General features: G+C 44.3%; 5 protein-coding genes across 10 annotated transcripts; 2 read left to right on the forward strand and 3 right to left on the reverse strand.

The window, feature by feature from the left end:
* Positions 1-5,697: 5,697 nt before the first annotated feature.
* On the reverse strand, positions 5,698-52,277 carry LOC120028814 (alpha-actinin-4). 2 transcript variants are annotated; one of them, XM_038974055.1, is made up of 21 exons: positions 51,958-52,277; positions 24,898-25,012; positions 24,454-24,573; positions 23,601-23,687; positions 22,381-22,468; positions 21,484-21,562; positions 21,313-21,394; positions 17,775-17,860; positions 16,717-16,809; positions 16,129-16,359; positions 15,650-15,797; positions 12,239-12,389; positions 11,910-12,018; positions 11,546-11,686; positions 10,943-11,125; positions 10,605-10,739; positions 10,167-10,346; positions 9,548-9,694; positions 8,798-8,878; positions 7,823-7,981; positions 5,698-7,681 (listed from the first exon to the last, which is right to left on the reverse strand). In XM_038974055.1, the coding sequence occupies exons 1-21, from the start codon at positions 52,090-52,092 to the stop codon at positions 7,523-7,525; spliced, it is 2,709 nt and encodes a 902-aa protein (XP_038829983.1). In that variant the 5' UTR covers positions 52,093-52,277; the 3' UTR covers positions 5,698-7,522. The 2 variants fall into 2 exon arrangements, with proteins under 2 accessions (XP_038829983.1, XP_038829984.1); XM_038974056.1 differs by lacking the exon at positions 17,775-17,860 and adding an exon at positions 20,681-20,766.
* A 1,525-nt stretch (positions 52,278-53,802) lies between these two features.
* zgc:85932 (uncharacterized protein LOC405875 homolog) lies at positions 53,803-71,552 on the reverse strand. Its single transcript, XM_038974475.1, has 20 exons — positions 71,469-71,552; positions 70,324-70,393; positions 61,688-61,806; positions 61,391-61,524; positions 60,805-60,976; positions 60,524-60,595; positions 60,245-60,336; positions 60,085-60,159; positions 59,854-59,995; positions 59,501-59,657; positions 59,121-59,295; positions 58,398-58,440; positions 58,195-58,284; positions 58,035-58,095; positions 57,641-57,705; positions 55,568-55,636; positions 55,191-55,269; positions 54,889-55,005; positions 54,620-54,678; positions 53,803-54,432 (listed from the first exon to the last, which is right to left on the reverse strand). The coding sequence occupies exons 1-20, from the start codon at positions 71,550-71,552 to the stop codon at positions 54,406-54,408; spliced, it is 1,902 nt and encodes a 633-aa protein (XP_038830403.1). The 3' UTR covers positions 53,803-54,405.
* Positions 71,553-77,718: 6,166 nt separating this feature from the next.
* On the reverse strand, positions 77,719-83,475 carry LOC120028981 (eukaryotic translation initiation factor 3 subunit K). The gene is made up of 8 exons (XM_038974266.1): positions 83,292-83,475; positions 82,811-82,909; positions 81,083-81,203; positions 78,927-79,004; positions 78,563-78,629; positions 78,391-78,468; positions 78,127-78,252; positions 77,719-77,866 (listed from the first exon to the last, which is right to left on the reverse strand). Exons 1-8 carry the CDS (start codon positions 83,351-83,353, stop codon positions 77,835-77,837), a joined length of 663 nt encoding a protein of 220 aa, XP_038830194.1. The 5' UTR covers positions 83,354-83,475; the 3' UTR covers positions 77,719-77,834.
* A 3,323-nt stretch (positions 83,476-86,798) lies between these two features.
* Positions 86,799-108,518, forward strand: LOC120028734 (mitogen-activated protein kinase kinase kinase kinase 5-like). 5 transcript variants are annotated; one of them, XM_038973959.1, is made up of 32 exons: positions 86,799-87,024; positions 87,139-87,251; positions 93,867-93,924; positions 94,828-94,918; positions 95,093-95,157; positions 95,929-95,984; positions 96,114-96,161; positions 96,459-96,501; positions 96,612-96,684; positions 96,793-96,924; positions 97,289-97,351; positions 97,489-97,570; positions 98,696-98,812; positions 99,010-99,091; positions 99,229-99,281; positions 99,736-99,797; positions 99,969-100,013; positions 100,131-100,151; positions 103,517-103,562; positions 104,274-104,433; positions 104,636-104,736; positions 104,885-104,926; positions 105,239-105,394; positions 105,639-105,699; positions 105,867-105,969; positions 106,234-106,292; positions 106,496-106,599; positions 106,867-107,044; positions 107,173-107,241; positions 107,405-107,497; positions 107,629-107,752; positions 107,845-108,518. In XM_038973959.1, the coding sequence occupies exons 1-32, from the start codon at positions 86,961-86,963 to the stop codon at positions 107,939-107,941; spliced, it is 2,661 nt and encodes an 886-aa protein (XP_038829887.1). In that variant the 5' UTR covers positions 86,799-86,960; the 3' UTR covers positions 107,942-108,518. The 5 variants fall into 5 exon arrangements, with proteins under 5 accessions (XP_038829887.1, XP_038829888.1, XP_038829889.1 ...); XM_038973960.1 differs by lacking the exon at positions 99,969-100,013; XM_038973961.1 differs by lacking the exon at positions 96,793-96,924.
* Positions 108,519-109,625: 1,107 nt separating this feature from the next.
* LOC120028980 (WD repeat-containing protein 20-like) lies at positions 109,626-120,451 on the forward strand. The gene is made up of 4 exons (XM_038974265.1): positions 109,626-110,019; positions 110,766-110,948; positions 115,615-116,988; positions 117,202-120,451. Exons 1-4 carry the CDS (start codon positions 109,639-109,641, stop codon positions 117,247-117,249), a joined length of 1,986 nt encoding a protein of 661 aa, XP_038830193.1. The 5' UTR covers positions 109,626-109,638; the 3' UTR covers positions 117,250-120,451.
* Positions 120,452-121,294: the final 843 nt, after the last annotated feature.

Consider the following 121,294-nt stretch of genomic DNA (forward strand, 5'->3'; position numbering starts at 1 on the left):
CGTGTTTACACAGTCGTCCGGGACAGCTGGTGCTCTCGTGCATGCTTCAGTATTGCTTGCCTCGAAGCGAGCATATAAGGTGGGAGGTCCAGCAATTACCTCAACTACTTCCGTTGGCATAATTTATCGTTCAAGCGGAAGTGTGTATAGATTGTGTGTACTGTATATATTAGGGATGGTCAACTGGCGGCCCTTTTGAAGGCCCTCGGATCTATTGCCACAACAACAAAAAATATAGAATATAATAGAATACACAAGGTGAAATTCCAAAATGTGGTTGTGCATCAACAGTTTTTCTCTTGTTATGTCAGTCAGTGATAGGAGTAGAGGCTGCTGAGGGGAGAACAGCTCATAATAACGGCTGGAATGGTGTAAATGGAATGGTATCAAACATGTTTTTGGCGGGGTTTTCATGTGTTTGACAGCATTCTATTCACTCCATTCCAGCCATTACACTCCATTTCAGCCATTGTTATGAGCAGACCTCCCCTCAGCAGCCTCCAATGACAGGTAGTCAGGTAGTCAATGTCAGCACTTTTTTTTCAGATTGCTAAATTAGTTTAGCGGCCAGCTCTCTAAACTTGTTATCATGGTCGAATTACCAGCCGGTAGGCACAATGTTTGTCAGTCTCACTCAGATATTATATTAAAAACTGCAAACATTTCTCTCCACCCTATAGCAAAATGTGTAGAATTGCAGGAAATTAGCTGTAAAACGGATTTGAAACAAATGAACAAATTTGCTTTTAAACTGCACGAAATTAACTCGCAATGTGGGAGGAGAGACGCAGACCCACGCGCAACTGCAGCACCTCATAATACGTTCAGATTTTTTGGGGGGCCCCCACCCCCATCAAAGTTGCCAATCCCTTGTATATATGATGAATAATAGATGGTATGTATAGATGTGTATAGTATGAATACGTGTGTATAGATGGAGGCATCTATGATTTACTTTCATAGAATGTACCCAGATTACGCTCACTACAGGGTACTTACCTGCACAGTGTGCTCGTGGTGCCATCTGTAGCTGAGTGGTGATGTACTGGGCTCTCTGGAAGGCATACAGGGACTTGTAAAGGCGTCCATTGCTGCCACATACAGTCCAGTGGCGCCCCCTGTGGCATTCCAGCGCACAGCCTCGGGGCAACGTTTTCTGTGATGAGAAACGGCTGGAGACAAGCAGCAACACAGGCAGTACAATGCAATTACAACCTGCTGACCTGTACTCTGATATGACACACTTTGACCCCCAGCGTACTGTATCAGAGAGATAGATGGAAAAAGAGCAGGGTAGGACTCGTACTGAAGTTGTGTGACCAATCAGAACACGGGTAAATACATGTTTGTAGTGTATGGGTGTGGATAGAAATGGTCAGAGAGAGGGATTAAAAAGGAGATATTTGTTGGTGCTTTGGCTAGTTAATGCTCAGTCGGCTGCTTGTCTGGCACAGGAACAGTGTTTCAGTGTCACGCCCGGAAAAAGATGAGGGAGCGCGTAAAAGATGAGAGGCACTGCAGCAGTCAACACATGGCCAAAGTATGTGAACATTTAAAACAGAAAACGGGGAAATTAGTGGGTATGTGTGTTTGTGTGTGTATATCTTGGTCTTCACCTGCTCCTGTACTTGTGAGAGCTGGTTTTGCTAGCTAACTGCTCTGTAAATAAACAGGCCAAACTGAGGGGACGGTTCCAGACCCTTCAGGCCCGCCTCACCGCCCTGCCGGTCAACTGTGGGCTCAGTCTGCAGCTCATTGTCATGGCTGGAGTAAAGTAAAGTACTGTAGGCCTGCATGCAGAGGGAAGATGCTGGAACATTTCTGTGCTGTCATCTGAATATTGCTCTAATACTCTAATACTGGACCATAAAACACACATGCATGACCTCTAAATTCTCTTATCTATCTTCACTACTTGAGTACATGACACACACCATCCTAGAGGACACTTATCGCCATCATGAGAGCAAGTCTCTTTTTTGGCAGAACAAGACTGCTGTCCGAGGGCTTTCCCTGTATCCTTGCTATAGTATCGGTGCACTGCAGCATTTTCCAGCCTAATTCATAGGCACAGTGGTGTCCCTAATCGTTACTGGAATGCCCTAGGCCTAGACTTCATTTGGTAAACTTCTATTGACACACCATGTGTCTTTTTTACATCAACATTCCGGTGAGGTGGTTGGAGGTGGTTGGAGGTTGGAGCATGTTGGAGGTCTCTGAGAGAGGTAGTGTCCTCATTGTGGCTTGAGGACAGGAGAGATAGCTTTCTAACTAGGAGTTCACTGTGTTCAGTACCACTGAATAGACTGGCAGGCAGGTAGGCAGAGAGGAGGGGTGTCCCAGTGCAACTCGTAGCCTTGAGTGGTCTTCTCTGTTCAGGTGCAGTGTTACAATGTGTTCCCGGCTACAATTCGTGTACGGGTTTTGTGTTGAGCAGTGCAGCGTGGACGAACAAGGGGGCACGGTTTTAGGCAACCGGGTGTTAGATTGACCCAATTTTATAACTGCATATGAAAATATAGATATATCTGAAGAGGGTCACCATAGGGTGATGAAATACAATGTTTTGGCTAAGACTGTGCAATGCTGCTGAAAGACTTGCACATTTTTTTTCTTCATCTCTGTCATATGTGGAGTAAAAGTAGAGAGCGCAGTGAATCAGTCACTTGTGAAGAGTTCTTCTCCATTCATCTCTATGGCATGGCAGGACGGCTGAACAGACAAACAGGCTGTGTGTGCAATCTGTCATGAGCCTGTAGAATACAAAACAACAAAACACTGCACACACACACGCTGACATGCTAAACAGGTGCACTTTCACAGCCAAGTCGTGTACAAGTACACCTTCTCTTACACTTCAAAATTAGCATGGTAACCAAACACAGTGAAACCTACAAACACATGTACTGTATTGACACACTCAAACACATACAGTGCCTTCGGAAAGTATTCATACCCCTTGACCATATTTTGTGTTACAGCCTGAATTCAAAATTGATTAAATAGATGTTTCCCCTCACCCATCTACAGACAATACCAGATAATGACAAAGGGAAAACATGTTTTTAGACATTATTGAAAACGAAATATAGAAATAACTAATTTACAGAAGAATTCACACCCCTGAGTCAATACATGTCAGAATCACCTTTTGCAGTGATTACAGCTGTGAGTCTTTCTGGATAAGTCTCTAAGGGCTTTGCACACCTGGATTGTACAATATTTGCACATTACTCTTTTTAAAATTATTCAAGCTTTGTCAAGTTAGTTGTTGATCATTGCTATACAGCCATTTACATGTTTTGCCATAGATTTTCTAGCCGATTTAAGTCAAAACTGTAACTAGGCCACTCAGGAACATTCAATGTAGTCTTGGTAAGCAACTCCAATGTATATTTGGCCTTGTGTTATTGTCCTGCTGAAAGGTGAATTTGTCTCCAACTGTCTGTTGGAAAGGAGACTGAAGTAAGTTTTCCTCTAGGATTTTCAATGTGCTTAACTCTATTCCGTTTCTTTTTATCCTAAAAACTCCCTAGTCCTTGCCCATGACAAGCGAACCCATAACATGCTGCCACCTGATGCTGCCAAATATGAAGTGTGGTATTCAGTGATGTGTTGGATGTGCTCCAAACATTACATGTTGTATTCAGGACATAAAGATCATTTCTTTGCCACATTTTTTGCAGTTTTACTTTAGTGCCTTATTGCAAACAGGGTGCATGTTTTGGAATATTTTTATTCTATACAGGCTTCCTTTACACTCTGTCAATTAGGTTAGTATTGTGGAGTAACTACAATGTTGTTGATCCATCCTCAGTTCTATCGCAGCCATTAATCCTCTCCAGCAACTGTGTTAGGAAGGTCGCCTGTATCTTCTCTAGTGTCGGAGTGTTTTGATATATAACCCAAAGTGTAATTAACAACTTCACCACGCTCAAAGGGATATTCAGTGTCTGCTTTTTTTTTTACCCATCTACCAATAGGTGCCCTTCTTTGCGAGGCATTAGAAAACCTCCCTGGTCTTTGCGCTTGAATCTGTGTTTGAAATGATCTGCTCCACTGAGGGACCTTACAGATAATTGTGTGTGTGGGGTACAGAAATGAGGTAGTCCTTCAAATATCCATTATTGCAGAGAGTGAGTCCATGCAACTTACGTGACTTGATAAGCAAATGTTTACTCCTGAACTTATTTGGGCTTGCCATAACAAAAGGGTTGAATACTTAGACAAGACATTTCAGCTTTTCATTTTTTATTAATTTGTAAACATTTCTAAAAACATAATTCCACTTCGACATTATGGGGTAGGCCAGTGACAAAAGGCAAGGATTGTGAAAATAACAGCTGAAATATTTGCCTTGAGGCAAATCTCTGGCCTGTGGTCAGGGCTAGTTGGCCAGTGTTTGTGTACTCCATCCACTGCCTCCTCTTTAGAGAACATTGGCTTTATAGCACTTTCTCAGATTCCACTCCATGGCTTGGAGGTAGATACGTTCCCTACTCACTGATCTTGGATCAGTTTGTCATACTCTAGTACTGACCATAACCATTTAGGAGATACAACTAAACTTACTTTAGATCATCACTCAGAGCTCTATGACTCAAGAAAACAGGTATATGCCCTTAATTCATGGATGTAGCCAATCTGAATGAAAAGGGTTTCAGCACTGCTTAAGATAGCAACCACTGCTTTCTACCTATTACAGTCTACTTCACTCAGCTAGAGCACAGATGTAATATAAAACGTGAGTGCAAAACTGTATATTTTAAACGCAACAAGATGAGCAGCACGCGACAGGTGAAAGTGAGGACGAGCATACGTCCCACTGCCACAGCCCAGGCGCGTGGCTCCGCTAGGTGTTGCACCGGCTTCGGTCTCTGTGGCAAAGCGCGGTGCGCAAGTCGCCAGCCAAGCCAGGCTTTGGTTGAGCCGTTAACGCGAAAAAAGGTTAAAAGGACAGCTATTTATATTATTTTTAACTTTCAGCAGTCCATTTTGTTGGTAAGCGGAAGATCTCTTCACATGTGGCACGACAAAACGGGTAGTTCCCAAATTATTGCGCTTTCCCGCGAAACCTGTGGCAAGTGATGAATAATCAGGAATAGTTCACGGGGAAATGTCTTCAAAACCTACACTATAATTGTAAATGTGGTTCTCGGTCCTCCTGGATTTGAGTGCAAACAATATGAGCATCTAGATCTCCCCTGTCAAATCACTACATTGGCTTTCTCCCCAAGTAGCCAGCCCCCTTCTGTTCGACAATAACATGTGCGTAACTGCTGCACAACGGGAACGAAACATTATTTCGGCCTACTTGTTCACAGTGGGCTAGTGTATGAAAAGTAGTTATAGCAAACATCGTCTTTTTATTGACATCTACCAGTGTTTTATAAACGTTAATAGACCCATTTGCTGAGGTAAGAACGGTCTACTCCTGGTGGTCTGTCTACTACTACTGGTGGTCCTACGTCTCCCTCACGCGGACATAACCATGCATAACTAAGCAGCCGAATTTCACTTATTCTACCAGGAGGAAATTACTATTTGCTTATTTTTTTAAAAAGGTAGTATGAGTAGACCCATTAACTGTCCAGAATCATATATTACTAACAATAACATGTATTACAGAGGATGGATAGGCTATGTAGATATATTTAGAAGCAGACCTAGAGAAGGGGAAAAAAGACAACCAAGTCGTAGTATTTTATAAGGAAACTTTATGTGTGCTAGTGAAATTCACTTTTAGACAGAAGGCCGTTTTGCAGTTTCCAGTACAGCAGATAAGGTTTGATATTAAAGAGCACAGAAATGAAGAAATCACAATTCCCGAAGTTCAATGCTTTCCAACCAGGCATGTAAAAGTACAAGCTTTTGGCCCAATTCTTATTTTTCTCCAGTCCCTCTGGCTCGCATCCCCCTAAGCTCCTCAACCCCTCTCCTTTACAAATATTAAAGAAATAAAACAAACGTCTTGCACTTAATTTAGTCAATTTCTTCAAATCAATTCCTGCCATCTCTCTGAACTCTGTGATATTGGATATAGATGATTGCATAGATTGGTAGTCAGTCATTTCCTTTTATTTAAGACATAATGGAATGTTTATTAAGACTCTGGCCCCCTCCCTTTGCCCTCCTTTACACTGGGTCCCTGCCTGTCCTGCTGCAGAGAGAAGACAGACAAGGAGATGGAGGGATGAAAGAGTGAGAGACAGGGCTGTAGCCACTAACAGGCACATTTTTAGTACTCCCATTGTTTCCAACTTCCTCGGGGAACTCTCTAAAGTGGTGTTCCTATAGAAACAATTCAACTGAGGATAGTGGTGGGCCTTCACTTTGTCCATGTAAGCTTTACATGACCTGATATTATTTCATATGTTCTTCAGTTGAAACTATAATAAATGATTAGATTGGGTGAACAAGAGCATCTTATATGCCTCCATGTCAAAGTGATATATCAGGAAAGCAAAGTTTCTTAAATGCCAACATGTTTATGTCAAGTGTCATGTGATGTTTACATAGAAGCTATAAAGGCCTCACATATACTTCCTCCAACTAAATTGTCACCATATCTTCAATCCGACAGGATTCCATATTTGACCGTTGAAAAAATAACAAAAATAAACCTTTACCCAAATGGAGAGTCACAGTAACTCAAACCTATCTACGGTACTCAATGTGTGAAACTGCCATTTATTTTTCCTTTGCTGTTTGTTGTTTTTCCTTTTAAAAATGCCACTTGTTTTGCCCTACAAGCCTGCGATGAGTATTCTGACTGTGTTGCGTACTGGAAAAATAAGTATGTACAGCACTGAACCCAATTACTCACATTTGCTGGAGAAAAGAAACAAACAAACAGGAAAAGGAAAGAATTGAGGTTAGCAATCCAAGTTCCAATTATCCAGCAAAATGTGGTATGGGTACATGTCATTATTCTCTGTTCAACCCCCCCCCTTCATATATCTCTGTGTTCTAATACGCAACCCCCCCCCAGCAAGATAAAATAAACAAAAAAAATTGTATAAGAATCAGAATATCTTGTACCCCGTCCCCAAGGCAGAGGGTGAAGATGGGACTTGCACTACAGAGCCGTGTCCTCATTCTGTTCTGACCCAGAAGCGCACCTGTGGTTGCTTGTTTTCACCCCATAACATGATGTGCATTTTATTCTAGTTCTGTGAACAAAGTTGCACTCATAAACCGCTTGTAACAGCCAACGAGTTTGAGATGAAAACCTGCACTCAGGGGCACTGCAGGACCAGAACTTAGAGGGCGCAGTAGAGCTGTCCACCAATCACTTCCCAGGACTCTCCACATGCAGCCCCTCCCTCTTCTACAGAGCCAATCAATCCACTGGCTGCAGACTCACTCCCCTCTTCTCTCCTCCTACTGCTCTCAGTAACTGCAGGCTATATCTAGAGGGGTGGAGAGTGTCTGCTCTGCATTGGGCCTGGCAAGCCTCTATGTACCCCCCTTCCACCCCAAACCTCATCCCGTCCCCATCCCTCCCCCCTGTGGTGTGCTCCTAGAGGTCACTCTCCCCGTAGAGGGCGGTAGAGAAGGACATGTAGTCGAGGGCTCCGGGCTTCGCGTCGGGGCCTGAGTAGGGCGCCATGCGGGCGATGCAGTACTCTGCCTGGTCTGGAGGCAGCTCACGCCTCAGCTCCTCAGCCGTGATGAAGTTCTGACAGAGAGAGAGGGAGATGGGAAGAGAGGGAGGGACGGTGAATAACAGAGTGATAGTTGTGTAATAATAGTTTGTCTAATTCAGCTGTCTCAAGTAGCTGCATCTCTCACACACACAAGCCCAATACCATTCCCCCACCTTGTCTGCAGCCAGGATCTTGAAGGAGGCGATGACCTGGTCGGCTGTGTCGGTGTCTGTGGTCTCCCGGGACATGAAGTCTATGAAGGCCTGGAAGGTGACTGCGCCGCTGTTGTTGGGGTCCACTATGCCCATGATGCGGGCAAACTCGGCATCGCCCTGGAAACCACCACCACAGGAAAAACATGGGTTAACCCAGACAAAAATAGGAAATCGAGGGCATCATTGACCAATGACCAACCTCTGAGCAATATTACCACTAATTAAACATTTAACTTATCCATTTGAGTTGAATTTGACAACAAGCCTCAACGATAAAAATTGTGTTAATATCTGCTTAGGGGCAAGGTTATTAAGAGGGATTGTGTTACAAGACAGTTACTACACATTAAACTTACCATGTCATAGTAGCTACAACAGTAAGGGTCTTACTCTAAACTCAAGACAGAGGGAGAAAAAGATTGAGAGGAGAGAGAGAGAGCAGAGAGAAGCGGCAGGCAGTACCAGGCTGTTTCCAGTCGCAACGAGCAGAGCGCGGTAATTGTCCATGTCCATCTGCCCTGTGCGCTTCTGTTCCCAGGGGCCGAGAGATGGAGAGGAGGAGGAACAGATATGGAAGGAAAAGAAGAGCAATAGAGGGAGTGTGAATTCGAAGAGGACAGAAAATGAAGTGAGGAGGAAGACATGAGCAGATAGAAGCATGGGAAGAGGAGGAAAAAAAGGAGGGGAGGTGCGGAGGTGAGTAATGTGAGAGGAGTGAAAAATAAAACAACGTTATAAGAGAGACGAGTCAAATCAAGGTAAAAAAAAACAGCAGTGTCGGAGCTGAGGCTGGAGGCCAGTGGGTGAAATGAGGGTGAATGACAGCACAGGCAAGGAAAGAGCCAGGAAGAGAGTGGCCCCAGCAGTTTAAACGGGTAACAGCAGCAGCCCCTCTCTCCTCTGCTCCCAACCTAGCTTGATTGTGCTCCTTACCGCTTTGTTATTCTCCACATCGTAGCCCAGGCTGATCAGGCACGCCTTGAACTCCTCAGCCATCAGGGCCCCACTGTGGTCCTGTGAGGTCACCACCAGCCAATTACAGCGCACACCGCGATGACGGACACCAGGATGGACCAAGCACAGCAGGATGCCAGGTGGGAGTGGTCAGGTGATGGGATCATGGCATGCAAGATGAGGGTGATGGACAGACAGACACAGACAAACGGATGTTAGATGTTAAACAATGACAACAGCTTATGGGGAAAACACATCTGTGATCCTAGACACGATGACAGGCACACCAGTGACCATGAGGGGCCAGTGTCTCCAAAGGAGAGGTATGGTGTTGTGGGATGGGTGAGGTGAACTCAGGGGTTACCCCCCCCCAGTGCACTCAGTTCCACTCTACACAGCACCAGCCCTCTCCAACCCATGGTGAAACAATACTAGTTCCACCTGTGAATGTCAACAAACAGGAAATAGACTAGACTTGTGAGGATGAACCTATGTCTTACTCCCACCGGAGTTTCCCTTCTGAAATAAGAGGGACTTAAGTACTACGCATAAGACTTAAGAATCTGCACATACAGGAGTTAAAAGTAAACCCCTCTTCGAGTAAGATACTCAACTGCAAAAGCTGGTGACAATAACAGCCTTTTCGCAGACATTTTTTAAAAATGTTATTTTATACATTAAGAAGCCCTCCTGTCCCTCTCGCATGATCCCTGCATGTTGACCCCTGACCTTGTCAAAGTGGTTGAAGGAAGTGCGGTACTCATGTAGCTGCTCCTGGCTGATGCCCTTGGCGTCGCGGGTCAGGATCTGGTTCTCGATCTCGTTGATGGTGCGGGCGATGGTGGTGAGGAGCTGCTCCCAGCCCACCCGCAGGTGCTGGGATGCAGGGAAAGATGGAGAGAAAGAGAATATATATGTTGAAGGTTAACCACATGCAGAAGAAACAGTACAGAGTAAGGAGGAGAGATGGTAACAAGTGTAATGTGATGTGTAGAACAGAGACGAACGGACAAACATAGATCTAATACAGGGAGAAAAAATAATAACTCCAGGCTGTCATTGTAAATAAGAATTTGTTCTCAACTGACCCAACTGGTAAAATAAACTTGTCACTAAATGTTTTAAATAGACGATGAAAATCAGAGAAAATAAAAGGTGAAAAACAGTGACCTATATCAGACAGAAAAATAACCAACAGATAGTCCCGAGCAGGGTAGGATCCCAAATGGCCCCTACTCCCTACATAGTGCACTACTTTTATTACCAGCCCTGGTCAAAAGTAGCACACAATAAAGGGAATAGGGGGCCATTTGGGCTGCAGCAAAAAGCCAGTGTTTTGTCGAGCTACCTCCATGGTGTAGGCGGTGTATTTGTTGTCAAAGATGAGGGCCTCCTGGATGAGCTGATGGTCTCCCTCCAGCTGGTCGATGTTGGGCTTGTACTCTATGATGCTCTGCTCATACTCTCTCAGGTTCACCAGCTGGTCCTCCAGAGTTCCATTCATCTCAATGGATATCCGCCCAATCTCCTGTACACACACACAAATATTCACGGATCAGATCACCAAAAGGCCAGGGCCGGCGTGTATTCACTAGGCACCAAACGGAAGAAAACGGGAAGGGTCAACCTGGATGATCAATTTAGTTTTCCGTTACAAAACATTTAAAAACATGTTCTGTTGACTGCCATTATGAACACGACCCAGGAGGCACAGAGTCAATAGAGCTAACGACTCTAAGAGGGCTGAGTCAATCTTATGTCGTATGGATCTGTGCCTTTGCTGTACCTCCATTTTGGTCTGTATCCAGGGCCCGACGATGTTGGCCTGGGTGGCAAACTTGCGGCGCAGGTGGTCGTTAGACTGCTGCTTGGCCAGCTCCTCCTGCAGGGCCCGGTCACGCTGGGGCACCAGCTGTTCCACCTACAAACACACACCAGATGGGGGCGCCAGTCAGCACAGCACACATTCCCATAGTAGCAGCAAAGCCACAAGGCTGAGGCTCACTCAGGGGCCTGTTTTAGGTAGGTTATTAACTACCACAAAAACTGTCAAAAGCACACGTCACAGAGCATATGAACATACAGCCACAGGTACACATTGAAAACACACACACACACACACACCTTGTGCCACTTGTCGTCGATACTCTTGGGTGTGATGGTGGTGTAGGGGTTGCCCCCGCTCAGCTTGATGCCGTTGTACTGGGCAATCTTCTGCACCTCGGCCTGAATGGCCTGGATGGCCTCCCGCTCCTTGTTGGCCTCTGGGAGGGTAGACTTAAACTGCTCATGGGCTGTGATTAGGCCCTGTAAGAGAGAGGAGAAGGGAGAGAGAAAGGAAGGAGAAGGATGGGAAATGAGGTGGACAGAGGGAATGGACAGATGAAAAGAGAGATCTGCATGGTATCACAGTACGTACCCTTATCTGTCAGATGAACCCGTGGATACCATACGTGCAAGTATGAAGGACGTTAACAGTATTTTCACAAGCCAAAGCTAAGTAGCGTTAGCGCAATGACTGGAAGTCCACAGGTACGGTAGCATTGCTACTGAACCGGTCGATTTCCAGTCATCCTAAACGTTCGTTACCCAGTGCGAGACTAAATGACAACTTCATTGACAACCTACTGTTAACAGCACAGGTCATGATGATACATTGTGATAGTGGAGACCCTCCGGGGATGTAAAGCAGTAAACGGTTGGTGATGGGTGTAACTAGTCTTTTACCTGGATCTCTTCGATGTTGTGAACGATGAACATGTCCTGCAGGTCCTCCATGGCCCCCTCCATCCAGTTGTTGAAGGGTGCCGCCCTCTTAGCGTACTCCAGGTACAGCTCGTCAATGGACTCCAGCTGCTTCTCTGTCCTCTGTGGGGGGAGAGACTGGGGTCAGGTACCTGCTGGGAACACTAGAATCTATGTGACAGGGATTGAACATGAGACACAGAAGTGGGGTAAGGGAACCCTGGTAGAAAGTCGGTGAATGGGTCTACACATTTTTGAAGTGTAAACGTGTCCTTGTCATGACCTTAGAAGCATGTCATGTATGAGTAGATGGGAGTGTGTGAAAGGTGGCTGGGCGGGGGCGTACCTCCAGAGACTCCCTGCGGCTCTGGGTGAGAGACCCCAGGGCATCCCACTGCTCACAGATCTTCTGACAGCGGGCATTCACACTAGGGGAGTCGTAGTAGTCCAGCTCACTGAGGCACAGGGAACACATACGTGTAATTATTATCTTTACACATGAGTCCTAATCAACCTGACCGCAATCGCCATCCTTGTATTCCCCTGGATTATTTCTCCATTCATCTCTTCCATCCACTCTGTCCCCTCCCACGATCTCCCATCCTCTCCCCAACCCCCCCCATCTGATTTACTCCATCCCTCCATAGACTCCTCAAATCCCTCCCGCTCTCTTACTTGAGTTCCTGTGCGATGGCAGCGATCTGCTCCACGCGGTCTTGGTGGGCGGCCAGGTCAGACTCAAACGCCTCGTGTTTCCTCAGCAGAGCCTTGACCTCCGACAGGCTGGCTGTCTCATAGTCCTTCTGGGTCAGCATGGCCTCCTTACCTGGGGAAGGAAGGGGGGGGTTAAAGACAGCAAGCCTCAAGATATCCAATCCAACTCACTCAAAACCCTTACTTCTTCAATATATTATCAATGTTAACTCGAAATGACACAACGACAAAGTTCCAGTTTAACAAAGTTTACTCTACTATATGAACACACTACAAGTAGCCATTACACTCGAGGCTAGGTCCAACAACGACAAGACCTCCTGCGCATGCGCACTCTTGACTGAGTGATAGCCCCGTAATAACAGGAGTATAGGGATACTTAAAACATGAACTTAACAATCTCCCCCTTTTCTTTAAAGACAAATAAAACATCAACAACATAATTAAAGGTCCAAGTATTATTCAAGATCCCCATTACAAATGGGTTGTGTGACAGTTTTTATTTGTATTACTCAAGCTGCCACTTTCCATTACTGAGAGCCTGTAGGAGCACAAGACTGGATGCTCCTTTTTTAGTCAGACAGTCAGCAAGCTGTTCCTTTGTGGTCGACCACAGAATCCGCTGGATTCTCTGTGCTTGAATAAGTTCCTTGATGCTGCTAATCTCAAGACGAAGTCTTTTCTCTGTGACAGACTTGGTTGACTTCACAGCATCAACTAATGAGTAGTTGTCAGTGACACAAACTACAGGTAGAATGTGCCGTTTTGTCTCACCAGTGGTAAGCTCTGAGAACAGAGTTGCAAGAAAGATCGCATTGTCAATTCCATCCGCAAGAGCAAGTGTTTCTCCAGCAAGTGTGCTTCGGACAACCCTTCTGATCCTTTTTGACTGCCAACAGATAGGTGAGAATCTTCGACCTCAATTGATCAGCTTCAATTCCACATAGAGGGGAATTCCTTTGTACGGCTCTTGAAGAATCCATGTGGATGGGTTGAAGATTCTTGATATAGCTCTCCTGTTGCATCAGTATTGTTCCATCAACTGTAATAAACTCAATGCCAACATAACAAAAATGATCATGCTCTTCACGGCCGACCTGGAAAACAGCTTTGAGGTTTGGAATCACAGTTGTAGCAAAGGTCTGTGAGCCACCCCAGATAAAGCCATCAACATGACAGGCAAGTACTCCAGTCACATTGCAGTCTTGATCAAGCCAATAGAAGACTGCAGGGCGCATGTCGGTGAGTCTTTTGGGAGTTCTTTAGCAGCCAGCTCCTCAAAACCTCTAGCCACTAGACGTGCTTTAGGCACTATTCCAGTTAAGGATTCTTTAAGGGTACACACCCACCTTGTTGAGACACATTTTTGACCAATGTCTTTGACTTCCTCAAACACTCCATTTTTTCTCCAATTACTGAGCTCATCTAGCTTAGCTGAGTCAAATGACACGTCCTTTGTTTCAAGTACATCATCATTTTGAATGTCATTCTGTTTTTCTCGATTTTCCATTGGTTCAATTCTGAGATTATCTACAAGTGACAGGTCAGCTGACCCTGTTGTACCAGAAAGTGTAGCTGGTTCAGAGTACTGCAAGTTGTACCAGTTCTGGTGTTTTCCTTTTGCTTTTCCTGCTCGTCCAATGACGGTTGCTGTGTGTGGAATACCACTTTCTCTGTCCATGTATTTAACAGTTTGTCCAGTTTTCAGATTGGAACAACCATGTTCTTTTAACACATGTGGCTGTTGTTGAATGTTTTCCTCATTTGAACCCTCAACAGTATTACCTGTGGCATGGTTGAAGGTCTCTGCTCCATTTCCTGTGTCAGTTTCAGTGTCCATATCATTGGATGCGACATCTGGTAGGTTTGTGTCTGTTACTGTGTCCTTTTTGTCATTTTCATTAGGAGACTGATTCTCAGCAACAGCCCCTCTATCTTGTTGATCATTTACTTTCCGCAATCTTGAGTGATGCACCCTGACAAAGATGCCTCCGTGTCTCACAAATATCACCACACCATCTTGGCCAATGACTACTCCCGGTCCTTTCCACTCTTGACAGTCAACTCGTTTGTAGTACACTCTGTTTCCAGTCTCGTACTTCTCATCGGTGGGTCGAAGCTGTTTCCGCAGAGCCCTGCGAATTCTTTCTGAGCACTCTGCTTCAGTGAATGCTTTTCTCGCTGCATTTGGCTTTGACTGCTTGTACTGTGCTGACTTTTGCATCTATGAAGTCGGCACTAAAAAGAATATTTGGTGAGAAGACGTCTGTCGCGCCAATAACAGATGGAATGCAAGTGAGTGACGCAGCATATTACACCGAGCAGCACAGAAAAGGCGCCAACAAGTCACGTTCTCAAGACAACCAGAAGAGGGCGCAATTTCCCGGCACAAATCCACTGGACAAATATGGAAGGAGATCGAAATGTGCAATTTGTCAAAGCACTTACCATTGGGTTAAAGACTGTCCTCATAAAAATGAACAAGTTAAACTAACAGAGGAAAATGTAAACACAGAGATAGAGCAGTGTAACATTACACTATTTTCAAATGAATCTGATACTGAGATTTTTATAGTTGAATCCTTAGGATCTGCTGTGATTGATACTGCATGCACACGGACAGTGTGTGGTGAAAAATGGCTTGGTAGCTATGTCAGTGAACTAAATATGAAGGAAGTACAAAATATGATTGACACACCAAGCAACAGAGCTTTCAAATTTGGAGATGGGAGAATTGTCCATTCTACCAAGAGAGTTAAGATACCAGCGATAATACCACCGCAAGTGCTTGCTTTTTCGCGTCCAGATTAGTAACGCGTATCCAGATTCCCAGTTCATTTTTCCAACTTTCGTACGACCTCTTCTCGTCGAAGCGAGGTGGCACGTTGTAGTTAGAAGTCATCCTCTGCTACCAATGTTAACTCGAAATGACACAACGACAAAGTTCCAGTTTAACAAAGTTTACTCTACTATATTAACACACTACAAGTAGCCATTACACTCGAGGCTAGGTCCAACAACGACAAGACTTCCTGCGCATGCGCACTCTTGACTGAGTGATAGCCCCGTAATAACAGGAGTATAGGGATACTTAAAACATGAACTTAACAATCAATATGGTTAAAGCAGGGGAATCAACAAGTTTCTAGGTAAAGTACGGTTGCAAAATTCCAGTAACTTTCCCCAAACTCTAAAGTTTTCCAGAAATCCCAGTTGGAAAATTCCCAGAATCAGCAGGGAACAAGCAGGAAATCCAGAATCCTCCAGAAACTAGTTCTGGAAAATCTGGGAAAGTCACTGGAATTTTGCAACCCTATGGTAGAGTGAGGGAAAGGGGCAGTGTAGTCTGTACAGTAACTAGTGTCTCAATACCATCGGTCCAGGACTCGTGGATAGTGGCTTTCTGACGGAACTTCTCAGCCAGGTGGTCCAGCCTCTCCAAGCGACGGATCTCGTTGAGCATCCACTCCTCGTAGCCCTTCTCCGCCCCCTCCAGGTTGTGCCATGACCCATTGATATCCTGCAGCCAGGGAGAGGACACTGATCCACCATACAGTAGAAAGAACACTACACTGTATAACTGCATTACTCTCTCTAGTGCAATTTGTTTATAGATGTATTTGGTGTTATAAGTCATGTTGTCATGCCTTTTTAAACTGTCGCAAGCCAATTTCCCATTGTGGGACAATAACGTTAACTATTATAATGATCTAAAGAATAATGATAGTGAAATACAGAAGAGTTTTAGGACGTGTGAATTGTCCAATAGATATGGATGGGCATCATTGGTGCAACTGCGCTACATGTTTAAACCGTCTGTTTCCATGCGTCCGTCCGCCAGTCCCACTCACCGACACCATGCGTCCCTCGGAGGGCATGAAGGCGGGCCTGTTGCTCAGCCTCAGCTTGGTCTGCAGGGTGTTGAAGTTGATCTCCAGCTGACACTTCTCCTGCACCTTGGGGGGCTTGTGGACGCGGCGGTAGCCCCGGAAGTCCTCCAGCTTCTGCTGCATCTCGGCCATGGTCTTCTCTGGAGCCCGGTTCTCCAGCCACGGGATGGTCCGGCGGATCCACTCCAACAGCTAGGGCAGAGTAGAGGGGGATAGAGTGATGCTAATAACACATATAAGTGTGAGAGAAAGGAGGGCAGATGTTTTTATGGGAGATATGAATAAAACTGCAAAAGGTGTGAGGGAAGTTTAGTGGAGAATTTGCCTATTTGGAGGTGATGAGGAAATAACACCTATGGAAGTTACTAGAGGAGCTAGGAAACATGGACAGCCCATCAGAGGGACAGAGCAACATTTCTCACTGACAGACAGTAAACTTGTGGTGAGGAGGGAGGCAGGTACAGACAGAGAGTAGACGTGTGGTGAACAGAGAGTAGACGTGTGGTGAGGAGGGAGGGAGGTACAGACAGACAGTGGTGTACTACTCACGTCACTGGCCAGCTTCTCATAGTCCTCCATCAGGTGCTCATTCTCCTGGTTGACAGCCAGCACCTTGCAGATCCTATTGGCTGCAGTCTCAGCCTATCACAGATGAGAATCGTCAGCAGTGCAAATACACAGGTTGCTTGTTATGGATTAGGTCGCCAACGTCAAGGAGCATGTGTACAAATGTGTGTGGCTTTTTACCAGAGTGGGGTCAAATGTACAATACAGATCAACTGTCTACCAGTCGAAGACAAATGCAGTGCAAGCTCAAACTGAAGGTACTATGTACCGTGTGCTGGCCTTACTCAACTGGAGTTTGACTTTTAACTAGACGGAGTGTAAGATCTCATTTTAGCTATGAACAACGCCGTAAACTGAGTGAACACACAAAAACCACACACTAGCCGTGACTTGCACTTTATTTAAACACCGTGCACATACGCAAAGCCGTTGGATGGCTGCACAGTAGTAAGGGTAGATGCTAACGCAGCATGCTACAGCTGACAATGGTTAGTTCCATGTACTGTGTGTGCCAACTTCACACTCTGTGACTCAAAAAGCTACATGCTTCTCCTATACAACGGGAGCATTCGGTCTGGTTCTGTACCGCTTTTGTCCACATCAGCTGGTGTGTTTAGGGACTTAAACCACTGAAATAAAGAAACAGTAAGAAGCTGTATTATACCTTGGAACGTCTAACACACTACTGAGTAATCTCCACAGAAAAACACATTATACACATGGAAACAGTTGCGGTGTTAACAGTTGAACCGTCGTTAACAGCGCTTCCCACAGATCAGTTGAAGCTCATTTCATCCCACGTCATAACTGCTTTGTTAGAGTAACGCCTTAACTGTAGCTATGGGAAACACTGCTAATGATCAGTCTACGGGGGAAGAGTTGAAACAGGGAAGTTACAGAGTAAGGAGGGGTGTTTGTTGTTTCGTAGAAGTGTAGTGTGAGCCCAAAGCGTCAGTGAGCATCCTTGGCCAGTGTGACATTGCCAGTGACCCTGGCTGGTGTCACAGAGGTCAGGGGGGGTTAAAGGTGGCGGTGCTCACCTTCTGGGCGCCAGAGAAGGCGTGATAGAAGCAGGAGACATAGGTCATGATGGCCTTCTCGTCGGGCCTCAGCGTGCCCACGATATCTACACAACCATGGCCAGGCAGTGAGCGGAGAGAGAGAGAGAGAGAGAGAGAGAGAGAGAAGTGGTGAAGCCAAGCTACCCAAAGCCAGAGGGCCCCGCCACACAGTGAGGTGGGGGGTGAGATGAGGGGTGGGGTGTAGTGAATGGAGTAGACGCCGGACTCCACTGCTGCTGCCCCCTACTCTGGGGCCTCCAATGAAGCACTGTGGAGGGGGGGGGGGGGGGGGGGGTCGCTGTGGGGTTACCATGAAATAGAGAAAAAGCATGACAGAGAGTCCACCTCGGGAGACAGGAGGGGTCTGCCGGGGCCACAATGCGGAGGTCGGGAAACACACCATTTGGATTATAATATTTAAACTGTCAAGCTGGTAATAGCAGAAAAGGTCCTCCTGGTCCTAAAACTAAAGAGAAGGGTACACTAGTCTAACCAATGTCCATACGGTTTCTGGATTAATGATTGTTCGCAAAAATGAACAAATGATTGCCCAAAGGACTGTATGTTAACCAGCACGGGCCCACTAGCAGCTTACTGTGGTGTTCTGTAGTCAAGGCAACAGTGGGACTGTGGCAAACAGTTCTGCATGAGCACACACCTCTCCTGAGACTGGAGTGCATAAACAACTTCTCAATGAATAAAAAACTAATTACAGCGACATTAAAAAACATGCCCGTCAGCAGGCTTCCTGTTCTCAGTCCACAGGGAGAGGAAGAGCGGGGAAAAGAGAGGAGTGAAAGGAGGAGGATAGAGAGAAAAGGAAGAGAATGGTAAGGAGGAGAGGAAAGCGAGAGGGGGGAAGAGAGGAGGAATAAGAGGATGAATCGAGCAGACAGATAGAGAGAGCCAGAGGCGTTGTGGAGGGTGAAATCAAAAACACACAAAACATCTAGGAAGAGTTCTCAAGAGTCCCTCTGATCTAGCCTACCCTCTGCTCAGACACAAACTGACCCAGGCCTGATCTAGCCTACCCTCTGCTCAGACACAAACTGACCCAGGCCTGATCTAGCCTACCCTCTGCTCAGACACAAACTGACCCAGGCCTGATCTAGCCTACCCTCTGCTCAGACACAAACTGACCCAGGCCTGATCTAGCCTACCCTCTGCTCAGACACAAACTGACCCAGGCCTGATCTAGCCTACCCTCTGCTCAGACACAAACTGACCCAGGCCTGATCTAGCCTACCCTCTGCTCAGACACAAACTGACCCAGGCCTGATCTAGCCTACCCTCTGCTCAGACACAAACTGGCCCAGGCCTGATCTAGCCTACCCTCTGCTCAGACACAAACTGACCCAGGCCTGATCTAGCCTACCCTCTGCTCAGACACAAACTGACCCAGGCCTGATCTAGCCTACCCTCTGCTCAGACACAAACTGACCCAGGCCTGATCTAGCCTACCCTCTGCTCAGACACAAACTGACCCAGGCCTGATCTAGCCTACCCTCTGCTCAGACACAAACTGACCCAGGCCTGATCTAGCCTACCCTCTGCTCAGACACAAACTGACCCAGGCCTGATCTAGCCTACCCTCTGCTCAGACACAAACTGACCCAGGCCTGATCTAGCCTACCCTCTGCTCAGACACAAACTGACCCAGGCCTGATCTAGCCTACCCTCTGCTCAGACACAAACTGACCCAGGCCTGATCTAGCCTACCCTCTGCTCAGACACAAACTGACCCAGGCCTGATCTAGCCTACCCTCTGCTCAGACACAAACTGACCCAGGCCTGATCTAGCCTACCCTCTGCTCAGACACAAACTGACCCAGGCCTGATCTAGCCTACCCTCTGCTCAGACACAAACTGGCCCAGGCCTGATCTAGCCTACCCTCTGCTCAGACACAAACTGACCCAGGCCTGATCTAGCCTACCCTCTGCTCAGACACAAACTGACCCAGGCCTGATCTAGCCTACCCTCTGCTCAGACACAAACTGACCCAGGCCTGATCTAGCCTACCCTCTGCTCAGACACAAACTGACCCAGGCCTGATCTAGCCTACCCTCTGCTCAGACACAAACTGACCCAGGCCTGATCTAGCCTACCCTCTGCTCAGACACAAACTGACCCAGGCCTGATCTAGCCTACCCTCTGCTCAGACACAAACTGACCCAGGCCTGATCTAGCCTACCCTCTGCTCAGACACAAACTGACCCAGGCCTGATCTAGCCTACCCTCTGCTCAGACACAAACTGACCCAGGCCTGATCTAGCCTACCCTCTGCTCAGACACAAACTGACCCAGGCCTGATCTAGCCTACCCTCTGCTCAGACACAAACTGACCCAGGCCTGATCTAGCCTACCCTCTGCTCAGACACAAACTGACCCAGGCCTGATCTAGCCTACCCTCTTGCTCAGACACAAACTGACCCAGGCCTGATCTAGCCTACCCTCTGCTCAGACACAAACTGACCCAGGCCTGATCTAGCCTACCCTCTTGCTCAGACACAAACTGACCCAGGCCTGATTGTATATGATCCATTTAACTACGAAGGGCCCCCGGGGCCTGATCCACTCCAACTGAATCACTATACATAGACAGGCCACTACACAAGAGCAAGAGGGCCCTGTTATTACCAGCAAGACATTAAGATTAAGAGACTAAGACTTAGTGTGTGTAGTGTGAGGAAGAGTGTCCAAAACCAGCTCCCGGTGAGGCCGACACCAATGCTGCAGGAGAAAGACATGCTGGAAAGGAGAGGAGAAGAGGGTGGGGTAGATGTGGAGGACAGGACCGGGGGGCGGGGGGATGGGGGGGGGGGGTTAGGATCAGGGCAGGACAGGGGGGGGGGGGGGGGGTAAGGTGGGATGGGGTAAGGGGTACCTTCTGGGCTCCAGAGAAGGCATGGTAGAAACTGGACACATAGGTCATTATGGCTTTCTCATCCGGACGGGCAGTGTTCACAATGTCTGTAGGGAAACCACAGTTACACACATACAGGCAGACAGAGACAGTTATACACACACAGAGGGAGACACACAGGCAGGGATAGTTATACACAGAGGGAGACACACAGGCAGGGATAGTTATACACAGAGGGAGACACACAGGCAGGGATAGTTATACACAGACAGAGACAGTTATACACAGAGGGAGACACACAGGCAGGGACAGTTTTACACGTAGAAGGAGACACAGACAGACACACTTCACAACAGCTATACAAACTGAAGGATATAATTGTGAACAGGGAAATAGGGGAGGGACAATCCAACAGAAAAAACGGTGAGAAGGATGAAGGGAGGGAGAGGGAAGAGGGGGGGCTGAGGCTAACGGTCTGTGTGTAAGGGTGACCACAGCAGCCGTGATGTCACAACACATCCACCTGCACACTGGAGTCATGGAGTCTTGGGATGCAAGAGTAGTCAGATGAATGAATACAGTATGAATATGCAGAAACACGCTACAATCACACACACACACACACAGCAGGAGTAACTGTGCCCTGTGCATACCTTCTGCGTCCATCATCTTGGGGATGTCTAGGTACTTCTCAGCCACCTCAAAGGCATTGTTCAGGTTGGTCAAAGGGTCATCCTGAGCAACCAATCAGAGGGTGAGAAAACAAGCCACGGACGTGTCATGCAATCAAAGCGAGGTGTGTGAGTGTGTGCTGATCCACTCACCTTCCTTAGCTTGTCATAGTCAATGAGCTCTGGCCTGTGTCTGTGGATCAGAGCGTTGAAGGCAAGGCCGTCCTTCCAGCTGTCAATATGAGAGCGAGAGAGATCAGAGAGAGAGAGGGGCAGAGAGAGAGAGGGGCAGAGAGAGGCAGAGAGAGAGCGAGAGCAGAGAGCGAGAGCGGGGCAGAGAGAGAGGGGCAGAGAGAGAGGGGCAGAGAGAGAGAGAGAGCGGTCAGAAAGGGACAGTTCTGTGGCCTCCCGAGTAGCCGACGGCACTGCATTACTACAGACTCAGGTTCGATCCCAGGCTGTGTTTTGACCAGGAGTCCCATAGGTTAGGGGGGGGGGGGGGGGGGGGGGGTGTTTGACCAGGTGGGGCTTTACTCGGTGGACGGTTTGACGGTGTTTCCTCCGACACATTGGTGCGACTGGCTTCCGGGTTAAGCGGAAGGGTGTTAAGGAGCGTGGTTTGGCGGGTCATGTGTCGGAGGATGCATGACTCAACCTTCACCTCCCCCGAGCCCGTTGGGGAGTTGCAGCGATGAGACAAGATGGTAATTGGAAATAACGAAGTGGGGGAGAAAAAGGGGGGCATATTTTTTTAATAATAATCAAATACAAAAAAAAGGGACAGTTCTATGCTGCACATCCATAGGTTACGCACATACTTCTGTCTATCCTACGTTTCACCAGCAGGGGGCAGTCTTTCTAGAAGAGCTGGTGGAGTTTGCTGGAGTGTGTGAGTGATGCAATGTTTGAACAGGCTTCACTACTGTGGAATTTTTCAGAGGTCAAAAAATGTCTGTGGAGAAATACTATAGCCTGTTCCGGTCTCAGGTTCTGTTGTCAGGCATGACATCTAGCTGCTGTCGAGGCTGTGCGTGTGAACACGTAGGCTACCTGATGTGGAAGTTCTGCACGTTGACGTTTTTGTAGGGCGCAGTCTTCCTCTGGCACCACAGGAGCAGGCCCTCCTTGGCAGAGGTCTCTGGAAAGGGAGAAGGAGTTAGATAACAGTCTATGGCAGGGATATTCAAGTCCTAACCGGGAGGTCCAGAGTACTGCTGGTTCTGTTCTCTCTGATAATTCATTGCACCCACCTGGTGTCCCAGGTCTAAATCAGGTCCTGATTAGAGGGGAAGAGTGGAACTGGCTTCGAAGTCCAAATGTGAATTTGAGGGGTCTATGGTATGTCCAAATGGCACCCTATTCCCTATATAGTGCACTACTTTTGACCAGAGCCCTCTTCCCTATATAGCGCACTACTTTTGACCAGAGCCCTCTTCCCTATATAGCGCACTACTTTTGACCAGAGCCCTCTTCCCTATATAGCGCACTACTTTTGACCAGAGCCCTCTTCCCTATATAGCGCACTACTTTTGACCAGAGCCCTCTTCCCTATATAGTGCACTACTTTTGACCAGAGCCCTCTTCCCTATATAGTGCACTACTTTTGACCAGGAGCCCTATAGGAATAGGGTGCCATTTCAGAGCCAGATGCAGCCTAAATCTAGTTTCCACTGTGTTGGAGTGTGCATTATAGATAGCTAAGGTGTTTAACTTCTTTCCCGGTCACAGATGAGTGCAGTAGAGCTGGGGAAGCTAGGGTTAACGATCTCTCCTGCCATTGTCTGTCTTAGTCAAGTACCAGTGAGAGCAGAGCAGGCATGTAGGCCAGACTTGTATTCACTTGGCTAGGCTCACTCAACCTCCTGTGGTCTCAGCAGAACAGAGCAGGGGAGTTGTTTTTAGTGTGTGTGAGTGTGTATTGTATCTGAGAGACCCAGTTGCTTTCACTTCATTTACCTGTGGAATCGCCTCAGCACAGCTGTTTTGAGTAAGAGAAGGAGTGTGTGTGTGTGTGAAAGAAGAGGAAAATGCCTGCTCGGTTAGTGGCATAAGAACATAGAGCAGCAATGGATCTATGAATATGTTTAAGGACAGTGACATCCCCCAGGTTAAAAACCAGTTCTACCGTTTTCAGATAACTTACTGAAAAAAAATAAAGGAAGAACATAAAGCAATGTTTTGTTTTCTAAACCAACCTTAGCTGCCTAGTGGGGAAGGGGGGGGGGGGGGGGTGAAGGAGAAGAGAGAGATTTGAAAGGAGAGAGACTGACCTTCCACAGAGATGTCCTGGATGGCGAAGCGGAGGATGATCGTCCAGATCATACCCAGGGTCATCTTGGCGTTGCCATCCACAATTTCTAAGAGAGAAAAAGAGGATATCACTCATAAATACGATAAAATATCAACTCAGTTATGCATTAGCCTGGTCCCAGATCTGTTTGTGCCGTCACGTCAACAACTTGTCATAATAGCACAAACGGATCTGGGACTAGTTCTGCACATGTTTGTGAACTTCAAATATGTAATTTACAGTGCAAATACAAATATGTAATTTACAGTGCAAATACAAATATGGCTGGGTAAGGCATGCATAATGCATTCAAGCAATGTCCCAAGTTGTTGCAGTGGTTTTGAACAGATAAGAGAATGGTTTTGTCTGTCCCCCTGTGACCCTCGAACGCTTCAACATTGAATCACTTAGTTTATATCCCCCTCTCTGCCTGCCTCGGTCTCGCCATTTGGTGGTGTAGGGTGGTAGGCTGCTGGTCCGGGTGGTGGGGGCTAGAGGGCTAAGCTGGAGCGATGACAACTGGGCTGTGTGTATCATGCAGTAGGAATGAGGAGTGGAGGCTGGCGGGGCCGTTTGTCATGATAGCTGGAGCAGAAAGGTCACTGTCACACCGTCAGAGTCAGACGCGCACAGCCGTTTCTCCTCCTGATTTACTGGCCTTGTGAAGGGCCTCTTGCCCCCTCCCCCTCAGCTCCCTCCCTCTCCAGCCAAATGCCTTTGCTCCCAAGTGGGAGATGTATTTGGCAGGATGCTGTGAGCTTTGGAGTTGTTTGTCAGTGCTCTCTGTGTGTGTGTGTATGCGCGCAGAGTGCTTGTGTGGTAGGTAAACTGACCCTCTGCGCCGATGGACACCAGCTTGACCCCCTTGCTGGCGATGTAGTCCAGCGCTTTGTTAACGTTGTTGATCTTGTGGACCCTCATCTTGCCTCTCTCGGGCTTAGGTAACCGTTCGCCTGTGGATGAACACACACGGACAAACAGGCAAACAAAATGCAGTGAGCCCAGTCCCATGACAAAAACAGCCCTTTCCACTGGCTCAGCAAAACAGACAGGCACAGTTCCTTTTAAAGTCACAGTATCACCCTTCACAGGGCTGCTAGTCAAAACAGACAACATCTACATGGCCAAAGCCATGGCCTATGACCAGACTACTTAGTTGAAAAGGTATCAAAAGAACAGGTGACACTAGTACTTTAGAGAGTCTGTTTCTGGCACCGCACTCTGTGGTAGTAGAGCTTGGTATGTGTTATGATGATCAAGACGATGGGCTGGCTCACCGGAGATGACCTCCAGCAGGAGCATGAGTTTGAGGCCATCCCTGAAGTCCTCCTCGATGTTCTCGATCTGCGTGCCTGCTTTCCTCAGGTGGGAGTTGCACCAGGCCGTGAACGTCTGGAGAGAGACAGGAAGTGAGATCAGAGAGGGCGGAAGCGAGGTCAAAGAGTGGTGTGACCTCACAGAGTGGTGTTGGAGGGCTAGGAGGAGGCCCTCTTTCTTCTGGTCTAACAAAAATTGGCTCATTCATCCACACTCCTCTCCCCTTTAACTATTACCCAGGTCAATGCATTCTCAGTCAACTTACCTAGTAATATAATTAAAAACAGACACAGGAGAAAACAGGAAGAGGGGGGGGGGGGGGGGGGGGGCTGAAGTTCCTCAGACAGTAGGCTACACGTGGCAGGAAGTGCACCATGATTGGTTGACATAATTCTGAGTAGAAGTGCTGATTTAGGATCAGGTCCTCCTGTCCATATAATCATATTCATTAGGATTTAAAAAAGGCAAAACGGATCCTATTTCAGCACTCCTACTCAGAGCCTCTTTGTGAATACAGGCCCTGATCTCTTCAACTAACACTAAGTATTTACCTGAGTGCTTTAGGGGATAGGTGAGTGAGCTGTAACGTTGATATACTGCAGTGTACGCTATCCTGGTCACATATCTGTTTGTACCATCATGTTAACTCATTGTCATGACAAACATGTTTCTGCGTTCAGAGACACATTCTTTAAAGGGCTCGCATGACACGGAGGTGACTTGATAGCACAAACAGATCCGGGACCAGGCTAACTGTACACATTCTAAAAACTAGACCAGCACCCACAATAAAATATATTCATGTTTTATCACCCCTACATTAAGTCACAAGGCACTTTCTAGTGACAAACAGTCATTGGAAAACACGTGTTTTGAATCTACTTATTTTGAAAACTTGTGGCACACACTATTCATTAGTGGAGGGTTAAAAATATTCTCCCCAAATTGCTGGTCTTTTTTTAAAAGGAAGAAAAATCTCACAGAGAAGGCAACTGAAATGTGAGCTAAATGGTGTTCCTTTCAGACTGGGCTATTCTTTATCAGAAATGGCATCATAAGAGGACCACTTGTGGTTCTTGGCTCTGTGTGTGTAGTAAACTGGAACATAGCTTCTGTAACACACACCAATACCAGTAAAACACACCGATTCCTGAGTGGGTCAAACAGTAGAGATAGGGGACACTAACCCTTACTCTTCTTGTCCAGAGTCAACGAGAACCAACATGGCGCCATTCAACCTCTCTGAGATACCGTTTGAAGACACCTTTTTGTCCCCCCCCCTTTTAACTTCTGTTCACAACCTCCACCTATCACCTTCTCCCCAAAAGCCTTGTTTCCCCAACTCAAAGTTGGGATCGGTCGACCCTCCCTCCCTAAAGGATAGGCATGGCCCGGCAGGGTGTTACGGTGTGTGTTGCGGTATGACAACATTATGACAGGGTGCTGGCCCTGCCTCTCCCCCCATTCCGAAGGGCTGCCACACAAAGGGCCCATTGAGCAGCATGTATATAATGAGTCCCGTCAGCCCGCTCCCTGCCTTCCAGCCCCTCACTCCCCTGCCTGCGCGAGACCCACAGGGACAGGGGAGGGGCAGGAGAGGAGGGCTGACACAAACATCCCCTGCCAACAATGCTCCCCCACGTTGCAGCTATCCATCAGCCTCCAACTGAGCAGGGATGTGGCACAGCACAGTACCATTAACATACAAAACAATGGCTAAAATCAACTCAGTTGATAATTACCAACACGACCATAGAGTAAACCAGGTCGCATTCAAATGACTCTACCTAGACACCAATAGCCTACATGATACAAAACCACCAGTTGAAAATAAATCTATTGTATTCTACTTCCTTGTGGTAACAGTGTTCAGCAACAACACTAGGCTACTAATAACCCTATGAGGCGCTAAGGCTCTGGCACCATATCCCAAACATGACGCCACACAGAGACACAGGTGTGTATCTCTAAGTCAGGAAGGGATTGGGCATGGCAGACCTGTCAGCTTTAACAATGGGATTTTACAACTCAGCGTCACTAGTCAAATAGTTTGCCCATCTATGGCCAGGTATGTGTTGGTTGAGAGTGTGCAGTACTAACAACTAGATGACACTATTCTTGTGGTGTTGAAGAACAGAGCAGGATCATTGCCACTCAAGACAGATCCTAGTAAAACACAGGTCAAGTGGATTACAGAATTCTCTGCGCTCTCAGTCTACAAACAATGACCTGGACAGACACACAGGGCAACAGCCAGGAGCAAACATTGTCTCAATATTGTTGGAGATAAAAGCCATGTGTTTTTTCTCTCCAAAGATACTTTCAGGGGTGGTATGGTATTCTCACCAGCTGGTATGTCCATGTTTGACTAACAAGGATCAAAATAACTCAGTTCTGCTCAGTTTGACCACAGCAACGGTCACCATCTTTGCGTCAGGGCTGAGCCTCACAGGTGTTAAGGGTAATGTAGATGGATAGCCCAGGTTTTAGACAACAAGGAGACAAACTACTCAGGTCTCTGCCTGCCGACCGACCGACCAGCAGCACCAGCACTCCCCGAGCAGGAATGCAAGGGAGACGCAAGAACCGACAACCCACATAGCCTACCTACACACCCATTTCTTCCTTCTGACACTTTCCCTGACGCCGCACGCAGCACCCTAGTCAAACATCTGCTTTTGTGACACACTCAACAGGTAAAAGGTGTGGCTGGCTGGCTGCAGCTAGAAAGAATGAGGTAGGCTCGCACACAATGTTATTGCACAACCGCCGTGCCTTCCCCATGACTACATTGCCATGGTGAAGACCCCCCCCCCCTCACCCCAACTGCTGTAATGAATGACAGCCTACCCAATCCCTCACTGATGAGTGCACTCTCTCATCACTCTCACAGTCAGTAACACTCCATCTCTCAGTCAGAAAACCAGACAGGCACCAACATGCAGCAGCAGGGCCAGCTTAGCTCTGGAAGCGTAGCTGGTAAATCAGTGGACCGTCTGCTAGCCGCTATGCCCCGACTGTGTGTTTATGTGGGAGAAATCAATATGGCCTGAGGGACAACGGCTGACGGGCCCAGTCAGGGACATGGACCGGGACCGGGGAGGGGGTGATACTGTGTGTTCTCAACTGTCACAAAGGTGAGGAAACCAGTGAACAGATTATGAAGTTAATATCGTCGTCATTATGATGACTGCTGCTGTATGAGGTGTGGAAGGGTGTTGTCATGGAGCTCCTGTGAGGATTTGGTCAGAGGCGACAGCAGAGGTGTGGGTCGTCCACCCCCGAGTGAGTACAGGAAGGGGGGTGGAAGGTAGCAGGCAGGTCTGGGAGTCAGTCAGCAACGCCTTGGCCGACACAAAGCCACCTATTCTTAGGCTACAGCTCAATTAGCTAGGTCTGCCTGGTGGCCAAGGCACTAGAGGTCTGTGAGATGCCCATTGTCTCACGCAGTAGTCGCATAATAACCACACTGTTCAAACGCACAGCAACGGGTAGCTCATTGTGCCTGTCCAACAGCACCACACGCCAGCCTATTTCACTAGTTGACTGCTAGGACTTTAAATTGTATTTTCCTGACAAGAGCACACAAAAACACACTTTGAGCAGGAGGAAGCTTGGTTATCCGACACCACTTCCATCAAGTTCAAGGGAGTTTGGCGACTGACTACTCGGACATTCCCGAGCCATACATGTATGGGAGAATGCTTTATGCGTATGGGCCCTGGTCAATGTTGGAGTGCTGATCTAGGATCACCCCCCAGAACGGGACCGCCGAGTGCCAAAGCCCGTAATTTTTTTTATCTGTCCTCGTTTGGAACACTCACTACAGAGTTCCAAACTGCCTCTGGAAGCAATTTCAGCACAATAACTGTTCGTCGGGAGCTTCATGAAATGGGTTTCCATGGTAGAGTATCCGCACACAAGCCTAAGATCCCCATGCGCAATGCCAAGCATCGGCTGGAGTGGTGTAAAGCTCGCCGCCATTGGACTCTGGAGTGGAAACGAGTTCTCTGGAGTGATGAATCACGCTTCACCATCTGGCAGTCCGACGGACGAATCTGGGTTTGCCAGGAGAACGCTACCTGCTCCAACGCATAGTGCCAACTCTAAAGTTTTGTGGAGGAGTAATAATGGTTCGGGCTTGGCCCCTTAGTTCCAGTAAAGGGCAATCTTAACGCTACAGCATACAATGACATTGTATATGACTCTGTGCTTCCAAATTTGTGGCAACAGTTTTGGGAAGGCTCTCACCTGTTTCAGCATGACAACGCCCCCATGCACAAAACAAGGTCAATACAGAAATGGTTTGTCGAGATCAGTGTGGAAGAACTTGACTGACCTGCACAGAGCCCTGACCTCAACCCAATCAAACACCTTTGGAATTAATTGAAAACGCCGACTACGAGCCTCCCAGAAGAGTGGAGGCTGTTATAGCAGCACAGGGGAGGACCATCTCAATATTATTATTTTTTATTTGACCTTTATTTAACTAGGCAAGTCAGAACAAATTCTTCTTTTCAATGACAGCCTATGAACAGTGCCTTGTTCAGGGGCAGAACAACAAATTTTTACCTTTGGGGTAAAAGCTCGGGGATTCGATCTTGCAACCTTTCGGTTACTAGTCCAACGCTCTAACCACTAGGCAACCTGCCGCCCCGCCCATGATTTTCAAATGAGAGCAGGTGTCCACATACTTTTGCTCATGTAGTGTAGCGAGGGAACCATGCAGAGCATCAGCACATCCGGAGGGGTGAGGTGTGGTTGCACTAAAATGCAAAAGCGCTGCCAGGGTTCGGTTTCCCAAGACAGAACCACTCTCCAGCCGAATGCATAAACCGCTGTTTGAACAATGTCAGCACTCTCTCAAGGTCAGCTCTACCATAGACAGTGACGCACCACTCCACCACCGTCTTCCATTCTTTTATCATGGACTCACTGCTCAATTCCCAAAATGTAATAAAGCAAGACAAAAAGCAACCTTGAGGGAATTGGATTCTTTGCTGGTCGTCATGTTTTTATTGCTGTAGGCCTTACCGTCCATGACTCTACCTACATAAAGCCGGTCTCCAGTCCAAACGCATGCATGGCCATAGTCTAGCTAGCTACCATAAGTAGTGAGCACTCATCCTCAACCATTTTCCCACAGACTTTCAGGTAGAGACTAGTTAAATGGTGGAGTAGTACATCCTTGGGCTGTACCCTATGACTGGCTCCCTCCCTGGCTCGGCCCCTATATTACAGAAGCCCTGGGCTGTTCCCTGCGACTGGCTCCCTCCCTGGCTCGGCCCCTATATTACAGAAGCCCTGGGCTGTTCCCTGCGACTGGCTCCCTCCCTGGCTCGGCCCCTATATTACAGAAGCCCTGGGCTGTTCCCTGCGACTGGCTCCCTCCCTGGCTCAGCCCCTATATTACAGAAGCCCTGGGCTGTTCCCTGCGACTGGCTCCCTCCCTGGCTCGGCCCCTATATTACAGAAGCCCTGGGCTGTTCCCTGCGACTGGCTCCCTCCCTGGCTCGGCCCCTATATTACAGAAGCCCTGGGCTGTTCCCTGCGACTGGCTCCCTCCCTGGCTCAGCCCCTATATTACAGAAGCCCTGGGCTGTTCCCTGCGACTGGCTCCCTCCCTGGCTCGGCCCCTATATTACAGAAGCCCTGGGCTGTTCCCTGCGACTGGCTCCCTCCCTGGCTCGGCCCCTATATTACAGAAGCCTTTAAAAGAGCATGCCCTGGTACCGATGTCGCTCTGCTCTCATTACCCCGTCAGGTCTGGACAAGTGATCATTAAAAACACACACACTTCGTGTGCTGACAAGCCATCACTAAAAGAGGAACTCGTCCGAGTACAGATTCTTATCCAGTGAGAAAGTGTTGTTTCAGTTTGTCAGTAGTAATGACCATTAGGGCAAACTGCTGTAAACAGAAGCTGATAAACAGGTCTGATAAATTAGAGTTTATCCTGACATCTCTAGTGGGCTTTCTTATGGTCGCCCGGCAAAACAGAGAGGAGGAGGAGGAGAGGAGGAAAAGGGGAAAGCGATTTGGTTGAGGTGTGAATATGATGCATTTAGGTACAATGTAACATGAGTGTCAAAGCCATCCAACATGAGTGACCCACACATGACCTCCACCTCATGTTATGTAATGGCTGTAGGCTACACCTCTAGTGGGGAAGAGTCTCAGATTGTGTCCCAATAAATCTCTCCTTCCTCCTGAGGTGCGGACTAGTTCACTACACCCCACAAAACATAAAAGCGTTGGATTGGTGGAGGCATGAGCTGGTGGGAGTTTCCTGTAATTTCTTATAAACAGGCCTTTTCTTTCAAATCCGAGAAGGGAAGTGAACAAGTGCACATTTTGGGAGGAAGGAGAGAATTGGGAGTGGGACACCACCTGTTCTGCACAGCAATGGTGGGCAGGAGAGTTGTCCCCAGGTCAGGTTGACTCAACTAGAGGAAGCACTGCCTAAAGAGAAGTAGTGAACTAGCAGTATTAGTGCTGCAGTCCTGTGTTGTTACTGGCCTTTCTTTTGAAGTCTCTTGCCACAGGGGGTACAACAGAGAGTAAATACCGGGGGCATATTTTGGACTTTGCACGCACTGTAGAAACTTCCAACAGAGGGAAGCACTGTTTATTTGTTGATTTATTTATGTAGCTTCCTGTCTTTGTGAGAGGCCGGGTTGGGTTTCACTGAGGGGGCTCTACCGCGCGGTTAACCCTTTCAGTGACCTGCCTATGGCCAGATCCTGTTACAAGCCAAGACCTGGGGAATGAGCCAGGCTGGGAGGAGAGGGGTACAGCTACAGCAGTACAGCAGCATAGGGCCACAGCCTACAGATCAGCAAGTCAACACTGACAGTGAGGACACACCATTGGGTAAATGTGGACTGTTGTGTGTCAATAGTAGTGCTCTCAGCACAGTCTGTTGCTTAATGTCAACTGACAATTAGCCTATACGTTGTGTCAATAGTCGAGTCTTAAACACCTGCAGCGCCCATGTTCAATACACAGACCAAATTAGACAACTTTATCTGACCACGGACACACACACACTTAACGTACATGCTGTAATTCTAGTTAGTGGTCTAGGATTTAGTTGGGCCGAGAAGGCAGTCCTAGGAGAATCTCAGCTACCTTAAAAGGATGACTGTAAAAGAGACACCAGACAGCGGTCACAGTGAGGAGAACAGGCCTAGTAGCATCCATTCAGCAGCAGCCCGGGGCATGTCTGGGTAAAGTATGTAGGCCACAGGCAGCTCAGCTGACACAGGAAATATGTCAGCCCACTCTAGCCTCCCCACTCAGTGAGAGGATAAGAGTGTTTAATGAGAGGCTGGGACTGTGGCAGTGACCTGCGAGGGAATCTTCCAGATGTGCACCGCTCCTTTGATCTGCGCTCCAGTTTAGCTCAGCTGAGAGGCTGGGTTAAACCAGCGAAGTGGAGGGAGAGTCCAGAGAGCCATCGAAGGAATGACTGTCATCTCAATTAGCATGTCAGGAATGCCAACTATGTCTATTGAGAGCAAACTTCTGAGGTGCGGCTGGTTTGGGTCATGACGTTTTGGGCAAGAATACAGAAAGAGAGCAGTGAGGCCAGAGAGGGCCAAGGCGTCAGAGGCGTGAACAGACCGGGACCTCACGACTGAACTGTGGTGGGGCAAAACTAGAGTAAAAAAAACAACACTAAAACGAGTCCACTTTCACCATTGTTATAAGTGATGCCATAGATGAAAGCTACCTACAAAAAAAGAGCCACGGTCATTTTCAAGGCCCAGTGCAGTCAAAAACATAATTTTCTTGTGTTTTATATACATTTCCACACGATAAGTTTAGAATAATCCTGTAAAAATTACAATGCCCTTTTGGTGTAAGAGCTGTTCGAAAAGACAGTCTGAAATGTCAGTTTTGGTGGGATGGAGTTATGGCCTGCCCAGTGACACCACCAGGTGGTAAATTAGTTAATAGACCAATAAGACAATTCCAAACCTCTCTGCCAATAACAGCTAGTTGTCCCCTCCCCACTCAGACCACTCCTATCAAAATTATTGCTTGAGAAATTGCTCTTCTTTCCTATTTTAAATTGGAAACAATCACAGTAAGGTACTTAAAAGATGCACTATGCAGAAATCACTCAACTACTTCCTGGTTGCAAAAATTCTAATTGTTCATCTAAACAGCTGTGAAATATATATATTTTTTAATTTAACCTTTATTTAACTAGACAAATTCTTATTTACAATGACAACCTACCGGGGAACAGTGGGTTAACTGCCTTGTTCAGGGGCAGAACGACAGATTTTTTACGTTGTCAGCTCGGGGATTCGATCCAGCAACCTTTACGGTTACTGGCCCAATGCTATAACCACTAGGCTACCTGCCGTCCCTGCTGAACCAAAAGTTGGGGGTCACTTAGAAATGTCCTTGTTTTTGAAAGAAAAGCTACTTTTTTGTCCATTAAAATAACATCAAATTGATTAGAAATACAGTGTAGACATTGTTTATGTTGTAAATGACTATTGGAGCTGGAAACGGCTGATTTATGGAATATCTACATAGGCGTACAGAGGCCCATTATCAGCAACCACCACTCCTGTGTTCCAATGGCATGTTGTGTTAGCTAATCCAAGTTTATCATTTTAAAAGGCTAATTGATCATTAAAAAAAACGTTTTGCAATTATGTTAACACAACTGAAAACTGTTGTTCTGATTAAAGAAGCAATAAAACTGGCCTTCTTTAGACTAGTTGAGTATCTTGAGCATCAGCATTCGTGGGTTCGATTACAGGCTCAATATGGCCCGAAACAAAGAACTTTCTTCTGAAACTCGTCAGTCTATTCTTGTTCTGAGAAATGAAGGCTATTTCATGCCAGAAATTGAAAATAAACTGAAGATCTCATACAACGCTGTGTACTACACCCTTCACAGAACAGCGCAAACTGGCTCTTACCAAAATAGAAAGAATGGGAGGCCCCGGTGCACAACTGAGCAAGAGGACAAGTACATTCGAGTGTCTAGTTTGAGAAACAGACGCCTCACAAGTCCTCAACTAGCAGCTTCATTAAATAGTACTCGCAAAACACCAGTCTCAACGTCAACAGTGAAGAGGCAACTCCGGGATGCTTGCCTTCTAGGCAGAATTGCAAAGAAAAAGTAATATCTCAGACTGGCCAATAAAAGATTAAGATGGGCAAAAGAACACAGACACTGGACAGAGGAAGATTGGAAAAAAGTGTTATGGACAGACAAATCTAAGTTTGAGGTGTTCGGATCACAAAGAACATTCGTGAGACGCAGAAAAAATGAAAAGATGCTGGAGGAATGCTTGACACCATCTGTCAAGCATGGTGGAGGCAATGTGATGGTCTGGGGGTGCTTTGGTGGTGGTAAAGTGGGAGATTTGTACAGGGTAAAAGGGATCTTGAAGAAGGAAGGCTATCACTCTATTTTGTAACGCCATGCCATACCCTGTGGACGGCGCTTAATTGGAGCCAATTTCCTCCTACAACAGGACAACGACCCAAAGCATAGCTCCAAACTATGCAAGAACTATTTAGGGAAGAAGCAGTCAGCTGGTATTCTATCTATAATGGAGTGGCCAGCACAGTCACCGGATCTCAACCCTATTGATCTGTTGTGGGAGCAGCTTGACCGCATGGTACGTAAGAAGTGCCCATCAAGCCAATCCAACTTGTGGGAGGTGCTTCAGATGTCATGTCATGGGTGATGTCATGGGGTGACATCTCTTCAGATTACCTCAACAAACTGACAACTAGAATGCCAAAGGTCTGCAAGGCTGTAATTGCTGCAAACTGAGGATCCTTTGACGAAAGTTTGAAGGACACAATTAGTATTTCAATTAAAAATAATTATTTATAACCTTGTCAATGTCTTGACTATATTTCCTACTAATTTTGCAACTCATTTCTTGACTATATTTCCTATTCATTTTGCAACTCATTTCATGTATGTTTTCATGGAAAACAAGGACATTTCTAAGTGACCCTAAACTTTTGAACGGTAGTGTATTTTCCATAACCACAAATGAAAGCTGGTGTACAAAACCAAAAGACGCAAAAACAAAAGACTCAAATCAAAAGGCATAGAAATAGCGCACATAGAAAAGATCTACCGCTTCTTAGACTTGCTTTCAATGAATGAAAGATCTACAACTCACATTTCTATGTGAATTTGGTGCGGTCGCCCAAAAAGCTATATTGTAGCTTTAATTGTTACCTAGAAATACATTGTTTTTTAAATGGCAGCATTGGATCTTTAAGAGACCGAGTCGGTGGGCAAATAAAACTGGTCTCCACAGCTCTTGCAGCCACTAGAGTTAGCAACCTTAGGCCCCCTAACTCTGTATTTGACATTATACTGCATTGCTACCAGCCTCACACCACCCGTTCACAAACACCTCAACTTGGCTAATCAGCTGCCCGCAAATCATGGGGGGGGGGGCATCCTTTAGTCTAAATCCAGGAAGGAGATTGTCTTGATATGAATCATTAGGGATGATAGAAATGTATCAGCGTAACACCGCCACAGCTAACAAACTTAGAAACCAGAAAACTCAGTCAATCTTAGCGTGATACTCCACATTGGTGCATCTATGTGCAGTAAATAACTGAGCTCACTTCAAGATAAGATGGGGATAGTCATGTTTGTTCATGGTTTCATGACGAATAGCAACCTTTACACTACTACTGACGTGTTTGCCAAGGAAATGCTCTCACGGCCGCACATGGATCCCGATCACTTTCAGAGAAAATGCCAAATGTAAACCCATCCAGCCTGTCAGGAAAGGAGATAAAGAGTGTGCAGACTAAATAGAGTGCTCCAGACATCTTTTTGGCAGTTGGCTTAGGGGAAGACTGTGCCTTTCCCATTCAAACCACCTGAAAGCTACCAACTCACATTCCAGACTCAACTAAGACATGGACACCTATAAATACATGGGGTATAATGCCCAAATAAATCACAGGTCAGATGGAGAGATACTGCGACAGGGTTCACATGTTAAATGTAGGGGGCATGACAGGTCCGGAAAGAAATGGAAAATTAAATTAAAGGGTTTCCTTCCTTCCCAAATTCTCCTCCCCTACGCAGAGACGAGCTCTTAAGGATTGTGCCTTATCCTGATTCTTAAAATGGCATTGTGGGGCATCAAACATGAGATAAGGATCCCTTTCAGTCTCCTCCCAGTTCGAGGCCAACGCCTGGAAACACAACCATTGAATCCCACACAATGGAGGCATGCAGACAGACCTCTATTGAGCACATCCAGACCATAGTCTGTGGCCCACACATTCTGATAGACAATGATTTATGGAAAGTATTCTTCACCCGTTTATACTCTTCCGTATCAGTTAGTAGTCATAAAACTGCATGCATGTCAATTATGTACCATCAGAGTATCAAAATGGAACTTGACCATTTAGGCATGGAAAGAAATTGCTTGAAATTAGAAATGACCTTCAGTGAGTTTGCGGTTGTACTGCGAGACCTTTGAGTAAGTTACATATGCCAGACTTCGGGCCACCCCCAAAGAAGTTTATTTGCTTTCCAGAAGCTCTTTCGCCACGTTTTGACCTTTAATAACAAAGCAGCAGTTCAGCCAATAACAAAATAAGCTGATGTCATTACATGGCTCTGTGAGTTAGTCACAATCTGGCAGCCCCAGAGAGGTATTGGCAGTTATCATCGTTAACCCTTTGTATTGGCCTTGGTGAAGTAATTGCATCATTTTAGGGATATGCATGTCTGTGCTGGGTTGGAGGAAAAGCTGTCAAATGCTGCCAAACAGGGAGGATGTGTACTGTGAGGAGTCACCCAACAGGTGCTTTGATATTGCTTAGGTCAGTCTGAATTCCCTGCAGCATCTGAGTAAGCAGTGATGGAGGACAGCATCAAATGGGGCTGGTCACCATAATGATGACACAGCCTTCCCACATAATGTATCCACCTATGCAGGTTTACCCTACTGTGGGCTAGACAATGATGGGAGGATGGGTGACAACTTAACTTCTCTAGGATAGGGGGCAGCATTTTCAAGTTTGGATGAAAAGCGTGCCCAGAGTAGACTGCCTCCTACTCAGTCCCAGATGCTAATATACGCATATTATTATTAGTATTGGATAGAAAACACCGAAGTTAAGAAAACTGTTTGAATCATGTCTGTGACTATAACAGAACTTATTATTTGGCAGCCAAAACCCTAAGGACAAACCATTCAGATTTTTTTTTTTTTTTTTTTAGATCACTGTTTTCAATGTGTTTTCATTGGGAATCCAGATTTCTAAGGGACCTTCCTGCAGTTCCTATCGCTTCCACTGGATATCAACAGTCTTTAGAAATTGGTTGAGGTTTTTCCTTTGAGAAATGAAGAAGTAGCCATGTTCAGAATGAGGCTCCAGTGAAGGGTACTGTTTGTTAGAGGCGCGTGACCAGAAAGCATGCTACACATTGTTTTCCTCCGGTATTGAACACAGATCATCCCGTCTTCAATTTTATTGATTATTTACATTAAAAAATACCTAAAGTTGTATTACAAAAGTAGTTTGAAATGTTTGGACAAAGCTTACAAGTAACTTTTGAGAAATTTTGTAGTCACGTTGTGCAAGTTGGAACCAGTGTTTTTCTGGATCAAACGTGCCAAATAAATTGACATTTTGGATATATATATCGACGGAATTAATCGAACAAAAGGATCATTTGTGATGTTTATGGGACATATTGGAGTGCCAACAGAAGAAGCTCGTCAAAGGTAAGGCATGAATTATATCTTTATTTCTGCGTTTTGTGTCGCGCCGGGAGGGTTGAAATTTGATGGTCTGTGATTGTTAGCTGGGGTGCTATCCTCAGATAATAGCATTGTTTGCTTTCGCCGTAAAGCATTTTTGAAATCTGACACGTTGGCTGGATTCACAAGTGTAGCTTTAATTTGGTATATTGAATGTGTGATTTCATGAAAGTTTCATTTTTATAGTAATTTATTTGAATTTGGCGCTCTGCATTTTCACTGGATGTTGGCCAGGTGGGACGCTACCGTCCCACATATCCCAGAGAGGTTAAGGGTGTGGTTCCATCCGTCACTCAAACTACTAGAGAATTTTTTGCTAATCGAATCTATGACAATTGAGTTGTTTATTCAAGGAATTTTTTGTTTATTACCAGAAAACAACACTATTTGAGTAACGTTATGAATGAGACAGTGTAAATATGTTATTTTCTGATATCCTCTGTACTAAGTCACAGCATCTCCTTCTCTGTAGTGGCTTACCAGAGCAAAAAGCAGTCCAACCAGAGTGGCTGCTGACCTTTTCCGCCTGGCCATTGAAAGGGGAAGCCATTACAAAGAGAAACAAGAAGTGCAGGACAGTGAAGAACAGCTGAGGGGTGAATACAGCAACCACAAGCACTCTAAACAATGCAACTGTGGTCATCTGAGTAGCAACCACATGAGTGGGAATCAACCCAACTATGAGTAGGATGTTCCTCAAACCGGTAGTTCTCACTTTACTCAGCCAGGCATGAGGTATTTCAAACTTAATCCGCAGACTCAATGTAACCAAACAGGGTGCTCGGTTGGTAAAACTACCTCCTCTGCATTGGCCCACATGACCACTCCAGCAGCCAACACCATCAGTAAAGCTGGCCAAGATTGTGGGGGTGACTGCTGTCTGTTTGACACCTACACAGAACTTCTTCTCAGTGTGTGTGGCCAAGCGACAGCACATTTTTAACAGGTTACTGTGAACTTGATGCTGCCCTTGTCCCAGACATCTCAACATTGAACTGGAGTACCAATGAGTCATTCGGTCAAAGACAGAGGATTATGGGGGAGGATAGTCATTTCCTCAAATCAAATGGGTGTAGCTGGAATAAGCGCTGTCCTAAAACAAAGGCAACAGTCCTAACTTCATGACTCCAACTCCACTTCGATGTAAGAACAAGCAGAAATGTTCGGTGGGAACGCTGGCATTTGTGCCCAGCTGAACTTGCTTAGGTAATCATTCTTGGGACTCGTTTCACAGCATTGGTGGGAGAAAGAGAGAAAGAAGAGAGAGAGAGAAAGAAGAGAGAAAGGGGAGCGTGACATTTCTGCTTTATTCCAAACATTCCCACTGGGGCAGGTGTGTAGCTCTGGCCTCAATAGCCTGCACCTCATCTGCTCTAAATCTGTAACCTCCTCCTTGTGAATGCTCGTTTGAAATCACCAAAAATACGTTGAGACCAAAGCCTTCCGGCAGTGGAATAATCAATCATAAATACCTTTCTCATTAACATTAAGTCAGGCAAAGGTTTTAAGAACAAGGACGAAAACCAGAATGTGACAGAGGGGAAGGGGAGGGGTATTTGTAGAAAACCTTTGAAAAGGCAGGAACAAAATCCAATGTGGAGGAGAGAGAGGGAAAGAGGGAGCATGAGCCTGAGAAAATGTGACCAAACGAGAAAGGCAGGCTGGCCCAGTAGCCAGCATTGTCACATTAACTGCCTCTTCCTGTCGTTGCCTGCCTCTCGCACTCGTTGCCTTATAAGGCAACAGATTTAACTGCCTGTCACTGTGGTGATGTAACAGCTTACCACCAAGTGCACCACCCCCCGCCGCGCGCACACACCAGTGGTTTTTTTAAACACCTTGGGGGGGGGGGGACATTTCTCAGACAGAAACATTTGTTCCAAAATTGGCTAGCATCTTAAAGTGACAATCCCACATCCTTTCACAACATTTCTGTCCCTGATGTGTTTGTTTGATCTAATGTGTGTGAATGTGAACCACCACCCCAACCCTCCTAACCCGCCCCCACCTCCAACAGACATTCCACAACCAACCTGGCCCTTTATGACTCACAGCCCTACGTGTCTGACACACACACAGCAGGCTCTCACTCACACTCAAAATGGATGCCAAAACACAGGCATATACAAACAGTTAGACACACACACACACAATGCAAAGATTCTTGCTTAACTATTGTCCAAATGGCCATTGTCTAATCAGACCCATACACAGTTGAGAGCAGAATCACATAACTCACCCAACATGTAAACATCCAAGCAACCTTTTCTAAACAGAAACACTGATCCCAAACATTATGAATACTAGGAGGGGGAGAACACCTCACCAGACAATCAGGGGGTGGGACAGGTGATGTGGTGAGAGTGGGAGGGAGCCCTGGAGCTCAGCCCCTCTGGAGCCATGCAGAGGGGGGGAGGGCAGACCGAGCCCCTTCAGAACCCACCCGGCACAGGATCTCTGGCTCGGCCACAGCCCACATCACTGACATAGGAGAGTGACTGACTGCGACCCACTTCACCAGCCTCCCCATCTACCACCCCTCCCCGGGGTTCTCCACTGCTGCATCATGTCAAACATGTACACATTAGAGGTCGGCCGATTAAAAATCAGCAAGGCCAATTAATTATGGCTGATTTCAAGTTTTCATAATCGGTATTTTTGGACGCTGATTACGGCCGATTACATTGCACTCCACGAGGAGACTGCATTGCAGGCTGACCACCTGTTACGTGAGTACAGCAAGGAGCCAAGGTAAGTTTCTAGCTAGCATTAAACTTATCTTATAAAAAACAATCAATCTTAACAATCACTAGTTAACTACACATGGTTGATGATATTACTAGTTTAACTAGCTTGTCCTGCGTTGCAAATAATCAATGAGGTGCCTGTTAATTTATCATCACAGCCTACTTCGTCAAACGGGTGATGATTTAACAAGAGCATTCGCAAACAAAAGCACTGTCGTTGCACCAATGTACCTAACCATAAACATCAATGCTTTTCTTAAAATCAATACACAAGTATATATTTTTTTAAACATGCATATTTAGTTAATATTGCCTGCTAACATGAATTTCTTAACTAGGGATATTGTGTCACTTCTCTTGCATTCAGTGCAAGCAGAGTCAGGGTATATGCAACAGGTTGGGCCGCCTGGCTCGTTGCGAACTGTGTGAAGACCATTTCTTCCTAACAAAGACCGTAATTAATTAGCCAGAATTTAACAATTATTTAGAAAAAGATTTAACCTTTATTTAACCAGGTAGGGTAGTTAAGAACAAGTTCTCATTTACAACTGCGACCTGGCCAAGATAAAGCAAAGCAGTGCGACACAGAGTTACACGTGGAATTAACAAACCTAAAGTCAATAACACAATAGAAAAAAAAGTATATGTACAGTGTGTGCAAATGAGGCAAGATAAGGGAGGTAAGGCAATAAAGTGGCGAAATAATTACAATTTAGCAATTAAACACTGGAGTGACAGATGTGCAGAAGATGAATGTGCAAGTAGAGATACTGGGGTACAAAGGAGCAAAAAAATAAATAACAGTATGGGGATGGAGTAGTTGGATGGGCTATTTACAGATGGGCTATGTACAGGTGCAGTGATCTGTGAGCTGTTCTGACAGCTGGTGCTTAAAGTTAGTGAGGGAGATATGGGTCTCCAGCTTCAGTGATTTTTGCAATTCGTTCCAGTCATTGGCAGCAGAGAACTGGAAGGAAAGGCGACCAAAGGAGGAGATGGCTTTGGGGATGTCCAGTGAAATATACCTTCTGGAGCGCGTGCTGGAGGTTGTTGCTATGGTGACCAGAGTGCTGAGGTAAGGCGGGGCTTTACCTAGCAGAGACTTAGATGACCTGGAGCCAGTGGGTTTGGCGACGAATATGAAGCGAGGGCCAGCCAACGAGAGCATTCAGGTCGCAGTGGTGGGTAGTATATGGGGCTTTGGTGACAAAACGGATGGCACTGTGATAGCAAATTGGATGCAGTCTGAGTAGAGTGTTGGAGGCTATTTTGCAAATGACATCACCGAAGTCAAGGATCGGTAGGATAGTCAGTTTTACGAGGGCATGTTTGGCAGCATGAGTGAAGGATGCTTTGTTGCGAAATAGGGAGCCGAGTCTAGATTTAATTTTGGATTGGAGATGCTTAATGTGAGCCTGGAAGGAGAGTTTACAGTCTAGCCACACACCTAGGTATCAACATTGAAGGTTGTGCAATGTAACAGCAATATTTAGACTTAAGGTTGCCACCCGTTCGATAAAATACGGAACGGTTCCATATTTCACTAAAATAATCAACGTTTTTTTCTCTCGAAATGATAGTTTCCGGATTTGATCATATTAATGACCTAAGGCTCGTATTTCTGTGTGTTTATTATATTATAATTAAGTCTAAGATGTGATATTTGATAGAGCAGTCTGACTGAGCGGTGGTTGGCAGCACCAGGTTCGTAATCATTCATTCAAACAGCACTTTCCTGCATTTGCCAGCAGCTCTTCGCAATGCTTGAAGCACAGCTCTGTTTATGACTTCAAGCCTATCAACTCCCGAGATTAGGCTGGCAATGCTAAAGTGCCTATAAGAACATCCAATAGTCAAAGGTATATGAAATACAAAATGGTAGAGAGAGAAATAGTCCTATAATAACTACAACCTAAAACCTTAACTGGGAATATTTACGACTCATGTTAAAAGGAACCACCAGCTTTCATATGTTCTCATGTCTGAGCAAGGAACTTAAATGTTAGCTTTTTTACATGGCACATATTGCACTTTTACTTTCTTCGCCAACACTGTTTTGCATTATTTAAACCAAATTGAACATGTTTCATTATTTATTAGAGATAAAATTGATTTTTATTTATGTATTAAGTTAAAAGTGTTCATTCAGTATTGTTGTAATTGTCATTTTTACAAATATATAAAAAAAAATATTTTTATTTATTTAAAAATCGGCCAATTAATCGTTATCGGCTTTTTTGGTCCTCCAATAATCGGTATCGGTGTTGAAAAATCATAATCGTTCGACCTCTAGTACACACTTAAACCCCGCCCCTCCACCCGGTCTAAGAGTATTTGATTCAATGAGCCCGTCTCAGATTGACTCCCACAGAGTCAGTAGGCCTGGGGTGCTAAGCCAGGGGGGGGGGGTGTACCACCATACATGCAGGTGGGGGATATCACAAGGCCGTTGAGTGTAATCCCCTGTTAATGACTTTCGTAATGCACTAGAGCCCCCCCCCCCTGCTGCTTGGACCAGTCCTATGTTAGCATCGGATACTGATATGTTCGCATTCTTACATGCTGGAAATGAATTACACTGGCCTAGTCCATAAAGAGCATGGTAGTAGAGCAATGCCAAAGACTTAGATGTGTACAGCTCAGAGAGAGACTGAACAAGATCATACCAACAACAATTAAGAGTGGTACTGCATGGCACACAAGCAAAGCATGAAATCTATGACAAGTTTCCAACGTATTACACGGCGACCACAGAACAACACACTGTTCTTCTCATCGGTGGTGTGAACGCTTGCACATTGAGGCGTTCATTCACACATCTGTCTGTCTGGGGCTACGCTGCTGCAGGTCGTTAGGCTTTCCAGTACACTGCTGCAGTGGAGGGCCCCTGTACAGAGCGCTCTTTGTTAAAATCGCTCTCGTTTAAGAATGCCTTTGGGGGCTTTGATTCGATTTGTCAGAGAGATTGTCTGGTGCACTTCCCTGGCCTGCACGGCTCTGGGGAAGGAGAACAGATGCAGGCAGTTGGGTGATTCCCCGGTGAGTATAGGAGAGGAAGGATTCACTGGGGGGAAACATATCTAAACTCAGCAAAAAAAAGAAACGTCCCTTTTTCAGGACCCTGTCTTTCAAAGATCATTCGTAAAAATCCAAATAACTTCACAGATCTTCATTGTAAAGGGTTTAAAACACTGTTTCCCATGCTTGTTCAATGAACCATAAACAATTAATGAACATGCACCTGTGGAACGGTCGTTAAGACACTAACAGCTTACAGACGGTAGGCAATTAAAGTCACTTATGAAAACTTAGGACACTAAAGAGGCCTTTCTACTGACTCCGAAAAACACCAAAGATGCCCAGGGTCCCTGCTCATCTGCGTGAACGTGCCTTAGGCATGCTGCAAGAGGCATGAGGACTGCAGATGTGGCCAGGGCAATAAATTGCAATGTCCGTACTGTGAGAAGCCTAAGACAGCACTACAGGGAGACAGAACGGACAGCTGATCGTCGTCGCAGTGGCAGACCACGTGTAACAACACCTGCACAGGATCGGTACATCTGAACATCACACCTGCAGGACAGGTACAGGACGGCAACAACTGCCCGAGTTACACCAGGAACGCACAATCCCTCCATCAGTGCTCAGACTCTCAGCCTATTTCGGACAGAGGCTGGACTGAGGGCTTGTAGGCCTGTTGTAAGGCAGGTCCTCACCAGACATCACCGGTAACAACGTCACCGATGGGCACAAACCCACCGTCGCTGGACCAGACAGGACTGGCAAAAAGTGCTCTTCACTGACGAGTTTTGTCTCACCAGGGGAGATGGTCGGATTCGCGTTTATCGTCGAAGGAATGAGCGTTACACCGAGGCCTATACTCTGGAGCGGGATCGATTTGGAGGTGGAGGGTCCATCATAGTATGGGGCGGTGTGTCACAGCATCATCAGACTGCCTGCAATGACAACAAGCTCAATCTCAACACTGTGCGTTACAGGGAAGACATCCTCCCTCATGCGGTACCCTTCCTGCAGGCTCATCCTGACATGACCCTCCAGCATGACAATGCCACCAGCCATACTGCTCGTTCTGTGCGTGATTTCCTGCAAGACAGGAATGTCAGTGTTTTGCCATGGCCAGCGAAGACCCCGGATCTCAATCCCATTGAGCATGTCTGGGACCTTTTGTATCGGAGGGTGAGGGCTTGGGCCATTCCCCCCAGAAATGTCCGGGAACTTGCAGGTGCATTGGTGGAGGAGTGGGGTAACATCTCGCAGCAAGAACTGGCAAATCTGGTGCAGTCCATGAGGAGGAGATGCATTGCAGTACTTAATGCAGCTGGTGGCCACACCAGATACTGACTGTTACTTTTGATTTTGACCCCTCCTTTGTTCAGGGACACATTATTATATTTCTGTTAGTCAAACTGAACAAGTTCCACAGACGTGTATGTCTCTGTTGTTGAATCTTATGTTCATACAAATATTTACACAAGTTTGCTGAAAATAAAACGCAGTTGACCGTGAGAGGACGTTTCTTTTTTTGCTGAGTTTGATGCACACCCTGGGCCTGCTGTGATAGGGCCCCTCTGTCAGCTGGCCGGTGACACACGGGGAAAGGCAGGTCACACTACAGACAGAGATAGACAAAAATCACCCAAAGTTCTTTCCTCATCTCTCACCCTGCAGGTTAGCCACTAAGAGGCCTGGTTAAGGGGCGGGGACACCTCAAGGGCAATTCTCCTCCTCTGGTGAACAACAATCATCACTCTCTATTAGCTCCCACTCTGTTCTGCCTCACACTGTGCTTTGGACTCCAAATCTCTCCTACCATGTGGAACTGAAAGACAGAGTGATCTGAATCTGAGGGCTACTTCTACAACTGGAGTTGAATAAGGAAGCAACAGAAAACCACAGCCTTCCTTACCCTTTCCTGATACTCCCTTGAGATGGACTCTAGTAGGAGTCACATAATGAGCTGAACTAGGACAAACAAGCCCATTGGACTGGGTGAGTTTAAATGGGAGCATCTACAGCACGAGATGAGCCAGTAGTCTTGGCACTTCCTACTACAGAGTTGGTGATGCCTGTGCCCAAAGTAGCATGAATACCCTTTGTTTTGCGTTGATTCAACGTTCAAGTTAGAGGACAACCTTTATGAGTCTAGTAGATGAACTGCCTGGCGTATCTGTGTGTTTCTGGTCTTTATACGGTTGTCTGTGTGCTAGCAACAGTCTCTGAAGAGCTGCCTTTGTGTTGCAACACACTCAGAAAAAAAGCAAGGCATTTCTCTCCCTCCCTGACTATCTGCCAGTCCGCCTCTGTAAATGCCTGACTAGAAAGAGCGCCTCCCACATGAGGACCCGACCACATGGCCAAAATGTTAAACTGCACTGGCTTGGTGATGAAGTCGAAATCCAACCGGCTGCTGGCCAAAAAATAAAAATATATAGCCTAAATCCTAAAAATAAGCCTGTGTATTTCCGTGGGCCACGCTCTAATCCTCTTACAAACAGTCTTTTGTCTGGGCCCTGTACACTTAAGAGTCTTTCAGTGGCGCTGCAGACATTATATGCAAACAATGGGCCAAGGAGAGAGAAAGTGTTGCAGTGGCTGGTTCTCTGTGCCCTCTCTGACTGGGTGCAGGGTGAAACCTCAAACTGACAGACGGCGACATGACTCTGGGTTGGCCTAGTGGCTGCTGGGTCGCACTGTAATATTGAAAATTGCACTTGCCAGGGGTTCAGAGTCAGACAAACACTGTGTGTGTTGGTGGGTTTCTGCACTTTTCCAAGGCCTGGGGGCAATTAGCAACATCCCATTAACAAATCCCAACATGCTAAGTTTCGAGACCCTATCTCACACTGTGCCCCACTTACCAGTCTTTAATAATAAAACGAGAAGCCACAATAGAAATGAGGGCCTCAGAGAAAACGCTTCAAAGAGCTGCTTCTCTCTATGACCTCCCCCTTATGGCTACAGGGTAGGAGTAGCCTACCACTAACCATACAGAGATAACAGTATGTGTTTATGTGTACCGTTGACTGGCAGCTAAGCCTGTTCACTCAAGGCTGTTTTGTTTGGTTGTTAATACACACACACACACCTGCTAGGAGCGCCACCAGCAGGTTCATCAGATCAAACCACATCCATCCAGACCACCTGGTCTCGACACAAAACCTGCTGAGCGACGGTTAAACCAATCAAACCTGAAGTTTATAAGCCAACCCTCGCATCACTTCTATCCAAACAGATCTGAAAAGTAGCTCGTTGGGACTGTGTCCTTCAGCTCAAGGTTACCCTTGAGCAGTTCTCCACAGCTATGGAAAGCCACTGACCAAAAGGCTTACCGATACGGTGTGTCTCTGGCCATGCCTTCCTGATCCTTCTTAGCCCTTCCACCAGAGCCATGTTCTTATTAAGCCCCCTGATCCAGCTGCCTCTCCTCCAGCTGGGATAAGGGTGGGAACATGTCAGGGGCCAGCCTGTTACCAGAGCTTGATGCAGCTCAGACACCAAGTCCTACGGTTAAACAAACACTAGATACATTAAAAACTCAATGACAAGTCAGTGGGAGGATGGAGTCAGTGGTAGAAACTTTTCAATTGCGAGTCAACTTTAAAAGGGCGTGGCCCAAGGCAGATCTTTACCAAATGGTATAGCAGTAGACTGTAACTGCTTGAACTATATCACTGATGTGGTACTTTGGATAGAGCTGTCCATTGATAGCATGCCCCAGGAGTGATGACCCAATCAAAGATCACCTTTAAAAGTAACTGGTCTCTGGTTCATTGTGAATTCAGGTGGACTGCGTAGCTGTAGTAGGCATTCTACTACCCGAAATGTCAAGGTTAAACTGTAGGAGCCTTTCCAATAGCAGAGATGAAAGCCTTCAGCTTTCTGTAACAGTTGACTCATACAAATACACAGCATGTTTCTCTGAAGCAACATCTTAATGTAAAGTACAAAGTAGTCTCTCTGCACATCTGCTCCCAGTAACAGAGTCTCCCTGTGGCATGACACAGACTGGATATGATATGAAATCTCAGAACCAGCCTTTTATCCAGCCAGTCTTTCCTGAAGGGGTTTCAGTGGATTTATGGGACAGATGTTGTGTAGCGTTCAGGCCAGGGTTAACTTCCAGCACAGATTGGGGACATCTATTGCTGCAGTGGTGGTGCCACTTGGCAAGACCAGTAACATGGGTCAATTGAGAGAGATACAAATGATATCTAGTCAAACCTGGCAGGCTGCGCTAGAGGATGGTATTTCAGGTACTTCACTTAAGTGTTTGACTATGACTATAGTCAAGCTGAGGACACAATGAGTGTTGTGGTAGAGTTAGCTAGACAAATGCACCGGTGACTAAAAGCCACTGTTGGCGACTGCCATTTCTCACTAAAGCAAGATAGTTTTCTGTAGTTCAGGTTAAAAGCATCTCATAGTGCAGGGGTAGACAACCCAGGTCCTGGAGTGGCACAGGCACTTCATGTGTTGATTTAACCGACCTGGAAGACCAGGTGTGATGTATTTAGGCAATCACTGAACTGACCAATTAGCTCAGTTGGTCAGGTGTGGTGCCTGTGGCACTCCAGGAACAGGGTTGCCTGGCCCTGTCATAGTATGTATGGGTTATATAGCCTGCAAGCTAACTTAGCCCACTTCTGCATTAGAATACATACAAATAAAATGCCTAGATCGGTATCTATTTACATTACAATTGAATTAGAGTCTCAGACACAAGGCCATGATTAGACAGTGGATTGCAGTTGTGGTGCTTTTAATAGCAGCAGATAGTCTTGTGCTCTAGGCCTGCTTAAAGCCTTGCTGAGCAGCACTGTGGTCTGGCTCCCCTGCGTCACTAAGCTTGGCTTTCTCACGAGTACAGACTAAATAACGACTGGTCCACCACTGCCAAAAATACTACATGCACCGACAACTTGGTGAGGCTTTTATCAGAACAGACATATGCCAGACACACGTTACACCTTTGCTGACTATAGTCTATGAATATAGTCATAGTCAAACACTTAAGTGAAGTACCTGAAATACCATCCTCTTTGCTGACTGAAGGGACAAAAAAAAAAAATGCTCATGCAATTACTTTGCACAAACCAATCTACTAGTGTTGACTGGCTAAATTGCCAGAACATGCAACAGGAGAGGGAACTTTGTTTATTTAAAACAGAACAGTGTTTACCACCAACCCATGGCGAAACCCCAGTCATTACTCTGCTATGTGGAAGAAATAACTTCTAAAGCCCCCTCCCACTCCCCATAATAACAGCCCCTCCCCTTCTTCACAGACCACACCCAAACACACATTCCTTTCTCCCAATTGCCTACAAGCCCCCAAAAGCACAGGGCCTGGTCCAATAAGCACAGACATACCTACACACAAACAAGCAGTGCTTCAAGTTGATGTATACAAACACTGTCTCACATGTACAGACAGAAACCACAGACTCAAGTAGGAGAGCTGCACATATTTGACTCCTGGCTTTAAACAATCCTACATGAGATTTGGGGGTTGATATCTATAGCCAAACAGTGGCATGTTGGCACCAGCTCAGAAGACAATCTCCCAACAGAAACTGCGTTTTAGTACTACTGATAAGGAGGCTACACAAGATGTACAAGTCAATAACATGAGCCACACCATTATAGTGTGTGTGTTGCTCCTCAATTTCAAAGACCCCCATCTATGGCCTCTACCATGTGGAGGCATTATGGACCCCGCACTCCCCTAAAATGTAGCCCAATAAACAGGAAGGGGAAGGAAAAACAGACCAGAAAGAATGGCTGACACAGAAAAACACATAAGCCCCCCCACCCCCCAACCACTTCAAAAACGGGAGCACCCAAAGATGGTAGGACAACGCCCCTTGCCAAGCCCTCAATATGTGGCCACACATCTTCCCTGCTAGCCTGCCTGCCCTGGAGGGCTTTCCCAGCACGCCACATTGTCCACATCTGCAATCCTGCAAAAAAAACATTTTCATTCAGGGGGGACATTTAAAAAAACAAAAAAAAAACAGGACCCCCCCCAGCTATAATGGGCCACAAATGGAATGTTTCCCCCGGCATGCTCTTGCTGTGGGAGAAAGAGAGAAAAGAGGGAGCGAGGGAGAGGGGTTACATTCCATTCTGCTCTGTCCCCTCGCCGCCTGGTCGTTTTACATTCAGCTGATTTCAGATCAGGGTCAGCAGTATTGCTCCCAGGCTGATGACAGGTCAAACACTGACGTGAGATCAGGGAGGGACCACTTGAAACTTAACACCCAGGGGCCTGAGTCTATAACTGCAAAAAAAGTGGTCAACTAGAAGGCCCTCATGCAGATAAAAGAATAGAAACTCAGGTGTAGTTTCTCTATGGGCGGAGATAGGAATATCCACACCCACAATTGAGTGTTTCCTGCTTATCCCTTCATCAGCTCCAGTCACACAAACACACACTCGACAAAGGAGAAACAACCGGTTTCTTTTAACATGGATATCAAATCAGTCACTCCTACTAGTCCAATGCTTTGTGCCCCAATTGCTTAAAAACACCATGGCCACTTGTGAGAAACCAAAGCAGCCAGGCCTGAACTGACTGAGTCTGCCAGTCAAATGAATAGCTTGGGGAAATGGGAGAGAACGGAAGAAACTTAGAACACTGCCCACCTTGGCTGTGTGGTAATCTATGCAAATCAGGGCACTGTGGCATGGGTGAGTCTGGTCAGGAGAGAAAGAGCATTTCTCTTGTTGGGGCTGAGTTGTAACAGACCGTCAACAATCACGGTAATGCAAACAGACAGGTACTTTGATAGTGCAGTGTATATAGGGAAATGAGGAGCAGTAAAAATTCCCAATGATCTTAAACATATGTTAAACTGAATGTGAGACGAGACCATATCTATCCAAACAGTGTACGAAAAAGTTTGGCCATCACATCAGACTGACAGTGGTTGAGTTTGGGGTGGCTTTTACCCTTTGCACATATTTGGTGGCTGAATGTCCTTTGCTTTGAAGTAGGTTGGCTAACTGACATCCCGATACATTTGCATGGACACCGATTCCAACATTGCCCTGCTAGTATTGAAATTAAAACAGAAAGAATGGACTCAAACATAATTTTGGGGTATTACAACATGTCTTGGCATGCGGCTGATTTTTGGCATTAGGTTGGACTTAATTGCATGTTTCTCAAGCTGAAATGGAGCTCTCTGAAGTGTATTAAATTTTAACCAGTGTATTAAACTGGACTTGACTGAGCAGGATGAAACTTGTGTTGGAAAAAAAAGCCTTTAGGTAGACTAACACAGTGGCGTGTTGGATGTCCACTTGGAGTCTGACTTCCACATACATACAGTAGGCCTAAATACATAGGCTACAATAAGTACAGAATCATTGGTGGGAGGCATGTATTAACTTTATGCAATAACTGGCACAGCAGCGGTGAAAACGCCACAGGAATTTGCCCATGGTTCCCCCTCCGACTTTTCTGAAATAAATGTCCTGTCTATGAATGTCACGCCTCCCCAATGATCTATAAAAGCTATACATCCTTCAATAACCGGTGTTATTTCAGGAAAGAAGCCCCTATTGCCTGCGTTTGTAGGCCATCAGTCATTTGTTCATCATTGATTATTTTTCTTCCTGTGAGGAAACTTTGGTCTCCCTTCCTTTATAGGCAAACCTATTTAGGAGATCGACATTCAGAGAGGGAAAAGCTGAACGCATGGTTAGGCTAAATCAATTAGTTGAATGAATAATGCTGAGAGTTAAAACGCTGAGTAATGATGGGCTGTAATATAATACTCCACTAGTGACGTCACTCCACTAAAAAGAATGCAAATCATTTTCACAACGAGGTGTAGCACGACAGACCCTCAATCGTTCCAGACTGTTAAACAACGTTGCTTCAAATTATCTTCAATCCACATTTCCAAGGTTTGATCATAGTTACAAGCGCGCGAACATTAAAGGATTAAGACGAGTCTAAAAACCTTTTCAAATTTTATCTGGAAATATTTTATTTTCAATTGCGACAGAAAGTAGATTACAAAAAACAAGAGAACACAGCAGTCTTTTCTCTGCTTCGACCCAGAACATATTTTAACACTTTTAGGACACCATTTCTTATACTATTTTTGACTCGCATCGAAATTATGCCTATGGCCAAATTGAAAAATGGCAGAAATAGCGTCTGAAAAATAAACCAGGCTAACATAAACGCAGAACTAGATGGAGTACAATGTTTCATTACAATAAAAAAAATAAAAAAAATCGCTGTCCTCAGTCGATTGAGAAAATACAGGTCGAAATGACGCATGTGTAAAGAGTTTATTAGCCAATTTCTTGTTTGACATATACCATATGACACAGGAAAGTTCGTTACATTGAGTCGGTATAAAATCGTGTTGTTTTATAGATGCAGCGGCTAGGCAATCGGGGCCCAAATTCAGTCCCCGACCTCTCCCTTCCATTTTACCTTTCTTTGCTGTTTTTCCCAGGCCGGGTCCAGCAGCAGGTCCCGGTCCCAATCATTTTCTTGTTCTCTTGGGTCCATGTAAACGGCTGGTCCTCCAGACGATGCTTGATTATTAGAAGCGTGATAATCTACCATAGTCAGATAGCTAATAACCTACAGGTATATCTAAGACTCTCGAACGAGAAATAATAGGGAATGTGACCCAGTTGCGGAAACTCTTTGCTTTCAACGTTCGGTCAGGAATATCCGGTCTATACACTGCCAATACTGGCTAAAAGAATGCTTAATCTCCACCCGAGGAGAGAATGGTGTGGTCGAAAGCAAATAGCCGCTCCTACAAAACTAGAGTAGGTTGCCAGGCCCAAATAGCTCATGAATATTCAGTCATCTGCTTATTATTCATGAGCTGTTGAAATCCTTCCTCCCAAAAGGCTGAGAGCACATAATTTAGTAGTAGACTATAGCCTACTAAAAGTAATGTTCTAAAAAGTATTATGCCTGATATGTAGCCTAATGTCTTTGTAAAGTAACCTAAATCATTGCATGTTGCTAAATATATAATTGAAACATTGTATCAACATTTAGATGCAATTTATCCTGGCCCCTTGAAACGATACAATGTTGAGAAAAAAAATGCACAAATGGATTTGTAGCCAGTATAGACAGATTTACGAACTGTAACATTTTGAGCGCTATACTAGAATAGTTCTGATAACTACTACTTCTATAATATCCATAGAATATTAAAGTAACTGTCCAGTGAAAATGTAACTTTCAAAAGTTAATATTATGTTAACTCATATCCAAATAATGTTGTTGACTCATCTAAAACTCGTATGTGGCCAAAGCATAAATTGGAGAAAAAACATTCAAAAACCCCACCTCAAACTTGTATCTAATTCTTTTGGGGTACGCCCACTCCATTCCAACACAGAAAAGCTGCTTTTTAACATACTTCATAAAAAAACTATTGAAAGGAAACTATTTCACTCATAGAAATCTGGAGTTACTTTAAACACAAGCTACACACTACACAGGGACAGAGCCTTATATTCGTCTAAATATATGACTCTGCAGAGGGACGCTTTCAGGATGCAACCTTTTGGAACGTTCAGATAGAAATACGCTATGTTGAACAAACATGCCTCTCTTACATGTAAAATATGGAATCGCGTGAGCTTTATTCGTGGCATTTCTATCTACAACATTCTACAATGCTTCTTCTTGCAAGACACGAATCAGATGGAGCCTATAACAAGACCACCCATTGTATGGAATATTAATGAGGACATGCTACACCATGAATCATTTAGCCAGTGAGCCCATTGGTGTTGTTACCCTCCTCAGATTTTTGTTGTCCCCTTATGGAGAGCCTATGCCACCTCACTGGTGCCCAAATCAATAGTCCTACATGCAGGTGCATCGAAACCAAAACCGTATGAGATTCCCTTAGGCCTATCATTTTGTTTGAAAGCTTGTAGTGTGTAAAGTGGCTTATATTTACCATTCAAATTTGATACGCTGGATCTGGCTGACATGACCAGACACTACATGAAGTAGGTCACGCTCCAACTGTGTGTCCATGCCAATTATCATCAGCGAGGCCTGATATACTATATGAATCATCGCAGGCCCCCCTAGCCCTCTAATGTTTTCATGACTGCCACATTGTGCCACATTCCTAATCGTTTTCTGATATACAGAAATCCCATGGGCATTGGACTCCATCCCCATTACTATAAGGAAACATTGTGGTGTGTACAATGTCAAGGTTAAATGATTACACATCAAACCGTCCTATCCATTTTCTAATGAATTATATTTAATTGTAATGACAGACCTAGATTTGGCATCTCCTTTTTCAAAAAGCCTGTTGCAGGTGAAGCTAATACATGGGGAAAAGGACAATTAATTCAAAGGTGTACATCTATACCTGTTCTCCTTTGATGTCAATGTTCACTGATCCTAATTCCAGTTATTTTCAATTGTTTAATAAGTCTGGTGTGTGTGTGTGTGTGTTGAGTACAAAATTAGCAGCTGTACTTCAAGCTACATTTTTAGCTTCTGAAATCAGTTGGAGTTATTTAACACTCGTGTAATAATGGCACAACAGGAAATTGCTTGAATGTTTGCCACAGTACCCCTGATTCTGGCATGTGCTTTTTTTTCACTATTCAGAAAACAAGACCATCCCGCATTTGAAGCGGATATTTACACACACCAAAGTCTCTCAGCAGAACATACATTTTTCAAAACATTCCCTGCTGAAAAGAAGTCAACAGAAAGTGAAACAGAATTACAGCATGCACTTAGTTGCTAAAATCTGATGTTCGGCACAAATAATTGAAAGTCTTGATTGCAAAATAGATCTGTAACTTTTCATTTAAAACAATGCTGCAACAAAAACAGGTTGAGCCGGCGGAGGGGATGAAATCCAGTGAGAGCGGGTCAGTTGTACATCGTCATGTGGAGCCACTACAAATCAAAAAAAGGGTGAGACAATAAATCAATATTTAATTAAAATGGCTATCCAAGCCATTATGCATATGTGATCACAGGCAAAAGCGGCCTTTTCATTCATGTTAAGTCTGCCGTATTCTGCATGTTTACTAGGCTGTGAGAAAAATAGTAGGTTTGGATCATCTGTCCTGTATGCTCTTACCTGTCTGTAGCTAACTGATATGGTCCCCATTCCCACAATGTCATAGGCTTGAAATTTATCTGTGAATGGAGCAAACATGATGAATTAGACCAAATATCCTACATACAAATACACAACATTTCTCTTGTATGATTATTAGTTTATTCTAAGTGCACCCCAAAAGTAACACATTTCAATCTTTCTTGTATTCCTCCTCAATCATTTAAAATCAGTCTTCCTAAATTCCTATTTTCAGTCCTTGTTGGACAACACCCAATGCCCTCCCTTACGGATCATGCTGTCCAGTTTCATCAGCAGGTAAAGGAAACCGGGGTAACTGATTGTCATGTCTGGCTCCGTGTAGCGCAGGCCGATCAGCTGCAGGACGAAGTCATCCACCCCCATGCCTAGACCAGACCAGACGAACACATCAACTCATGTTCAACCACATAACCTGCTGTTGCAGCAGTGTAAATTCTGTTGGTATAATGTTCATGTGGACCAATAGGGACTGAACATGAAGAGTGGCGTTTTGGCGCCCCCTAAAAAGGCACCAATGGAAGCTTGTCACTATATCATAAGTGTGTCCTACCCGCAGCTTTCAAGGCAGGTGAGACTTCAGGGTATTCCAGCAACTGGGATTTGTTCTTATCAAACGTCAAGAATATATCCTGTGGAAGATCAAGACCAGCATGACTGAATAATATTTTCAGACAAATATAACTCAAATCACTTCGCATGCATCGGAAGGGGTTGTATGATTATTGAATTAGCTCAGTCACATGATTGAATCAGAGAAGTCACGGATCACTATTATATTTCCTTTAGCCAATCATAATTAGACTTCAAAAACACAAAGCATGCTTTAGCCAATCAAACTACCGCCCAATCTTATCATATTGAAAGAACAGAATGATTGAAACTGTAAACCTTCCACTGACAGATGGCTTCGTGTGGTTTAGACCTTACCGTCCATTTCCTGATCTTGTCCCACAGTGCCTGGAACCCCTGCCAGTCCAGCTGAGCTAACCCCCGACTCTGGGTTGACACTGCAGTCAAGGAAACGGTCCATCAAAAATGCATGGCACAATTAAGGTCTTGCTAGATCAGCAGACCAAGTGAGGTCATGGTGGACAAGTTACCCTACCTTTGTATATCTATGTACAGTGGGGCAAAAAAGTATTTAGTCAGCCACAAATTGTGCAAGTTCTCCCACTTAAAAAGATGAGAGAGGCCTGTAATTTTCATCATAGGTACACTTCAACTATGACAGACAAAATGAGAAAAGAAATTCCAGAAAATCACATTGTAGGATTTTTAATGAATTTATTTGCAAATTATGGTGGAAAATAAGTATTTGGTCACCTACAAACAAGCAAGATTTCTGGTTCTCACAGACCTGTAACTTCTTCTTTAAGAGGCTCCTCTGTCCTCCACTCGTTACCTGTATTAATGGCACCTGTTTAAACTTGTTATCAGTATAAAAGACACCTGTCCACAACCTCAAACAGTCACACTCCAAACTCCACTATGGCCAAGACCAAAGAGCTGTCAAAGGACACCAGAAACAAAATTGTAGACCTGCACCAGGCTGGGAAGACTGAATCTGCAATAGGTAAGCAGCTTGGTTTGAAGAAATCAACTGTGGGAGCAATTATTAGGAAATGGAAGACATACAAGACCACTGATAATCTCCCTCGATCTGGGGCTCCACACAAGATCTCACCCCGTGGGGTCAAAATGATCACAAGAACGGTGAGCAAAAATCCCAGAACCACACGGGGGGACCTAGTGAATGACCTGCAGAGAGCTGGGACCAAAGTAACAAAGCCTACCATCAGTAACACACTACGCCGCCAGGGACTCAAATCCTGCAGTGCCAGACGTGTCCCCCTGCTTAAGCCAGTACATGTCCAGGCCTGTCTGAAGTTTGCTAGAGAGCATTTGGATGATCCAGAAGAAGATTGGGAGAATGTCATATGGTCAGATGAAACCAAAATAGAACTTTTTGGTAAAAACTCAACTCGTCGTGTTTGGAGGACAAAGAATGCTGAGTTGCATCCAAAGAACACCATACCTACTGTGAAGCATGGGGGTGGAAACATCATGCTTTGGGGCTGTTTTTCTGCAAAGGGACCAGGACGACTGATCCGTGTAAAGGAAAGAATGAATGGGGCCATGTATCGTGAGATTTTGAGTGAAAACCTCCTTCCATCAGCAAGGGCATTGAAGATGAAACGTGGCTGGGTCTTTCAGCATGACAATGATCCCAAACACACCGCCCGGGCAACGAAGGAGTGGCTTCGTAAGAAGCATTTCAAGGTCCTGGAGTGGCCTAGCCAGTCTCCAGATCTCAACCCCATAGAAAATCTTTGGAGGGAGTTGAAAGTCCGTGTTGCCCAGCAACAGCCCCAAAACATCACTGCTCTAGAGGAGATCTGCATGGAGGAATGGGCCAAAATACCAGCAACAGTGTGTGACTTACAGAAAACGTTTGACCTCTGTCATTGCCAACAAAGGGTATATAACAAAGTATTGAGATAAACTTTTGTTATTGACCAAATACTTATTTTCCACCATAATTTGCAAATAAATTGATTAAAAATCCTACAATGTGATTTTCTGGATTTTTTTTTCTCATTTTGTCTGTCATAGTTGAAGTGTACCTATGATGAAAATTACAGGCCTCTCTCATCTTTTTAAGTGGGAGAACTTGCACAATTGGTGGCTGACTAAATACTTTTTTGCCCCACTGTACATACATGGCAAGTGTGTAACGTTCCACATTACATAGCCCTTTTTTTTGGGGAGCTATGATCTTCGAAAAGTCGGCCTAGCCGAGGCTCGAACCCCTATAACCAGAGGGTATATGTGAGCTTAGACCGCTACACCAGAATCTGGTATATATTTAACCTATATTAACATGTTTATTGATCTATATAAACTACTGACCATATAGCCATGTTGAGACTCGATGCAGACTGGTTCATGTATTTGTATTTGTACATGTACATGTATTTTTTTCTCCAAGAGAAAGGATACATCCACGAGGACCACAAAGCTCTTGCAGTGCTCCAGGACCAGCTTCTTCTCGCTCCCTGCCAGCACTGCAGGCCACAGCCCAGGAAGAGAGCAGGAAGCCACACAGACAAACCGTCAGTTAGGAACAGTTAAGACTTCCTCCTGCAGTGACATCACTACTTCCTGAATGTTCCCACAGTGTTTATGGCTTATGGAAGACTACTAAATCAGTAGAGATTCGTACAGTTTTCCAGAATTTTCCAGATGCATGTTGGCAAAGCAATGGCTACTGGTTGACAGATGCCATTATAACAAGCTGGTGTAAAGGGGAAGTGTGTACATGGTAATCAAAGGTGTGTCTTAGCTCCCATTTTTGAGGGATGATAGCGGTCCATTTTTGGAGCCAAACCCTTACCTCCGCCTTTTATGGCCTCGGTAAGCAGGTTGAGAAGCTCCAAAGGTGGACACTCTCCTTTCTGTTGGGAGGTTAGAAAAAAAGAAATTTGAAAGTAAATATTGCACATCTTAGGCTAGAATGGAACAGTTTACATGGAACCTACTACATGTGTTCTCACCTTGTTGCGGTGCTTTTTAAAGAGCTGTCGTGTGGCCTCCGGAGAGGGCAGAGCCGACAGGTGTGGAAAGGAGGGCTGCAAGAGGGAGATCTACAGTGGAACACACAGGATGATCCATTTAGTCATATCACGAAAACTCATACTAATGGAAACAGGGGGTGTTGGATTGTGGATACTTTGGACTTCATTGCAGTGACTTCTACCTGTGTGGGGGAGTTTACTTCAGTGCCGGGCTTCTCAGCTGGCCTGCAAACACAAAGAAAATACAGAATCATACGGTTTAACTTGAAAAACAGACCTTTTAATTGGTGGATAACAAACATGCACACCGAGTGTCTGAAGCATTAGGAACACTTTCCTAATATTGAGTCACATCCCCTTTGGTCCTCAGAACAACCTCAATTCGTCGGGGTATGTACTCTACAAGGTGTCCAAAGTGTTCCACAGGGATGCGGGCCCATGTTGACTCCAATGCTTCCCAAGGTCAAGTTGGCTGGATGTCCTTTGGGGGGTGGACCATTCTTGATATCTACTTGGGAAAACTGTTGAGCGTGAAAAACCCAGCAGTGACGCAGTTCTTGACACACTCAAACCGGAGCGCCTGGCACCTACCACCATACCCCGTTGAAAGGCACTTAAAATCTTTAGTCTTGCTCATTCACCCACTGAATGACACACATACTCAATCCATGACTAAATTGTCTCAAGGAAACAGTACCTCCACACCGACTGTGGATTTAACAGGTGATATCAATAAGGGATCATAGCTTTCACCTGGTCAATCTGTCATGGAAAGAGCAGGTGTTCTTAAAATTTTGTAAACTCAGTGTAATTTAGAGAGCCTTTTCTTGACTGAGAGCCGTGAAACTAACAATTATCATAGGTATCTCTGCCTCCAACATCCAGTCATGGACTGGTCCACTTACGTTGCATTGTTGCCCTTTTCTGTCAACACCCGCAGGATGAACTCTCCCTGCTGATTAGTATCCGCGGTGGAGGGGATGATGACATAATGGCCGGGCGCCAGGCGACCACGAATCACCACCTCCGTTCGCTGGGCGTAACCCTGGGTGCTGATGAGTGGGTGGCGCAAGCTCAGGTCCAAAGAGGACAGGTAAGAGCACTCTGAGCCAGCCTGGGAAGAGGGGTGGATACGGTAGGGTACATACACACACATTTCCACACTGAGAAAAATTCTGCCACACTCAAATATTCCCTGACTTCTTCCTCCCTTCTTTTCTCTCTCATATTTAGTGTGGCTCATTTAAATCTACTCTGGTTGTATTTCCTGTTGCGTGTGTATGCATGTGCTGGTGTACCTTGTAGATATCCAGGCCGATGCCCAGGTGCACTCCTCTGAGTCTCTGGTGCTTCTGCATGAGGGCCACTAGGAAGGAACATGTCAGCTCAGGGTCACTGGGGTCATCATCCTCCTCCAGCAGGGTCAAGTGGAACTGAGGGTTCTGCCAGAACCAGCCTGGACAGACACACACAGATGATGTACAATACTAAATATGTATGTACAATAAGGCACACACATGGATATCAATCTATTCCTTCTCTGATTATGTATGACTGAATTCATTTTTATTTCATAGTTGTGGTGTGTGTGTCAGTAGCATTGTGACTTTTCCTACCCCCTTTGGGAGAGCCCCCGGCGGAGATGTGTGGTACCCAGCTCCCATGATGCATCGTGCAGTTCCATGGCCTCTGTGTGGCGCCCGGCTCGCTCAGGGTCTCCTCACTCAGGTGACACACCTCCATCGACTCAAAGTTCTGACGGAAGTCTGACACTGCCATCCTGAGCGAGGAGAGAGAGATGTTATTAATATATGAGAACATGTGAAGTATAGATACAAAGGGAGAGTCTATGAAGAGAGGTCCACTTACCAGAACTCCCCGTCCTCCTTCTGAACCCTGTCCAGACGCTTCTGCTCCTCCTCACGGACATGACTCCACTCAGGCCTGTGGACAGACAAACACACTGTGAGGAACCTGCCCCCCACACACACACGTAATGGTATGATTAATGGGTTAATAGCGAGCTAACCCATTCATGTCACTCCAGGGTCCCTCCCACTCCATCTTTCCCCAGGGGTTGTGAACACGGACCAGCTCCACAGTCTCATACTTTGTCTTCACCTGAGGGAGTGGAGGAGTGAGAGAGACAGAGTCAGCCAAACTGAAAACCTATTTGACTACCAAACACAGGAAACCCAACTCCACTGAATGTGTGCAGGTTTTTGCTGGTGGCATTTGGACACTTTTGGCCTTGGTGTGCAGTCATGAATCAGAGAATGAATTTGACAACAGAGGCAGGTAGTCTTACATTTTCAAGCCCGGTTACAGAGTAGGCATGTCTGAACAGGATTCCAAACTCATTCCTCTGCTCAAGGGGGCCCTGTGGGAAAATCAACCCACGCACAACATATGTTAATGTGTAAGCAAAGTAGAACAGAAGGTTATATTACCGTGTTCTGCTCACTGATACAATTATAGGAGTGGGTTTGAATCCTAATACACGTAGAAAGGTTATTCCATCAGAAAGATGGAGCTCGGCACCTACGTTTCATCACTACGTCCCCTGTAACGGTACACACACACACACACCTGGCAGTTGGCACAGTTGATGAGTGCTCCCTTGGCCAGAATGGGCTTGAGGAAGGCTGCCAGGTCCTTGGGCAGAGAAGCCACAGTCAGCACCTCCGTTATGCCCCCTGTCATGTCCACCATGGCCTCGTGGGGGAAGCCCATGTTCAGGGCCCGATATCCCCCCTTCAGCCTGACAGAGAGGGTCAATCACAACAGGTAAGATTGGAGGTCAGAGCAGCATTCTAGTGCAGTGGACACACTGGTACATCCTGGTGTTATCCACTTTGGCCTTACGCAACTAAAGCCACATGCAGGAGGTAATTACACTGACAAGATAGAATGACGTAGACATGCAGTTCTTGACAAACAATGAGTTAAAATATCAAATCCTTGCATCCACAAATACAGTGTGTGTGTGTGTGTGTGTGTGTGTGTGTGTGTGTGTGTGTGTGTGTGTGTGTGTGTGTGTGTGTGTGTGTGTGTGTGTGTGTGTGTGTGTGTGTGTGTGTGTGTGTGTGTGTGTGTGTGTGTGTGTGTCAGGATGGCAGAAAAATAAACAGCATGCATAGAACACCAAAGATCGCAGAGACAGACAAACACTGACTTGGCATAGGCCTTCTCCAACAGAGCACTCCAGAACTCTCTTTTCTCTGAGGAGCACAGGTAGATCAGCTTGCCCTTTTGCGTAGGCAGCAGGTCATCGACCTTCACCTTCTCCCACTCGCCATACTGCCAGAACTATAGACAGACAGGTTTTCATTTTAATCTCAGGGATAGGCATCAACAAACTCCAACTAAATAGTCATTCACCCATATCTCCTATAAACATGAGTGCAAATTCAACAACCCTTGACAAATACTGTATAGCCTAATTAGGTGTGTTTAATGTCCTGAGGCTGACCTGGAAGTAAAAGCTGCCGTTGTAACCCTCCTGGAAGCTCTGCCCATTGGGCACCACCCGCTCCAACAGCGGGCGATGCAGGGAGAGGGATGCCACCGCAGACAGGAACCAGCAGTCATCTAATCAACAGAGAGCAGGGGAGGACAGAGGGACAGGTAAAGGTATATTATATCACATTTACATCACTGGGTAAGTCAAGGGAGAGCATGTTTAGTAGTTTGATGATGACCACCTGTCGTTTACTGTACAGTAGGTCAGACATACAATTCATTAATGATGTCAAAGCCATTCTGTGCTCTTGGGTAGAACTTTGCTGTCATGACGTGGCCCTTCCTGGGTATAGAGCGTGGCATCCCCCTCGCTCTCCTTTCCTACACCCAGGTTCTGTTACCTCAGGTCATAAATTCCTGGAGGAGACTCTCTCCTCCTGGCCATGCAGTATAGAGAGAGAGAGTTTCACAGTAGAACTTCTTCTACATCACAGAACTTGAGAACTGAACAATATCCATGTTTGGGAGAATGTGTAAACGGTCGGTGGAGAAGCCAGCTATGACCCGGTCCGTTTTGTTTCATGTTTGTGACCTCATGAAAGACAATACAGCTACATTGCCATAACTCTGTTTACACAGGTGCCTCCGTTATGAGGGTTGCGTCTAATTATTGTATAAAATGAATGAGTAAAGATGAAACTATTTATGAAATTATATAATGCTATGTTAAACCGTGAATGTGAGAGAATTGTACTCCCTTTAAAGTTTAACTAAGTCATTGGCCCGCCCCCATGAGCACAGACATGATCTGGCTCATGGGACAGCCCTTTTCTACTGTTACGAATAAAACCACCACCTGAAGAAATCCTCTTCAGACCATGCGTACCTCGGTTAGCTGGGGGGTCTAAGGTTGAGTAGAGACCACAAAAACCTCAGTCTAAGCTAATGTTGTAATGGTTGTTGAATTCCTAACCACACCACGTGGAGCATTGGCTACACGGGTGGAAATGGTTCAACTCTGAGACTATCGATCCCGACAGAATAAGAGCAAATCTTAGATACTAATTACTAGTCTGCAGCTAGAAATTATGTCAACCTGACATGCGAAGACCGACAACCGCCGAAACATCTATTCTATAAGAACATTTTTGAATGGTACTCTGCAGTATCCATTCTAACCACGAAAGAAGAGAGACTCTTGGATGAACTTTCCAACAGAAATCAATCAATCAATCAAGTTTATTTTATATAGCCCTTCGTACATCAGCTAATATCTCGAAGTGCTGTACAGAAACCCAGCCTAAAACCCCAAACAGCAAGCAATGCAGGTGTAGAAGCACGGCGGCTAGGAAAAACTCCCTAGAAAGGCCAAAACTTAGGAAGAAACCTAGAGAGGAACCAGGCTATGAGGGGTGGCCAGTCCTCTTCTGGCTGTGCCGGGTGGAGATTATAACAGAACTATGCCAAGATGTTCAAAATGTTCATAAGTGACAAGCATGGTCAAATAATAATCATGAATAATTTTCAGTTGGCTTTTCATAGCCGATCATTAAGAGTTGAAAACAGCAGGTCTGGGACAGGTGGCGGTTCCATAACCGCAGGCAGAACAGTTGAAACTGGAATAGCAGCAAGGCCAGGCGGACTGGGGACAGCAAGGAGTCATCATGCCCGGTAGTCCTGACGTATGGTCCTAGGGCTCAGGTTCTCCGAGAGAGAGAAAGAAAGAGAGAAGGAGAAAATTAGAGAGAGCCAAGATTTTCAAAATGTTCATAAATGACAAGCATGGTCAAATAATAATCAGGAATAAATGTCAGTTGGCTTTTCATAGCCGATCATTAAGAGTTGAAAACAGCAGGTCTGGGACAGGTAGGGGTTCCGTAACCGCAGGCAGAACAGTTGAAACTGGAATAGCAGCAAGGCCAGGCGGACTGGGGACAGCAAGGAGTCATCATGCCCGGTTTGCCGTGACGTATGGTCCTAGGGCTCAGGTTCTCAGAGAGAGAGAAAGAAAGAGAGAACGAGAGAATTAGAGAGAGCATACTTAAATTCACACAGGACACTGGATAAGACAGGAGAAGTACTCCAGGTATAACCAACTGACCCTAGCCCCCCGACACATAAACTACTGCAGCATAAATACTGGAGGCTGAGACAGGAGCGGTCAGGAGACACTGTGGCCCCATCCGAAGATACCCCCGGACAGGGCCAAACAGGAAGGATATAACCCCACCCACTTTGCCAAAGCACAGCCCCCGCACCACTAGAGGGATATCTTCAACCACCAACTTACAATCCTGAGACAAGGCCGAGTATAGCCCACAAAGATCTCCACCACAGCACAAACCAAGGGGGGGCGCCAACCCAGACAGGAAGATCACGTCAGTAACTCAACCCACTCAAGTGACGCACCCCTCCTAGGGACGGCATGAAAGAGCACCAGTAAGCCAGTGACTCAGCCCCTGTAATAGGGTTAGAGGCAGAGAATCCCAGTGGAGAGAGGGGAACCGGCCAGGCAGAGACAGCAAGGGCGGTTCGTTGCTCCAGAGCCTTTCCGTTCACCTTCACACTCCTGGGCCAGACTACACTCAATCATATGACCTACTGAAGAGATAAGTCTTCAGTAAAGACTTAAAGGTTGAGACCGAGTCTGCGTCTCTCACATGGGTAGGCAGACCGTTCCATAAAAATGGAGATCTATAGGAGAAAGCCCTGCCTCCCGCTGTTTGCTTAGAAATTCTAGGGACAATTAGGAGGCCTGCGTCTTGTGACCGTAGCGTACGTATAGGTATGTACGGCAGGACCAACTCGGAAAGATAGGTAGGAGCAAGCCCATGTAACGCTTTATAGGTTAACAGTAAAACCTTGAAATCAGCCCTTGCCTTAACAGGAAGCCAGTGTAGGGAAGCTAGCACTGGAGTAATATGATCAAATTTCTTGGTTCTAGTCAGGATTCTAGCAGCCGTATTTAGCACTAACTGAAGTTTATTTAGTGCTTTATCCGGGTAGCCGGAAAGTAGAGCATTGCAGTAGTCTAACCTAGAAGTAACAAATGCATGGATTAATTTTTCTGCATCATTTTTGGACAGAAAATTTCTGATTTTTGCAATGTTACGTAGATGGAAAAAAGCTGTCCTTGAAACAGTCTTGATATGTTCGTCAAAAGAGAGATCAGGGTCAAGAGTAACGCCGAGGTCCTTCACAGTTTTATTTGAGACGACTTTACAACCATCAAGATTAATTGTCAGATTTAACAGAAGATCTCTTTGTTTCTTGGGACCTAGAACAAGCATCTCTGTTTTGTCCGAGTTTAAAAGTAGAAAGTTTTCAGCCATCCACTTCCTTATGTCTGAAACACAGGCTTCTAGCGAGGGCAATTTTGGGGCTTCACCATGTTTCATTGAAATGTACAGCTGTGTGTCATCCGCATAGCAGTGAAAGTTAACATTATGTTTTCGAATAACATCCCCAAGAGGTAAAATATATAGTGAAAACAATAGTGGTCCTAAAACGGAACCTTGAGGAACACCGAAATGTACAGTTGATTTGTCAGAGGACAAACCATTCACAGAGACAAACTGATATCTTTCCGACAGGTAAGATCTAAACCAGGCCAGAACTTGTCCGTGTAGACCAATTTGGGTTTCCAGTCTCTCCAAAAGAATGTGGTGATCGATGGTGTCAAAGGCAGCACTAAGGTCTAGTAGCACGAGGACAGATGCAGAGCCTCGGTCTGACGCCATTAAAAGGTCATTTACCACCTTCACAAGTGCAGTCTCAGTGCTATGATGGGGTCTAAAACCAGACTGAAGCATTTCGTATACATTGTTTGTCTTCAGGAAGGCAGTGAGTTGCTGCGCAACAGCTTTTTCAAAAAATTTTGAGAGGAATGGAAGATTCGATATAGGCCGATAGTTTTTTATATTTTCCGGGTCAAGGTTTGGCTTTTTCAAGAGAGGCTTTATTACTGCCACTTTTAGTGAGTTTGGTACACATCCGGTGGATAGAGAGCTGTTTATTATGTTCAACATAGGAGGGCCAAGCACAGGAAGCAGCTCTTTCAGTAGTTTAGTAGGAATAGGATCCAGTATGCAGCTTGAAGGTTTAGAGGCCATGATTATTTTCATCGTTGTGTCAAGAGATATAGTACTAAAACACTTAAGTGTCTCTCCCGATCCCAGGCCCTGGCAGAGCTGTGCAGATCCAGGACAGCTAAGCCCTGGAGGAATATGCAGATTCAAAGAGGAGTCCGTAATTTGCTTTCTAATGGTCATGATCTTTTCCTCAAAGAAGTTCATGAATTTATTACTGCTGAAGTGAAAGCCATCCTCTCTTGGGGAATGCTGCTTTTTAGTTAGCTTTGCAACAGTATCAAAAAGAAATTTTGGATTGTTCTTATTTTCCTCGATTAAGTTGGAAAAGTAGGATGATCGAGCAGCAGTGAGGGCTTTTCGGTACTGCACGGTACTGTCTTTCCAAGCTAGTCGGAAGACTTCCAGTTTGGTGTGGCGCCCTTTCCGTTCCAATTTTCTGGAAGCTTGCTTCAAAGCTCGGGTATTTTCTGTATACCAGGGAGCTAGTTTCTTATGACAAATGTTTTTCGTTTTTAGGGGTGCAACTGCATCTAGGGTATTGGGCAAGGTTAAATTGAGTTCCTCAGTTAAGTGGTTAACTGATTTTTGTCCTCTGACGTCCTTGGGTAGGCAGAAGGAGTCTGGAAGGGCATCAAGGAATTTTTGTGTTGTCTGAGAATTTATAGCACGACTTTTGATGCTCCTTGGTTGGGGTCTGAGCAGATTATTTGTTGCGATTGCAAACGTAATAAAATGGTGGTCCGATAGTCCAGGATTATGTGGAAAAACATTAAGATCTACAACATTTATTCCATGGGACAAAACTAGGTCCAGAGTATGACTGTGGCAGTGAGTAGGTCCAGAGACATGTTGGACAAAACCCACTGAGTCGATGATGGCTCCGAAAGACTTTTGGAGTGGGTCTGTGGACTTCTCCATATGAATATTAAAATCACCAAAAATTAGAATATGATCTGCTATGACTACAAGGTCTGATAGGAATTCAGGGAACTCAGAGAGGAACGCTGTATATGGCCCAGGAGGCCTGTAAACAGTAGCTATAAAAAGTGATTGAGTAGGCTGCATAGATTTCATGACTAGAAGCTCAAAAGACGAAAACGTCATTTTTTTTTTTGTAAATTGAAATTTGCTATCGTAAATGTTAGCAACACCTCCGCCTTTGCGGGATGCACGGGGGATATGGTCACTAGTGTAACCAGGAGGTGAGGCCTCATTTAACACAGTAAATTCATCAGGCTTAAGCCATGTTTCAGTCAGGCCAATCACATCAAGATTATGATCAGTGATTAGTTCATTGACTATGACTGCCTTTGAAGTGAGGGATCTAACATTAAGTAACTCTATTTTGAGATGTGAGGTATCACGATCTCTTTCAATAATGGCAGGAATAGAGGAGGTCTTTATCCTAATGAGATTGCTAAGGCGAACACCGCCATGTTTAGTTTTGCCCAACCTAGGTCGAGGCACAGACACAGTCTCAATGGGGATAGCTGAGCTGACTACACTGACTGTGCTATTGGCAGACTCCACTAAGCTGGCAGGTTGTCTAACAGCCTGCTGCCTGGCCTGCACCCTATTTCATTGTGGAGCTAGAGGAGTTAGAGCCCTATCTATGTTAGTAGATAAGATGAGAGCACCCCTCCAGCTAGGATGGAGTCCGTCACTCCTCAGCAGGTCAGGCTTGGTCCTGTTTGTGGGTGAGTCCCAGAAAGAGGGCCAATTATCTACAAATTGTATCTTTTGGGAGGGGCAGAAAACAGTTTTTAACCAGCGATTGAGTTGTGAGACTCTGCTGTAGACGGAAAGACGGACGATTCCAACAGAGATCACAACGACACACTGAGCGTAAATATATATTGATTGCAATTATTCCCTAATGAGGGAGCGTTCATGTGCTAAGGATTAGCATTTCAATTAATATAATTATCAACTGTGTAGTGACTCATTTTTGTCTTTCCCGCCCTTCTTAGTCCACACCCACTTCCCTTTGTCCACCAAGCCGTCATATCGGCTTAGCCCACTAGGGAACCTCCCCTATCATTTCCTTGTAACCATATCTACTGTGTTGTTTGTTTCTCCATTTCCGTGATTATTTAGTTAGTTAGTAAATAAATGATTAAGACAATTGATGTATGGATGATTCATAGTAAAGGCTGGGTTTGTGCAGATAACCAACAATTTACAACGTTTGGAATGAGACTAACGTGAGGTAATGAATAATTCATTAATTAGAAGACTAATTGATCAGATATTAACATGTCTGAAGAGTTATATATGGAAAATTATAACTTTGTAATCTGAAGATTTTCCTTGGTGCCCCGACTTCCTAGTTAATTACATTTACATGATTCGTTTAATCGCGTAATAATAATTACTGAGAATTGATTTGATAAAATAACAGTCTTCACTTTAATGATGCCAAAGACACAACATTGCCATCAATGGGAGAACACTTTGGGTAATAAGGAAACAGATAGATCAACCGTACCCCAGCCATGGTTGGAAACAAGACTAAGGGCTCTATTCAATCTACACTGCTCAAAAAAATAAAGGGAACACTTAAACAACACAATGTAACTCCAAGTCAATCACACTTCTGTGAAATCAAACTGTCCACTTAGGAAGCAACACTGATTGACAATACATTTCACATGCTGTTGTGCAAATGGAATAGACAAAAGGTGGAAATTATTGGCAATTAGCAAGACACCCCCAATAAAGGAGTGGTTCTGCAGGTGGTGACCACAGACCACTTCTCAGTTCCTATGCTTCCTGGCTGATGTTTTGGTCACTTTTGAATGCTGGCGGTGCTTTCACACTAGTGGTAGCATGAGACGGAGTCTACAACCCACACAAGTGGCTCAGGTAGGGCCTCCCGGGTGGCGCAGTGGTCTAGGGCACTGCATCGCAGTGCTAACTGCGCCACCAGAGTCTCTGGGTTCGCGCCCAGGCTCTGTCGCAGCCGGCCGCGACCGGGAGGTCCGTGGGGCGACGCACAATTGGCACAGCGTCGTCCGGGTTAGGGAGGGTTTGGCCGGTAGGGATATCCTTGTCTCATCGCGCTCCAGCGACTCCTGTGGCGGGCCGGGCGCAGTGCGCGCTAACCGAGGGGGGCGGGTGCACGGTGTTTCCTCCGACACATTGGTGCGGCTGCCTTCCGGGTTGGAGGCGCGCTGTGTTAAAGAAGCAGTGCGGCTTGGTTGGGTTGTGCTTCGGAGGACGCATGGCTTTCGACCTTCGTCTCTCCCGAGCCCGTACGGGAGTTGTAGCGATGAGACAAGATAGTAATTACTAGCGATTGGATACCACAAAAATTGGGGAGAAAAGGGGAGAAAATTTAAAAAAAAAAAAAAAAAAAAAAAAGTGGCTCAGGTAGTGCAGCTCATCCAGGATGGCACATCAATGCGAGCTGTGGCAAGAAGGTTTGCTGTGTCTGTCAGCGTAGTGTCCAGAGCATGGAGGCGCTACCAGGAGACAGGCCAGTACATCAGGAGACGTGGAGGAGGCCGTAGGAGGGCAACAACCCAGCAGCAGGACCGCTACCTCCGCCTTTGTGCAAGGAGGAGCACTGCCAGAGCCCTGCAAAATGACCTCCAGCAGGCCACAAATGTGCATGTGTCTGCTCAAACGGTCAGAAACAGACTCCATGAGGGTGGTATGAGGGCCCGACGTCCACAGGTGGGGGTTGTGCTTACAGCCCAACACCGTGCAGGACGTTTGGCATTTGCCAGAGAACACCAAGATTGGCAAATTCGCCACTGGCGCCCTGTGCTCTTCACAGATGAAAGCAGGTTCACACTGAGCACATGAGCACATGTGACAGACGTGACAGAGTCTGGAGACGCCGTGGAGAACGTTCTGCTGCCTGCAACATCCTCCAGCATGACCGGTTTGGCGGTGGGTCAGTCATGGTGTGGGGTGGCATTTCTTTGTGGGGCCGCACAGCCCTCCATGTGCTCGCCAGAGGTAGACTGACTGCCATTAGGTACCGAGATGAGATCCTCAGACCCCTTGTGAGACCATATGCTGACACATGCACATTTGTGGCCTGCTGGAGGTCATTTTGCAGGGCTCTGGCAGTGCTCCTCCTTGCACAAAGGTGGTCACCACCTGCAGAACCACTCCTTTATTGGGGGTGTCTTGCTAATTGCCTATAATTTCCACCTTTTGTCTATTCCATTTGCACAACAGCATGTGAAATGTATTGTCAATCAGTGTTGCTTCCTAAGTGGACAGTTTGATTTCACAGAAGTGTGATTGACTTGGAGTTACATTGCGTTGTTTAAGTGTTCCCTTTATTTTTTTGAGCAGTGTATAAAGCTGAAGCATTACAGATTCCACAATAGACATTTGAAGGTAATTTCTGATTGAGCAGACATATGCAGTGTTTACGGTGAATGCAGCCTCCACTAAAGCGGGAACATTGACATTTAAAGGCAATCACGCTGCAAAGCTGAACTTCTGCGATGCAGATTGAACAACGCCTTAATATGTAAGGAGGCAGGTGGAAAGCCACTGCTTCGGGCAACATACATACGGCATTTGTTCTACTTACTCAGAACTCCCTGAGACACGTCCATACGTGTTGCTCCATCCACTATGAACTGTGCTGAAGGGCAGATATCCTGGGAGAGGGGAGAGAAAGCAAGACACAACATGCCTCTTAAACTTTTAGCTGAGTGTACCCTTTACTGGGTAAGATGAAGTGGATAGGCACATACCAGGGACATACTCTGTTTACATGATCTAAAGTAGTGTAGAGACTTTAACCCACCTGTCCTCACTCACAACTGTTGCTTTTTACAGTTTGTTTTTATTTATGATTGACTGAACACTACTAGGCCTACCATAGATGAATAAACTGAAAAAAGTGCAAAGATACACGGTGACAGGCATTGTTGACCTAAGACTCCATCTTCAATGGAGAGTAACAAAGCAAATACAACATGTATGAGGTAGGTAAGGAGACCTTTGTGTCTTTATGACAATAACCAGCCGAACAGACTTGGCTCTCATGACAGCTTGACAATTGGCTATGCCTTCTGAGGCTAAAATCACTATGATCTAGTCCTGCCCTAATGCAGTAGTCTTCAATCCAGGGCCTGCACTCATAAAGCATTGTCCAATAGTAGGGCTATTCAACTCTTTCTTACCCTATGAGGTCTGGAGCCTGCTGGTTTTCTGATCCATCTGATAATTAATAGCACCCACCTATGATTCAGTAATCTGGAGCTTGATGCACACCCTGTGGATCAGGGCCAGGCTGGAAGAACACTGCCCCAATGTCCGAGTTTCTCACCACTTCATTGACATTTGGGTTACAAAAGCTAAACCCTATACCAGAAATTACCCACACAAATCTAATCTGCATCTGTGGGTGTATTTTTATGGCGGTTGTCAGTACATGCATGATTCTTAGCACGTCTATACGACCTGAAAGAGAAGTATATGACACACCCCTAAAAACTTGCATATGTCATGCATTGAAAATAACTGTCCAGAAGAGACATCCGTCCACCCCTGTTGTCAATGCAAAAATATCACACTCACAGTGTATTGCAATTATACATAACATGGTATGTCGGATGGTTTTATTAATACACACTTATTTTGTAAGAGATAAAGATTTCCATTTAAATTAAGTATTTTCATTAATTATTTTTTATTTGTTTATGTTATAACAATGTCATACTGCGCTACCTTTGGGCGTCTCCATTCCATGGCGGGTTGAAGAAGCATATCTCCCATTGGAAAGTCGTGGTCCACGAACAACCCATCATCCATTGAATTACCGCTATTACCATGTTTATGAAGAACTGGAGTAGGCTTGTCAGCGATAAATGACGAAAGCCACCCTTTGGAGGTAAACGAGCTTCCAAGATCTTCCGTCGTTGCCTCTGCTGTACCTATTTCTGCGACCGGAGTCTTCTTTTCATTACTGTCACTCATACTGTCTCAATTCTTTCTGAATGTCCTTACAAAACCGATAGGCTGTTTGTTGTGGAGTTAAAATAGTGTGCATGCAGAGAAACCCTACAACTTTTTAAACACCATTGCTCTATCCACTTTTCAATTCTTATCCAGGAGTTACCGTACCAACTTTTCTAGAGTCTTCTGACTTTGTAGTCATGAACCGATTTACCTTGTCAAAATGGCCATTGGCCACACCCTCATTACTGCACTGTAACTCACCTGTGCAGCCTTCGAAAGTGTCGCTTGCATGTGCACTCTCATGATTTATAAATCATTGCATGATTCCCGCAAGCCATATAAACTGAACAAAAATATAAACGCAACATGTAAAGTGTTGGTCCCATGTTTCATGGACTGAAATAAGAGATACCAGAAATGTTCCATATGCACAAAAAGCTTATTTCTCTCAAATGTTGTGCACACATTCATTTACATCCCTGTTAGTGATAATTTATCCTTTGCCAAGATAATCCATCCACTTGACAGGTGTGGAAGCTGTCAAGAAGCTGATTAAACAGCATGATCATTACACAAGTGCACCTTGTGCTGGGGACCATACAAGGCTACTCTAAAATGTGCAGTTTTATCACAACACAATGCCACAGATGTCTCAAGTTGGGGGAGCGTGCAATTGGCATGCTGACTGCACGAAGTCCACCAGAGGGGTTGTCAGAGAATTGAATGTTAATTTTTCGACCATAAGCTGCCTCCAACGTCCTTTTAGAGAATTTGGCAGTACGTTCAACCGGCCTCGCACCCACAGACCAGTGTAACTGGCTTCTTCACCTGCGGGAACGTCTGAGACCAGCCTCCCGGACAGCTGATGAAACTGTGGGTTTGCGCAATGAAATAATTTCTGCATAAGCTGTCAGAAACCGTCTCATTGAATCTCATCTGCGTGCTCGTCGTCCTCACCATGGTCTTGACCTGACTGCAGTTCAGCATCAAACATTTCAGTATGCACAGCCATTGAGAGGGCCAACATTCCACAGGTCACAATCAACAGGCTGATGGCGCCAGAGAGGATGGCTGACGTTTTACGTGCTCCTAACCAACTGTGTTATTTTGTTTGTTTTTTAGCGTTGTTTTTAACTTATTTTGTAACTTATTTTGTACATAATGCTGCTGCTACCGTCTCTTATAACCAAAAATAACTTCTGGACATCAGAACAGCGATTACTCACCATAAACCGGTAGAAGCTTTTTCCTTTAACGAGTCCGACGTAAAGGATATACTGCTTTCCCGGGAACAGGACAAAATCCCTGTCATTTGCGTGAAGAGAAGACGGAGAAAGAGGGGTCGGAGGTCGGGCTGCCTTCTGAGAATTCGTAGGCGAGTGAGTAAACCCCCACTGCAATCCGTTCTATTAGCAAACATGCAAATATTCTAATCGATGACCTACGAGCAAGATTAAACTACCAACAGGACATTAAAAACTGTAATATCTTATGTTTCACCGAGTCGTGGCTGAATGACGACATGAACAACATACAGCTGCCGGGTTTTACACTGTATCAGCAGGATAGAACAGCAGCCTCTGGTAAGACAAGGGGTGGCGGTCTATGTAGATTTGTAAACAACAGCTGGTGCACGATATCTAAAGAAGTCTCGAGGTTTTGCCCACCTGAGGTAGAGTATCTCATGATACGCTGTAGACCACACTATCTACCTAGAGAGTTTATCTGTATTTTTGTAGCTGTCTATATACCACCACAGACCGATGCTGGCACTAAGACCGCACTTAATGAGCTGTATACCGCCATAAGAAAACAGGAAAACGCTCATCCAGAAGTGGCGCCCCTAGTGGCCGGGGACTTTAATGCAGGGACACTTAAATCCAATTTACCAAATTTCCACCAGCATGTGAAATGTGCAACCAGAGGGGGAAAAAAACTCTAGACCACCTTTACTCCACACACAGAGACGTGTACAAAGCTATCCCTCGCCCTCCATTTGGCAAATCTGACCATTATTCTATCCTCCTGATTCCCGCTTACAAGCAAAAATTAAAGCAGGAAGCACCAGTGACTCGGTCAAAAAAAACGTGGTTAGATGAAGCAGATGCTAAGCTACAAGACTGTTTTGCTAGCACAGACTGGAATATGTTCTGGGATTCTTCCGATGGCATTGAGGAATACACCACATCAGTCACTGGCTTCATCAATAAGTGCATTGATGACGTCGTCCACACAGTGACTGTACGTACATACCTCAACCAGAAGCCATGGATTACAGGCAACATCCGCACTGAGCTAAAGGGTAGAGCTGCCGCTTTCAAGGAGAAATCCCACTATGCCCTCCGACGAACCATCAAACAGGCAAAGCATCAATACAGGACTAAGATCGAATCGTACTACACCGGCTTCAACGCTCGTCGGATGTGGCAGTGCTTGCAAACTATTACCGACTACAAAGGGAAGCACAGCCGAGAGCTGCCCAGTGATACGAGCCTACCAGACGAGCTAAATTACTTCTATGCTCGCTTTGAGGCAAGTAACACTGAAACATGCATGAGAGCATCAGCTCTTCTGGACGACTGTGTGATCATGCTCTCCGCAGCCAATGTGTGTAAGACCTTTAAACAGGTCAACATTCACAAGGCCGCAGGGCCAGACGGAGTACCAGGACATGTACTCTGAGCATGTGCTGACCAACTGGCAAGTGTCTTCACTGACATTTCCAAATTCTCCCTGTCTGTAATACCATCATGTTTCAAGCAGACCACCATAGTCCCTGTGCCCAAGAACACTAAGGTAACCTGCCTAAATGACTACCGACCCGTAGCACTTACGTCTGTAGCCATGAAGTGCTTTGAAAGGCTGGTCATGGCTCACATCAACATCATTATCCCATAAACCCTAGACCAGTGGTTCCCAAACTTTTTGTAGTCCCGTACCCATTCAAACATTCAACCTCCAGATGCATACCCCCTCTAGCACCAGGGTCAGCGCACTCTCAAATGTTGTTTTTTTCCATCATTGTAAGCCTGCCACACACTATACAATACATTTATTAAATATAATGAATGTGAGTTGTTGTCACAACCCGGCTCGTGGGAAGTGATAAAGAGCTCTTATAGGACCAGGGCACAAATATATAATAATCAATAATTGGGGTGGCAGATGGCCTAACGCTGTAACCGCAAGGTTGCTGGATCGAATCCCCGAGCTGACAAGGTAAAAATCTGTTGTTCGCCCCTGAACAAGGCAGCTGTAGGCTGCCATTGTAAATAACAATTTGTTCTTAACTGACTTGCCTAGTTAAATAAAGGTTACATTTAATAATAATAATTTCTTTATTTAGCCATCTTTCAACATAAAACTGTTCATCGAAAATGGTGAATAACTCACCACAGGTTAATGAGGGTGTGCTTGAAATGATGCACATAACTCTGCAATGTTGGGTTGTATTGGAGAGAGTCTCAGTCTTAAATAATTTCCCACACAGTCTGTTTTCATGCTAGTGAGGGCCGAAAATCCACTCACATAGGTTGCAAAGGGCATCAGTGTCTTAACAGCACGATTTGCCAAGGCAGGATACTCTGAGCGGAGCCCAATCCAGCATCTGGCAGTGGCTTCTGATTAAATTCCATTTTCACAGAACCGCTTGTTGCAATTTCATTGAGGCTCTCTTGTTCAGATATCGGTAAGTGGGCTGGAGGCAAGGCATGAAAAGCATAACAAATCCAGTTGTTTGGGTCATCTGTTTCGGGAAAGTACCAGCATAATTGCACACCCAACTCACTCAGGTGCTTCGCTATATCACATTTGACATTGTCCGTAAGCTTGAGGTAATTTGCACACAAAAAATCTTACAATGACGGAAAGACCTATGTGTTGTCCTTGTTAATGCAGACAGAGAAGAGCGCCAACTTCTTAATCATAGCCTCAATTTTGTCCCGCACGTTGAATATAGTTGCGGAGAGTCCCTGTAGTCCTAGATTCAGATTATTCAGGCGAGAAAAAAACATCACCCAGATAGGCCAGTCGTGTGAGAAACTCGTCATCATGCAAGCGGTCAGACAAGTGAAATTGGTCAGTAAAGAAAACTTTAAGCTTGTCTGTCAATTCAAAAAAACATGTCAATACCTTGCCCCTTGATGATGACCAGCGCACTTCTGTATGTTGTAAAAGCGTTACATGGTCGCTGCCCATATCATTGCATAATGCAGAAAATACACAAGAGTTCAGGGGCCTTGCTTTAACAAAGTTAACCATTTTCACTGTAGTGTCCAAAACGTATTTCAAGCTGTCAGGCATTCCCTTGGCAGCAAGAACCTCTCAGTGGATGTTACAGTGTACCCAAGTGGCGTTGGGAGCAACTGCTTGCACACACGTTACCACTCCACTATGTCTCCCTGTCATGGCTTTTGCTCTATCAGTACAGATACCAACACATCTTGACCACCATAGTCCATTTGATGTCACAAAGCTGTCCAGTACTTTAAAAATATCCTCTCCTGTTGTCCTGGTTTCCAGAAGAGGATGTTTTCCTTAAATTGACCCCCCATAAACGTAACGGACATATTCCAGGAGCTGTACCAGGCCTGCCACGTCTGTTGACTCATCCAGCTGTAACGCATAGAATTCACTGGCTTGTATGCAAAGCAGTAATTGCTTCAAAACATCTCCTGCCATGTCACTGATGCGTCGTGAAACAGTGTTTGATGAAGGCATTGTCTGTATAGTTTTCTGGCCTTTTCCCCCAGCATTGTCCCAGCCATATCCGCCGCAGCAGAAAGAATTAAGTCCTCCACAATAGTATGGGGCTTGCCTGTCCTAGCCACTCGGTAGCTCACCATAAGAATCTTCTAGCCCCTTCTTATTAATGGTATCTGTTGCTTTTATACATGTCTTACTACTCAAAAGTCATCTTAATTCTCATTCAAAAAAACATTGTCTTATTTTTAAATTGTCATGTTTTGTTTCTAAATGTCTGCGCAAGAGTGAAGGTTTCATTGAGTTGTGAGACAGTACTTTTGCACATACACTACCGGTCAAAAGTTTTAGAACACCTACTCATTCAAGGGTTTTTCTTTATTTTGACAATTTTCTACATTGTAGAATAATAGTGAAGACTTCAAAACTATGAAATAACACATATGGAATCATGAGGTTACCCCCAAAAAATCGAAATATATTTTATATTTGAGAATCTTCAAATAGCTACCCTTTGCCTTGATGACAGCTTTGCAGCTGCTTCATGTAGCTAACATATTCTCTAATTTAGAAGACACTGTTGCACAAACAACATGCTGATTTAGGTCTACACAAATCACTGGTATTATTAGGCTGTATAGCTAATTTAGCTTACTCTTACTCAGTACATGTATTAGCTAGCTAGCGATTAGCAGTAGCGGCTAACAAGATTTTGGAACAACTTGCTAAGAAAAGACAAACTAGCTGTTTGCAGATGTAAGAAACACAAGCTAATAGAATGCTAGTAGATTTATATTAAGACGCAAAGTGACAACTGCATCCTTGTCATCAACAGCGCTGCATTGACCATGCAGACTGAACACAAGTGTCTCGTGATTGAGGAACATCAAATGTGCTCCTTGAGTGACAGGGGGCGTGGCTAGGTCTGTGTGGAAAGTGGCATAGAGAGTGGAGAGCGATGACTCAAGTAAGCGAAGTAAACTATAAAAATGGACGTTACACACCGCGTATCACATTTAACAAACCAAACATTAAAATACCGGTATAGAAGGTAAAATAAAAAGCCAAAGTGGTCCGTACATCAATACCACTATATCGCAAAAAACGGTATACCGCCCAGCTCTAGTGATACAGACAACAGTGTTCATTTACTGACATGCCAAGTCAAAGATAAAATAGCACTCACATCTTATCACAAGGTAAAAAAAAAAAAAAAGAAAGGTAAATACAGTCCTATTTTTGGTAATAATTCCTGGAATGGACGTAAGGTTATCAGACTAGTTCAATGTAATCAGTGAAAAGATCGGCACACTTCGGGTCTGAGTTTGAATGGATAATTAACATTTATTGTAAAAGGTTGGTTTGAGGAATATGTACTGCTGTCTGGCTGATTATTTTTATTGTACATTCTGAGTGTGCAGATGCGTCTGGGTATCACTGAGATGTGGCCATGATGCTGGATACACCTGTGGAAGAGAGGGACAGAAACAAAGGAAAATACAGGAGAGAAAAGGGGGAGATGAATACAGAGGAGCAGGAGAAAAAGGGAAAGAGAGAAAAGAATGTCAAAATTGTCTTTGCATGAAAATTCTTAAATCTACACTGACAGGAGGGGGTGTAAGGAAGAAGTTGAACTTTGAAATTCTAAAAGTGACTACAGACGAGACAAAAGCCGCTTCACTGGATACCAGCAAGCAAGACAAAAACACGACAAGGAAACACTCACTCTCAAAGTCAATCTTCTCCACAATGTTCTTGGGCTTGACACTCTCCTCCTGGTTAAAAATGAAGATCTGCCCTTCCTCATTCTCCGTCCACCCGTACTTGCTCATCCACACCTTCACCTGTGTGTCTGTATGGGGAGCAGGAAGGCAATTGCGCAGGGGAAAGTGGGATATGACTTACAGATAATTAACACTGTAGAGTCACTGAAAGAAAGGAAAGCACTCTCCAAAAGATATAGTGTACATCATAAATGAATGGCCTTTACCAAGGGGGTCACCCAGCATCTCAGCTAGAAGTCGATGCTCAATGTTCTGGTATGTGATTCCAACCACATGGCAGATAACTGTGGAGAGAGCAGCAGTTAGAAAGGCTATTATCAAGTTTTTATTGCAATATTATAGTCATCAACTAACTTGATTTCCATATGTTCTACTCACACTTGCGCACCGAGTCCTCAAAGCCTGTGATGCCGTCAATGAATTCCCTGTTCTCCTCCAGACTGGACTGAGTGACAGACAAAGGAATGAGTACCATACAATCATACCATTAGGAGTACTGGATCTCACACTTTATAATAAAGTCCTGATAGGGTTGTCTATTGGTACAGCCATCAATCTCCAGTTAGAGCCACAATGTACAGTCATGTTTAACCTCAATGTTCTGTTTGGAACCATTCCTTCATATTAGAATATGATCCCCAAAATTCTCTGACAATAAGTTGAAAGTTGAGTGAAATGAACAGGGCAAATAGCAGGTGAAATAAAAAAAAGAGACAGACAAAGATATGTATTGTGTACATACCCAGAAGGACTGGAAATGGCAGGTCTCCAGGAGGTTCCCCAGGTACAGGATCTGCCTTATGGGGCGCTCCTCCTGCTGCTTTACTGTAGTCAAGGAAAGGCACCACACACACAGCAAACTGGCCACATAATAGACAGTAACGTCCACACCATTACTTCAACACAAACCCCGGTGGGCTTGGGCGGTATCCAGATTGCCATACTTTCATACCGACCTTGTGTCATACTGGGTATTATGTAATACCGGCACTGAACACAGGGGGCGCTGTTTTTCAAACCTCCAGTCTCATCTTTGTGTACTTTTTTTTTTTTTTTCACCTTTATTTAACCAGGTAGGCAAGTTGAGAACAAGTTCTCATTTACAATTGCGACCTGGCCAAGATAAAGCAAAGCAGTTCGACACATACAACACAGAGTTACACATGGAGTAAAACAAACATACAGCCAATAATACAGTAGAAAAAAATAAGTATATACAATGTGAGCAAATGAGGTGAGATAAGGGAGGTAAAGGCAAAAAAAAGGTCATGGTGGCGAAGTAAATACAATATAGCAAGTAAAATACTGGAATGGTAGATTTGCAGTGGAAGAATGTGCAAAATAAAGATAGAAATAATGGGGTGCAAAGGAGCAAAATAAATAAATACAGTAGGGGGAAAGGTAGTTGTTTGGGCTAAATTATAGATGGGCTATGTACAGGTGCAGTAATCTGTGAGCTGCTCTGACAGCTAGTGCTTAAAGCTAGTGAGGGAGATAAGTGTTTCCAGTTTCAGAGATTTTTGTAGTTCGTTCCAGTCATTGGCAGCAGAGAACTGGAAAGAGAGGCGGCCAAAAGAAGAATTGGTTTTGGGGGTGACCAGAGAGATATACCTGCTGGAGCGCGTGCTACAGGTGGGTGTTGCTATGGTGACCAGCGAGCTGAGATAAGGGGGGACTTTACCTAGCAGGGTCTTGTAGATGACCTGGAGCCAGTGGGTTTGGCGACGAGTATGAAGCGAGGGCCAGCCAACGAGAGCGTTGGGGTAGTATATGGGGCTTTGGTGACAAAACAGATGGCACTGTGATAGACTACATCTAATTTATTGAGTAGGGTATTGGAGGCTATTTTGTAAATGACATCGCCGAAGTCCAGGATCGGTAGGATGGTCAGTTTTACGAGGGTATGTTTGGCAGCATGAGTGAAGGATGCTTTGTTGCGAAATAGGAAGCCAATTCTAGATTTAACTTTGGATTGGAGTTGTTTGATATGAGTCTGAAAGGAGAGTTTACAGTCTAACCAGACACCTAGGTATTTGTAGTTGTCCACATATTCTAAGTCAGAACCGTCCAGAGTAGTGATGCTGGACGGGCGGGCAGGTGCAGGCAGCGATCGGTTGAAGAGCATGCATTTAGTTTTACTTGTATTTAAGAGCAATTGGAGGCCACGGAAGGAGAGTTGTATGGCATTGAAGCTCGTCTGGAGGGTTGTTAACACAGTGTCCAAAGAAGGGCCAGAAGTATACAGAATGGTGTCTTCTGCGTAGAGGTGGATCAGAGACTCACCAGCAGCAAGAGCGACATCATTGATGTATACAGAGAAGAGAGTCGGTCCAAGAATTGAACCCTGTGGCACCCCAATAGAGACTGCCAGAGGCCCGGACAACAGGCCCTCCGATTTGACACACTGAACTCTATCAGAGAAGTAGTTGGTGAACCAGGCGAGGCAATCATTTGAGAAACCAAGGCTATTGAGTCTGCCGATGAGGATGTGGTGATTGACAGAGTCGAAAGCCATGGCCAGGTCTTGTAAACAAACATCCCATGACTGGGGACGACCCATAAGCTTCATAATGAAAAAAAGTTGGCAGATGAAATTAAGAACACAATCTTCTTCATCACCTAACATATTGCACAAGTTGACTGCAAGTATTTACTTAAAAAGTAGCTACAAATATTCAAATAAAATAAAACTTCAAATAAATAGTTTCAACGGAATTGAAAAACCATCCCAGGGCTATTTCCAAATACCACGCAATAAGGTATACCACAGAGGACTAAATGATTGTCTGTTTTTGAACAAATTATTGTCAATGTTTTTGTTGACAGGGAGTACAAAAATGGACAAACTACACTAGTTGCAGGGTTGATACTAGATTATACTGAGCACCGAAAGGATACGTGTGTCTGGTCAATCATGCACTTGCACAGAGTAAAGTCTGTGTGTGGTAGGTTGGTCAGGGCCTTGAGCAGAATCTGCGACGTCACTGTGACCTGGAAGTAGGCAGGGTTGAACTGGTACCTACAGGAACAAGAACAACATCTCTGTTATTGATATAGCCATGAGTGGTGTTCTGCTAGCCCATGAATGTACACCTTAAGGTCCAAGTACCTTATGTTATTTTCAGAGGTAGACTGGCTCTGTCAGCCAAAAACTCCATATAAATGTTAATCGTTTCTCGGTTCTAGAAACATAAACATTGCGATACGGTTCTAGAAACATAAAGCTCTTCACCTTCATATCACATCAAAATAATTTCACAAATGCAAAATATACACTTACTGTACACAGTTTTAACAGTCTTTATCACAGTTGCAGCCGACAGTATTTTTAATTTACAACACGTTTCTGGCAGCCTTCTTTAGTTACACACAGGTGTTCGGAGCATGCTAGATAGTAGGGATGTGCATCCCTCCCTTACAAGCATGATTCAATACGCATCTAGAGACATGGGCTCCGATACAGGTACGATACTATTAGTTTGAAACGATTTGGTGCTTTTCGATGCAACGCACAAACACATTCATTTTCCATTCTAAATCAATATCTGATACTGATCGAGCTCAGGAGCTGGTTCGGTCTGAGTTGACTTCTCTGAGCTGCCCTGTTTGTGTGTGTGAATGAGGTAGTATGTGCTGAGCCATATGGCAGACCGAGCATCTACCACTGTTCATGTAAAAATGACTAAATGCACTGACTTTTTAAATATTTTGTATGGTGAACCTGGCAATCGGAAAGCCCCAATCAGCAGTTGTGCTGATGTGCGATCAGTTCTGTCCACCCGGTAGCCCACACAGCTCCACTGATAAAAAATATATTTCTACAACGCATTTGGTAACAATGACCCAGCAAATGACATTGGTTGGCCAATTAATAAAGCCTATGATTTAATATCGCAAAAGCCATTTACAAACATCTGAACGCTGAAGGTGACTTGCAGATGTAGCCGGTTTTCTTTTGGCAGTGTGGAAACACTAACCTATCAAGGTGTATATCAACCCCCCCCCAAAAAAGTGTTGACTTCTCGCTGATATGAAAGATAAGGTCCGTGTGCTTCCAAAACCATGCCGCGTGTTAATGTTCAGATAGAGCGCGGGGGGTGGGTATAATTTGTGGAACATTCCAACAGGAATCTGTTCCAGAAGCTTCGTAAATAACAAGGTTGCCAACAACAACGCAAACAAAGTTAGGGAGTGGGCTATTTCATTAAGTTTGTCACTCACCACGTTTATTCCGAAAAATGTCTGTCTTCACTCTGGAGCCTATGGACAAACATTAAGAATAAGCTACGTGGTGGGTTGATGCCTATTCAGCAGCTAGTTAGCTAGGTGAATTGATCATGCTACTTTGTATGCGTTGTTTGTTAGCAACCTTGTACTTTACGACGTTTTTGGAACATATTCCTGTTGGAACGTTCCACAAATTATACCCACCCGAGCGCGGGCTCATAACAAAACTTGCCCATACAGAAGAAGCCTTCGTCCAATGACTTATGTGTAATGGAATTGAGAGTCATGATCAAGGGCTGCTTGCCACCCAGCAGGCAAATCTAACTACATATGTTAACCATTTTGTACTAGCGTAACAAATGTGATAGTAGTCAGACAGTCAGAGGTAGGGTGACTCACAATTTGAGGATAGCCAAATTGGCCTCTAGGTCGTATGCATTCTCTTTAACTTGTGTTTCCACGTAGCGTTCCAATGTTGCAAGGTTCTCTGGGTTGTATCTGTAAGAGATCATAAACAATGTATCATTATGGGCATGTGTTCAACAGATAGCCGACACAGCTAACAAACTACAACAAGTTGAGCAAAAATATGCATAGAGACAATCAAGCTGCATCACAACCAATAAATAACGGTAGCTTAACGTTACAGTTTACCGGTAAAAGCCTGTGTACCTAAATAGTTAACAAGTAGCATTAGGTAAAACAAAGATCTGACACATACACGTCGTCAGATGTTGGATATGTCTAATAAATGACCTCAACAACTAACTGTAACTTTCTATATAATGTCAAACAATCAAATGTAGCTAGCATTACGTAGTAGCAGCAAGCAAACTGAATGGGCTAGCTACGCTAGTATTTGTCAAAGAAGTCTGCATACCTATCAATTCCTCGTAAGAGCTTTCCCACGTTGGCTCTCATCTGCTCGAATGAAGACGCCATTTGGTCCAAACTCGTATTGGGGTCTTTTTGGTGCTAAATTTGAAGAAATCCGCACGTGGACCGAAAAGTGGAAAAGCGAGTGAGTGGAGCAAAAAATGTCTTGGAACGGAAAGGGCTGTGGTGACTTGACGTAAACAGGAAGTTAGTTTACTGACGGACCACTAGTTAGAAACTGCAGAACATGTCGCTGAAATATGCATTGGAGACAGCCTATGATCAACAAATCAGTATGTTTCATTTGTGAACATATAGACGAATGGCCAAATATATGCACTATAATTATCATTGACGAGCGTTTCGAATGACGTGAATGCACTGAGGAGCCTGAATGTGATGGTTTTACCAACACTAGACTGAAACCACTTTGGTTCCTGGTTCCTACCCAAACAAAATGACTGCTGCATGGTAAATGTACTGCCTCCTATTGTTGTGATGGAGTATGAACTATTAAGATAAATATATTGGTTGCTGTAAAAACAGTATATTTAGTATTGCTCTCACATTGTAATATGTTCTATAGTTACGGTGTTGTGCTAATTAGCAAATCAACTTTAATTTGCTTATTTTACCTGAGAACACATTCTCATTTACAGGGGAACAGTTACAGGATGAATGAGTCAATTGTAAACTGGGGATGATTAGGTGATGGTATGATTTAGCCAGGACACCAAGGTTAACACCCCAACTCTTTCGATAAGTGCCATGGGATCTTTAGTGACCACAGAGAATTCAGGATACCCGTTTAACATCCCATCCAAAATACAGCACCCTACACAGGGTAATGTCCCCAATCACTGCCCCAATCACTGCCCCACTGCCCCATCCTTGCTGTCCCCAGTCCGCCTGGCCTTGCTGCTATTCCAGTTTCAACTGTTCTGCCTGCGGTTATGGAACCGCCACCTGTCCCAGACCTGCTGTTTTCAACTCTTAATGATCGGCTATGAAAAGCCAACTGAAAATTATTCATGATTATTATTTGACCATGCTTGTCACTTATGAACATTTTGAACATCTTGGTATTGTTCTGTTATAATCTCCACCCGGCACAGCCAGAAGAGGACTGGCCACCCCTCATAGCCTGGTTCCTCTCTAGGTTTCTTCCTAGGTTTTGGCCTTTCTAGGGAGTTTTTCCTAGCCACCGTGCTTCTACACCTGCATTGCTTGCTGTTTGGGGTTTTAGGCTGGGTTTCTGTACAGCACTTTGAGATATTAGCTGATGTACGAAGGGCTATATAAAATAAACTTGATTGATTATTTTTTAGACCAGAGAAAAGGGTGCCTCCTACTGGCCCTCCAACACCACTTCCAGCAGCATCTGGTCTCCCATCCAGGACCAAACCTGCTTAGCTTCAGAAGCAAGGCAGCAGTGGGATGCAGTGTGGTATGCTACAGGGATCATCAGCTAAATTCAGCAGGGGACAGATTTTTTCTTGAGGGGATGCTCAGGGGGCCGGAACAGCATTACAAATAATTTGTAGACTGTAAGAATCCCAAACAGAAGAATCCCAAACATATATAATATTTGACTAAAATATAATAATTTCAATCCTTGCTTACATTTGTATACAATCACTTGTATCTCTCTATTATGCGTGGGAATACTTGGGAAAAGATTTCCAAAATGTAAATCATTTGGAGGTGATTTCCTGATGTTTTTACAGTATTTTATGTCCAACAATGAACATTTGAAAAAATACAAATGTGTATTTATTTTTGCTCAGAAAACCGCGGGTCGCCAGTTGGGGAACACTGTGCTAGTGCATGTGGTATGTGATATAGCCTGTGCCTAATACAACAGTAATCTCTTTTTCAGTGGTGATGTGTGGTTTCTAGGGGACTGCACAAGTGCAAGACATTACTTTCTTTTATCGCCAAACCTTTAAATGACATAGGCATCGACTTATCTTTCTGCCTTATCTCTCTGCCTTGAAACTCCATTATAAAGTGACATTTCTATTATCAGTTAGTGCACACTGTCATATGCATATCACAACTAACGCCAAATAGTCTCATTTCAAACCTGATCATCAGCCGTACTATCCCATAGGCCTTAATTGCCCTTTCATTATTTTAATGAAGGTTATCTGTGGTTGCTTGCTATATGCCTATGTCAAACACCAGTGGGTGTTTGTGTGCTATGGCCTTTGACAGACACACTTTGGGCTTTCTTGTATGCTCAGACACGCACACACACTTTCACACTCATCATCATACGCTGCTGCTACTCTGTTCTTTATTTTACTCATATTATGATCTATCCTGATGCATAGTCACTTAACCCTGCCTTTATGTACATATCTACCTCAAATACCCTGCACAGTGATCTGGTACTGGTACTCCCTGTATATAGTTCCACAGTGATCTGGTACTGGTACTCCCTGTATATAGTTCCACAGTGATCTGGTACTGGTACTCCCTGTATATAGCTCCACAGTGATCTGGTACTGGTACTCCCTGTATATAGCTCCACAGTGATCTGGTACTGGTACTCCCTGTATATAGCTCCACAGTGATCTGGTACTGGTACTCCCTGTATATAGCTCCACGTTGATCTGGTACTGGTACTTCCTGTATATAGCTCCACAGTGATCTGGTACTGGTACTCTGTATATAGCTCCACAGTGATCTGGTACTGGTACTCCCTGTATATAGCTCCACAGTGATCTGGTACTGGTACTTCCTGTATATAGCTCCACAGTGATCTGGTACTGGTACTTCCTGTATATAGCTCCATTCTTGTGTATTTTATTCCTCTTGTGTTAATTATTATTAGTTTTAACTCTGCATAGTTGGGGAGGGCTCGTAACTAAGCATTTCACGGTCAAGTCTACACCCGTTGTATTTGGTGCATGTGACAACATTTGATTTGACAATATCATGCTATATAGCCTGCTGTCATTCTAACAACAGTATATGCATATTATTGTACAATGTTTTTAGTGCTCTCAGCAGGTCCAGAAAAGGTTTTCTCTTTTGTTTTCTTACTAATTTCTTATCACCAATACTGGAGCAATGTGATGCCTTTGACTTATGTCCTTTGGTAGTCAGTGAGTCAGAGAATTCAATAAATTAAGTATGCGTCAGAATGTTTTTTTCAAGTTTCCTCATTGGAAGTAATATTTTAGATAATGAACGCTACCACTCTGAAGCATGGTAAATAATGGTTTAATGTTTAACACTATTCTTGTTTCTCATGTGGATCGACATGCTACTGTTGCTCTACAGGAAGTCAGGCCATTATAAATGGCTCCAAACGAGAGCAGTGTTGCAGATTTGTAGCTCACACCTCTGCAGGCTTGCCCAAGTGACAAGAAAGAACCCACACAGAAAACCGAGTAGCGCAGCTGCACGCACGCACGCACGCACACACCGCACACACACACACACACACACACACACACACACACACACACACACACACACACACACACACACACACACACACACACACACACACACACACAGACAAATAATGTAAAAATACCAATGGGGAAACTAAGTCTCATTCCCTCTCTCTCTCTCTCTGACTCTCTCTCTTTCTCTCTTTCATACACTCATACCTTCACAGACATACACCCAACAGGAAATAAAACCAGAGTAAATGTAAATGAGCTTCACTGAGCATGCAACAGAGAGAGAAGAAAGAGACCAGAGGGACGGGGGTCTAAGTGGTGAGTGAAGAAGGAAGGTGAGAGAGAGTGTGGTGTGGTGTTTGTTCGCCTCAGCAGGAACAGCAGTCAGTGGAGGGAGTTTGCGTCTGTGTGTGTGTTTGTGCCATGCCCCAGGAGTAATGGACTCCCAGAACCGGGCTGCACTGGACATCTCCACCCGGAATCCCCAGGAGGACTTTGAGATTCTGCTCCGGGTCGGTGGAGGCACCTATGGCGAAGTTTACAAGGTCAGAGATTAAAACAACTCACAGCCAGGACATTTTCAGAGAGTTTTATGCTACCTTGTTGTTGTGCTTTTAACTTTTTTGTCATGCTTCTAATGGTGGCATGTGTTTCGAATGTCAATAGTCTGATTAACAGTAACATTTTCCATTTAAGATTGTATTTGTGGGGGCAGGCAATGGTTTGATTTCATGTAGGCCTAAATCATGTCTCAAGTAAATTAACCCTGTTGGATTATTTCATTCACATTCTCAGGGAATTTAGACTTCGGTTTTTTTGTAATTCCTGTTAAGTGGTTTTAGAAAAATATAATTTAGATTAACTTTTTTCATATACAGGTTTCCTTTGTCTCTTCATCTTTCACTTTTGGTTAATGAATATGGCCCTTTATATTACAAAAGTGTATTACATTAAAGCACACTTGTATCACTCTTGCTTTATCTCAGTTCTGTGGAATATGTTTCCTCAAATAGTGAAAGATTGGCTCATAGCTCACCAGGGAATAGAGGTTGATCTATGTTGTCTTTCTTGAGGTAACTGAGTCCTATACTCTTACCACGAGGTCAGTTGTGTTTACCCCTCACAGCTCAACCCCAGCCAGTTACACTGGGGCTTTGTATGTAGCAGTTTTGTTCATGGGCAGAATGTCTTCTCAGTCAGTAACTGTGTTGGAACAAGACAAATTGTCACTGCTCTGGAGAATTCACTGTCCTAAAGACACATTTATTGTGACCACATTAGATACACAATGTGTTAACCTTGAATCAGGATAGGTGCGTAAAGGATGTGACCATGAAGTGAGTTGGAACATCACATCCATTAAAACAAATACAGGAGCTTAATCATTGATATGCATGGATGTTGGGTCGCAATATAAAACTGTATCCTGCAGTAACACTTGTTTTCTACAAGTTGCAAGGACACATTCTATCTCTGAGTAAGTCATATTGTCGCCTGTCACAGAACTTTGCAGAAATGCAGTGTGCTTTGCACCTGTTTGAACACCACATGATGAGTGTGCTATTCAGCACCAGCCATGATCATTTCATTCAGTTGCTATGTGCCTTCTCTGTGTTGGACGCTAATGCTACAGTATAGCATGAATTCAATGTGAAGCACACCGTTTTAACTTTTATTCCATAAGGAACATTTGGTGCAAATTGTGTATCTTATGTGGAATGTATACCCCTTTCCAGGATCCTACAATGTCAATAATGGTATTGTAGAAAAATGACAAAGATTTTACAATATCATGAATGGCCTTACTGAACGAGCATTAGCAGAGTATGCCAGCTGCTATGTTTAGGGGCTTGCCCACTGTACATGTGACTGATGCAAAGTATGAGGGATATGGAGCGCACTTCCTCTCCAGAGAGAAACGGAGGCCATCGATAGATTCTGCTCTATTTTCACAGTACTTTGCATTTTTTCAACAACTTATGGTAGCAATGTCTGCAAACAGTTTTTTCTGCAAAGTGAATAAATACACATTCAAAGCATTGAAGCCACAAGGGCTTTCACAATAATACACTCCCCCACAGGCACATACACACAAGCCGACACATACACACACATAGACACACACACACAAACACACAGGCACACACACACTTATCCACTCTCTAAGGCCTATGTGTTGATTCAACAAGCAGACTGAACACTGATGGAGACCTGCAGATGCGGCAGTTTGCTTACCCACAGTGTCAAGGAAACAGAGTGAGCATTTTTTATTTTTTTATTTTACCTTTATTTAACTAGCATGTGGGGGAGAGGAAGAACATGTTTGGTTTGCATGCTGTCTACGTTAAGTGTCTGGAGGGGCTGGGGTGGGGGCGGTCAAGGAAACAAAAATAACACCAGAAAAATACCTGGACTTCTGCCAATGTTTGTCAATGTCTCATATGTTCATTATCGTGGCAAGTTGTTCTTGTTGGGCAACAATATGAAGCTCAGTAATTGAAAGAGCTGTGGGGTTTTATGTGTTGGTAACTTTGTATTTCTGCTTCGGCACACTGTTCTATGAAAGTAGAATACTTTTTTGGGTACACATTTAGCTAAGACTCTTGTTTCAACTTCAACTCCTATCCTCTATCTAGGTTAAATCCATTTGAATTCAATCACTTTTTAATAGCACCCCTTTTGATTTGAACTAAACCTTCCAAACATACAGTATTTGCCCATTGTAGAAGTCGTCATAAAAGTGACTTTTTGGACCTGAATGCCAAAACATTCAAGAAATAAAGGTGCTCAAAGTTGACCTATTTTGTATACCCCACCATACCACGAGACAGTGATCACTGGAAAAGATAAACAGTTGAGATTGATTTAATTTAAAAGCTTACAAACAGGTTTTGTCAAAAGGTTTTATAATTCCTTGAAAAAACAGTTTTTTTATAACAATTTCATATTTTGATAACCTTAAATGTAAATTTAAAGGTTATCTAAAAACACGTAAATCTTTTTTTTCTTCTCATATTTGCATATGTTGTAGCTTAGACCCTATTTTACATCATCTGAGGGTTTGTGTTGTGTCCGCCATCAGTTGAGGCACAACATGCTCTTGAAAAGAGGGTAGGTGTCATGTTTTGGCTGATAAATGTACTAAAATGGGAATAAAATAGAAATGGTACCACAAAGATGGTTGGAGGTCCACACATCATAGAATGTTGACGTTTTTGGTAATATCTGTTGTTTTAAATAATTACGTCAATCCTCCATAGGAAAGTATTGAAATCCTAGAAATATAGATGATAGAATAGACATTTAAGTTGACATTCGACGGTGGGTGGATCGGCGGCCATCTTTGTGGTAGTAATTAGAAGTAGAAATGTAAATTCTATTTAAATGTCAATGGTGTACCAGCTAAATTGCAGTGGTCTGAAGGGGTAGGTCCATTCTATGAAAAAAAAATTAAATGATTGAAATAATACCCACCCTGTATTCAAGAGCATTTTGTTTCTCAACCGATGGTGGGCTCAACACAAAAACCTCAGATGATGTAAGGTAGGGTCTAAGCTACTACATATGGAAATATGAAACAAATCTGAGTTCACGTGTTTTTCAATAATTGACACTAAACGAAAATTTGTCATAATCTTCATTTAAAAAATATTTTCCAAGAAGTTCTAAAATAGTTTGACAACCTTGTTAGTAAGCTTTTAAATTATATCAAATTCCACCGTTTATCTTTTCCAGTGATGAAGACATGGATGACTCATAGTATGGTAGGGTATGCTACATTTGAGCACCTCTATCTCCTGAATGTTTTGGAATTCAGGTCCAAAAAGTCACTTTCTGACCACTTCTTCCATGGGCAAACATGTATGGATACTTTCAAAAAGTGGTTGAATTCAAATGGATTTACCCTCTATGGAAGTAGACTTGTTTTGTTTGTAAGCAGGGATCCTACTGATGTGACATTCAGAAGAACTACTTACACAATCTCAAGTTCTCGATGCAATAGAATTTATCCCACAGGCTCAAATGCATTGACTCATCATGTACCAAACTAAGAAGGACAGGATAAGGTTGAGTTTCAGTCCGAGCCACAATACTTATAATTCTGAAAACAGTGGGTTACTGTAATGTGTCTCTGCCAATAAAATGCACTGACATGCTGTGCCAGGTGCAATATTTGACAACAGGCCAGAAAGTGGAAATAAAGAAGTGAGAGAGTCATTGGTATTTATAGTATCTACACTTCACAAGAAATAGTGTGTGTGTGTGTGTGTGTGTGTGTGTGTGTGTGTGTGTGTGTGTGTGTGTGTGTGTGTGTGTGTGTACGTGTGTGGACTTGTGTGGACGTGTTTAACTAGACTTGTAGAAGTCCCCACAAGAATAGTAAACTAATTTTTTTTTTAACCAACTGGGGACATTTTGTTGGTCCCCACAAGGTCAAATGCTATTTCTAGGAAGTTGAGGGTTAACGTTAGAATTAGTGTTAGTGTTAGAATTAGGTTTAGGGTTAGGGTTAGGAGCTAGGGTTAGTTTTAGAGTTAGGAGCTAGGGTTAAGGTTTTTGGGTTAAGGTTAGGGTTAGGGGTTAATGAAAATAGGATTTTGAATGGGACTGAATTGTATGTCCCCACAAGGTTAGCTGCTCAAGACTTACACTGTAATGGTAAATGGTGACAGGTGACCTTCAAGAGTGTCCCTATGTTTGAACTTTTTGAACTCATAACATAACTTCCTCCCAGTGGTACTTCACAAAGTAGAACTGTAGATGACCTCTTACTTTTTGTTTGGCCAATTTTTTTCTCCCTTACTCTTTCCCAAAGTTTTCAGAGTTAAAGAGATAAATCACAAATCAGTCTAACCTATACACACATACACACACACACAAACTCCTTCGCCCAAAACATCTTCTGCATTCGCCTATTTTTATAGATTTAATTTGAGGGATCATAAGTCACTCATCATTATCGACTGCTGTGCTTCTTAAGACATTTGTCACTTCATCCTCTATGAGTATAAGAGCTGGTGAGTGTCTGCATCTGTGTGGTGTCAATCTGTCAATAATGTCAGTGACGTCACCATGGAAACGGCCTGACTTCGATCACAATGTTTCCAGTGGTCTGTGAGAGGAGCACTGTTTGTTTTGTGGCTTTCCTTCAGTGACCATCTCTCTCCACTCAACCCAGCCCCCCGCCAGCTAACCCCACCCTATTGTCTGCCTACTTTCCACTGTGCACACACAGGGGCTACATTTGAAGTCGGAAGTTTACATACACTTAGGTTGGAGTCATTAAAACTCGTTTTTCAACCACTCCACAAATTTCTTGTTAACAAACTATAGTTTTGGCAACTTGTTTAGGACATCTACTTTGTGCATGACACAAGTCATTTTTCCAACAATTGTTTACAGACAGATTATAATTCACTGTATCACAATTCCAGTGGGTCAGAATTTTATATACACTACGTTGACTGTGCCTTTAAACAGCTTGGAAAAATCCAGAAAATGATGTCATGGCTTTAGAAGCTTCTGATAGGCTAATTGACATAATTTGAGTCAATTGGATGTATTTCAAGCCTTCCTTCAAACTCAGTGCCTCTTTGCTTGACATCATGGGAAAATCAAAAGAAATCAGCCAAGACCTCCACAAGTCTGGTTCATCCTTGTGAGCAATTTCCAAACGCCTGAAGGTACCACGTTCATCTGTACAAACAATAGTACGCAAGTATAAACACCATGGGACCACGCAGCCATCATACCGCTCAGGAAGGAGACGCGTTCTGTCTCCTTGAGATGAACGTACTTTGGTGCGAAAAGTGCAAATCAATCCCAGAACAACAGCAAAGGATCTTGTGAAGATGCTGGAGGAAACAGGTACAAAAGTATCTATATCCACAGTAAAACGAGTCCTATATCGACATAACATGAAAGGCCGCTCAGCAAGGAAGAAGCCACTGCTCCAAAACCACCATAAAAAAGCCAGACTACGGTTTGCAACTGCACATGGGGACAAAGATCATACTTTTTGCAGAAATGTCCTCTGGTCTGATGAAACAAAAATAGAACTGTTTGGCCATAATGACCATTGCTATGTTTGGAGGAAAAGGGAGGATGCTTGCAAGCCGAGGAACACCATCCCAACCGTGAAGCACGGGGATGGCAACATCATGTTGTGGGGGTGCTTTGCTGCAGGAGGGACTGGTGCACTTCACAAAATAGATGGCATCATGAGGTGGGAAAATTATGTGGATATATTGAATCAACATCTCAAGACATCAGTCAGGAAGTTAAAGCTTGGTCGCAAATGGGTCTTCCCATTTGTTGTGGCAAAATGGCTTAAGGACAACAAAGTCAAGGTATTGGAGTGGCCATCACTAAGCCCTGACCTCAATCCTATAGAAAATTTGTGGGCAGAACTGAAAAAGTGTGTGCGAACAAGGAGGCCTACAATCCTGACTCAGTTACACCAGCTCTGTCAGGAGGAATGGGCCAAAATTCACCCAACTTATTGTGGGAAGCTTGTGGAAGGCTACCTGAAACGGTTGACCCAAGTTAAACAATTTAAAGGCAATGCTCCCAAATACTAATTGAGTGTATGTAACTTCTGACCCACTGAGAATGTGATGAAAGAAATAAAAGCTGAAATAAATAATTCTCTCTACTATTATTCTGACATTTCACATTCTTAAAATAGTGGTGATCCTAACTGACCTAAGACAGGGCATTTTTACTAGGATTAAATGTCAGTAATTATGAAAAAATTTGTTTAAATGTATTTGGCTAAGGTGTATGTAAACTTCTGACTTCAACTGTATGTTTAGTGTTGTTGTGTCAACCAACAAACAGGGTCTCACATTGGTGTTCTCTAGTATATGTCGGGTGTGTGATTGGGCAATGCAGAAGTAAATAGGACAGTCTGGACAGTCCTGGTAGGTGTTTCCTCACAGCAGACCACAGATCTTTTTAGCACAGTAAACAAAACAGTGAACACCACAGTAAAGCTACACCATATCAACTCTCAACAGATAATGAACACAGTTTTTCAAATGAAAGCAATTGCCACATAAACTCATAGACCCAACATGATCTGTCCTGAGGTCAGTGAATCAGGTTATACTCCCCTTCCATAACAAGTCCACTGACTGATGCAGCTGTCTGTTACTCAGGCTCGGAACAAGCAGAACGGGGAGCTGGCGGCCATCAAGGTCATCAAGATGGAGCCAGGTAAAAGAACCTCTCTCTGTTACTACAGATACTAGAGACCACACATGGGCTCAAATCAATTATTTATATATACACTAGATGACTGATATGGGGCGCTGTGTTGACATGCCTCCATCTTGGTACTCCTCCACCGTTGTAAAAAACGTTTTGGAATCTATACAAATGCATGTATTAATGTCTACATTATTTTTTGCCATGTTTATTCTATTACAGACACCTTAATGCATACTTTAAATTAAAGTATGTGAGCTAAACATACACATTAAAAAATATCTATATATTTTTTATCCTTAAAGTATGATTTTTTGAGATTACTAATGTTACTGTCCCCACTACAACAACAACAAAATACTTAAATACATGTAATTTTGTCCATGAAACATTTAATTGAAATACTGTAGAATTCCATTCATTCCTATGGAGAACAGCTCCTACTGGGGAGTGCCAAGATGGCCGACCGGTGGCTTCGAAGCCTCTCAATGGCCAATGCAAAGCATCAGCAATCCAGGGTTTATATACATCATTGGTTCAAATACTATTTCATACCTTTCAAATACTTGCAGCGTTTGCTTTAACCTGTCTGGAGTGCCAGGTGGATGGAGTTTGGTCATTCTAGACATTTGTATTGGTTCCATCACAACAGGCACGCTTAATTGAGCACAAATATAGTATTTGAAATTATTTCAAGTAGTATTTGAATCCAGGTCTGAAAGAAACAAACCTTTCAATCCACATTGGTATCAGATTTCCAAGGTAATGCCGTTGTCAAATGTTACCGTTCCACAAAAATAATTGGTTACAAACCAAGATGATGTTGTGGTGCTATATTGTGACATCATCTGGCATCCATATACATTGCAGTGTGGAACATGGTATAAAATGATATGACATTTTCCCACACAGATGAGGACTTCTCAGTAATCCAGCAGGAGATCGTCATAGTGAAGAGCTGCAAGCACCGCAACATTGTGGCCTACTATGGCAGCTATATACGGTGAGTGGGCACTGAGCAGGCCCTGCCACACACAGCCACATATCATAGTCTAGTTGGAATGGGATGATATAGACTAATTGGGAATATTATCAGTTGTGATCATAATAAAGTTACTGGGAGTATAAACCTTTAATATGACAGATGTGTGTGTGTGACATGCGTGTGTGTTTCCAGGGCCAACACGCTGTCGATCTGCATGGAGTTCTGTGGAGGAGGCTCTCTCCAGGATGTCTACCATGGTGTGTGTGTGTGTGTGTATGTGTGTGTGCGTGCGTGCGTGTGTGTCAGCTTAGGTTGATTTGTGATGTATTAACTGAGAAAACTCTGAGGAGGAAGGTGAAATTGTTAGACTAACAAAAGGTGAGAGGTGATTTACAGTATGTGTGGATGAAAGAGACATAAAGCTGTTTGATCAGGCTTTGACTACAGATCAGTCTCACAACCAGCAGGGTTTACTCTGTGAAGTACCTCTGGCAGGAAGTTTTGTCACGTTAGCATGTGCACAAAGTTCAAACACAGCAACACTCTTAAAGGTCACCTACACTCTTGTAAAAAAAGGTGCTATCTATAACCTAAAAGGGTTCTTCAACTGTCCCGTTAGGAGAACCTTTTGAAGACTCTTTTGGGCTCCATGTAGAACCCTTTCTACAGAGAGTTCTACATGGAACCAAAAAGGGTTATCCTATGAGGACAGCCGAAGATCCTTTTTGGAACACTTTTTTCTAAGAGTGTATCACCATTTACCATTACGCTGCAAAACCCCTCCGCCCAAAACATCTTCTGCATTCGCCTATTTTCATAGATTTAATTTGAGTGATCATAAGTTACTCATTATCGACTGCTGTGCTTCTTAAGACATTTGTCACATCGTCCTCTAGAGTAATGTGTGTGTGTGTGTGTGTCTGTGTGGGTGTGGGTATGTCGGTGAACTGGAGCAGATTACGATCTACAACTGTGACAGAGTTTATAAAACAGTGTCCTACTTCACACCCTCTCTTCTCTCCCTCTAGTGACCGGACCTCTCTCTGAGCTTCAGATTGCATTTGTCTGCAGGGAGATGTTGCAGGTTAGACCACTCATATCACACATTACAATATAGCATGGATAACATGTCACTTGGCTGTTTTAGGTAATAGTTTTGATATCTCCAGCTTTGATATCAACACGTAACAGTGTACTAACTGTCTACCTGCAGGGTCTGGATTACTTACATGGCCAGAAGAAGATTCACAGAGATATAAAGGTGAAATGACCAGGGTTGACTCCCTAATCTACTAGGATGAGTTATGCCTCTATAACGGTTATGAATGGCCCATAGGGGCAGGAGCCTATCTCCTGTTTCAGTAGCATGAGGAAACTTGATGTACTAGTACAGCTCCTAGACAGGACGCTAGTCTGTCGCTATGGGCCGTTCTGGCTCAGACAAGGCTTGCTTTAAATTATGATGCAATGTTTGTTATGTTTTCATGCTGTCCAGACAGCATATACTGTACATATTGCTCTGTCGTGATCGCTTTTGTCTCTTCTTCCTGTTGTCCAGGGTGCCAACATCCTCCTTAATGACCAAGGAGAGGTGAAGCTAGGTTTGTGACTGTGAAGCCCTAATACACTCATCAGGAAGTAAATAATGACACTGAAATCATAGATTTTTGTCCTCACATTAAATAAGTGACGTATTTATCTGGCTGTTTAGCGGACTTTGGGATTTCGGCACAGATCACGGCTACTCTGGCACGGCGGATGTCCTTCATCGGGACTCCTTACTGGTGAGGTTGAAGGTCAAATGAGTCCCCTCCCTTTGGCTCTTCTTGACCATCTGATGTCAGATGGTCTTGATGTTGATGGTAGTGGTTGCGGTTGCCCGTGTCTTCCAGGATGGCGCCAGAGGTGGCTGCCGTGGCGATAAAGGGGGGTTACAATGAACTGTGTGACGTGTGGTCTGTAGGAATCACTGCTATCGAGCTGGCTGAGCTGCAGCCCCCATTGTTCGATGTGCACCCACTACGGTAATCACACACACACAAACACAAACACACACAAATCATTCCTCTCACAGACACACACACATGCACACACACACACACACACCCAACATTCCTTCTTACATTCACACTCCCCGCAGAAAGAATCAAGACGTTCCTCTTTCTACACCCCCTCATGTTCCAGTTGTATGTACATTCATGCATGCCGTTTACGCACATGCCATTTACCCACTTTTTTACATTTCATTTCACCTTTATTTATACAGGTAAGTCAATTAAGAACTAATTCTTAGTTAAAATGTCGACCTGTGACGACACACACACACATACACCCACAGACAGACAGACAGACACACAAACCTCACATCAAAGTCTTGTCTTTTCTCAGGGTGCTGTTCCTCATGTCCAAAAGTGGCTACCAACCTCCTAAACTAAAGGAAAAGGCCAAATGGTATGCAGTAAAACCATTACTATCCACCTGAGCTGTGGCAATGATACCTGTATTCTTTAATTCCGTCAATTAATCTACAGTCTGTAATATGCTGTTGGTTAAAACAACAGTGTTTTCTTCCACCACTTTCATGTTAGGTCCTCGATTTTCTATAACTTTGTCAAGGCAATGCTGATCAGGAACACTAAGAAGAGACCCAGTGCCTCAAAGATGCTGACAGTGAGTAAACCTCAAGAAACTCAGAGAATATCTCTCTTCTCTGCTAGATCTCACTCACTCACCCACCGGTCCTCTTTCTCCTTCCCTCACTTTCTTCAAATGCACTAGCTACAGTAGTGAAAGATCACAGGAGTGCAGCAGAGTAGTCTGTCTGACCTGTACAACAGAGAAGGGGTGAGAAAGGCAGAATCCATCCTGTCTGACTGTTCCCACCCCCTACAACATGAGTTCCAGGTCCTACCCTCTGGCTCCCAGTGTAGATTCCCCACTGTTAAGTCTAACAGGTACAGGCACTCCTTCACCCGTATAGCCATTGCCCTTTTCAATACAGGGAAGAGAAGGAGGTAGGCTAGGGATGATGATGATGTTGAGGATGACGACCGTAATATGTTGTTGATGATGGTGGTGTTGACGCTGATGATGTTGTTTTTTGTTTTTGTCGGCACGTTGTTGATATGTTGTTGACTAGATGATCTGAAAATGCACTGAGCACTTTACTCATTAGGTGACTTTGGCTTGCTATACTTTTGTGCTGCTGCTAATGTCAGTCACTAGTAGGCCTATTGTATACACTCAGTATACCAAACATTAAGAATATGGTATTGATATTGAGTTGCACCCCCTTTTGCGCTCAGAACAGCCTCAATTATTCAGGGAAAGGTGTCGAAAGAGTTCCACAGGGATGCTGGCCCATGTCGACTCCAATGCTTCCCACAGTTGTGTCAAGTTGGCTGGATGTCCTTTGGGTGGTGGACCATTCCTGAAACACACCGGAAACTGTTGAACGTGAAAAACCCAGCAGCGTTGCAGTTCATGCCACAAGGCCTAAAAATCCTTCTTTAACCTGTCTCCTCCCCTTCATCTACACTGATTGAAGTGGATTTAACAATTGACATCAATAAGGGATCATAGCTTTCACTTGGATTCACCTGGTCAGCCTATGTACACTCAGTGTATGTGTCTATTGATGGCTGCCCTATGACTTCATGTACTAGCCCACAAATAAAGTTGAAACTTGAGCTCATCTATTCATCTCTTGTAATCACTGTACGCCTTTTTCTCTCCTTGATTTCCCTCTCTTTCTCTCTCTGTCTCTCTCTGTCTCTCTCTCTCTAATTCCTGCAGCACCTGTTTCTGACCCAGCCGTGTCTGAGACAGGATCTGATCTTGGATCTGCTGGAGAAGCTGCATCACCCTGAGAAACTGAAGCCCTCGCTGCCATCTGAGGAGGAGGACGTGGAGGTCAGAGCATCACACACATACCCTCCACAATCAAACACACACACACACAAACACACACTGTAATATCATATAGTAATATACCTTGTATACACAATACACATTAATGATACACATCAATAAACATGATCACACATTGTAAAAGACATGTAAAATGTAAGAATGCAGTACTCATGGCTATATGGTGATATCTCCTATAGGTTGTGGTACCCGGCTCCCTGAGAAGGATTTACTCCATTAACAGACACAACCAGGCAGAGAGAACCAACTCTGACATCAGCTGTGAGATATATATATATAATTATTTATTTTTTCCTTTGTGAACCTGTCCAGGAAATGTAATCGGTTGTATAGATGTGCGACTAATCACTGGATTTGTGTGTGTGTGTGTGTGTGTGTGTGTGTGTGTGTGTTATCAGTGGAGCAGCTCTACACCAGGAGGCCAGTAAAGACAGCCTCACCAGAAGCAATGGTAAGTGTGTGTGTGTATGAGTATGTGTGGGCAGTGGTGGAAAAAGTACTCAGTTGTCATACTTGAGTAAAGGTATAGATACCTTAATAGAAAGTTACTCAAGTAAAAGTGAAAGTCAGCCAGTAAAATACTACTCGACTTAAGTAGTACTTTAAAGTATTTTTTACTTAATACTTTGCATAAAAAAACATGAGCTGGCGCACACCCAGAATAATGGTTTGTGTCGAGGTGCTGACTAACGGCGAATAAACTATAAACTATCAAAATAAAGGAGATATTATACATGGAGTGTGTGACTTTCTTTATTTTGATAGTTTATACTTAATACTTTACACCACTGTACCTGTGGTGGTATCCATGCCTGTGCATCACTGTGCTTCCTAGTGTGGATACAAATGTATGCCTGCGTATCTTATTGATCAGAGTCTTCTGTCATTGTCTTTCTGTACTTCAGGTACGGTCTACAGTGCAGTGGCACACACTGGGATCCACTGGCAGCGACAAGAACCTAATCAGGTATGGGGATTACTGCTCAGCAAACCAATAACACACTGACTGACGGCTCCATCATCTCCAAGTCTTCCACTTACAGGACAAATTATCCAATGAGTAATGAGGAGACCACTATTGACTACCGATCTTATCCGGCACTGTGTTGATCTCCTTCCCTTTCTCTCTTCCCCATAGAGACCAATGCATGGACTCAGATGATGACTATGATGACGTGGACATGTAATCATAACGCACACTTGACTATTCATTCATTAGTTTATTGAAATATCTTCAGTTGTACATTTATCTGAGCTGTTTGACAACCCTCTCTCCCTTCTCTCTATCTTCTTTCCACAGTCCGACCATCTGCACCAGAAGGTAAGCAAGCCTACTGAGACATACTTCACCCATTCACTCTCATCTGTATTTCTGAGCCCATATTCATGGATCAGCACCACCTCTCTTATCCATTATGATAAAACTGATCCTAGATTAGCACTCCTACTCTGAGACACTTAGTGAATACAGGTCCAGATGTACACTCTTAGAAAGAAGGGTTCCAAAAGGGTTCTTCGGCTCTCCCCAATGGATAACCCTTTTTGTAAAGGGTTCTAGGTTGAACCAAAAAGGGTTCTTCAAAGGGTTCTCCTATGACAAATAACCTTTTTTTTCCTGTGTGTACTGTATTTCTCGGGTTGGGATGGAGTGGATGGACTTGGTTAGGTTCTGAACAAATGGAGTAAAAACTCACAGACAACTAGTAAAAAGCTCAAACCAAGTTTATTCACCCACTGGGTCAAACAGCTGTCTTATACACATGTCACGCTTCACATATCACTGTTGTTGACAACACACATAACCAAAATGATTCACAATTGTCACACATAATCTGTCACAGTTCCCCGCCCCAATAGGGCATAAACCAACCTCTCTCCTTATTGCTACTGCTAAGACACACAAATCATGTTCAAACAACGTTTGAATATATTGGATGGGGCTCTCATCCAGAACTTATAGGCAACCTTTTATCACCATCCACATTCCCACTCACTGACCATGTTTCATCAGCACAGATATTCTCAGATATCTCATATTCTCCATCGTATGCACTTCTGTCCTTTGTCCTTCTACATGGGCTACTTCTCTACAACCTTTCGTACTAGTACACAAGCATGACAATTTATCCATACACACGCACACTCTACGGCCTCACGGCCACCACGGCTGGGACTTTCGTCCCAACTACGGATCTTGCAGGGGAACAACCCCACTAGGGACCTATCCTACACGGAACCTACCCTACACTGTAGTGTCACCCACGAATCTCGCAGAGAACCAGCTCCACTCGGGACCTATCCTTACGGAACCTACCCTACACTGTAGTGTCACCCACGGATCTCGCAGAGAACCAGCTCCACTCGGGACCTATCCTTACGGAACCTACCCTACACTGTAGTGTCACCCACGGATCTTGCAGAGAACCAGCTCCACTCGGGACCTATCCTTACGGAACCTACCCTACACTGTAGTGTCATCCACAGATCTCGCAGAGAACCAGCTCCACTCGGGACCTATCCTTACGTAACCTACCCTACACCAAATATTTACGACTGGTGCCTACTGAATAAACATTTACACAATGAGCCTACTGAATAAACTCAGGCTTTCTAGGTCCGTATCCTATAATTGGTTCAGCCTACGACTCTCATCTTCCCAAGATGTCAGAATGAATGGTAAGAGGTATAGGAACTGTGCCTACCTTGTTTTTAGTGCCGGCTCCTGTTTCACTGATTCGGACTCTCTAGTTCGACTGTAAATCGTGGTGAATCCTGCCGACAACGCCAACTGTTATGTTCTAAACAAACAGAGTAAAAACTCACGGACAACTAGTAAAAAGCTCAAACCAAGTTTATTCACCCACTGAGTCAAACAGCTGTAAAGACATGATTACACAAGCACATATATTTATACCCCCCTACTAGGAGTCAACTCCTTGCACATCTAGACAGCCAATACATCTCTATTGCCAGTCAGTGTTATGAAATGTGATATTTTAATTGTATATAACTGCCTTAATGTTGCTGGACCCCAGGAAGAGTAGCTGCTGGGGATCCTTAATAAATACAAATACAAATGGGACAAAATAGACGGGGTTGGCTTAGAGTGTTGACAACGTAAACTATATTTTAGTCTCCAAATGTTTATTGAAAACATAAATACATTTGCACAATGAGCACTTGATGTCTCTCAAATACATCGTTACAGTTGTTGGTTAGCTAGCTAGCGAATTTTTGCCAACCCTTAGGAAAAAAGATTGTGGTCAGAGTGCAGTATAACTGCAGTACGCTACAAATACTGTGTCCAAAATAACACTGTTTTCTTTTGCAGTGTAATTGCAGTTACAGTACAGTATTACTGCAGTTCAACTGCAGTACACTGCAGTACACTGCAGTTATTCTGCAATTACTGCGTCCAAAATATCACAGTGGACTGCAGTTACTGCACTTTTATTGCAGTTCCAAAACTGCAATCTTTTTTGTGCTGGATATTAGTATAGACATGTCGTCAGTCAAAACACCTCAAAACAAGACATGGTATCAATAACAAGATACAAAGAGCTGAAATGAGCCGCCTACGATTCCCCACATGGCAGCTTCTTGTAATTGTTGCTAGCTAGCTGACCGTTCAGAATGATAACAACGCCCACCTTCTGGACACATTGATGCTCACATCATTTTCATGACATTGTCAGCCGACCCGTCTATATAACAGAGCTAACAGAGCTAACAGACCCGTCTATATAACAGAGCTAACAGACCCGTCTATATAACAGAGCTAACAGACCCGTCTATATAACAGAGCTAACAGACCCGTCTATATAACAGAGCTAACAGACCCGTCTATATAACAGAGCTAACAGACCCGTCTATATAACAGAGCTAACAGACCCGTCTATATAACAGAGCTAACAGACCCGTCTATATAACAGAGCTAACAGACCTGTCTATATAACAGAGCTAACAGAGCCGTCTATATAACAGAGCTAACAGAGCCGTCTATATAACAGAGCTAACAGACCCGTCTATATAACAGAGCTAACAGACCCGTCTATATAACAGAGCTAACAGACCCGTCTATATAACAGAGCTAACAGAGCTAACAGACCCGTCTATATAACAGAGCTAACAGAGCTAACAGACCCGTCTATATAACAGAGCTAACAGACCCGTCTATATAACAGAGCTAACAGAGTTAACAGACCCGTCTATATAACAGAGCTAACAGAGCTAACAGACCCGTCTATATAACAGAGCTAACAGAGCCGTCTATATAACAGAGCTAACAGACCCGTCTATATAACAGAGCCGTCTATATAACAGAGCTAACAGACCCGTCTATATAACAGAGCTAACAGAGCTAACAGACCCGTCTATATAACAGAGCTAACAGAGCTAACAGACCCGTCTATATAACAGAGCTAACAGAGCTAACAGACCCGTCTATATAACAGAGCTAACAGGGCTAACAGAGCTAACAGACCCGTCTATATAACAGAGCTAACAGAGCTAACAGACCCGTCTATATAACAGAGCTAACAGAGCTAACAGAGCTAACAGACCCGTCTATATAACAGAGCTAACAGACCCGTCTATATAACAGAGCTTCATGGGAAAAGAGATCTGAAGATTTGGATGAAAACAACAATCTGAAACACTGAACTATTTCTGTTTCTCCCTGAACAGTGTAACAATCCCACTAGATGACATCCCACCCCCACTCCCTCCTAAGGTAAACAAACACTACATTTTCTAAACTATGGCCATTCGTTACCTCTACATATCCCATGTGTCTATGAATATGGTGTGGACATAGCCTACAGCATAAAGTTGATAAAAGTCATATTTCCAGTGCTTGACCTCATATGCCTACGCAGTGGTGGAAAAAGTACCCCATTGTCATACTTGAGTAAAAGTAAAGATACCTTAATAGAAAATGACTCAAGTATAAGTCACCCGGTAAAATACTACTTAAGTAAAAGTCAAAGTATTTGGTTTTAAATATACTTAAGTATCAAACGTAAAAGTATAAATCATTTAAAATTCCTTATATTAAGCAAACGAGACAGCACCATTTTCATGTTTTTTGTTTTTTTTTACAGATAGCCAAGGGCACACTCCAACACTCAGACATAATTTACAAACGAATAATTTGTGTTTAGTGAGTCCGCTAGATCAGAGGCAGTAGAGATGACCAGGGATGTTCTCTTGATAAGTGTGTGAATTGGACCATTTTCCTGTCCTGCTAAGCATTCAAAATGTAACTTTTGGGAGTCAGGGAAAATGTATGGAGCAAAACGTTTTTTAGGAATGTAGTGAAGTAAAAGTAAAAGTTGGCCAAAATATAAATAGTAAAGTATTGTACAGACACCCCCAAAAAACTACATAAGTAGTACTTTAAAGTATTTTTACTTAAGTACTTTACACCACTGTGCCCACGCAGCCCAAAGTTTGTCCCAGTTCAGAGGAGATTGTGACAGGAGAGGACGAACATGGCCGGACACTTCACTCCCTCTACGCCCCCTCGCCCCTCCTCCGGACCTTTAGTGCCACCCACACACGCCCCGTCCCCCGTCCGCGCTCCCGGCGAAACGTCAACTCCGGTGAGTGTCAGCTCCACTCTTATCCCTATTTGTTACCTACAGTTACCGTTATAGGATCTTCATTTGATAGCCCTGTTGTCCCTTCTGAATTGTATACTGTACCATATACAGTGAATGACCTTTGACCTATGACATTTACCCTGAAGCACATCTTCTCCATGCTCTCTAATGTACAGTAACAACATGATTGTGTCCCCTGTAGACCCTGTTTCCTACCCATTACACATAACAGACAGACCAGCGGACCTCCAACCACCTGAGCTGCCCCCCAAGAAAGACAGGAGAAGGAGACAGCCCCCCCAGGTATGGATGGGACCAGGAATTAAAACACCATTTCATTTTTCCTTCTGAGAGGAGGACCAGGAAAACGCATCACTTGTTGGCTCGCAGAAATGTGGATAAACTGATTCCAATATGCATGTTTAGAGTATGTGTCTGTTTTCTATTACAGGATCCAGTTGAATGTGCCAGCCCTGTGCTGAAGAAACCTCCAGTAAGTTTGTCCACCAGTCTCACGAGTATGTCGCTCTACATCTTACGACAGTTACTGTAACTCTGTATTGATGCACTGAGACTTACTCACACCCTTACCTGGAACACTATACACACACTACGAACAATGACAGTGACTTCTGGGCCCATATTTATAAAGCATCTCAGAGTAGCAGTGCTGATCTAGGATCAGTTTAGTTTTGTTTATCATAATGAGTCAGATGATATGGACACGGGGTAACTGATCCTAGATCAGCTCTCCTACACTGAAACAGTTTATGAATATGGGTCCTGTTCTCCACCTCGTCTCTAGGTGTACTTTAAGAAAGTATTCCATGGCTGTCCGTTGAAAGTGAATTGTTCAACGTCGTGGGACCATCCGACAACTAAAGACCACCACCTGATCTTGGGAGCAGACGAGGGGATCTACAGCCTCAACCTGAACAGCTCAGAGGCCACTATGGAGCTGGTGAGAATCTGCTCTAATGTCTTTCTATGTCTGCAGTGAGGCTAGATCTGGTCCCCTGTTGAACGTGTCCTAACGCCCTGAACCAGAGCTACAGTGAAATTAAGCTCATGCTACAGTATGACTGTACAATTCAGTAAAATGGATGTTATAGCTGCAGTATTGCATTTTGCTTTGATATTGTTTGTAATCTCTACCTAACTTGAAAACCCTTGAAATGTTCTCATTGCCCGAATCTCTCCTGCAGCTCTATCCAGGAAAGTGCAGCTGGGTTTACACAATTAGTAATGTCCTCATGTCAATATCAGGTGAGATTTGCAAGCCATAGACATGCTACAACACTAACATCTGTCAAATAAATAGACTGAAATATGTGTGTGTGTGTATATGTGTGTGTGTGTGTGTGTGTGTGTGTGTGTGTGTGTGTGTGTGTGTGTGTGTGTGTGTGTGTGTGTGTGTGTGTTTTCGTCCACAGGTAAGTCATCCCAGCTCCATTCTCACTTACTGAAGGAGCTGTGTGAGCAGGCCCGAAAGGAGCAGCGAATGGTGGCCTTGCCAACCCACAGACTATTGCCTAGGTAACCCTACAACTCATTGCCATATGCTAGTGCTGGGTCTTATTCATCAGTGAACACCGTAGCAAAGCCTTTCCCAACAGAAAAGCAAAACAAGCATTTCTTATTCTTATTTCTTATTAAGTTCAGTAGTAGTCCCACCCGTTCCGGCCCGTTTCCTTCCGCTTCGTTCCTAGTGAATACAACCCTGGTGTTTGTTGATTATAACAATGTATCCCCCTGTAGTTAATATTACGTATCAACATACATTTTCTTTCTTATTTGCAGGAAGTTTGCGGTGTCATGTAAGATACCGGACACCAAAGGCTGCAAGATCTGCTCAGTGGGTGAGAAAAGACAAGTTGAGAAGTTCTGTTTAGCTTGATAAAAAAAGGGTTCAGGCGGTTTAGTCACTGAACTTTAGTTGTAGTATTGTGCTTGTAAGACGAGTGGGTTTGAAGTCAAAGTTGATTTAGATCAATGTGTCTGCTAAATGACTGTTATACTAGAATGCTGAGGTCCTCTTCTGTCCCCCCCTTGCTCCGTGCAGCCAGTAACGTGCAGCAGGGCTGTGTGTTCCTGTGCTGTGCCCTGGAGACCAGTGTGGTGCTCCTGCAGTGGTACGAGCCCATGCATAAGTTCATGCTCATCAAGGTGAGTACACACAGGATCCCACAGCATCCCTTCTCACCATCCTGCTGCCCACTGTCTTCCTGGGTCCTTCAGTAGGGCACATCATAGCAAAACAGTTTGCAAAAGATCTTATCGGATAAGTTCAGATAATTGTTCCCTGTTTCACACCGTTTCAAATCGTTTTCTCCCTACTAGAGACAACCCTGTAGTCACGTCTACTGTCACAGCTGACAGACCCTGACTACTTCCCTGACTACTTCGCTGACTATGTGTATTTGTCCCCTGCAGCACTTTGACTTCCCCCTGCCCAGTCCCCTGCATGTGTTTGAGATGATGGTGACACCGCAGCAGGAGTACCCTCTAGTGTGTATTAGGGTACACAAGGGTCCCAGTCCTGAGCAGCCCATTAAACTGGACAACATGAACCTCAACTCCAACACCTCTTGGTTCACCAACACTGGCTTAGGTACTATGAACTGAACACATCCCAGAGCATGCTTGTTTCTATGAACATACAGTTCAATGGAATTGTGAGCTTTGTTCTTAGTTTGGACAATCTTACAGTTGTGTTGTAACTGTGTGTTTGTGTTCCAGAGAGCCGGTGTCCTGACACAGTGCAGGTGAACCAGCTGGACTGTAACACTCTGCTGGTGCTCATTGACAGTAAGTCATGTTGTTAACATCACCATCCTCAGGAAGAGTAGGCTAGTTACACACCAAGTCTGTTTTAACCCCTGAATGACAGTGTCTCTATCAATCTATATGAGGAAAATGAAATGTGTAGGAAGGGCTAATGTGTGTGTGTACCTCTCTCGCCTTTGAATAGATTCAGTACATATTGTGGACCTGGAGGGGGTGCAGAGGAGCCACCGGATAATTCAAGGCGAGACCACTTTCACTTTTGATGTGGAAGCTGTAGGTAAGAAGGGGAGGAGTAGAGGAGCATGGTCATCATGATAAATCATTGTGAGGTTTGAGGGGTGTGGGTATTGGGAGACGGAGGACCTAATGCGTATTCTCTCCGTCTGTCCGTCTGTCTGTCTGGTTCAGTGTATTTTGAGAACACTCTGCTGGCTGTGTGGCGTCATGGCTGGCAGAGGAGAGGAGAGGGCCCAGACATACTGCAGGAGATCACAGACCCCAAGAAGACCTTCCGTCTAGTGGGATCAGACCGGTATGTGTGCCTGTATACTTCCATGGGATACACACTCACACACACAATCAAGTAAATATAGTTTTGATTAACACATTAATAACCCCCTGCAGGATAGTTGTCATGGAGACACGGCAGAGTGAGGACAATTCGGGGCTCTGTAACCTGTACATCCTGGAGATTGCGGAGAACTATGTCCCAGTACCTTGAGAACTCTAGCACATGGGACCAATCTCAAGGTAGCACCACTGCAAACACTCCAAGCAGCAGCCATGGCACTGTGTCCATGCCCAACAACACTGCTGTGCTGCTGGTTTAAAGGAGCACAGACAGAATTCATCCCTCACAATCTAGGAGCAGATGGAGCGCTTCCACTGCCAGCCCACACAGGCAGTGTGCCCAGACACACATGTGCATTCATTCCTCCACAAATACCTATTTATCCTGTAACAGTACTACAGTACTTGACCTCTGCTGCAACCTGGTCTCAGAGCATTTCGTATTATTCTATATGTGAATCAGATTATTCTGTATGTGAATCAGAGACTCTCCGTTTGGTATGATATGTTATGTTTCGTAATGTATGTATTCATTTATGGATTTCCATCACCCATTTCATATGTTACGAATTACAATTCATATTATATGTTATGAATTTCCAAATGTATAATGTGTTACGAATTTGCGAAAATGTACAATATGTAACGCATTTGCAAAATGTATGATATGTTACGAATTCTAGCTAGGTGGCGAACATTAGCTAGCTTGCTAACATTAGCTAGGCTAGGGGTTAGGGTTAAGGTTAGGGTTAAGTTTAAGAGTTAGGTTAAAGGGTTAAGGTTAGGGTTATGGGAATGGTTAGCTAATGTGCTAAATGGTTGCAAAGTAGCTAAAAAGTAGTAAATCGTTGAAAAGTTGCTAATTAGCTAAAATGACGAAGTTGTCTGTGATGATATTTGAAATAGCAACCTTTGGGTTGATAGATGTTTGCGTTATAAGCCTACCCATCCACCCCACTTTCATTTTTGCCTTATGTAACAATCTGTTTTACGTAACCATACCAAACGTAACATGGCATACTAATTTGAGTGTCCCGGAATTAAGTTTACTATGTTACGTCTACTCTGAGACCAAACTGTATTTTTTCATCCTCAGGCTCACAGACACATACGGGCTCACAGACACACTTCACATCACAATCTATTCAAATAAATGGGGAACATTACCCAATAAAGATCTTCCAAGTCTGATTTTTCTTTTCATAATACTGTAATGTCAACAAGTGGCCAAATGGTTTCACAGTGCATGAAAGTGTTTTTGGAGTGCCATAAAGTTTAATTGCCCATATACACTATTCTGAATGGAGCTCCCATCTCTCTGAGGTCTGCGCAGACTGCACTGAAGGCCTCCTTCAATTTGTGAGTTGTCCTGATAATCTTATCAGGAGGTTGCTGCAAACTGATGAAAAACCTAGTGAAAACCCTAATTTTAAGTTGAATATTATCTGCTAGTTCATGATGGTCAGCCAGAGGAATGAATACCAACGCTTTACATCACCTCATTCTACACATCAGTAGCCAAGCTGCAGCTCCTCATTACAGATGTATAGCGACTGCGCAGCGCAGCTCGCCAACACACAAGTATTTGCAGCACTACTCGCACTATTCGATGGGGAGCGCCCCTGTGCTGCCGATAACTAGATAACCGTGACCAATGATTTATGACGCTTAAAGAGGGTCTCTCACCTTGTTAACTGAATAGCAGTCTTTTAAAAATGCATTTGAAGACTCATTAATTTCTTGGATCAACAGGCTATGCCCGTCGCTCCCATTTTCATTGTAGTTTCGATAATTATTTCCAGGTCAAAATTTCAGTTTCCTGTGCGGCTTGTTTGTAGGCTACTAAAAATGGCCGGTGATGGAGGCGCTCTGAAGGATATCAATGAGATTAAATCCCAGTTCAGGACTAGAGAGGGTTTTTACAAACTGCTGACCCTCTCGGATTCACAACAACGAGGCGGACTACCTCGGGGTCTGTCCGCAGGTACCACGGTGGGCCCCGGGGTTGGACCGGGTTCGATACCCGGTGGTGGTTTAGGTCTGGTGCAGGGGCCCGGAGGTGCCTCCTCCTCCAATGCCGCAGCCAACTCCTCTCCGGCGGGCTTCCTCCCTCCTGTCAGGGTCTCCATGGTGAAGCTTCAACCGGAGGACCCGAGTGAAGAATCCGAGAGAGTGTGTTTTAACATCGGAAGAGAGCTTTATTTCTACACTTACACAAATATCAAGAAGGTAAATTGAATAACGGCGTTGCAAGTAATGAATTTAGTAATGACTTAGATGTATTATAAACTAACGTTAGCCAATTTGCTTTAGTTTGTTGTAAACTCACCTATTTTCTCGGGTGACAGTAGCCGCCATGTCCCAGATTATACTGCTCTAGTGGTGTTAATCCAAATTGCATATCCAGTAAAGTCGTGATCACGTTATTTTGAGGCAATCAAGTCGTGCATTCATTATTGTTTTGCTATTTTTTTCATTTATTTAACCTTTATTTAACTAGGCAAGTCAGTTAAGAACAAATTCTTATTTACAATGACGGCCTCCGTAGACCACAGAAAATGTTACATTCACGTAAAGGCGTGTAGACGCGCTGGAATGCAACAATGTTGCAACATTTCAGAAATACAGTTGCAAGAATGTAGCTGCATTGATGTTGCAAGTAGCGCGTCTTTTTTGATAGCAAATGTTTGCATCCGGTTTTACACAACAATCAATCTTAGTTTGTAATGCAAAAAATGCCTCAATGGGGGGGATCTCAATATACAACAGTTATTTCCTCTAATATTCTATACTCATAAAATGTATTTTAAACATGTACCAAATTGAACTTTCACAAAGGGGACAAACACTGAAGTAGAACACAGAAACAGGGAAACATTTTTGAAAAGGTTCTGTTGGATGACCTTATACCTTCACTTGTTCTTTTTAAAAGCTGCTTGCTCCTAACTCTCTTCCCCTCTGTGTTGTCTGTGTAGGCTGTGGACCTCAGTAAACCCATAGACAAGCGTATCTACAAGGGCACCCAGCCCACCTGCCATGACTTCAACCAGTACTCTGCCACAACAGACAGTGTGGCCCTCATTGTGGGCTTCTCAGCAGGCCAGGTTCAATACCTGGACCCCATTAAGAAGGAGACAAGCAAGCTCTTCAATGAGGAGGTGCGTCTGTCTGTGTGTGTCTTTGTTTTTGTCTGTCTGTGTGTGTCTTTGTTTTTGTCTGTCTGTGTGTGTCTTTGTTTTTGTCTGTCTGTGTGTGTCTTTGTTTTTGTCTGTCTGTGTGTGTCTTTGTTTTTGTCTGTCTGTGTGTGTCTTTGTTTTTGTCTGTGTGTGTGTCTTTGTTTCTGTCTGTGTGTGTTTCTGTGTGTCTTTGTGTGTGTTTCTGTGTGTCTTTTGTGTGTGTGTGTCTTTTGTGTGTGTGTGTCTTTTGTGTGTGTGTGTCTTTTGTGTGTGTGTCTTTTGTGTGTGTGTGTCTTTGTGTGTGTGTGTCTTTGTGTGTGTGTGTGCGTCTTTGTTTCTGTCGTGTGTGTGTGCGTCTTTGTTTCTGTCGTGTGTGTGTGCGTCTTTGTTTCTGTCTGTGTGTGTGTACGTCTTTGTTTCTGTCTGTGTGTGTGTGTGCGTCTTTGTTTCTCTGTGTGTGTTTCTGTGTGTGTGTGTGTCTGTGTGTGTCTTTGTTTCTGTCTGTGTGTGTCTTTGTTTCTGTCTGTGTGTGTCTTTGTTTCTGTCTGTGTGTGTCTTTGTTTCTGTCTGTGTGTGTCTTTGTTTCTGTCTGTGTGTGTCTTTGTTTCTGTCTGTGTGTGTCTTTGTTTCTGTCTGTGTGTGTCTTTGTTTCTGTCTGTGTGTGTCTTTGTTTCTGTCTCTGTGTGTGTCTTTGTTTCTGTCTCTGTGTGTGTCTTTGTTTCTGTCTCTGTGTGTGTGTGTGTGTGTCTTTGTTTCTGTCTGTTTGTGTGTGTCTTTGTTTCTGTCTGTGTGTGTGTCTTTGTTTCTGTGTGTGTGTGTGTGTGTGTGTGTGTGTGTGTGTGTGTCTTTGTGTGTGTGTGCGTCTTTGTTTCTGTCTGTGTGTGTTTGTGTGCGTCTTTGTTTCTGTCGTGTGTGTGTGCGTCTTTGTTTCTGTCTGTGTGTGTGTGCGTCTTTGTTTCTGTCTGTGTGTGTGTACGTCTTTGTTTCTGTCTGTGTGTGTGTGTGTGCGTCTTTGTTTCTGTGTGTGTCTGTGTGTGTCTTTGTTTCTGTCTGTGTGTGTCTTTGTTTCTGTCTGTGTGTGTCTTTGTTTCTGTCTGTGTGTGTCTTTGTTTCTGTCTCTATGTGTGTGTGTCTTTGTTTCTCTGTGTGTGTGTGTGTGTCTTTGTTTCTGTCTGTCTTTGTGTGTGTCTTTGTTTCTGTCTGTCTTTGTGTGTGTCTTTGTTTCTGTCTGTCTGTGTGTGTTTGTGTGTGTCTTTGTTTCTGTCTGTGTGTGTGTGTGTCGTGTGTCTTTGTTTCTGTCTGTGTGTGTTCGTCTTTGTTTCTGTGTGTGTGTGTGTGTGTGTGTGTGTGTGTGTGTGTGCGTCTTTGTTTCTGTCTGTGTGTGTGTCTGTCTGAGTGTGTCTTTGTGTTTGTCTGACTCTGTCTGACTGTCTGTGTTGGGAGGGGGGTTGAGCTATAGCCTATGTCTGTGTTGGGAGGGGGGGTTGAGCAATAGCCTATGTCTGTGTTGCGAGGGGGGTTGAGCTATAGCCTATGTCTGTGTTGCCATTTGCTTTATTTCATTGTAATATTTGGAAAACTGCAAATACTTTTTCAAGAGCTCTTCTTTTGAAGTACTGCCTGCCTTCTTGGAGAATTATGTTCTTAAAGGCCCAATGTAGCCATTTGTATATAAATATCAAATAATTTATGAGTAACAATTAAGTACTTTACTGTAATACATTTCCATTAAAATGGGGGAAAAAATGTTTTTTAGCAAAAAACATTCTAAAGCAAGAATGTTGCTAGTGAAACTGAAAAAAATCTGTTATTGACAGAGAGGTTTGGAGCTGTCTTTGTTATTGGTTTATTAACTAATTTACAGAATGCTGATGTCACCATGGAAATCCAAAACTACTGGAAATGCAAACCTGCTGATTAGAATGTCCTGTGTAGATTGTATTTTCAACCAGCAGCTATCAGGATTTAACACTGATAACATTTTTCATCAGCTGTTGTACAATATGATATTAAAAACATAATTTTGACTGCACAGGGACTTTAATTAAATTCAGATGATGGAGTGTGATGATGAGTGATGATAAACAGTACTTCTCTTTGCCTTGGCTTGGTTCCTCCTCTGTCAATGAACCTCCTCCGGAGCACTGGATCTAAATCCGCTCTCTCTGCTGTTCTATCTCTGTCACAGAGCTCAGATATATCAACATGCCTCACTTTTATCATAGGATAACATAGAAAGTGGATAATATAGAAAGTGGATAACATAGAAACCATAGAAAGTGGATAACATAGAAAGTGGATAACATAGAAACAAGTTGATGATATACAGTGCCCTCTGTAATTATTGGGACGGTGAAGCATTTGTTTCTTCTTTTGGCTCGATACTTAAAAAGTTTGGAAACAATGACCGAGGTTAAAGTGCATACTTTAAATTTGAGGGTATTTTCATCCATATCGGGTGAACCGTTTAGAAATTACAGCACTTTTTGTACATAGTCCCTCTATAGGCGAGCAAAAGTATTGGGACAAATTCACTTACAGTGGGGAGAACAAGTATTTGATACACTGCCGATTTTGCAGGTTTTCCTACTTACAAAGCATGTAGAGGTCTGTCATTTTTATCATAGGTACACTTCAACTGTGAGAGACGGAATCTAAAACAAAAATCCAGAAAATCACATTGTATGATTTTTAAGTAATTAATTTGCATTTTATTGCATGACATAAGTATTTGATCACCTACCAACCAGTAAGAATTCCGGCTCTCACAGACCTGTTAGTTTTTCTTTAAGCCCTCCTGTTCTCCACTCATTACCTGTATTAACTGCACCTGTTTGAACTCGTTACCTGTATAAAAGACACCTGTCCACACACTCAATCAAACAGACTCCAACCTCTCCACAATGGCCAAGACCAGAGAGCTGTGTAAGGACATCAGGGTTAAATTGTAGACCTGCACAAGGCTGGGATGGGCTACAGGACAATAGGCAAGCAGCTTGGTGAGAAGGCAACAACTGTTGGCGCAATTATTAGGAAGTGGAAGAAGTTCAAGATGACGGTCAATCACCCTCGGTCTGGGGCTCCATGCAAGATCTCACCTCGTGGGGCATCAATGATCATGAGGAAGGTGAGGGATCAGCCCAGAACTACACGGCAGGACCTGGTCAATGACCTGAAGAGAGCTGGGACCACAGTCTCAAAGAAAACCATTAGTAACACACTACGCCATCATGGATTAAAATCCTGCAGCGCACGCAAGGTCCCCCTGCTCAAGCCAGCGCATGTCCAGGCCCGTCTGAAGTTTGCAGAGGATCCAGAGGATCCAGAGGAGGAATGGGAGAAGATCATGTGGTCTGATGAGACAAAAATAGAGCTTTTTGGTCTAAACTCCACTCGCTGTGTTTGGAGGAAGAAGAAGGATGAGTACAACCCCAAGAACACCATCCCAACCGTGAAGCATGGAGGTGGAAACATCATTCTTTGGGGATGCTTTTCTGCAAAGGGGACAGGACGACTGCACCGTATTGAGGGGAGGATGGATGGGGCCATGTATCGCGAGATCTTGGCCAACAACCTCCTTCCCTCAGTAAGAGCATTGAAGATGGGTCGTGGCTGGGTCTTCCAGCATGACAACGACCCGAAACACACAGCCAGGGCAACTAAGGAGTGGCTCCGTAAGAAGCATCTCAAGGTCCTGGAGTGGCCTAGCCAGTCTCCAGACCTGAACCCAATAGAAAATCTTTGGAGGGAGCTGAAAGTCCGTATTGCCCAGCGACAGCCCCGAAACCTGAAGGATCTGGAGAAGGTCTGTATGGAGGAGTGGGCCAAAATCCCTGCTGCAGTGTGTGCAAACCTGGTCAAGAACTACAGGAAACATATGATCTCTGTAATTGCAAACAAAGTTTTCTGTACCAAATATTAAGTTCCTGCTTTTCTGATGTATCAAATACTTATGTCATGCAATAAAATGCAAATTAATTACTTAAAAATCATACAATGTGATTTTCTGGATTTTTGTTTTAGATTCCGTCTCTCACAGTCGAAGTGTACCTATGATAAAAATTACAGACCTCTACATGCTTTGTAAGTAGGAAAACCTGCAAAATCGGCAGTGTATCCAATACTTGTTCTCCCCCACTGTATGTGTAGTAAAAAGTGTTGTATTTAGTCCCGTATTCATAGCACGCAATGACTACATTAAGCTTGGGACTCTACACATTTTTTGGATGCATTTGCTGTTCGTTCTGGTTGTGTTTTTATTTCAAATCCAAACTTTGAGTATAGAGCTAAAATAAGAACTAATGGTTCACTGTATGTCTGGTTGTCCGGACAAACCTTAGTCCTGGACTTAAATCACTTTGAGTGGAGAATCTCCCTTGAACATGCTTCTTTGTCCAGGACTGTAATCTATGTCTAGGAAGCCGACCCATAGTCTTTCACTCCAGATGTCATTTCATTTAGGCTGTTGTTTTTTAACACTATTTTATGAGGACATATAACCTCTAACAGTTCAGATATTAGTTACAGTTGTTGTGACACCTGGCGTCCTCTTTCAGATAAATCTCTTACCACTGTCACTGAACATAGCATATAAGCTTATCAAATGTACCAGTGTTGCTAATATCAAATTCTTCATGTTGCCTTTCAGAGGATGATAGACAAGTCCAAGGTGACCTGTCTGAAATGGCTGCCCAAGTCCGAGAACCTGTTCCTGGCCTCTTACGCCAGTGGCCACCTCTACCTCTACAACGTGGAGCACCCGTGTGGCACCGCCGCCCCGCAGTACTCCCTGCTCCGCCAGGGCGAGGGCTTTGCAGTCTATTCCTGCAAGACGAAGACGCCCCGAAACCCGCTGCTGCGCTGGGCCGTGGGCAATGGAGGCCTCAACGAGTTTGCCTTCTCGCCAGACGGCGTGCATGTGGCGTGTGTGGGCCAGGACGGCTGCCTGCGCGTCTTCCACTTTGACTCCATGGAGCTGCAGGGCGTGATGAAGAGCTACTTCGGCGGTCTGCTGTGCGTCTCCTGGAGCCCTGATGGCAAATACCTGGCCACGGGCGGCGAGGACGACCTGGTGACGGTGTGGTCTTTCGCAGAGAGCCGCGTGGTGGCCCGGGGACACGGCCACAAGTCCTGGGTGAACGTGGTGGCCTTTGACCCCTTCACCACCAGCCTGGAGGACGAAGAGCCCATGGAGCTGAGCGGCAGCGAGGAGGACCTACAGCAGGGGCCGCTGCACTTTGGCCGCGTGCGCACAAGCAGCACGCTGTCACGCCTCTCCCGCCACAGCTCCAAGGGAGGCTCGCCCTCCGTCACCTACCGCTTCGGCTCGGTGGGCCAGGACACCCAGTTCTGCCTGTGGGACCTGACGGATGACGTGCTGTACCCAAGGCTGCCCCTGTCCCGTGCCCTCACCAACACCTTCGGCCCCACCATCCCTCCCTCGGTCAGCAGCACCATCAACAACACTACAGGTGGAGGGGTCGTAGGAGTAGGAGGGGTAGAGGGCCACCACCACCCCACCACTAACCCCCACCAGTCACCCCCCATGCCCCTGCCACTCCCCCGCTCCCTGTCGCGCTCCAACTCCCTCCCCCACCCCGCCGTGGCCAACGTCTCTAAGGGCCAGAGCACGACGGAGGGCGGGGGAGGGAGCGGAGGGGGCAACGCCACCCCCTTCAGTATCGGCCGCTTCGCCACGCTCTCCCTGCAGGAGCGTAAATCGGACAAGTCTGGAGGGAGCGGCGTGGGCGGGGAGAAAGAGCACAAGCGCTACCATAGCCTGGGCAACATCAGCAAGAGCAACGACAAGATCAACGTAGCGCCACGCAGCAGTCGCCTGGACGCCGCCAAGGTCCTGGGCACCACCCTGTGTCCGCGGATGCACGAGGTGCCCCTGCTGGAGCCCCTGGTGTGTAAGAAGATCGCCCACGAGAGGCTGACCGTGCTGGTGTTCATGGACGACTGCATCATCACCGCGTGCCAGGAGGGCCTCATCTGCACCTGGGCACGGCCGGGTAAAGTGGTGAGTCCTGCGCTCAGTGTCCGTAACGTTATGGTAGCAAAACATCTATCAATGAATAATGCTCTTTAGGCTGTCCTATCAGCTTTTAGTTTACTAGTTTATACTCCAAGTTATTAGAAAGGACTTGAGGGTATTTATGGATTACTTGCCATGAGTCTAAACTTTCTTCCTTCCTTTCTCTCCCTCCCTGATGCTGCCTGCCCCCTCCTCCAGAACTTGACAGCACAGAACGGGAACTCTCCCAGTGGCACGGTAGTATAGCTGGAAGTGGAACTTTGACTCCCCTCTCCCCCACCAAACCCCATCATGGCTGAAGAGGGGCCAGCATCTGCACCCTATCATCCCAGTATTGACCCCTGATGTATCCCCTTGCCTCTTCTCAGCCTCTCACCGCTTCTCTTTAGGAAGACTACAAAACAAAAATGGGGACCGTCCCTCTTTTCCCAGAAGCATAGAGAAGGCCGACTCCTCTCCACCCTGCAAACACGAAAGTAATTGTATTTTATTTATTTACCTTATCTCAAGACTGAAGTAATTTATATTGTAAATAATACGAATACTCTATCAATACAGAGGACAAAGAGTATCAAAATATTGACTCAAGCGAGTGGAAAGACATAAAATATTACTATATGAAGATCCTATATTGTACATAGCGACACAGTTAACATTGAATATCTGCAGTTAGGGACCTGCAGATAGTGTTTTTGTGTGATAGAGGTCCTTGATTTGTCGTCTCTTGAAGCAAACTGGTTTGAAGATGGATGCATTTAGGGTCTCCGGCATCAAAGACTTCACCCTTGTGCAGTACAGAGAACAATCTTCCTATGGCTGCTACTGTACTCTTCAGCTGAGACTGTCCGCTCCCAATAATACTTGTTCCTAACATTACTGCACAGTGACACACCGTACGCTTTCAAGCAGTGTAGCATCCATTAGCCTCCATTCCCCCTCACACCTGTAATGCCTCTTGCAAGATTTTGCACATTCAACATTGGTCATTTTAGCCCACAAAAGGAAACTGGAGGCAATTTGTCTTGTGATCTTCCGTTTGTGTTTTGTTAATTGACATGGCTTTTATTTCATGTCATTTTAAGCTACTGATTCTAACTCTGCTGTATTATTTGTAGATTATTCTGTGTACGTGACATCCATGATATTTTATCAACCTGGATAAATGACAATGATCAGTGGGTCTTGCATCAAACCATTGTTTTACCTAGAAATTATTTAATGTGTGGGGTTTGAGGTTCGGTATGCTGAAAGGCATGCTACTGTCATGAGTCAAAGCTACCGGTGTAATAACACCAGACTAGAAATGGTGGTGGACCAACTAAAATTTGTAGAGAAGAAGTGACTGTGTTTAGGATCTGGCCAGTTAAGATAAGAACACTGTTGATAATGGAATGTACACTGAAGACTACCCATTTTATTAGTATGTGTATGTCCTAATAACAGTTATGTGAAATGGCAAAAGGTGACACTTAAACCATCAACACTAAAATCATTTACTGTACACTGAAGAATACCCTCTGATTGAAGGCCTTTTTCAATACTGCAAGAGAATGGGAACTAACCATTTTATGCCAAGGGAAGAAAAACAAATGGAAAGGGTTTTCTTTTTGACCGTTTACAACAGACCATAGCATGTAATGTCATTTTTTTCAGTGTGCATTATACACACACACTTACACGTGAGGTGGTAAAGTTAGTGGCAAATTATATCACAGTATTAAGTTTGTATATAGGGGGATATGTTATTAAAATTCTAAACCCAAATGCTACATGTTACTCTCAGGCTATAGCCGTCTCATTGATTTGCAATAGGAATATCTGAATCGAATTCTGTTTTTTGTAGTTATAAACTCTCCAAGCTCGTGCACTTTATAATCACAAAATATAGTGCTCTTGTCATCCAATATCTATTATCTTGTTATCAAAGTTACGTTTTTCATGACTTTGATAAATGTGCAGCTGTATGACAGAACGCAACTAGTTTCTTTAACATTGAAAACCTGTCATGATTGTTATCATCGTGGGCATCCTTCATGACAAATGTTGAGTCAAAAACATGCCAGAGAATGGTAATTTAAAGAAAGAGCAAAATGTAGACGGATATACTTGCGTTTGACAGAGACAGACAGGATTGTGTTTGAGTTTGAAATTAGAGTTTTTATTTCACTGAGGTGTAAGATTGAGTACAGAGAAATGACATTGAATAGGATGAAAACCGTCTCTTGCTCAGACAAGGTAAGCAGAGAAACAAACCACCTTATGCACCCTGACTTTCAGTACAAATGACATGGAGCACATAAATGACATAGATCTGTCAATACATCTGACTTAGTCATTATTGTTTGGAAAACACTTCACATTACCTATGCATAACTATAAAGGAGTAACCTATGGAGTAATAAGTAAATACAGTCACGTAGTAATGTTTGGTAACATGTGTATGAAGAATATCATGAAAAGTGTGAAGGTTGCTCACTTTAGCATGTCATTAAGGGACATGCTCCCCTTGTACTGTAAAATAGTTTGCACACCATCCCAAGAATGTTTACGACCACAAATAACTGTAGCGACCCTGTGTTTATAAGCGTGGATATCGACTTTACCACTACCAGCATGCTTTTGTGGCGCAGTTGATGCCATGCACGGCTAAGGTTGAAGGTTCGCCGACCACCACGGACGAGCTCACTCTCTCTGCCTGTTTCATTACACTACGATCAGAGCCAGCTGCAGATGATCAACTAGGGGGAAATAAGATTTTCAAAATGTAAATGCTATATAATTATATAAAATATATGCAATGCATTTTCCAACAACAAATTTCTGTGCCAATGCCCCAAACAACCAATAAGCAAAGCATAGCATCCCCGATTACCGACTTTGGGCTCTTCAAAATCATGGTTTGCGTTTACAACACCAAAATCAAATAGACTATGTCAATCTCGACAAAAATAAAATACATCCCTTCCTACCTTGTACCCAGTATCGAAGGCTTGACAATCTCAGAATTTCAGTTGTTGGTGTTTTGTATCAGATATCTCTTTCCATTCATCAGTTTGAATGCTGGAAGTATATTAGAGTAGAGTGGACGAACGTGCGCAGGTCGGCTATAGGAGACTTCTGAAGTAGCCTAATCAGATTAAAACATGGTACTGGGCACAGCACATCATTTCAACGTGGAGAATTTGGGTAATATTAGGTAGAAACGTTGATTAATCAGATTCCAACCTATTTTCACTCAAAAACTGCCAAAAGTTTGTTGAATTGCCAATGTGTTATCACTGCTTTCAACCATATAAAAACACAACCAAATTCCAATGGAAAATCATTGTAAAATGTTGTTTATTTAAGTACAACTGAATGTGTTATCACTGTTCTTGATCTAATAGCACAGCCAAATGACCTGGATTGCAGAAAATTGAGATTACATTAAAGTACATGGTGCAAGTGATCAATGCGTTTGAGGTTTTATGTAGATTATTATAACAATTGAAGATTTCTACAGACCTGCAGAATTGTGTTTGGTTGTCAGCGCAACCAAATATCAATTTATGAAGGAGATGTATCTTCTGATTGGATAGCTCCATCTGTGCCACTGAGCCTGGCTTTAATTCCAGTTTGTCTACAAATTAATAATTGATATGTTGGATTCACGTCTTCATTTCAAACAAATCTAAATTGAGGAATAGGACTACATTTTAAATGTATTTTAAATACAGTTTGATTTGATTTAATCCTATTATTTAACTTTTATTTTTGGTTGAGATGTGAATCCAACATATTTTATACAAGGTTTGTCTATGTTGAAATTACTTACCACCATGACATAATCCTGTGGTTGAAATGAGTTCTCCTCAAAGCAACAGTTTACGTTGATGACTTTCTTCAAATCCAATGTATTTTCCACATAGATTACAAGTCACAATTCGTTGACAAATTACGTGGAAACAATTTGACTCCAATGCATCCCACAGTTGTATTAAGTTGCCTGGATGTCCTTTGGGTGGTGGACCATTCTTGATACACACGGGAAACTGTTGAGTGTGAAGAACCCAGCAGCGTTGCAGTTCTTGACACTCAAACCGGTGCGCCTTGCGCCTGCTACCATGCTCTGTTCAAAGGCACTTAAATCTTTTGTCTTGCCCATTCACCCTCTGAATGGCACACATAAACAATCCATGTCTCAAGGCTTAAAAATCCTTCTTTAACCTGTTCCCTCATCTACACTGATTTGAAGTTGATTTAACAAGTGATATCAATAAGGAATCATAGTTTTCACCTGGATTCACCTGGT

This window comes from Salvelinus namaycush, chromosome 34 (assembly GCF_016432855.1).
Source record: "Salvelinus namaycush isolate Seneca chromosome 34, SaNama_1.0, whole genome shotgun sequence".
Taxonomy (NCBI): domain Eukaryota; kingdom Metazoa; phylum Chordata; class Actinopteri; order Salmoniformes; family Salmonidae; genus Salvelinus; species Salvelinus namaycush.

Coding starts and splice junctions, on each gene's coding strand:
- zgc:85932 (XM_038974475.1), bottom strand. CDS start 71,552: ATGGATGATGGGTTGTTCGTGGACCACGACTTTCCAATGGGAGATATG. Junction 60,160..60,244: donor CCCTGGAGTGACATGAATGG/GTTAGCTCGCTA, acceptor GTCTGTCCACAG/GCCTGAGTGGAGTCATGTCC. Junction 54,433..54,619: donor TATCAGTTAGCTACAGACAG/GTAAGAGCATAC, acceptor TTTGATTTGTAG/TGGCTCCACATGACGATGTA.
- LOC120028980 (XM_038974265.1), top strand. CDS start 109,639: ATGGCCGGTGATGGAGGCGCTCTGAAGGATATCAATGAGATTAAATCC. Junction 110,020..110,765: donor CTTACACAAATATCAAGAAG/GTAAATTGAATA, acceptor TTGTCTGTGTAG/GCTGTGGACCTCAGTAAACC. Junction 116,989..117,201: donor GGGCACGGCCGGGTAAAGTG/GTGAGTCCTGCG, acceptor CCCCTCCTCCAG/AACTTGACAGCACAGAACGG.
- LOC120028981 (XM_038974266.1), bottom strand. CDS start 83,353: ATGGCGTCTTCATTCGAGCAGATGAGAGCCAACGTGGGAAAGCTCTTA. Junction 78,253..78,390: donor GATGCTGGGTGACCCCCTTG/GTAAAGGCCATT, acceptor CTCCCCATACAG/ACACACAGGTGAAGGTGTGG. Junction 77,867..78,126: donor GGAGAAGATTGACTTTGAGA/GTGAGTGTTTCC, acceptor TCTCTTCCACAG/GTGTATCCAGCATCATGGCC.
- LOC120028734 (XM_038973959.1), top strand. CDS start 86,961: ATGAGCTTCACTGAGCATGCAACAGAGAGAGAAGAAAGAGACCAGAGG. Junction 87,252..93,866: donor CCTATGGCGAAGTTTACAAG/GTCAGAGATTAA, acceptor TCTGTTACTCAG/GCTCGGAACAAGCAGAACGG. Junction 104,737..104,884: donor GAAGGAGACAGCCCCCCCAG/GTATGGATGGGA, acceptor TTTCTATTACAG/GATCCAGTTGAATGTGCCAG.
- LOC120028814 (XM_038974055.1), bottom strand. CDS start 52,092: ATGGTAGATTATCACGCTTCTAATAATCAAGCATCGTCTGGAGGACCA. Junction 25,013..51,957: donor GGGAAAAACAGCAAAGAAAG/GTAAAATGGAAG, acceptor GTCTCTCTCCAG/ACGTTCACGGCCTGGTGCAA. Junction 15,798..16,128: donor CCGAGGGACGCATGGTGTCG/GTGAGTGGGACT, acceptor CCCTGGCTGCAG/GATATCAATGGGTCATGGCA.